A 144,179-nucleotide genomic window follows, 5' to 3' on the forward strand; every position below is an offset into this window, starting at 1 on the left:
TAGGGCTCCAATCCCTGAGTTGAGCGATCTTCTCTAGCCGACATTAGGCTCCAATCCCAGAGTTGAGCGATCTTCTTTAGCCGATATTAGGGTTCCAATCCCTGAGTTGAGCGATTTTCTTTAGCCGACATTAGGGCTCCAATCCCTGAGTTGAGCAATTTTCTTTTAGCCGGCATTAGGGCTCCAATCCCTGAGTTGAGAAATTTTCTTTTAGCCGACATTAGGGCTCCAATCCCTGAGTTGAGCGATTTTCTTTTACCCGACATTAGGGCTCCAATCTCTGAGTTGAGCGATTTTATTTTAGCCGACATTAGGGCTCCAATCCATGAGTCGTGCGATTTTCTTTAGCCGATATTAGGGCTCCAATCCCTGAGTTGAGCGATCTTCTTTAGCCGATATTAGGGCTCTAATCCCTGAGTTGAGCGATTTTTATTAGCCGACATTAGGGCTCCAATCCCTGAGTTGAGCGATTTTCTTTAGCGGACATTAGGGCTCCAATCCCTGAGTTGAGAGATTTTCTTTTAGCCGACATTAGGGATCCAATCCCTGAGTTGAGCGATCTTCTTTAGCCGACATTAGGGCTCCAATCCCTGAGTTGAGCCATTTTCTTTTAGCCGACATTAGGGCTCCAATCTCTGAGTTGAGCGATTTTATTTTAGCCAACATTAGGGCTCCAATCTCTGAATTGAGCAATTTTCTTTAACCGACATTAGGGCTCCAATCCCTGAGTTGAGCGATCTTCTCTAGCCGACATTAGGCTCCAATCCCAGAGTTGAGCGATCTTCTTTAGCCGATATTAGGGTTCCAATCCCTGAGTTGAGCGATTTTCTTTAGCCGACATTAGGGCTCCAATCCCTGAGTTGAGCAATTTTCTTTTAGCCGGCATTAGGGCTCCAATCCCTGAGTTGAGAAATTTTCTTTTAGCCGACATTAGGGCTCCAATCCCTGAGTTGAGCGATTTTCTTTTACCCGACATTAGGGCTCCAATCTCTGAGTTGAGCGATTTTATTTTAGCCGACATTAGGGCTCCAATCCATGAGTCGTGCGATTTTCTTTAGCCGATATTAGGGCTCCAATCCCTGAGTTGAGCGATCTTCTTTAGCCGATATTAGGGCTCTAATCCCTGAGTTGAGCGATTTTTATTAGCCGACATTAGGGCTCCAATCCCTGAGTTGAGCGATTTTCTTTAGCGGACATTAGGGCTCCAATCCCTGAGTTGAGAGATTTTCTTTTAGCCGACATTAGGGATCCAATCCCTGAGTTGAGCGATCTTCTTTAGCCGACATTAGGGCTCCAATCCCTGAGTTGAGCCATTTTCTTTTAGCCGACATTAGGGCTCCAATCTCTGAGTTGAGCGATTTTATTTTAGCCAACATTAGGGCTCCAATCCCTGAGTTGAGCGATTTTCTTTAGCCGACATTAGGGCTCCAATCCCTGAGTTGAGCGATTTTCTTTTAGCCGACATTCGGGATCCAATCCCTGAGTTGAGCGATCTTCTTTAGCCGACATTAGGGCTCCAATCCCTGAGTTGAGCGATTTTCTTTAGCCAACATTAGTTCTCCAATCCCTGAGTTGAGCGATTTTCTTTTAGCTGACATTAGAGCTCTAATCCCTGTGTTGAGTTATTTTCTTTAGCCGACATTATGGCTCCAATCCCTGAGTTGAGCGATTTTCCTTTAGCCGACATTAGGGCTCCAATCCCTGAGTTGAGCGATTTTCCTTTAGCTGACATTAGGGCTCCAATCCCTAAGTTGAGCGATTTTCTTTAGCCGACATTAGGGCTCCAATCCCTGAGTTGAGCAATTTTCTTTTAGCCGACATTAGGGCTCCAATCCCTGAGTTGTTCGATTTTCTTTAGCCGATATTAGGGCTCCAATCCCTGAGTTGAGCGATTTTCATTTAGCCGACATTAGGGCTCCAATCCTTGAGTTGAGAAATTTTCTTTTAGCCGACATTAGGGCTCCAATCCCTGAGTTGAGCGATTTTCTTTAGCTCACATTAGGGCTCCAATCCATGAGTCGAACGATTTTCTTTTAGGCGACATTAGGGATCCAATCCCTGAGTTTAGCGATCTTCTTTAGCCGACATTAGGGCTCCAATCCCTGAGTTGAGCGATTTTCTTTAGCCGACATTAGGGCTCCAATCCCTGAGTTGAGCGATTTTCTTTTAGCCGACATTAGGGCTCCAATCCCTGAGTTGAGCGATTTTCTTTAGCCGACATTAGGGCTCCAATCCCTGAGTTGAGCGATTTTCCTTTAGCCGACATTAAGGCTCCAATCCCTGAGTTGAGCGATTTTCCTTTAGCCGACATTAGGGCTCCAATCCCTGAGTTGAGCGATTTTCCTTTAGCCGACATTAAGGCTCCAATCCCTTAGTTGAGCGATTTTCTTTTAGCCGACATTAGGGCTCTAATCCCTGAGTTGAGCAATTTTCTTTTAGCCGACATTAGGGCTCCAATCCCTGAGTTGAGCGATTTTCTTTTAGCCGACATTAGGGCTCCAATCCTTGAGTTGAGCGATTTTCTTTAGCCGACATTAGGGCTCCAATCCCTGAGTTGAGCGATTTTCTTTACCCGACATTAGGGCTCCAATCCCTGAGTTGAGCGATTTTCTTTTAGCCGACATTAGGGATCCAATCCCTGAGTTGAGCGATCTTCTTTAGCCGACATTAGGGCTCCAATACCTGAGTTGAGCGATTTTCTTTTGCCAACATTAGGGCTCCAATCTCTGAGTTGAGCGATTTTCTTTTAGCCGACATTAGGGCTCCTATCCCTGAGTTGAGTGATTTTCTTTTAGCCGACATTAGGGCTCCAATCCCTGAGTTGAGCGATTTTCTTTTAGCCGACATTAGGGCTCCAATCTCTGAGTTGAGCGATTTTATTTTAGCCGACATTAGGGCTCCAATCCATGAGTCGAGCGATTTTCTTTAGCCGATATTAGGGCTCCAATCCCTGAGTTGAGCGATCTTCTTTAGCCGACATTAGGGCTCCAATCCCTGAGTTGAGCGATCTTCTTTAGCCGACATTAGGGCTCCAATCCCTGAGTTGAGCGATTTTCTTTAGCCAACATTAGTGCTCCAATCCCTGAGTTGAGCGATTTTCTTTTAGCCGACATTAGAGCTCCAATCCCTGAGTTGAGCCATTTTCTTTTAGCCGACATTAGGGCTCCAATCTCTGAGTTGAGCGATTTTATTTTAGCCAACATTAGGGCTCCAATCCCTGAGTTGAGCGATTTTCTTTAGCCGACATTAGGGCTCGAATCCCTGGGTTGAGTGATCTTCTTTAGCCGACATTGGGGCTCCAATCCCTGAGTTGAGAGTTTTTTCTTTTAGCCGACATTAGGGCTCCAATCCCTGAGTTGAGCAATGTTTCTTTTAGCCGACATTAGGGCTCCAATATCTGAGTTGAGCGATTTTTCTTTTAGCCGACATTAGGGCTCCAATCCCTGAGTTGAGCGATTTTCTTTTAGCCGACATTAGGGCTCCAATCCCTGAGTTGAGCGATTTTCTTTAGCCGACATTGGGGCTCCAATCCCTGAGTTGAGCGATTTTTTTTAGCCGACATTAGGGCTCCAATCCCTGAGTTGAGCGATTTTCTATTAGGGCTCCAATCCCTGAGTTGAACGATTCTCTTTTAGCCGACATTCGGGATCCAATCCCTAAGTTGAGCGATCTTCTTTAGCCGACATTAGGGCTCCAATCCCTGAGTTGAGCGATTTTCTTTAGCCAACATTAGTGCTCCAATCCCTGAGTTGAGCGATTTTCTTTTAGCCGACATTAGAGCTCCATTCCCTGTGTTGAGTGATTTTCTTTAGCCGACATTAGGGCTCCAATCCCTGAGTTGAGCGATTTTCCTTTAGCCGACATTAGGGATCCAATCCCTGAGTTGAGCGATTTTCCTTTAGCCGACATTAGGGCTCCAATCCCTGAGTTGAGCAATTTTCTTTTAGCCGACTTTAGGGCTCCAATCCCTGAGTTGAGCGATTTTCTTTTAGCCGACATTAGGGCTCCAATCCCTGAGTTGAGCGATTTTCTTTTAGCCGACATTAGGGCTCCAATCTCTGAATTGAGCAATTTTCTTTAACCGACATTAGGGCTCCAATCCCTGAGTTGATCGATCTTCTCTAGCCGACATTGGGCTCCAATCCCAGAGTTGAGCGATCTTCTTTAGCCGATATTAGGGTTCCAATCCCTGAGTTGAGCGATTTTCTTTAGCCGACATTAGGGCTCCAATCCCTGAGTTGAGCAATTTTCTTTTAGCCGACATTAGGGCTCCAATCCCTGAGTTGAGAAATTTTCTTATAGCCGACATTAGGGCTCCAATCCCTGAGTTGAGCGATTTTCTTTTAGCCAACATTAGGGCTTCAATCCCAGTGTTGGGCGATTTTCTTTAGTCGACATTAGGGCTCCAATCCCTGAGTTGAGCGATTTTCCTTTAGCCGACATTAGGGCTCCAATTTCTGAGTTGAGCAATTTTCCTTTAGCCGACATTAGGGCTCCAATCCCTGAGTTGAGCAATTTTCTTTTAGCCGACATTTGGGATCCAATCCCTGAGTTGAGCGATCTTCATTAGCCGACATTAGGGCTCCAATCCTTGAGTTGAGCGATTTTTTTTAGCCGACATTAGGGCTCTAATCCCTGAGTTGAGCGATTTTCTTTTAGCCGACATTAGGTCTCCAATCCCTGAGTTGAGCGATTTTCTTTAGCCGACATTAGGGCTCTAATCCCTGAGTTGAGCGATTTTCCTTTAGCCGACATTAAAGCTCCAATCCCTGAGTTGAGCGATTTTCTTTAGCCGACATTAGGGCTCCAATCCCTGAGTTTAGCTATTTTCTTTTAGCCGACATTTGGGATCCAATCCCTGAGTTGAGCGATCTTCATTAGCCGACATTAGGGCTCCAATCCCTGAGTTGAGCGATTTTTTTTAGCCGACATTAAGGCTCCAATCCCTGAGTTGAGCCATTTTCTTTTAGCCGACATTAGGGCTCCAATCTCTGAGTTGAACGATTTTCTTTTAGCCGATATTAGGGCTCTAATCCCTGAGTTGAGCGATTTTTATTAGCCGACATTAGGGCTCCAATCCCTGAGTTGAGCGATTTTCTTTAGCGGACATTAGGGCTCCAATCCCTGAGTTGAGAGATTTTCTTTTAGCCGACATTAGGGATCCAATCCCTGAGTTGAGCGATCTTCTTTAGCCGACATTAGGGCTCCAATCCCTGAGTTGAGCCATTTTCTTTTAGCCGACATTAGGGCTCCAATCTCTGAGTTGAGCGATTTTATTTTAGCCAACATTAGGGCTCCAATCCCTGAGTTGAGCGATTTTCCTTTAGCCGACATTAGGGCTCCAATCCCTGAGTTGAGCAATTTTCTTTTAGCCGACTTTAGGGCTCCAATCCCTGAGTTGAGCGATTTTCTTTTAGCCGACATTAGGGCTCCAATCCCTGAGTTGAGCGATTTTCTTTTAGCCGACATTAGGGCTCCAATCTCTGAATTGAGCAATTTTCTTTAACCGACATTAGGGCTCCAATCCCTGAGTTGATCGATCTTCTCTAGCCGACATTGGGCTCCAATCCCAGAGTTGAGCGATCTTCTTTAGCCGATATTAGGGTTCCAATCCCTGAGTTGAGCGATTTTCTTTAGCCGACATTAGGGCTCCAATCCCTGAGTTGAGCAATTTTCTTTTAGCCGACATTAGGGCTCCAATCCCTGAGTTGAGAAATTTTCTTATAGCCGACATTAGGGCTCCAATCCCTGAGTTGAGCGATTTTCTTTTAGCCAACATTAGGGCTTCAATCCCAGTGTTGGGCGATTTTCTTTAGTCGACATTAGGGCTCCAATCCCTGAGTTGAGCGATTTTCCTTTAGCCGACATTAGGGCTCCAATTTCTGAGTTGAGCAATTTTCCTTTAGCCGACATTAGGGCTCCAATCCCTGAGTTGAGCAATTTTCTTTTAGCCGACATTTGGGATCCAATCCCTGAGTTGAGCGATCTTCATTAGCCGACATTAGGGCTCCAATCCTTGAGTTGAGCGATTTTTTTTAGCCGACATTAGGGCTCTAATCCCTGAGTTGAGCGATTTTCTTTTAGCCGACATTAGGTCTCCAATCCCTGAGTTGAGCGATTTTCTTTAGCCGACATTAGGGCTCTAATCCCTGAGTTGAGCGATTTTCCTTTAGCCGACATTAAAGCTCCAATCCCTGAGTTGAGCGATTTTCTTTAGCCGACATTAGGGCTCCAATCCCTGAGTTTAGCTATTTTCTTTTAGCCGACATTTGGGATCCAATCCCTGAGTTGAGCGATCTTCATTAGCCGACATTAGGGCTCCAATCCCTGAGTTGAGCGATTTTTTTTAGCCGACATTAAGGCTCCAATCCCTGAGTTGAGCCATTTTCTTTTAGCCGACATTAGGGCTCCAATCTCTGAGTTGAACGATTTTCTTTTAGCCGATATTAGGGCTCTAATCCCTGAGTTGAGCGATTTTTATTAGCCGACATTAGGGCTCCAATCCCTGAGTTGAGCGATTTTCTTTAGCGGACATTAGGGCTCCAATCCCTGAGTTGAGAGATTTTCTTTTAGCCGACATTAGGGATCCAATCCCTGAGTTGAGCGATCTTCTTTAGCCGACATTAGGGCTCCAATCCCTGAGTTGAGCCATTTTCTTTTAGCCGACATTAGGGCTCCAATCTCTGAGTTGAGCGATTTTATTTTAGCCAACATTAGGGCTCCAATCCCTGAGTTGAGAAATTTTCTTTTAGCCGACATTAGGGCTCCAATCCCTGAGTTGAGAAATTTTCTTTTAGCCGACATTAGGGCTCCAATCCCTGAGTTGAGCGATTTTCTTTTACCCGACATTAGGGCTCCAATCTCTGAGTTGAGCGATTTTATTTTAGCCGACATTAGGGCTCCAATCCATGAGTCGTGCGATTTTCTTTAGCCGATATTAGGGCTCCAATACCTGAGTTGAGCGATCTTCTTTAGCCGATATTAGGGCTCTAATCCCTGAGTTGAGCGATTTTTATTAGCCGACATTAGGGCTCCAATCCCTGAGTTGAGCGATTTTCTTTAGCGGACATTAGGGCTCCAATCCCTGAGTTGAGCGATTTTCTTTTAGCCGACATTAGGGATCCAATCCCTGAGTTGAGCGATCTTCTTTAGCCGACATTAGGGCTCCAATCCCTGAGTTGAGCGATTTTCTTTTAGCCGACATTAGGGCTCCAATCTCTGAATTGAGCGATTTTATTTTAGCCAACATTAGGGCTCCAATACCTGAGTTGAACGATTTTCTTTAGCCGACATTAGGGCTCCAATCCCTGAGTTGAGCGATCTTCTTTAGCCGACATTAGGGCTCCAATCCCTGAGTTGAGCGATTTTCTTTTAGCCGACATTAGGGCTCCAATCTCTGAATTGAGCAATTTTCTTTAACCGACATTAGGGCTCCAATCCCTGAGTTGATCGATCTTCTCTAGCCGACATTGGGCTCCAATCCCAGAGTTGAGCGATCTTCTTTAGCCGATATTAGGGTTCCAATCCCTGAGTTGAGCGATTTTCTTTAGCCGACATTAGGGCTCCAATCCCTGAGTTGAGCAATTTTCTTTTAGCCGACATTAGGGCTCCAATCCCTGAGTTGAGAAATTTTCTTATAGCCGACATTAGGGCTCCAATCCCTGAGTTGAGCGATTTTCTTTTACCCGACATTAGGGCTCCAATCTCTGAGTTGAGCGATTTTATTTTAGCCGACATTAGGGCTCCAATCCATGAGTCGTGCGATTTTCTTTAGCCGATATTAGGGCTCCAATCCCTGAGTTGAGCGATCTTCTTTAGCCGATATTAGGGCTCTAATCCCTGAGTTGAGCGATTTTTATTAGCCGACATTAGGGCTCCAATCCCTGAGTTGAGCGATTTTCTTTAGCGGACATTAGGGCTCCAATCCCTGAGTTGAGCGATTTTCTTTTAGCCGACATTAGGGATCCAATCCCTGAGTTGAGCGATCTTCTTTAGCCGACATTAGGGCTCCAATCCCTGAGTTGAGCGATTTTCTTTTAGCCAACATTAGGGCTCCAATCTCTGAATTGAGTGATTTTATTTTAGCCAACATTAGGGCTCCAATCCCTGAGTTGAACGATTTTCTTTAGCCGACATTAGGGCTCCAATCCCTGAGTTGAGCGATCTTCTTTAGCCAACATTAGTGCTCCAATCCCTGAGTCGAGCGATTTTCTTTTAGCCGACATTAGAGCTCCAATCCCTGTGTTGAGTGATTTTCTTTAGCCGACATTAGGGCTCCAATCCCTGAGTTGAGCAATTTTTCTTTAGCCGACATTAGGGCTCCAATCCCTGAGTTGAGCGATTTTCCTTTAGCCGACATTAGGGCTCCAATCCCTGAGTTGAGCAATTTTCTTTTGGCCGATATTAGGGCTCCAATCCCTGAGTTGAGCGATTTTCTTTTGGCCGACATTAGGGCTCCAATCCCTGAGTTGAGCAATTTTCTTTAAGCCGACATTAGGGCTCCAATCTCTGAGTTGAGCGATTTTCTTTAGCCGACATTAGGGCTCCAATCCCTGAGTTGAGCGATCTTCTTTAGCCGACATTTGGGCTCCAATCCCAGAGTTGAGCGATCTTCTTTAGCCGACATTAGGGCTCCAATCCCTGAGTTGAGCGATTTTCTTTAGCCGACATTAGGGCTTCAATCCCTGAGTTGAGCAATTTTCTTTTAGCCGACATTAGGGCTCCAATCCCTAAGCTGAGAAATTTTCTTTTAGCCGACATTAGGGCTCCAATCTCTGAGTCGAGCGATTTTCTTTTAGGCGACATTAAGGATCAAATCCCTGAGTTTAGCGATCTTCTTTAGCCGACATTAGGGCTCCAATCCCTGAGTTGAGCGATTTTCTTTACCCGACATTAGGTCTCTAATCCCTGAGTTGAGCGATTTTCTTTTAGCCTACATTAGATCTCCAATCTCTGAGTTGAGCGATTTTCTTTAGCCGACATTAGGGTTCCAATCCCTGAGTTGTGCGATTTTCTTTTAGCCGACATTAGGGCTCCAATCCCTGAGTTGAACGATTTTCCTTTAGCCGACATTAGGGCTCCAATCCCTGAGTTGAGCGATTTTCCTTTAGCCGACATTAGGGCTCCAATCCCTGAGTTGAGCAATTTTCTTTTAGCCGACATTAGGGCTCCAATCTCTGAGTAGAGCGATTTTTTTTAGCCGATATTAGGGCTCCAATCCCTGAGTTGAGTGATCTTCTTTAGCCGACATTAGGGCTCTAATCCCTGAGTTGAGCGATTTTTATTAGCCGACATTAGGGCTCCAATCCCTGAGTTGAGCGATTTTCTTTAGCCGACATTAGGTCTCCAATCCCTGAGTTGAGCGATTTTCTTTTAGCCGACATTAGGGATCCAATCCCTGAGTTGAGCGATCTTCTTTAGCCGACATTAGGGCTCCAATCCCTGAGTTGAGCGATTTTCTTTTAGCCGACATTAGGGCTCCAATCTCTGAATTGAGCGATTTTATTTTAGCCAACATTAGGGCTCCAATCCCTGAGTTGAACGATTTTCTTTTGCCGACATTAGGGCTCCAATCCCTGAGTTGAGCGATCTTCTTTAGCCCACATTAGGGCTCCAATCCCTGAGTTGAGCAATTTTTTTAAGCCGACATTAGGGCTCCAATCCCTGAGTTGAACGATTTTCTTTAGCCGACATTAGGGCTCCAATCCTTGAGTTGAGCGATTTTCTTTTAGCCGACATTCAGGATCCAATCCCTGAGTTGAGCGATCTTCTTTAGCTGACATTAGGGCTCCAATCCCTGAGTTGAGCGATTTTCTTTAGCCAATATTAGTGCTCCAATCCCTGAGTTGAGCGATTTTCTTTAAGCCGACATTAGAGCTCCAATCCCTGTGTTGAGTGATTTTCTTTAGCCGACATTAGGGCTCCAATCCCTGAGTTGAGCGATTTTCCTTTAGCCGACATTAGGGCTCCAATCCCTGAGTTGAGCAATTTTCTTTTAGCCGACATTAGGGCTCCAATCCCTGAGTTGAGCGATTTTCTTTTAGCCGACATTAGGGCTCCAATCCCTGAGTTGAGCTATTTTCTTTTAGCCGACATTAGGGCTCCAATCTCTGAGTTGATCGATTTTCTATAGCCGACATTAGGGCTCCAATCCCTAATTTGAGCGATCTTCTTTAGCCGACATTTGGGCTCCAATCCCAGAGTTGAGCGATCTTCTTTAGCCGACATTAGGGCTCCAATCCCTGAGTTGAGCGATTTTCTTTAGCCGACATTAGGGCTTCAATCCCTGAGTTGACCAATTTTCTTTTAGCCGACTTTAGGACTCCAATCCCTGAGCTGAGAAATTTTCTTTTAGCCGACATTAGGGTTCCAATCTCTGAGTCGAGCGATTTTCTTTTAGGCGACATTAAGGATTCAATCCCTGAGTTTAGCGATCTTCTTTAGCTGACATTAGGGCTCCAATCCCTGAGTTGAGCGATTTTCTTTAGCCGACATTAGGGCTCCAATCCCTGAGTTGAGCGATTTTTTTTAGCCGACATTAGGGCTCCAATCCCTGAGTTGAGCGATCTTCTTTAGCCGACATTAGGGCTCCAATCCCTGAGTTGAGCGATTTTCTTTAGCCAACATTAGTGCTCCAATCCCTGAGTTGAGCGATTTTCTTTTAGCCGACATTAGAGCTCCAATCCCTGTGTTGAGTGATTTTCTTTAGCCGACATTAGGGCTCCAATCCCTGAGTTGAGCGATTTTCCTTTAGCCGACATTAGGGCTCCAATCCCTGAGTTGAGCGATTTTCCTTTTGCCGACATTAGGGCTCCAATCCCTGAGTTGAGCAATTTTCTTTTAGCCGACATTAGGGCTCCAATCCCTGAGTTGAGCGATTTTCTTTTAGCCGACATTAGGGCTCCAATCTCTGAGTTGAGAGATTTTCTTTTAGCCGACATTAGGGATCCAATCTCTGAGTTGAGCGATCTTCTTTAGCCGACATTTGGGCTCCAATACCAGAGTTGAGCGATCTTCTTTAGCCGACATTAGGGCTCCAATCCCTTGAGTTGAGCGATTTTCTTTAGCCGACATTAGGGCTTCAATCCCTGAGTTGAGCGATTTTCTTTTAGCCGACATTAGGGCTCCAATCCCTGAGTTGAGAAATTTTCTTTTAGCCGACATTAGGGCTCCAATCCCTGAGTTGAGCAATTTTCTTTAGCCGACATTAGGGCTCCAATCCATGAGTCGAGCGATTTTCTTTTAGGCGACATTAAGGATCCAATCCCTGAGTTGAGCGATTTTCTTTACCCGACATTAGGGCTCTAATCCCTGAGTTGAGCGATTTTCTTTTAGCCGACATTAGAGCTCCAATCCCTGAATTGAGCGATTTTCTTTAGCCGACATTAGGGTTCCAATCCCTGAGTTGTGCTATTTTCTTTTAGCCGACATTAGAGCTCCAATCCCTGTGTTGAGTGATTTTCTTTAGCCGACATTAGGGCTCCTATCCCTGAGTTGAGCGATTTTCATTTAGCCGACATTAGGGCTCCAATCCCTGAGTTAAGCGATTTTCCTTTAGCCGACATTAGGGCTCCAATCCCTGAGTTGAGCAATTTTCTTTTAGCCCACATTAGGGCTCCAATCTCTGAGTTGAGCGATTTTCTTTAGCCGATATTAGGGCTCCAATCCCTGAGTTGAGTGATCTTCTTTAGCCGACATTAGGGCTCTAATCCCTGAGTTGAGCGATTTTTATTAGCCGACATTAGGGCTCCAATCCCTGAGTTGAGCGATTTTCTTTAGCCGACATTAGGTCTCCAATCCCTGAGTTGAGCGATTTTCTTTTAGCCGACATTAGGGATCCAATCACTGAGTTGAGCGATCTTCTTTAGCCGACATTAGGGCTCCAATCCCTGAGTTGAGCTATTTTCTTTTAGCCGACATTAGGGCTCCAATCTCTGAATTGAGCGATTTTATTTTAGCCAACATTAGGGCTCCAATCCCTGAGTTGAACGATTTTCTTTTGCCGACATTAGGGCTCCAATCCCTGAGTTGATCAATTTTTTTAAGCCGACATTAAGGCTCCAATCCCTGAGTTGAACGATTTTCTTTAGCCGACATTGGGGCTCCAATCCTTGAGTTGAGCGATTTTCTTTTAGCCGATATTCAGGATCCAATCCCTGAGTTGAGCGATCTTCTTTAGCCGACATTAGGGCTCCAATCCCTGAGTTGAGCGATTTTCTTTAGCCAATATTAGTGCTCCAATCCCTGAGTTGAGCGATTTTCTTTAAGCCGACATTAGAGCTCCAATCCCTGTGTTGAGTGATTTTCTTTAGCCGACATTAGGGCTCCAATCCCTGAGTTGAGCGATTTTCCTTTAGCCGACATTAGGGCTCCAATCCCTGAGTTGAGCAATTTTCTTTTAGCCGACATTAGGGCTCCAATACCTGAGTTGAGCGATTTTCTTTTAGCCGACATTAGGGCTCCAATCCCTGAGTTGAGCTATTTTCTTTTAGCCGACATTAGGGCTCCAATCTCTGAGTTGATCGATTTTCTATAGCCGACATTAGGGCTCCAATCCCTAATTTGAGCGATCTTCTTTAGCCGACATTTGGGCTCCAATCCCAGAGTTGAGCGATCTTCTTTAGCCGACATTAGGGCTCCAATCCCTGAGTTGAGCGATTTTCTTTAGCCGACATTAGGGCTTCAATTCCTGAGTTGACCAATTTTCTTTTAGCCGACTTTAGGGCTCCAATCCCTGAGCTGAGAAATTTTCTTTTAGCCGACATTAGGGTTCCAATCTCTGAGTCGAGCGATTTTCTTTTAGGTAAAATTAAGGATCCAATCCCTGAGTTTAGCGATCTTCTTTAGCCGACATTAGGGCTCCAATCCCTGAGTTGAGCGATTTTCTTTAGCCGACATTAGGGATCCAATCCCTGAGTTGAGCGATTTTCTTTTAGCCGACATTAGGGCTCCAATCCCTGAGTTGAGCGATCTTCTTTAGCCGACATTAGGGCTCCAATCCCTGAGTTGAGCGATTTTCTTTAGCCAACATTAGTGCTCCAATCCCTGAGTTGAGCGATTTTCTTTTAGCCGACATTAGAGCTCCAATCCCTGTGTTGAGTGATTTTCTTTAGCCGACATTAGGGCTCCAATCCCTAAGTTGAGCGATTTTCCTTTAGCCGACATTAGGGCTCCAATTCCTGAGTTGAGCGATTTTCCTTTTGCCGACATTAGGGCTCCTATCTCTGAGTTGAGAAATTTTCTTTTAGCCGACATTAGGGCTCCAATCTCTGAGTGGAGCGATTTTCTTTTAGGCGACATTAAGGATCCAATCCCTGAGTTTAGCGATCTTCTTTAGCCGACATTAGGGCTCCAATCCCTGAGTTGAGCGATTTTCTTTAGCCGACATTAGGGCTCCAATCCCTGAGTTGAGCGATTTTCTTTTAGCCGACATTAGGGCTCCAATCCCTGAGTTGAGCGATTTTCTTTAGCCGACATTAGGGCTCCAATCCCTGAGTTGAGCGATTTTCCTTTAGCCGACATTAAGGCTCCAATCCCTGAGTTGAGCGATTTTCTTTTAGTCGACATTAGTTTTCTAATCCCTGAGTTGAGCAATTTTCTTTTAGCCGACATTAGGGTTCCAATCCCTGAGTTGAGCGATTTTCTTTTAGCCGACATTAGGGCTCCAATCTCTGGGTTGAACGATTTTCTTTTAGCCGACATTAGGGCTCTAATCCCTAAGTTGAGCGATTTTCTTTTAGCCGACATTAGGGCTCCATTCTCTGAGTAGAGCGATTTTCTTTTAGCCTATATTAGGGCTCCAATCCCTGAGTTGAGCGATTTTCTCTTAGCCGACATTAGGGTTCAATCCCTGAGTTGAGCGATTTTCTTTTAGCCGACATTAGGGCTCCAATCTCTGAGTTGAGCAATTTTTTTTAGCCGACATTAGGGCTCCAATCCATGAGTCGAGCGATTTTCTTTAGCCGACATTAGGTCTCCAATCCCTGAGTTGAGCGATCTTCTTTAGCCGACATTAGGGCTCCAATCCCTGAGTTGAGCGATTTTTATTAGCCGACATTAGGGCTCCAATCCCTGAGTTGAGCGATTTTCTTTACCCGACATTAGGGCTCCAATCCCTGAGTTGAGCGATTTTCTTTTAGCCGACATTAGGGATCCAATCCCTGAGTTGAGCGATTTTCTTTAGCCGACATTAGGGCTCCAATCCCAGAGTTGAGCAATTTTCTTTTAGCCGACATTAGGGTTCCAATCCCTGAGTTGAGCGATTTTCCTTTTGCCAACATTAGGGCTCCAATCCCTGAGTTGAGCAATGTTCTTTTAGCCGACATTAGGGCTCCAATCCCTGAGTTGAGCGATTTTCCTTTTGCCGACATTAGGGCTCCAATCCCTGAGTTGAGCAATTTTCTTTTAGCCGACATTAGGGCTCCAATCCCTGAGTTGAGCGATTTTCTTTTAGCCGACATTAGGGCTCCAATCCCTGAGTTGAGCGATTTTCTTTTAGCCGACATTAGGGCTCCAATCTCTGAGTTGAGCGATCTTCTTTAGCCAACATTTGGGCTCCAATACCAGAGTTGAGCGATTTTCTTTAGCCGACATTAAGGCTCCAATCCCTGAGTTGAGCGATCTTCTTTAGCCGACATTAGGGCTCCAATCCCTGAGTTGAGCGATTTTTATTAGCCGACATTAGGGCTCCAATCCCTGAGTTGAGCGATTTTCTTTACCCGACATTAGGGCTCCAATCCCTGAGTTGAGCGATTTTCTTTTAGCCGACATTAGGGATCCAATCCCTGAGTTGAGCAATTTTTTTTAGCCGACATTAGGGCTCCAATCCCTGAGTTGAGCAATTTTCTTTTAGCCGACATTAGGGTTCCAATCCCTGAGTTGAGCGATTTTCTTTTAGCCGACATTAGGGCTCCAATCCCTGAGTTGAGCAATTTTCTTTTAGCCGACATTAGGGCTCCAATCCTTGAGTTGAGCGATTTTCCTTTTGCCGACATTAGGGCTCCAATCCCTGAGTTGAGCAATTTTCTTTTAGCCGACATTAGGGCTCCAATTCCTGAGTTGAGCGGTTTTCTTTTAGCCGACATTAGGGCTCCAATCCCTGAGTTGAGCGATTTTCTTTTAGCCGACATTAGGGCTCCAATCCCTGAGTTGAGCGATTTTCTTTTAGTCGACATTAGGGCTCCAATCTCTGAGTTGAGCGATCTTCTTTAGCCGACATTTGGGCTCCAATACCAGAGTTGAGCGATCTTCTTTAGCCGACATTAGGGCTCCAATCCCTGAGTTGAGCGATTTTTCTTTAGCCCACATTAGGGCTTCAATCCCTGAGTAGAGCGATTTTCTTTTAGCCGACATTAGGACTCCAATCCCTAAGTTGAGAAATTTTCTTTTAGCCGACATTAGGGCTCCAATCCCTGAGTTGAGCGATTTTCTTTAGCCGACATTAGGGCTCCAATCCATGAGTCGAGCGATTTTCTTTTAGGCGACATTAAGGATCCAATCCCTAAGTTTAGCGACCTTCTTTAGCTGACATTAGGGCTCCAATCCCTGAGTTGAGAGATTTACTTTTAGCCGACATTAGGGCTCCAATCTCTGAGTTGAGCGATCTTCTTTAGCCGACATTTGGGCTCCAATACCAGAGTTGAGCGATCTTCTTTAGCCGACATTAGGGCTCCAATCCCTGAGTTGAGCGATTTTCTTTAGCCGACATTAGGGCTTCAATCCCTGAGTTGAGCGATTTTCTTTTAGCCGACATTAGGGCTCCAATCCCTGAGTTGAGAAATTTTCTTTTAGCCGACATTAGGGCTCCAATCCCTGAGTTGAGCAATTTTCTTTAGCCGACATTAGGGCTCCAATCCATGAGTCGAGCGATTTTCTTTTAGGCGACATTAAGGATCCAATCCCTGAGTTTAGCGATCTTCTTTAGCCGACATTAGGGCTCCAATCCCTGAGTTGAGCGATTTTCTTTAGCCGACATTAGGGCTCCAATCCCTGAGTTGAGCGATTTTCTTTTAGCCGACATTAGGGCTCCAATCCCTGAGTTGAGCGATTTTCTTTAGCCGACATTAGGGCTCCAATCCCTGAGTTGAGCGATTTTCCTTTAGCCGACATTAAGGCTCCAATCCCTGAGTTGAGCGATTTTCTTTTAGTCGACATTAGTTTTCTAATCCCTGAGTTGAGCAATTTTCTTTTAGCCGACATTAGGGTTCCAATCCCTGAGTTGAGCGATTTTCTTTTAGCCGACATTAGGGCTCCAATCTCTGGGTTGAGCGATTTTCTTTTAGCCGACATTAGGGCTCTAATCCCTAAGTTGAGCGATTTTCTTTTAGCCGACATTAGGGCTCCAATCTCTGAGTAGAGCGATTTTCTTTTAGCCTATATTAGGGCTCCAATCCCTGAGTTGAGCGATTTTCTCTTAGCCGACATTAGGGTTCAATCCCTGAGTTGAGCGATTTTCTTTTAGCCGACATTAGGGCTCCAATCTCTGAGTTGAGCAATTTTTTTTAGCCGACATTAGGGCTCCAATCCATGAGTCGAGCGATTTTCTTTAGCCGACATTAGGGCTCCAATCCCTGAGTTGAGCGATCTTCTTTAGCCGACATTAGGGCTCCAATCCCTGAGTTGAGCGATTTTTATTAGCCGACATTAGGGCTCCAATCCCTGAGTTGAGCGATTTTCTTTACCCGACATTAGGGCTCCAATCCCTGAGTTGAGCGATTTTCTTTTAGCCGACATTAGGGATCCAATCCCTGAGTTGAGCGATTTTCTTTAGCCGACATTAGGGCTCCAATCCCTGAGTTGAGCAATTTTCTTTTAGCCGACATTAGGGTTCCAATCCCTGAGTTGAGCGATTTTCCTTTTGCCAACATTAGGGCTCCAATCCCTGAGTTGAGCAATGTTCTTTTAGCCGACATTAGGGCTCCAATCCCTGAGTTGAGCGATTTTCCTTTTGCCGACATTAGGGCTCCAATCCCTGAGTTGAGCAATTTTCTTTTAGCCGACATTAGGGCTCCAATCCCTGAGTTGAGCGATTTTCTTTTAGCCGACATTAGGGCTCCAATCCCTGAGTTGAGCGATTTTCTTTTAGCCGACATTAGGGCTCCAATCTCTGAGTTGAGCGATCTTCTTTAGCCGACATTTGGGCTCCAATACCAGAGTTGAGCGATTTTCTTTAGCCGACATTAGGGCTCCAATCCCTGAGTTGAGCGATCTTCTTTAGCCGACATTAGGGCTCCAATCCCTGAGTTGAGCGATTTTTATTAGCCGACATTAGGGCTCCAATCCCTGAGTTGAGCGATTTTCTTTACCCGACATTAGGGCTCCAATCCCTGAGTTGAGCGATTTTCTTTTAGCCGACATTAGGGATCCAATCCCTGAGTTGAGCAATTTTTTTTAGCCGACATTAGGGCTCCAATCCCTGAGTTGAGCAATTTTCTTTTAGCCGACATTAGGGTTCCAATCCCTGAGTTGAGCGATTTTCTTTTAGCCGACATTAGGGCTCCAATCCCTGAGTTGAGCAATTTTCTTTTAGCCGACATTAGGGCTCCAATCCCTGAGTTGAGCGATTTTCCTTTTGCCGACATTAGGGCTCCAATCCCTGAGTTGAGCAATTTTCTTTTAGCCGACATTAGGGCTCCAATCCCTGAGTTGAGCGATTTTCTTTTAGTCGACATTAGGGCTCCAATCTCTGAGTTGAGCGATCTTCTTTAGCCGACATTTGGGCTCCAATACCAGAGTTGAGCGATCTTCTTTAGCCGACATTAGGGCTCCAATCCCTGAGTTGAGCGATTTTCCTTTTGCCGACATTAGGGCTCCAATCCCTGAGTTGAGCAATTTTCTTTTAGCCGACATTAGGGCTCCAATCCCTGAGTTGAGCGATTTTCTTTTAGCCGACATTAGGGCTCCAATCCCTGAGTTGAGCGATTTTCTTTTAGCCGACATTAGGGCTCCAATCTCTGAGTTGAGCGATCTTCTTTAGCCGACATTTGGGCTCCAATACCAGAGTTGAGCGATTTTCTTTAGCCGACATTAGGGCTCCAATCCCTGAGTTGAGCGATCTTCTTTAGCCAACATTAGGGCTCCAATCCCTGAGTTGAGCGATTTTTATTAGCCGACATTAGGGCTCCAATCCCTGAGTTGAGCGATTTTCTTTACCCGACATTAGGGCTCCAATCCCTGAGTTGAGCGATTTTCTTTTAGCCGACATTAGGGATCCAATCCCTGAGTTGAGCAATTTTTTTTAGCCGACATTAGGGCTCCAATCCCTGAGTTGAGCAATTTTCTTTTAGCCGACATTAGGGTTCCAATCCCTGAGTTGAGCGATTTTCTTTTAGCCGACATTAGGGCTCCAATCCCTGAGTTGAGCAATTTTCTTTTAGCCGACATTAGGGCTCCAATCCCTGAGTTGAGCGATTTTCCTTTTGCCGACATTAGGGCTCCAATCCCTGAGTTGAGCAATTTTCTTTTAGCCGACATTAGGGCTCCAATCCCTGAGTTGAGCGATTTTCTTTTAGTCGACATTAGGGCTCCAATCTCTGAGTTGAGCGATCTTCTTTAGCCGACATTTGGGCTCCAATACCAAGAGTTGAGCGATCTTCTTTAGCCGACATTAGGGCTCCAATCCCTGAGTTGAGCGATTTTCTTTAGCCGACATTAGGGCTTCAATCCCTGAGTTGAGCGATTTTCTTTTAGCCGACATTAGGGCTCCAATCCCTGAGTTGAGAAATTTTCTTTTAGCCGACATTAGGGCTCCAATCCCTGAGTTGAGCGATTTTCTTTAGCCGACATTAGTGCTCCAATCCATGAGTCGAGCGATTTTCTTTTAGGCGACATTAAGGATCCAATCCCTAAGTTTAGCGATCTTCTTTAGCCGACATTAGGGCTCCAATCCTTGAGTTGAGCGATTTTCTTTAGCCGACATTAGGGCTCCAATCCCTGAGTTGAGCGATTTTCTTTTAGCCGACATTAGGGCTCCAATCCCTGAGTTGAGCGATTTTCTTTAGCCGACATTAGGGCTCCAATCCCTGAGTTGAGCGATTTTCCTTTAGCCGACATTAAGGCTCCAATCCCTGAGTTGAGCGATTTTCTTTTAGTCGACATTAGGATTCTAATCCCTGAGTTGAGCAATTTTCTTTTAGCCGACATTAGGGCTCCAATCCCTGAGTTGAGCGATTTTCTTTAGCCGACATTAGGGCTCCAATCCCTGAGTTGAGCGATCTTCTTTAGCCGACATTAGGGCTCCAATCCCTGAGTTGAGCGATTTTTATTAGCCGACATTAGGGCTCCAATCCCTGAGTTGAGCGATTTTCTTTACCCGACATTAGGGCTCCAATCCCTGAGTTGAGCGATTTTCTTTTAGCCGACATTAGGGATCCAATCCCTGAGTTGAGCGATTTTTTTTAGCCGACATTAGGGCTCCAATCCCTGAGTTGAGCAATTTTCTTTTAGCCGACATTAGGGTTCCAATCCCTGAGTTGAGCGATTTTCTTTTAGCCGACATTAGGGCTCCAATCCCTGAGTTGAGCAATTTTCTTTTAGCCGACATTAGGGCTCCAATCCCTGAGTTGAGCGATTTTCCTTTTGCCGACATTAGGGCTCCACTCCCTGAGTTGAGCAATTTTCTTTTAGCCGACATTAGGGCTCCAATCCCTGAGTTGAGCGATTTTCTTTTAGTCGACATTAGGGCTCCAATCTCTGAGTTGAGCGATCTTCTTTAGCCGACATTTGGGCTCCAATACCAGAGTTGAGCGATCTTCTTTAGCCGACATTAGGGCTCCAATCCCTGAGTTGAGCGATTTTCTTTAGCCGACATTAGGGCTTCAATCCCTGAGTAGAGCGATTTTCTTTTAGCCGACATTAGGGCTCCAATCCCTGAGTTCAGAAATTTTCTTTTAGCCGACATTAGGGCTCCAATCCCTGAGTTGAGCGATTTTCTTTAGCCGACATTAGTGCTCCAATCCATGAGTCGAGCGATTTTCTTTTAGGCGACATTAAGGATCCAATCCCTAAGTTTAGCGATCTTCTTTAGCCGACATTAGGGCTCCAATCCTTGAGTTGAGCGATTTTCTTTAGCCGACATTAGGGCTCCAATCCCTGAGTTGAGAGATTTTCTTTTAGCCGACATTAGGGCTCCAATCCCTGAGTTGAGCGATTTTCTTTAGCCGACATTAGGGCTCCAATCCCTGAGTTGAGCGATTTTCCTTTAGCCGACATTAAGGCTCCAATCCCTGAGTTGAGCGATTTTCTTTTAGTCGACATTAGGATTCTAATCCCTGAGTTGAGCAATTTTCTTTTAGCCGACATTAGGGTTCCAATCCCTGAGTTGAGCGATTTTCTTTTAGCCGACATTAGGGCTCCAATCTCTGGGTTGAGCAATTTTCTTTTAGCCGACATTAGGGCTCTAATCCCTAAGTTGAGCGATTTTCATTTAGCCGACATTAGGGCTCCAATCTCTGAGTAGAGCGATTTTCTTTTAGCCTATATTAGGGCTCCAATCTCTGAGTTGAGCGATCTTATTTAGCCGACATTAGGGCTCCAATCCCTGAGTTGAGTAGTTTCCTTTAGCCGACATTAGGGCTCCAATCCCTGAGTTGAGCGATTTTCTTTTAGCCGACATTAGGGCTCCAATCCCTGAGTTGAGCAGTTTTCTTTAGCCGACATTAGGGCTCCAATCCCTGAGTTGAGCGTTTTTTCTTTTAGCCGACATTAGGGCTTCAATCCCTGAGTTGAGCGATTTTCTTTAGCCGACATTAGGGCTCCAATCCCTGAGTTGATTGATTTTCTTTTAGGCGACATTAAGGATCCAATCCCTGAGTTTAGCGATCTTCTTTAGCCGACATTAGGGCTCCAATCCCTGAGTTGAGCGATTTTCTTTAGCCGACATTAGGGCTCCAATCCCTGAGTTGAGCGATTTTCTTTTAGCCGACATTAGGGCTCCAATCCCTGAGTTGAGCGATTTTCTTTAGCCGACATTAGGGCTCCAATCCCTGAGTTGAGCGATTTTCCTTTAGCCGACATTAAGGCTCCAATCCCTGAGTTGAGCGATTTTCTTTTAGTCGACATTAGGATTCTAATCCCTGAGTTGAGCAATTTTCTTTTAGCCGACATTAGGGTTCCAATCCCTGAGTTGAGCGATTTTCTTTTAGCCGACATTAGGGCTCCAATCTCTGGGTTGAGCGATTTTCTTTTAGCCGACATTAGGGCTCTAATCCCTAAGTTGAGCGATTTTCTTTTAGCCGACATTAGGGCTCCAATCTCTGAGTAGAGCGATTTTCTTTTAGCCTATATTAGGGCTCCAATCCCTGAGTTGAGCGATTTTCTCTTAGCCGACATTAGGGTTCAATCCCTGAGTTGAGCGATTTTCTTTTAGCCGACATTAGGGTTCCAATCCCTGAGTTGAGCGATTTTCTTTTAGCCGACATTAGGGCTCCAATCTCTGAGTTGAGCGATTTTCTTTTAGCCTACATTAGGGTTCTAATTCCTGAGTTGAGCGATTTTCTTTTAGCCGACATTAGGGCTCCAATCTCTGAGTAGAGCGATTTTCTTTTAGCCGATATTAGGGCTCCAATCCCTGAGTTGAGCGATTTTCTCTTAGCTGACATTAGGGTTCCAATCCCTGAGTTGAGCAATTTTCTTTTAGCCGACATTAGGGCACCAATCTCTGAGTTGAGCGATTTTATTTTAGCCGACATTAGGGCTCCAATCCATGAGTCGAGTGATTTTCTTTAGCCGACATTAGGGCTCCAATCCCTGAGTTGAGCGATCTTCTTTAGCCGACATTAGGGCTCCAATCCCTGAGTTGAGCGATCTTCTTTAGCCGACATTAGGACTCCAATCCCTGAGTTGAGCGATTTTTATTAGCCGACATTAGGGCTCCAAACCCTGAGTTGGGCGATTTTCTTTACCCTACATTATGGCTCAAATCCCTGAGTTGAGCGATTTTCTTTTAGCCGACATTAGGGATCCAATCCCTGAGTTGAGCGATCTTCTTTAGCCGACATTAGGGCTCCAATCCCTGAGTTGAGCGATTTTCTTTAGCCAACATTAGTGCTCCAATCCCTGAGTTAAGCGATTTTCTTTTAGCCGACATTAGAGCTCCAATCCCTGTGTTGAGTGATTTTCTTTAGCCGACATTAGTGCTCCAATCCCTAAGTTGAACGATTTTCCTTTAGCCGACATTAGGGCTCCAATCCCTGAGTTGAGCGATTTTCCTTTAGCCGACATTAGGGCTCCAATCCCTGAGTTGAGCAATTTTCTTTTAGCCGACATTAGGGCTCCAATCTCTGAGTAGAGCGATTTTTTTCTAGCCGATATTAGGGCTCCAATCCCTGAGTTGAGCGATTTTCTTTTGCCGACATTAGGGCTCCAATCCCTGAGTTGAGGGATCTTATTTAGCCGACATTAGGGTTCCAATCCCTGAGTTGAGCGATTTTCTTTAGCCGACGTTAGGGCTCCAATCCCTGAGTTGAGCAATTTTCTTTTAGCCGATATTAGGGCTCCAATCCCTGAGTTGAGCGATTTTCTTTTAGCCGACATTAGGGCTCCAATCCCTGAGTTGAGCGATTTTCTTTTAGCCGACATTAGGGCTCCAATCTATGAGTTGAGCGATTTTCTATAGCCGACATTAGGGCTCCAATCCCTAAGTTGAGCGATCTTCTTTAGCCGACATTTGGGCTCTAATCCCAGAGTTGAGCGATCTTCTTTAGCCGACATTAGGGCTCCAATCCCTGAGTTGAGCGATTTTCTTTAGCCGACATTAGGGCTTCAATCCCTGAGTTGAGAAATTTTGTGTTAGCCGACATTAGGGCTCCTATCTCTGAGTTGAGAAATTTTCTTTTAGCCGACATTAGGGCTCCAATCTCTGAGTGGAGCGATTTTCTTTTAGGCGACATTAAGGATCCAATCCCTGAGTTTAGCGATCTTCTTTAGCCGACATTAGGGCTCCAATCCCTGAGTTGAGCGATTTTCTTTAGCCGACATTAGGGCTCCAATCCCTGAGTTGAGCGATTTTTTTTAGCCGACATTAGGGCTCCAATCCCTGAGTTGAGCGATCTTCTTTAGCCGACATTAGGACTCCAATCCCTGAGTTGAGCGATTTTTATTAGCCGACATTAGGGCTCCAAACCCTGAGTTGGGCGATTTTCTTTACCCTACATTATGGCTCAAATCCCTGAGTTGAGCGATTTTCTTTTAGCCGACATTAGGGATCCAATCCCTGAGTTGAGCGATCTTCTTTAGCCGACATTAGGGCTCCAATCCCTGAGTTGAGCGATTTTCTTTAGCCAACATTAGTGCTCCAATCCCTGAGTTAAGCGATTTTCTTTTAGCCGACATTAGAGCTCCAATCCCTGTGTTGAGTGATTTTCTTTAGCCGACATTAGTGCTCCAATCCCTAAGTTGAACGATTTTCCTTTAGCCGACATTAGGGCTCCAATCCCTGAGTTGAGCGATTTTCCTTTAGCCGACATTAGGGCTCCAATCCCTGAGTTGAGCAATTTTCTTTTAGCCGACATTAGGGCTCCAATCTCTGAGTAGAGCGATTTTTTTCTAGCCGATATTAGGGCTCCAATCCCTGAGTTGAGCGATTTTCTTTTGCCGACATTAGGGCTCCAATCCCTGAGTTGAGGGATCTTATTTAGCCGACATTAGGGTTCCAATCCCTGAGTTGAGCGATTTTCTTTAGCCGACGTTAGGGCTCCAATCCCTGAGTTGAGCAATTTTCTTTTAGCCGATATTAGGGCTCCAATCCCTGAGTTGAGCGATTTTCTTTTAGCCGACATTAGGGCTCCAATCCCTGAGTTGAGCGATTTTCTTTTAGCCGACATTAGGGCTCCAATCTATGAGTTGAGCGATTTTCTATAGCCGACATTAGGGCTCCAATCCCTAAGTTGAGCGATCTTCTTTAGCCGACATTTGGGCTCTAATCCCAGAGTTGAGCGATCTTCTTTAGCCGACATTAGGGCTCCAATCCCTGAGTTGAGCGATTTTCTTTAGCCGACATTAGGGCTTCAATCCCTGAGTTGAGAAATTTTGTGTTAGCCGACATTAGGGCTCCTATCTCTGAGTTGAGAAATTTTCTTTTAGCCGACATTAGGGCTCCAATCTCTGAGTGGAGCGATTTTCTTTTAGGCGACATTAAGGATCCAATCCCTGAGTTTAGCGATCTTCTTTAGCCGACATTAGGGCTCCAATCCCTGAGTTGAGCGATTTTCTTTAGCCGACATTAGGGCTCCAATCCCTGAGTTGAGCGATTTTTTTTAGCCGACATTAGGGCTCCAATCCCTGAGTTGAGCGATCTTCTTTAGCCGACATTAGGGCTCCAATCCCTGAGTTGAGCGATTTTCTTTAGCCAACATTAGTTCTCCAATCCCTGAGTTGAGCGATTTTCTTTTAGCCGACATTAGAGCTCCAATCCCTGTGTTGAGTGATTTTCTTTAGCCGACATTAGGGCTCCAATCCCTGAGTTGAGCGATTTTCCTTTAGCCGACATTAGGGCTCCAATCCCTGAGTTGAGCGATTTTCCTTTTGCCGACATTAGGGCTCCAATCCCAGAGTTGAGCAATTTTCTTTTAGCCGACATTAGGGCTCCAATCCCTGAGTTGAGCGATTTTCTTTTAGCCGACATTAGGGCTCCAATCCCTGAGTTGAGCGATTTTCTTTTAGCCAACATTAGGGCTCCAATCTCTGAGTTGAGCGATCTTCTTTAGCCGACATTTGGGCTCCAATCCTAGAGTTGAGCGATCTTCTTTAGCCGACATTAGGGCTCCAATCCCTGAGTTGAGCGGTTTTCTTTAGCCGACATTAGGGCTTCAATCCCTGAGTTGAGCGATTTTCTTTAACCGACATTAGGGCTCCAATCCATGAGTCGAGCGATTTTCTTTTAGGCGACATTAAGGATCCAATCCCTGAGTTTAGCGATCTTCTTTAGCCGACATTAGGGCTCCAATCCCTGAGTTGAGCGATTTTCTTTAGCCGACATTAGGGCTCCAATCCCTGAGTTGAGCGATTTTCTTTTAGCCGACATTAGGGCTCCAATCCCTGAGTTGAGCGATTTTCTTTAGCCGACATTAGGGCTCCAATCCCTGAGTTGAGCGATTTTCCTTTTGCCGACATTAAGGCTCCAATCCCTGAGTTGAGCGATTTTCTTTTAGTCGACATTAGGATTCTAATCCCGGAGTTGAGCAATTTTCTTTTAGCCTACATTAGGGTTCCAATCCCTGAGTTGAGCGATTTTCTTTTAGCCGACATTAGGGCTCCAATCTCTGGGTTGAGCGATTTTCTTTTAGCCGACATTAGGGCTCTAATCCCTAAGTTGAGTGATTTTCTTTTAGCCGACATTAGGGCTCCAATCTCTTGGTTGAGCGATTTTCTTTTAGCCGACATTAGGGCTCTAATCCCTAAGTTGAGCGATTTTCTTTTAGCCGACATTAGGGCTCCAATCTCTGAGAAGAGCGATTTTCTTTTAGCCGATATTAGGGCTCCAATCCCTGAGTTGAGCGATTTTCTCTTAGCTGACATTAGGGTTCCAATCCCTGAGTTGAGCGATTTTCTTTTAGCCGACATTAGGGCTCCAATCTCTGAGTTGAGCAATTTTTTTTAGCCGACATTAGGGCTCCAATCCATGAGTCGAGCGATTTTCTTTAGCCGACATTAGGGCTCCAATCCTTGAGTTGAGCGATCTTCTTTAGCCGACATTAGGGCTCCAATCCCTGAGTTGAGCGATTTTTATTAGCCGACATTAGGGCTCCAATCCCTGAGTTGAGCGATTTTCTTTACCCGACATTAGGGCTCCAATCCCTGAGTTGAGCGATTTTCTTTTAGCCGACATTAGGGATCCAATCCCTGAGTTGAGTGATTTTCTTTAGCCGACATTAGGGCTCCAATCCCTGAGTTGAGCAATTTTCTTTTAGCCGACATTAGGGTTCCAATCCCTGAGTTGAGCGATTTTCTTATAGCCGACATTAGGGCTCCAATCTCTGAGTTGAGCGATTTTCTTTTAGCCTACATTAGGGTTCTAATTCCTGAGTTGAGCGATTTTCTTTTAGCCGACATTAGGGCTCCAATCTCTGAGTAGAGCGATTTTCTTTTAGCCGATATTAGGGCTCCAATCCCTGAGTTGAGCGATTTTCTCTTAGCTGACATTAGGGTTCCAATCCCTGAGTTGAGCGATTTTCTTTTAGCCGACATTAGGGCTCCAATCTCTGAGTTAAGCGATTTTATTTTAGCCGACATTAGGGCTCCAATCCATGAGTCGAGCGATTTTCTTTAGCCGACATTAGGGCTCCAATCCCTGAGTTGAGCGATCTTGTTTAGCCGACATTAGGGCTCCAATCCCTGAGTTTAGCGATTTTTATTAGCCGACACTAGGGCTCCAATCCCTGAGTTGGGCGATTTTCTTTACCCTACATTATGGCTCCAATCCCTGAGTTGAGCGATTTTCTTTTAGCCGACATTAGGGATCCAATCCCTGAGTTGAGCGATCTTCTTTAGCCGTCATTTGGGCTCCAATCCCTGAGTTGAGCGATTTTCTTTAGCCAACATTAGTGCTCCAATCCCTGAGTTGAGCGATTTTCTTTTATCCGACATTAGAGCTCCAATCCCTGTGTTGAGTTATTTTCATTAGCCGACATTAGTGCTCCAATCCCTGAGTTGAACGATTTTCCTTTAGCCGACATTAGGGCTCCAATCCCTGAGTTGAGCGATTTTCCTTTAGCCGACAATAGGGCTCCAATCCCTGAGTTGAGCAATTTTCTGTTAGCCGACATTAGGGCTCCAATCTCTGAGTAGAGCGATTTTCTTCTAGCCGATATTAGGGCTCCAATCCCTGAGTTGAGCGATCTTCTTTAGCCGATATTAGGGCTCCAATCCCTGAGTTGAGCGATTTTTATTAGCCGACATTAGGGCTCCAATCCCTGAGTTGAGCGATTTTCTTTACCCGACATTAGGGCTCCAATCCCTGAGTTGAGCGATTTTCTTTTAGCCGACATTAGGGATCCAATCCCTGAGTTGAGCGATTTTCTTTAGCCGACATTAGGGCTCCAATCCCTGAGTTGAGCAATTTTCTTTTAGCCGACATTAGGGTTCCAATCCCTCAGTTGAGCGATTTTCTTTTAGCCGACATTAGGGCTACAATCCCTGAGTTGAGCAATTTTCTTTTAGCCGACATTAGGGCTCCAATCCCTGAGTTGAGCGATTTTCCTTTTGCCGACATTAGGGCTCCAATCCCTGAGTTGAGCGATTTTCTTTTAGCCGACATTAGGGCTCCAATCCCTGAGTTGAGCGATTTTCTTTTAGCCGACATTAGGGCTCCAATCCCTGAGTTGAGCGATTTTCTTTTAGCCGACATTAGGGCTCCAATCCCTGAGTTGAGCGATTTTCATTTAGCCGACATTAGGGCTCCAATCTCTGAGTTGAGCGATCTTCTTTAGCCGACATTTGGGCTCCAATACCAGAGTTGAGCGATCTTCTTTAGCCGATATTAGGGCTCCAATCCCTGAGTTGAGCGATTTTCTTTAGCCGACATTAGGGCTTCAATCCCTGAGTTGAGCGATTTTCTTTTAGCCGACATTAGGGCTCCAATCCCTGAGTTGAGAAATTTTCTTTTAGCCGACATTAGGGCTCCAATCCCTGAGTTGAGCGATTTTCTTTAGCCGACATTAGGGCTCCAATCCATGAGTCGAGCGATTTTCTTTTAGGCAACATTAAGGATCCAATCCCTGAGTTTAGCGATCTTCTTTAGCCGACATTAGGGCTCCAATCCCTGAGTTGAGCGATTTTCTTTAGCCGACATTAGGGCTCCAATCCCTGAGTTGAGCGATTTTCTTTTAGCCGACATTAGGGCTCCAATCCCTGAGTTGAGCGATTTTCTTTAGCCGACATTAGGGCTCCAATCCCTGAGTTGAGCGATTTTCCTTTAGCCGACATTAAGGCTCCAATCCCTGAGTTGAGCGATTTTCTTTTAGTCGACATTAGGATTCTAATCCCTGAGTTGAGCAATTTTCTTTTAGCCGACATTAGGGTTCCAATCCCTGAGTTGAGCGATTTTCTTTTAGCCGACATTAGGGCTCCAATCTCTGCGTTGAGCGATTTTCTTTTAGCCGACATTAGGGCTCTAATCCCTAAGTTGAGCGATTTTCTTTTAGCCGACATTAGGGCTCCAATCTCTGAGTAGAGCGATTTTCTTTTAGCCTATATTAGGGCTCCAATCCCTGAGTTGAGCGATTTTCTCATAGCCGACATTAGGGTTCAATCCCTGAGTTGAGCGATTTTCTTTTAGCCGACATTAGGGCTCCAATCTCTGAGTTGAGCAATTTTTTTTAGCCGACATTAGGGCTCCAATCCATGAGTCGAGCGATTTTCTTTAGCCGACATTAGGGCTCCAATCCCTGAGTTGAGCGATCTTCTTTAGCCGACATTAGGGCTCCAATCCCTGAGTTGAGCGATTTTTATTAGCCGACATTAGGGCTCCAATCCCTGAGTTGAGCGATTTTCTTTACCCGACATTAGGGCTCCAATCCCTGAGTTGAGCGATTTTCTTTTAGCCGACATTAGGGATTCAATCCCTGAGTTGAGCGATTTTCTTTAGCCGACATTAGGGCTCCAATCCCTGAGTTGAGCAATTTTCTTTTAGCCGACATTAGGGTTCCAATCCCTGAGTTGAGCGATTTTCTTTTAGGCGACATTAGGGCTCCAATCTCTGAGTTGACCGATTTTCTTTTAGCCTACATTAGGGTTCTAATTCCTGAGTTGAGCGATTTTCTTTTAGCCGACATTAGGGCTCCAATCTCTGAGTACAACGATTTTATTTTAGCCGATATTAGGGCTCCAATCCCTAAGTGGAGCGATTTTCTCTTAGCTGACATTAGGGTTCCAATCCCTGAGTTGAGCGATTTTCTTTTAGCCGACATTAGGGCTCCAATCTCTGAGTTGAGCGATTTTATTTTAGCCGACATTAGGGCTCCAATCCATGAGTCGAGCGATTTTCTTTAGCCGACATTAGGGCTCCAATCCCTGAGTTGAGCGATCTTCTTTAGCCGACATTAGGGCTCCAATCCCTGAGTTGAGCGATTTTTATTAGCCGACACTAGGGCTCCAATCCCTGAGTTGGGCGATTTTCTTTACCCTACATTATGGCTCCAATCCCTGAGTTGAGCGATTTTCTTTTAGCCGACATTAGGGATCCAATCCCTGAGTTGAGCGATCTTCTTTAGCCGACATTAGGGCTCCAATCCCTGAGTTGAGCGATTTTCTTTAGCCAACATTAGTGCTCCAATCCCTGAGTTGAGCGATTTTCTTTTAGCCGACATTAGAGCTCCAATCCCTGTGTTGAGTGATTTTCTTTAGCCGACATTAGTGCTCCAATCCCTGAGTTGAACGATTTTCCTTTAGCCGACATTAGGGCTCCAATCCCTGAGTTGAGCGATTTTCCTTTAGCCGACATTAGGGCTCCAATCCCTAAGTTGAGCAATTTTCTTTTAGCCGACATTAGGGCTCCAATCTCTAAGTAGAGCGATTTTCTTCTAGCCGATATTAGGGCTCCAATCCCTAAGTTGAGCGATTTTCTTTTGCCGACATTAGGGCTCCAATCCCTGAGTTGAGCGATTTTCTTTAGCCGACATTAGGGCTCCAATCCCTGAGTTGAGCGATTTTTTTTAGCCGACATTAGGGCTCCAATCCCTGAGTTGAGCGATCTTCTTTAGCCGACATTAGGGCTCCAATCCCTGAGTTGAGCGATTTTCTTTAGCCAACATTAGTGCTCCAATCCCTGAGTTGAGAGATTTTCTTTTAGCCGACATTAGAGCTCCAATCCCTGTGTTGAGTGATTTTCTTTAGCCGACATTAGGGCTCCAATCCCTGAGTTGAGCGATTTTCCTTTAGCCGACATTAGGGCTCCAATCCCTGAGTTGAGCGATTTTCTTTTAGCCGACATTAGGGCTCCAATCTCTGAGTTGAGCGATCTTCTTTAGCCGACATTTGGCCTCCAATCCTAGAGTTGAGCGATCTTCTTTAGCCGACATTAGGGCTCCAATCCCTGAGTTGAGCGATTTTCTTTAGCCGACATTAGGGCTTCAATCCCTGAGTTGAGCGATTTTCTCTTAGCCGACATTAGGATTCCAATCCCTGAGTTGAGCGATTTTCTTTTAGCCGACATTAGGGCTCCAATCTCTGAGTTGAGCAATTTTTTTTAGCCAACATTAGGGCTCCAATCCATGAGTCGAGCGATTTTCCTTTAGCCGACATTAGGGCTCCAATCCCTGAGTTGAGCGATTTTCTTTTAGCCGACATTAGGGCTCCAATCTCTGAGTTGAGCGATCTTCTTTAGCCGACATTTGGCCTCCAATCCTAGAGTTGAGCGATCTTCTTTAGCCGACATTAGGGCTCCAATCCCTGAGTTGAGCGATTTTCTTTAGCCGACATTAGGGCTTCAATCCCTGAGTTGAGCGATTTTCTTTAGCCGACATTAGTGCTCCAATCCCTAAGTTGAACGATTTTCCTTTAGCCGACATTAGGGCTCCAATCCCTGAGTTGAGCGATTTTCCTTTAGCCGACATTAGGGCTCCAATCCCTGAGTTGAGCAATTTTCTTTTAGCCGACATTAGGGCTCCAATCTCTGAGTAGAGCGATTTTTTTCTAGCCGATATTAGGGCTCCAATCCCTGAGTTGAGCGATTTTCTTTTGCCGACATTAGGGCTCCAATCCCTGAGTTGAGGGATCTTATTTAGCCGACATTAGGGTTCCAATCCCTGAGTTGAGCGATTTTCTTTAGCCGACGTTAGGGCTCCAATCCCTGAGTTGAGCAATTTTCTTTTAGCCGATATTAGGGCTCCAATCCCTGAGTTGAGCGATTTTCTTTTAGCCGACATTAGGGCTCCAATCCCTGAGTTGAGCGATTTTCTTTTAGCCGACATTAGGGCTCCAATCTATGAGTTGAGCGATTTTCTATAGCCGACATTAGGGCTCCAATCCCTAAGTTGAGCGATCTTCTTTAGCCGACATTTGGGCTCTAATCCCAGAGTTGAGCGATCTTCTTTAGCCGACATTAGGGCTCCAATCCCTGAGTTGAGCGATTTTCTTTAGCCGACATTAGGGCTTCAATCCCTGAGTTGAGAAATTTTGTGTTAGCCGACATTAGGGCTCCTATCTCTGAGTTGAGAAATTTTCTTTTAGCCGACATTAGGGCTCCAATCTCTGAGTGGAGCGATTTTCTTTTAGGCGACATTAAGGATCCAATCCCTGAGTTTAGCGATCTTCTTTAGCCGACATTAGGGCTCCAATCCCTGAGTTGAGCGATTTTCTTTAGCCGACATTAGGGCTCCAATCCCTGAGTTGAGCGATTTTTTTTAGCCGACATTAGGGCTCCAATCCCTGAGTTGAGCGATCTTCTTTAGCCGACATTAGGGCTCCAATCCCTGAGTTGAGCGATTTTCTTTAGCCAACATTAGTGCTCCAATCCCTGAGTTGAGCGATTTTCTTTTAGCCGACATTAGAGCTCCAATCCCTGTGTTGAGTGATTTTCTTTAGCCGACATTAGGGCTCCAATCCCTGAGTTGAGCGATTTTCCTTTAGCCGACATTAGGGCTCCAATCCCTGAGTTGAGCGATTTTCCTTTTGCCGACATTAGGGCTCCAATCCCAGAGTTGAGCAATTTTCTTTTAGCCGACATTAGGGCTCCAATCCCTGAGTTGAGCGATTTTCTTTTAGCCGACATTAGGGCTCCAATCCCTGAGTTGAGCGATTTTCTTTTAGCCAACATTAGGGCTCCAATCTCTGAGTTGAGCGATCTTCTTTAGCCGACATTTGGGCTCCAATCCTAGAGTTGAGCGATCTTCTTTAGCCGACATTAGGGCTCCAATCCCTGAGTTGAGCGGTTTTCTTTAGCCGACATTAGGGCTTCAATCCCTGAGTTGAGCGATTTTCTTTAACCGACATTAGGGCTCCAATCCATGAGTCGAGCGATTTTCTTTTAGGCGACATTAAGGATCCAATCCCTGAGTTTAGCGATCTTCTTTAGCCGACATTAGGGCTCCAATCCCTGAGTTGAGCGATTTTCTTTAGCCGACATTAGGGCTCCAATCCCTGAGTTGAGCGATTTTCTTTTAGCCGACATTAGGGCTCCAATCCCTGAGTTGAGCGATTTTCTTTAGCCGACATTAGGGCTCCAATCCCTGAGTTGAGCGATTTTCCTTTTGCCGACATTAAGGCTCCAATCCCTGAGTTGAGCGATTTTCTTTTAGTCGACATTAGGATTCTAATCCCGGAGTTGAGCAATTTTCTTTTAGCCTACATTAGGGTTCCAATCCCTGAGTTGAGCGATTTTCTTTTAGCCGACATTAGGGCTCCAATCTCTGGGTTGAGCGATTTTCTTTTAGCCGACATTAGGGCTCTAATCCCTAAGTTGAGTGATTTTCTTTTAGCCGACATTAGGGCTCCAATCTCTTGGTTGAGCGATTTTCTTTTAGCCGACATTAGGGCTCTAATCCCTAAGTTGAGCGATTTTCTTTTAGCCGACATTAGGGCTCCAATCTCTGAGAAGAGCGATTTTCTTTTAGCCGATATTAGGGCTCCAATCCCTGAGTTGAGCGATTTTCTCTTAGCTGACATTAGGGTTCCAATCCCTGAGTTGAGCGATTTTCTTTTAGCCGACATTAGGGCTCCAATCTCTGAGTTGAGCAATTTTTTTTAGCCGACATTAGGGCTCCAATCCATGAGTCGAGCGATTTTCTTTAGCCGACATTAGGGCTCCAATCCTTGAGTTGAGCGATCTTCTTTAGCCGACATTAGGGCTCCAATCCCTGAGTTGAGCGATTTTTATTAGCCGACATTAGGGCTCCAATCCCTGAGTTGAGCGATTTTCTTTACCCGACATTAGGGCTCCAATCCCTGAGTTGAGCGATTTTCTTTTAGCCGACATTAGGGATCCAATCCCTGAGTTGAGTGATTTTCTTTAGCCGACATTAGGGCTCCAATCCCTGAGTTGAGCAATTTTCTTTTAGCCGACATTAGGGTTCCAATCCCTGAGTTGAGCGATTTTCTTATAGCCGACATTAGGGCTCCAATCTCTGAGTTGAGCGATTTTCTTTTAGCCTACATTAGGGTTCTAATTCCTGAGTTGAGCGATTTTCTTTTAGCCGACATTAGGGCTCCAATCTCTGAGTAGAGCGATTTTCTTTTAGCCGATATTAGGGCTCCAATCCCTGAGTTGAGCGATTTTCTCTTAGCTGACATTAGGGTTCCAATCCCTGAGTTGAGCGATTTTCTTTTAGCCGACATTAGGGCTCCAATCTCTGAGTTAAGCGATTTTATTTTAGCCGACATTAGGGCTCCAATCCATGAGTCGAGCGATTTTCTTTAGCCGACATTAGGGCTCCAATCCCTGAGTTGAGCGATCTTGTTTAGCCGACATTAGGGCTCCAATCCCTGAGTTTAGCGATTTTTATTAGCCGACACTAGGGCTCCAATCCCTGAGTTGGGCGATTTTCTTTACCCTACATTATGGCTCCAATCCCTGAGTTGAGCGATTTTCTTTTAGCCGACATTAGGGATCCAATCCCTGAGTTGAGCGATCTTCTTTAGCCGTCATTTGGGCTCCAATCCCTGAGTTGAGCGATTTTCTTTAGCCAACATTAGTGCTCCAATCCCTGAGTTGAGCGATTTTCTTTTATCCGACATTAGAGCTCCAATCCCTGTGTTGAGTGATTTTCATTAGCCGACATTAGTGCTCCAATCCCTGAGTTGAACGATTTTCCTTTAGCCGACATTAGGGCTCCAATCCCTGAGTTGAGCGATTTTCCTTTAGCCGACAATAGGGCTCCAATCCCTGAGTTGAGCAATTTTCTGTTAGCCGACATTAGGGCTCCAATCTCTGAGTAGAGCGATTTTCTTCTAGCCGATATTAGGGCTCCAATCCCTGAGTTGAGCGATCTTCTTTAGCCGATATTAGGGCTCCAATCCCTGAGTTGAGCGATTTTTATTAGCCGACATTAGGGCTCCAATCCCTGAGTTGAGCGATTTTCTTTAGCCGACATTAGGGCTTCAATCCCTGAGTTGAGCGATTTTCTCTTAGCCGACATTAGGATTCCAATCCCTGAGTTGAGCGATTTTCTTTTAGCCGACATTAGGGCTCCAATCTCTGAGTTGAGCAATTTTTTTTAGCCAACATTAGGGCTCCAATCCATGAGTCGAGCGATTTTCCTTTAGCCGACATTAGGGCTCCAATCCCTGAGTTGAGCGATTTTCTTTTAGCCGACATTAGGGCTCCAATCTCTGAGTTGAGCGATCTTCTTTAGCCGACATTTGGCCTCCAATCCTAGAGTTGAGCGATCTTCTTTAGCCGACATTAGGGCTCCAATCCCTGAGTTGAGCGATTTTCTTTAGCCGACATTAGGGCTTCAATCCCTGAGTTGAGCGATTTTCTTTAGCCGACATTAGTGCTCCAATCCCTAAGTTGAACGATTTTCCTTTAGCCGACATTAGGGCTCCAATCCCTGAGTTGAGCGATTTTCCTTTAGCCGACATTAGGGCTCCAATCCCTGAGTTGAGCAATTTTCTTTTAGCCGACATTAGGGCTCCAATCTCTGAGTAGAGCGATTTTTTTCTAGCCGATATTAGGGCTCCAATCTCTGAGTTGAGCGATTTTCTTTTGCCGACATTAGGGCTCCAATCCCTGAGTTGAGGGATCTTATTTAGCCGACATTAGGGTTCCAATCCCTGAGTTGAGCGATTTTCTTTAGCCGACGTTAGGGCTCCAATCCCTGAGTTGAGCAATTTTCTTTTAGCCGATATTAGGGCTCCAATCCCTGAGTTGAGCGATTTTCTTTTAGCCGACATTAGGGCTCCAATCCCTGAGTTGAGCGATTTTCTTTTAGCCGACATTAGGGCTCCAATCTATGAGTTGAGCGATTTTCTATAGCCGACATTAGGGCTCCAATCCCTAAGTTGAGCGATCTTCTTTAGCCGACATTTGGGCTCTAATCCCAGAGTTGAGCGATCTTCTTTAGCCGACATTAGGGCTCCAATCCCTGAGTTGAGCGATTTTCTTTAGCCGACATTAGGGCATCAATCCCTGAGTTGAGAAATTTTGTGTTAGCCGACATTAGGGCTCCTATCTCTGAGTTGAGAAATTTTCTTTTAGCCGACATTAGGGCTCCAATCTCTGAGTGGAGCGATTTTCTTTTAGGCGACATTAAGGATCCAATCCCTGAGTTTAGCGATCTTCTTTAGCCGACATTAGGGCTCCAATCCCTGAGTTGAGCGATTTTCTTTAGCCGACATTAGGGCTCCAATCCCTGAGTTGAGCGATTTTTTTTAGCCGACATTAGGGCTCCAATCCCTGAGTTGAGCGATCTTCTTTAGCCGACATTAGGGCTCCAATCCCTGAGTTGAGCGATTTTCTTTAGCCAACATTAGTGCTCCAATCCCTGAGTTGAGCGATTTTCTTTTAGCCGACATTAGAGCTCCAATCCCTGTGTTGAGTGATTTTCTTTAGCCGACATTAGGGCTCCAATCCCTGAGTTGAGCGATTTTCCTTTAGCCGACATTAGGGCTCCAATCCCTGAGTTGAGCGATTTTCCTTTTGCCGACATTAGGGCTCCAATCCCAGAGTTGAGCAATTTTCTTTTAGCCGACATTAGGGCTCCAATCCCTGAGTTGAGCGATTTTCTTTTAGCCGACATTAGGGCTCCAATCCCTGAGTTGAGCGATTTTCTTTTAGCCAACATTAGGGCTCCAATCTCTGAGTTGAGCGATCTTCTTTAGCCGACATTTGGGCTCCAATCCTAGAGTTGAGCGATCTTCTTTAGCCGACATTAGGGCTCCAATCCCTGAGTTGAGCGGTTTTCTTTAGCCGACATTAGGGCTTCAATCCCTGAGTTGAGCGATTTTCTTTAACCGACATTAGGGCTCCAATCCATGAGTCGAGCGATTTTCTTTTAGGCGACATTAAGGATCCAATCCCTGAGTTTAGCGATCTTCTTTAGCCGACATTAGGGCTCCAATCCCTGAGTTGAGCGATTTTCTTTAGCCGACATTAGGGCTCCAATCCCTGAGTTGAGCGATTTTCTTTTAGCCGACATTAGGGCTCCAATCCCTGAGTTGAGCGATTTTCTTTAGCCGACATTAGGGCTCCAATCCCTGAGTTGAGCGATTTTCCTTTTGCCGACATTAAGGCTCCAATCCCTGAGTTGAGCGATTTTCTTTTAGTCGACATTAGGATTCTAATCCCGGAGTTGAGCAATTTTCTTTTAGCCTACATTAGGGTTCCAATCCCTGAGTTGAGCGATTTTCTTTTAGCCGACATTAGGGCTCCAATCTCTGGGTTGAGCGATTTTCTTTTAGCCGACATTAGGGCTCTAATCCCTAAGTTGAGTGATTTTCTTTTAGCCGACATTAGGGCTCTAATCTCTTGGTTGAGCGATTTTCTTTTAGCCGACATTAGGGCTCTAATCCCTAAGTTGAGCGATTTTCTTTTAGCCGACATTAGGGCTCCAATCTCTGAGAAGAGCGATTTTCTTTTAGCCGATATTAGGGCTCCAATCCCTGAGTTGAGCGATTTTCTCTTAGCTGACATTAGGGTTCCAATCCCTGAGTTGAGCGATTTTCTTTTAGCCGACATTAGGGCTCCAATCTCTGAGTTGAGCAATTTTTTTTAGCCGACATTAGGGCTCCAATCCATGAGTCGAGCGATTTTCTTTAGCCGACATTAGGGCTCCAATCCTTGAGTTGAGCGATCTTCTTTAGCCGACATTAGGGCTCCAATCCCTGAGTTGAGCGATTTTTATTAGCCGACATTAGGGCTCCAATCCCTGAGTTGAGCGATTTTCTTTACCCGACATTAGGGCTCCAATCCCTGAGTTGAGCGATTTTCTTTTAGCCGACATTAGGGATCCAATCCCTGAGTTGAGTGATTTTCTTTAGCCGACATTAGGGCTCCAATCCCTGAGTTGAGCAATTTTCTTTTAGCCGACATTAGGGTTCCAATCCCTGAGTTGAGCGATTTTCTTATAGCCGACATTAGGGCTCCAATCTCTGAGTTGAGCGATTTTCTTTTAGCCTACATTAGGGTTCTAATTCCTGAGTTGAGCGATTTTCTTTTAGCCGACATTAGGGCTCCAATCTCTGAGTAGAGCGATTTTCTTTTAGCCGATATTAGGGCTCCAATCCCTGAGTTGAGCGATTTTCTCTTAGCTGACATTAGGGTTCCAATCCCTGAGTTGAGCGATTTTCTTTTAGCCGACATTAGGGCTCCAATCTCTGAGTTAAGCGATTTTATTTTAGCCGACATTAGGGCTCCAATCCATGAGTCGAGCGATTTTCTTTAGCCGACATTAGGGCTCCAATCCCTGAGTTGAGCGATCTTGTTTAGCCGACATTAGGGCTCCAATCCCTGAGTTTAGCGATTTTTATTAGCCGACACTAGGGCTCCAATCCCTGAGTTGGGCGATTTTCTTTACCCTACATTATGGCTCCAATCCCTGAGTTGAGCGATTTTCTTTTAGCCGACATTAGGGATCCAATCCCTGAGTTGAGCGATCTTCTTTAGCCGTCATTTGGGCTCCAATCCCTGAGTTGAGCGATTTTCTTTAGCCAACATTAGTGCTCCAATCCCTGAGTTGAGCGATTTTCTTTTATCCGACATTAGGGATCCAATCCCTGAGTTGAGCAATTTTTTTTAGCCGACATTAGTGCTCCAATCCCTGAGTTGAACGATTTTCCTTTAGCCGACATTAGGGCTCCAATCCCTGAGTTGAGCGATTTTCCTTTAGCCGACAATAGGGCTCCAATCCCTGAGTTGAGCAATTTTCTGTTAGCCGACATTAGGGCTCCAATCTCTGAGTAGAGCGATTTTCTTCTAGCCGATATTAGGGCTCCAATCCCTGAGTTGAGCGATCTTCTTTAGCCGATATTAGGGCTCCAATCCCTGAGTTGAGCGATTTTTATTAGCCGACATTAGGGCTCCAATCCCTGAGTTGAGCGATTTTCTTTACCCGACATTAGGGCTCCAATCCCTGAGTTGAGCGATTTTCTTTTAGCCGACATTAGGGATCCAATCCCTGAGTTGAGCGATTTTCTTTAGCCGACATTAGGGCTCCAATCCCTGAGTTGAGCAATTTTCTTTTAGCCGACATTAGGGTTCCAATCCCTCAGTTGAGCGATTTTCTTTTAGCCGACATTAGGGCTACAATCCCTGAGTTGAGCAATTTTCTTTTAGCCGACATTAGGGCTCCAATCCCTGAGTTGAGCGATTTTCCTTTTGCCGACATTAGGGCTCCAATCCCTGAGTTGAGCGATTTTCTTTTAGCCGACATTAGGGCTCCAATCCCTGAGTTGAGCGATTTTCTTTTAGCCGACATTAGGGCTCCAATCCCTGAGTTGAGCGATTTTCTTTTAGCCGACATTAGGGCTCCAATCCCTGAGTTGAGCGATTTTCATTTAGCCGACATTAGGGCTCCAATCTCTGAGTTGAGCGATCTTCTTTAGCCGACATTTGGGCTCCAATACCAGAGTTGAGCGATCTTCTTTAGCCGATATTAGGGCTCCAATCCCTGAGTTGAGCGATTTTCTTTAGCCGACATTAGGGCTTCAATCCCTGAGTTGAGCGATTTTCTTTTAGCCGACATTAGGGCTCCAATCCCTGAGTTGAGAAATTTTCTTTTAGCCGACATTAGGGCTCCAATCCCTGAGTTGAGCGATTTTCTTTAGCCGACATTAGGGCTCCAATCCATGAGTCGAGCGATTTTCTTTTAGGCAACATTAAGGATCCAATCCCTGAGTTTAGCGATCTTCTTTAGCCGACATTAGGGCTCCAATCCCTGAGTTGAGCGATTTTCTTTAGCCGACATTAGGGCTCCAATCCCTGAGTTGAGCGATTTTCTTTTAGCCGACATTAGGGCTCCAATCCCTGAGTTGAGCGATTTTCTTTAGCCGACATTAGGGCTCCAATCCCTGAGTTGAGCGATTTTCCTTTAGCCGACATTAAGGCTCCAATCCCTGAGTTGAGCGATTTTCTTTTAGTCGACATTAGGATTCTAATCCCTGAGTTGAGCAATTTTCTTTTAGCCGACATTAGGGTTCCAATCCCTGAGTTGAGCGATTTTCTTTTAGCCGACATTAGGGCTCCAATCTCTGCGTTGAGCGATTTTCTTTTAGCCGACATTAGGGCTCTAATCCCTAAGTTGAGCGATTTTCTTTTAGCCGACATTAGGGCTCCAATCTCTGAGTAGAGCGATTTTCTTTTAGCCTATATTAGGGCTCCAATCCCTGAGTTGAGCGATTTTCTCATAGCCGACATTAGGGTTCAATCCCTGAGTTGAGCGATTTTCTTTTAGCCGACATTAGGGCTCCAATCTCTGAGTTGAGCAATTTTTTTTAGCCGACATTAGGGCTCCAATCCATGAGTCGAGCGATTTTCTTTAGCCGACATTAGGGCTCCAATCCCTGAGTTGAGCGATCTTCTTTAGCCGACATTAGGGCTCCAATCCCTGAGTTGAGCGATTTTTATTAGCCGACATTAGGGCTCCAATCCCTGAGTTGAGCGATTTTCTTTACCCGACATTAGGGCTCCAATCCCTGAGTTGAGCGATTTTCTTTTAGCCGACATTAGGGATTCAATCCCTGAGTTGAGCGATTTTCTTTAGCCGACATTAGGGCTCCAATCCCTGAGTTGAGCAATTTTCTTTTAGCCGACATTAGGGTTCCAATCCCTGAGTTGAGCGATTTTCTTTTAGGCGACATTAGGGCTCCAATCTCTGAGTTGACCGATTTTCTTTTAGCCTACATTAGGGTTCTAATTCCTGAGTTGAGCGATTTTCTTTTAGCCGACATTAGGGCTCCAATCTCTGAGTACAACGATTTTATTTTAGCCGATATTAGGGCTCCAATCCCTAAGTGGAGCGATTTTCTCTTAGCTGACATTAGGGTTCCAATCCCTGAGTTGAGCGATTTTCTTTTAGCCGACATTAGGGCTCCAATCTCTGAGTTGAGCGATTTTATTTTAGCCGACATTAGGGCTCCAATCCATGAGTCGAGCGATTTTCTTTAGCCGACATTAGGGCTCCAATCCCTGAGTTGAGCGATCTTCTTTAGCCGACATTAGGGCTCCAATCCCTGAGTTGAGCGATTTTTATTAGCCGACATTAGGGCTCCAATCCCTGAGTTGGGCGATTTTCTTTACCCTACATTATGGCTCCAATCCCTGAGTTGAGCGATTTTCTTTTAGCCGACATTAGGGATCCAATCCCTGAGTTGAGCGATCTTCTTTAGCCGACATTAGGGCTCCAATCCCTGAGTTGAGCGATTTTCTTTAGCCAACATTAGTGCTCCAATCCCTGAGTTGAGCGATTTTCTTTTAGCCGACATTAGAGCTCCAATCCCTGTGTTGAGTGATTTTCTTTAGCCGACATTAGTGCTCCAATCCCTGAGTTGAACGATTTTCCTTTAGCCGACATTAGGGCTCCAATCCCTGAGTTGAGCGATTTTCCTTTAGCCGACATTAGGGCTCCAATCCCTAAGTTGAGCAATTTTCTTTTAGCCGACATTAGGGCTCCAATCTCTAAGTAGAGCGATTTTCTTCTAGCCGATATTAGGGCTCCAATCCCTAAGTTGAGCGATTTTCTTTTGCCGACATTAGGGCTCCAATCCCTGAGTTGAGCGATTTTCTTTAGCCGACATTAGGGCTCCAATCCCTGAGTTGAGCGATTTTTTTTAGCCGACATTAGGGCTCCAATCCCTGAGTTGAGCGATCTTCTTTAGCCGACATTAGGGCTCCAATCCCTGAGTTGAGCGATTTTCTTTAGCCAACATTAGTGCTCCAATCCCTGAGTTGAGAGATTTTCTTTTAGCCGACATTAGAGCTCCAATCCCTGTGTTGAGTGATTTTCTTTAGCCGACATTAGGGCTCCAATCCCTGAGTTGAGCGATTTTCCTTTAGCCGACATTAGGGCTCCAATCCCTGAGTTGAGCGATTTTCTTTTAGCCGACATTAGGGCTCCAATCTCTGAGTTGAGCGATCTTCTTTAGCCGACATTTGGCCTCCAATCCTAGAGTTGAGCGATCTTCTTTAGCCGACATTAGGGCTCCAATCCCTGAGTTGAGCGATTTTCTTTAGCCGACATTAGGGCTTCAATCCCTGAGTTGAGCGATTTTCTCTTAGCCGACATTAGGATTCCAATCCCTGAGTTGAGCGATTTTCTTTTAGCCGACATTAGGGCTCCAATCTCTGAGTTGAGCAATTTCTTTTAGCCAACATTAGGGCTCCAATCCATGAGTCGAGCGATTTTCTTTAGCCGACATTAGGGCTCCAATCCCTGAGTTGAGCGATCTTCTTTAGCCGACATTAGGGCTCCAATCCCTGAGTTGAGCGATTTTTATTAGCCGACATTAGGGCTCCAATCCCTGAGTTGAGCGATTTTCTTTACCCGACATTAGGGCTCCAATCCCTGAGTTGAGCGATTTTCTTTTAGCCGACATTAGGGATCCAATCCCTGAGTTGAGCGATTTTCTTTAGCCGACATTAGGGCTCCAATCCCTGAGTTGAGCAATTTTCTTTTAGCCGACATTAGGGTTCCAATCCCTGAGTTGAGCGATTTTCTTTTAGCCGACATTAGGGCTCCAATCTCTGAGTTGAGCGATTTTCTTTTAGCCTACATTAGGGTTCTAATTCCTGAGTTGAGCGATTTTCTTTTAGCCGACATTAGGGCTCCAATCTCTGAGTAGAGCGATTTTCTTTTAGCCGATATTAGGGCTCCAATCCCTGAGTTGAGCGATTTTCTCTTAGCTGACATTAGGGTTCCAATCCCTGAGTTGAGCGATTTTCTTTTAGCCGACATTAGGGCTCCAATCTCTGAGTTGAGCGATTTTATTTTAGCCGACATTAGGGCTCCAATCCATGAGTCGAGCGATTTTCTTTAGCCGACATTAGGGCTCCAATCCATGAAGTTGAGCGATCTTCTTTAGCCGACATTTGGGCTCCAATCCCAGAGTTGAGCGATCTTCTTTAGCCGACATTAGGGCTCCAATCCCTGAGTTGAGCGATTTTCTTTAGCCGACATTAGGGCTTCAATCCCTGAGTTGAGCAATTTTGTGTTAGCCGACATTAGGGCTCCAATCCCTGAGTTGAGAAATTTTCTTTTAGCCGACATTAGGGATCCAATCTCTGAGTCGAGCGATTTTCTTTTAGACGACATTAAGGATCCAATCCCTGAGTTTAGCGATCTTCTTTAGCCGACATTAGGGCTCCAATCCCTGAGTTGAGCGATTTTCTTTAGCCGACATTATGGCTCCAATCCCTGAGTTGAGCGATTTTTTTTAGCCGACATTAGGGCTCCAATCCCTGAGTTGAGCGATCTTCTTTAGCCGACATTAGGGCTCCAATCCCTGAGTTGAGCGATTTTCTTTAGCCAACATTAGTGCTCCAATCCCTGAGTTGAGCGATTTTCTTTTAGCCGACATTAGAGCTCCAATCCCTGTGTTGAGTGATTTTCTTTAGCCGACATTAGGGCTTCAATCCCTGAGTTGAGCGATTTTCTTTTAGCCGACATTAGGGCTCCAATCCCTGAGTTGAGAAATTTTCTTTTAGCCGACATTAGGGCTCCAATCCCTGAGTTGAGCGATTTTCTTTAGCCGACATTAGGGCTCCAATCCATGAGTCGAGCGATTTTCTTTTAGGCAACATTAAGGATCCAATCCCTGAGTTTAGCGATCTTCTTTAGCCGACATTAGGGCTCCAATCCCTGAGTTGAGCGATTTTCTTTAGCCGACATTAGGGCTCCAATCCCTGAGTTGAGCGATTTTCTTTTAGCCGACATTAGGGCTCCAATCTCTGAGTTAAGCGATTTTATTTTAGCCGACATTAGGGCTCCAATCCATGAGTCGAGCGATTTTCTTTAGCCGACATTAGGGCTCCAATCCCTGAGTTGAGCGATCTTGTTTAGCCGACATTAGGGCTCCAATCCCTGAGTTGAGCAATTTTCTTTTAGCCGACATTAGGGCTCCAATCCCTGAGTTGAGCAATTTTCTTTTAGCCGACATTAGGGCTCCAATCCCTGAGTTGAGCGATTTTCTTTTAGCCGACATTAGGGCTCCAATCTCTGAGTTGAGCGATCTTCTTTAGCCGACATTTGGCCTCCAATCCTAGAGTTGAGCGATCTTCTTTAGCCGACATTAGGGCTCCAATCCCTGAGTTGAGCGATTTTCTTTAGCCGACATTAAGGATCCAATCCCTGAGTTTAGCGATCTTCTTTAGCCGACATTAGGGCTCCAATCCCTGAGTTGAGCGATTTTCTTTAGCCGACATTAGGGCTCCAATCCCTGAGTTGAGCGATTTTCTTTTAGCCGACATTAGGGCTCCAATCCCTGAGTTGTGCGATTTTCCTGAGTTGAGCGATTTTCCTTTTGCCGACATTAAGGCTCCAATCCCTGAGTTGAGCGATTTTCTTTTAGTCGACATTAGGATTCGAATCCCTGAGTTGAGGAATTTTCTTTTAGCCTACATTAGGGTTCCAATCCCTGAGTTGAGCGATTTTCTTTTAGCCGACATTAGGGCTCCAATCTCTGGGTTGAGCGATTTTCTTTTAGCCGACATTAGGGCTCTAATCCCTAAGTTGAGCGATTTTCTTTTAGCCGACATTAGGGCTCCAATCTCTGAGAAGAGCGATTTTCTTTTAGCCGATATTAGGGCTCCAATCCCTGAGTTGAGCGATTTTCTCTTAGCTGACATTAGGGTTCCAATCCCTGAGTTGAGCGATTTTCTTTTAGCCGACATTAGGGCTCCAATCTCTGAGTTGAGCAATTTTTTTTAGCCGACATTAGGGCTCCAATCCATGAGTCGAGCGATTTTCTTTAGCCGACATTAGGGCTCCAATCCCTGAGTTGAGCGATCTTCTTTAGCCGACATTAGGGCTCCAATCCCTGAGTTGAGCGATTTTTATTAGCCGACATTAGGGCTCCAATCCCTGAGTTGAGCGATTTTCTTTACCCGACATTAGGGCTCCAATCCCTGAGTTGAGCGATTTTCTTTTAGCCGACATTAGGGATCCAATCCCTGAGTTGAGCGATTTTCTTTAGCCGACATTAGGGCTCCAAATCCCTGAGTTGAGCAATTTTCTTTTAGCCGACATTAGGGTTCCAATCCCTGAGTTGAGCGATTTTCTTTTAGCCGACATTAGGGCTCCAATCTCTGAGTTGAGCGATTTTCTTTTAGCCTACATTAGGGTTCTAATTCCTGAGTTGAGCGATTTTCTTTTAGCCGACATTAGGGCTCCAATCTCTGAGTAGAGCGATTTTCTTTTAGCCGATATTAGGGCTCCAATCCCTGAGTTGAGCGATTTTCTCTTAGCTGACATTAGGGTTCCAATCCCTGAGTTGAGCGATTTTCTTTTAGCCGACATTAGGGCTCCAATCTCTGAGTTGAGCGATTTTCTTTAGCCGACATTAGGGCTCCAATCCCTGAGTTGAGCGATCTTCTTTAGCCGACATTAGGGCTCCAATCCCTGAGTTGAGCGATTTTTATTAGCCGACACTAGGGCTCCAATCCCTGAGTTGGGCGATTTTCTTTACCCTACATTATGGCTCCAATCCCTGAGTTGAGCGATTTTCTTTTAGCCGACATTAGGGATCCAATCCCTGAGTTGAGTGATCTTCTTTAGCCGACATTAGGGCTCCAATCCCTGAGTTGAGCGATTTTCTTTAGCCAACATTAGTGCTCCAATCCCTGAGTTGAGCGATTTTCTTTTAGCCGACATTAGAGCTCCAATCCCTGTGTTGAGTGATTTTCTTTAGCCGACATTAGTGCTCCAATCCCTGAGTTGAGCGAATTTTCCTTTAGCCGACATTAGGGCTTCAATCCCTGAGTTGAGCGATTTTCCTTTAGCCGACAATAGGGCTCCAATCCCTGAGTTGAGCAATTTTCTTTTAGCCGACATTAGGGCTCCAATCTCTGAGTAGAGCGATTTTCTTCTAGCCGATATTAGGGCTCCAATCCCTGAGTTGAGCGATTTTCTTTTGCCGACATTAGGGCTCCAATCCCTGAGTTGAGCGATCTTATTTAGCCGACATTAGGGTTCCAATCCCTGAGTTGATCGATTTTCTTTAGCCGACGTTAGGGCTCCAATCCCTGAGTTGAGCGATTTTCTTTTAGCCGACATTAGGGCTCCAATCTCTGAGTTGAGCGATTTTATTTTAGCCGACATTAGGGCTCCAATCCCTGAGTTGAGCGATTTTCTTTTAGCCGACATTAGGGCTCTAATCCCTGAGTTGAGCGATTTTCTTTAGCCAACATTAGGCCTCCAATCTCTGAGTAGAGCGATTTTCTTTTAGACGATATTAGGGCTCCAATCCCTGAGTTGAGCGATTTTCTCTTAGCCGACATTAGGGCTCCAATCCCTGAGTTGAGCGATTTTCTTTTAGCAGACATTAGGGCTCCAATCTCTGAGTTGAGAGATTTTATTTTAGCCGACATTAGGGCTCCAATCCATGAGTCGAGCGATTTTCTTTAGCCGATATTAGGGCTCCAATCCCTAAGTTTAGCGATCTTCTTTAGCCGACATTAGGGCTCCAATCCCAGAGTTGAGTGATTTTTATTAGCCGACATTAGGGCTCCAATCCCTGAGTTGAGCGATTTTCTTTAGCCGACATTAGGGCTCCAATCCCTGAGTTGAGCGATTTTCTTTTAGCCGACATTAGGGATCCAATCCCTGAGTTGAGCGATCTTCTTTAGCCGACATTAGGGCTCCAATCCCTGAGTTGAGCGATTTTCTTTTAGCCGACATTAGGGCTCCAATCCCTGAGTTGAGCAATTTTCTTTTAGCCGACATTAGGGCTCCAATCCCTGAGTTGAGCGATTTTCTTTTAGCCGACATTAGGGCTCCAATCCCTGAGTTGAGCGATTTTCTTTTAGCCGACATTAGGGCTCCAATCCCTGAGTTGAGCGATTTTTATTAGCCGACATTAGGGCTCCAATCCCTGAGTTGAGCGATCTTATTTAGCCGACATTAGGGTTCCAATCCCTGAGTTGAGCGATTTTCTTTAGCCGACGTTAGGGCTCCAATCCCTAAGTTGAGCGATTTTCTCTTAGTCGACATTAGGGCTTCAATCCCTGAGTTGAGCGATTTTCCTTTAGCCGACATTAGGGCTTCAATCTCTGAGTTGAGCAATTTTATTTTAGCCAACATTAGGGATCCAATCCCTGAGTTGAGCGATTTTCTTTTGCCGACATTAGGGCTCCAATCCCTGAGTTGAGCGATCTTATTTAGCCGACATTAGGGTTCCAATCCCTGAGTTGAGCGATTTTCTTTAGCCGACGTTAGGGCTCCAATCCCTGAGTCGAGCGATTTTCTCTTAGCCGACATTAGGGCTCCAATCCCTGAGTTGAGCGATTTTCTTTTAGCCGACATTAGGGCTCCAATCTCTGAGTTGAGCGATTTTATTTTAGCCGACATTAGGGCTCCAATCCCTGAGTTGAGCGATTTTCCTTTAGCCGACATTAGGGCTCCAATCCCTGAGTTGAGCAATTTTATTTTAGCCGACATTAGGGCTCCAATCCCTGAGTTGAACGATCTTCTTTAGCCGACATTTGGGCTCCAATCCCAGAGTTGAGCGATTTTCCTTTAGCTGACATTAGGGCTCCAATCCCTGAGTTGAGCGATTTTCTTTTAGCCGGCATTAGGGCTCCAATCCCTGAGTTGAGCGATTTTCTTTTAGCCGACATTAGGGCTCCAATCCCTGAGTTGAGCGATTTTCTTTAGCCAACATTAGGCCTCCAATCTCTGAGTAGAGCGATTTTCTTTTAGCCAATATTAGGGCTCCAATCCCTGAGTTGAGCGATTTTCTCTTAGCCGACATTAGGGCTCCAATCCCTGAGTTGAGCGATTTTCTTTTAGCAGACATTAGGGCTCCAATCTCTGAGTTGAGAGATTTTATTTTAGCCGACATTAGGGCTCCAATCCATGAGTCGAGCGATTTTCTTTAGCCGATATTAGGGCTCCAATCCCTGAGTTGAGCAATCTTCTTTAGCCGACATTAGGGCTCCAATCCCTGAGTTGAGCGATTTTTATTAGCCGACATTAGGGCTCCAATCCCTGAGTTGAGCGATTTTCTTTAGCCGACATTAGGGCTCCAATCTTTGAGTTAAGCGATTTTCTTTTAGCCGACATTAGAGATCCAATCCCTGAGTTGAGCGATCTTCTTTAGCTGACATTAGGGCTCCAATCCCTGAGTTGAGCGATTTTCTTTTAGCCGACATTAGGGCTCCAATCCCTGAGTTGAGCAATTTTCTTTTAGCCGACATTAGGGCTCCAATCCCTGAGTTGAGCGATTTTCTTTAGCCGACATTAGGGCTCCAATCCCTGAGTTGAGCGATCTTCTTTAGCCGACATTAGGGCTCCAATCCCTGAGTTGAGCGATTTTCTTTTGCCGACATTAGGGCTCCAATCCTTGAGTTTAGCGATCTTATTTAGCCGACATTAGGGTACCAATCCCTGAGTTGAGCGATTTTCTTTAGCCGACGTTTGGTCTCAAATCCCTGAGTTGAGCAATTTTCTTTTAGCCGACATTAGGGCTCCAATCCCTGAGTTGAGCGATTTTCTTTTAGCCGACATTAGGGCTTCAATCTCTGAGTTGAACAATTTTATTTTAGCCAACATTAGGGATCCAATCCCTGAGTTGAGCGATTTTCTTTTGCCGACATTAGGGCTCCAATCCCTGAGTTGAGCGATCTTATTTAGCCGACATTAGGGTTCCAATCCCTGAGTTGAGCGATTTTCTTTAGCCGACGTTAGGGCTCCAATCCCTGAGTCGAGCGATTTTCTCTTAGCCGACATTAGGGCTCCAATCCCTGAGTTGAGCGATTTTCTTTTAGCCGACATTAGGGCTCCAATCTCTGTGTTCAGCGATTTTATTTTAGCCGACATTAGGGCTCCAATCCCTGAGTTGAGCGATCTTATTTAGCCGACATTAGGGTTCCAATCCCTGAGTTGAGCGATTTTCTTTAGCCGACGTTAGGGCTCCAATCCCTGAGTTGAGCAATTTTCTTTAGCCAACATTAGGCCTCCAATCTCTGAGTAGAGCGATTTTCTTTTAGCCAATATTAGGGCTCCAATCCCTGAGTTGAGCGATTTTCTCTTAGCCGACATTAGGGCTCCAATCCCTGAGTTGAGCGATTTTCTTTTAGCAGACATTAGGGCTCCAATCTCTGAGTTGAGAGATTTTATTTTAGCCGACATTAGGGCTCCAATCCATGAGTCGAGCGATTTTCTTTAGCCGATATTAGGGCTCCAATCCCTGAGTTGAGCAATCTTCTTTAGCCGACATTAGGGCTCCAATCCCTGAGTTGAGCGATTTTTATTAGCCGACATTAGGGCTCCAATCCCTGAGTTGAGCGATTTTCTTTAGCCGACATTAGGGCTCCAATCTTTGAGTTAAGCGATTTTCTTTTAGCCGACATTAGAGATCCAATCCCTGAGTTGAGCGATCTTCTTTAGCTGACATTAGGGCTCCAATCCCTGAGTTGAGCGATTTTCTTTTAGCCGACATTAGGGCTCCAATCCCTGAGTTGAGCAATTTTCTTTTAGCCGACATTAGGGCTCCAATCCCTGAGTTGAGCGATTTTCTTTAGCCGACATTAGGGCTCCAATCCCTGAGTTGAGCGATCTTCTTTAGCCGACATTAGGGCTCCAATCCCTGAGTTGAGCGATTTTCTTTTGCCGACATTAGGGCTCCAATCCTTGAGTTTAGCGATCTTATTTAGCCGACATTAGGGTACCAATCCCTGAGTTGAGCGATTTTCTTTAGCCGACGTTTGGTCTCAAATCCCTGAGTTGAGCAATTTTCTTTTAGCCGACATTAGGGCTCCAATCCCTGAGTTGAGCGATTTTCTTTTAGCCGACATTAGGGCTTCAATCTCTGAGTTGAACAATTTTATTTTAGCCAACATTAGGGATCCAATCCCTGAGTTGAGCGATTTTCTTTTGCCGACATTAGGGCTCCAATCCCTGAGTTGAGCGATCTTATTTAGCCGACATTAGGGTTCCAATCCCTGAGTTGAGCGATTTTCTTTAGCCGACGTTAGGGCTCCAATCCCTGAGTCGAGCGATTTTCTCTTAGCCGACATTAGGGCTCCAATCCCTGAGTTGAGCGATTTTCTTTTAGCCGACATTAGGGCTCCAATCTCTGTGTTCAGCGATTTTATTTTAGCCGACATTAGGGCTCCAATCCCTGAGTTGAGCAATTTTCCTTTAGCCGACATTAGGGCTCCAATCCCTGAGTTGAGCAATTTTCTTTTAGCCGACATTAGGGCTCCAATCCCTGAGTTGAGCGATTTTCTTTTAGCCGACATTAGGGCTCCAATCCCTGAGTTGAGCGATTTTCTTTTAGCCGACATTAGGGCTCCAATCCCTGAGTTGAGCGATTTTCTCTTAGCCGACATTAGGGCTCCAATCCCTGAGCTGAGCGATTTTCTTTTAGCAGACATTAGGGCTCCAATCTCTGAGTTGAGCGATTTTATTTTAGCCGACATTAGGGCTCCAATCCATGAGTCGAGCAATTTTCTTTAGCCGATATTAGGGCTCCAATCCCTGAGTTGAGCAATCTTCTTTAGCCGACATTAGGTCTCCAATCCCTGAGTTGAGCGATTTTTATTACCCGACATTAGGGCTCCAATCCCTGAGTTGAGCGATTTTCTTTAGCCGACATTAGGGCTCCAATCTTTGAGTTAAGCGATTTTCTTTTAGCCGACATTAGAGATCCAATCCCTGAGTTGAGCGATTTTTCTTTAGCCGACATTAGGGCTCCAATCCCTGAGTTGAGCGATTTTCTTTTAGCCGACATTAGGGCTCCAATCCCTGAGTTGAGCGATTTTCTTTTAGCCGACATTAGGGCTCCAATCCCTGAGTTGAGCAATTTTCTTTAGCCGACATTAGGGCTCCAATCCCTGAGTTGAACAATTTACTTTAGCCGACATTAGGGCTGCATTCCCTGAGTTGAGCGATTTTCTTTTGCCGACATTAGGGCTCCAATCCTTGTGTTGAGCGATCTTATTTAGCCGACATTAGGGTTCCAATCCCTGAGTTGAGCGATTTTCTTTAGCCGACGTTAGGGCTCCAATCCCTAAGTTGAGCGATTTTCTCTTAGTCGACATTAGGGCTTCAATCCCTGAGTTGAGCGATTTTCTTTTAGCCGACATTAGGGCTTCAATCTCTGAGTTGAGCAATTTTATTTTAGCCAACATTAGGGCTCCAATCCCTGAGTTGAGCGATTTTCTTTAGCCGACATTAGGGCTCCCATCCCTGAGTTGAGCGATCTTCTTTAGCCGACATTAGGGCTCCAATCCCTGAGTTGAGCGATTTTTTTAGCCGACATTAGGGCTCCAATCCCCGAGTTGAGCGATTTTCTTTAGCCGACATTAGGGCACCAATCCGTGAGTAGAGCGATTTTCTTTTAGCCGACATTAGGGATCCAATCCCTGAGTTGAGCGATATTCTTTAGCCGACATTAGGGCTCCAATCCCTGAGTTGAGCAATTTTCTTTAGCCGACATTAGTTCTCCAATCCCTGAGTTGAGCGATTTTCTTTTAGCCGACATTAGGGCTCCAATCCATGTGTTGAGCAATTTTCTTTAGGTGACATTAGGGCTCCAATCCCTGAATTGAACGATTTTCCTTTAGCCGACATTAGGGCTCCAATCCCTGAGTTGAGCGATTTTTCTTTAGCCGACATTAGGGCTCCAATCCCTGAGTTGAGCGATTTTCTTTAGCCGACATTAGGGCTCCAATCCCTGAGTTGAGCGATTTTCTTTTAGCCGACATTAGGGCTCCAATCCCTGAGTTGAGCGATTTTCTTTAGCCGACATTAGGGCTCCAATCCCTGAGTTGAGCGATTTTCTTTTAGCCGACATTAGGGCTCCAATCCCTGAGTTGAGCGATTTTCTTTAGCCGACATTAGGGCTCCAATCCCTGAGTTGAGCGATTTTCTTTTAGCCGACATTAGGGCTCCAATCTCTGAGTTGAGCGATCTTCTTTAGCCGACATTTGGCCTCCAATCCTAGAGTTGAGCGATCTTCTTTAGCCGACATTAGGGCTCCAATCCCTGAGTTGAGCAATTTTCTTTTAGCCGATATTAGGGCTCCAATCCCTGAGTTAAGAAATTTTCTTTTAGCCGACATAAGGGCTCCAATCCCTGAGTTGAGCGATTTTCTTTAGCCGACATTAGGGCTCCAATCCATGAGTCGAGCGATTTTCTTTTAGGCGACATTAGGGATCCAATCCCTGAGTTGAGCGATCTTCTTTAGCCGACATTAGGGCTCCAATCCCTGAGTTGAGCGATTTTCTTTAGCCGACATTAGGGCTCCAATCCCTGAGTTGAGCGATTTTCTTTTAGCCGACATTAGGGCTCCAATCCCTGAGTTGAGCGATTTTCTTTAGCCGACATTAGGGCTCCAATCCCTGAGTTGAGCGATTTTCCTTTAGCCGACATTAAGGCTCCAATCCCTGAGTTGAGCGATTTTCTTTTAGCCGATATTAGGGCTCTAATCCCTGAGTTGAGCAATTTTCTTTTAGCCGATATTAGGGTTCCAATCCCTGAGTTGAGCGATTTTCTTTTAGCCGACATTAGGGCTCCAATCTCTGAGTTGAGCGATTTTCTTTTAGCCGACATTAGGGCTCTAATACCTGAGTTGAGCAATTTTGTTTTAGCCGGCATTAGGGCTCCAATCTCTGAGTTGAGCGATTTTCATTTAGCCGACATTAGGGCTCCAATCTCTGAGTAGAGCGATTTTCTTTTAGCCGACATTAGGGCTCCAATCCCTGAGTTGAGAAATTTTCTTTTAGCCGACATTAGGGCTCCAATCCCTGAGTTGAGCGATCTTCTTTAGCCGACATTAGGGCTCCAATCCCTGAGTTGAGCGATTTTCTTTTAGCCGACATTAGGGCTCCAATCCCTGAGTTGAGCGATTATCTTTAACCGACATTAGGGCTCCAATCACTGAGTTGAGCAATTTTCTTTTAGCCGACATTAGGGCTCCAATCCCTGAGTTGAGCGATTTTCTTTAGCCGACATTAGGGCTCCAATCCCTGAGTTGAGCAATTTTCTTTTAGCCGACATTAGGGCTCCAATCCATGAGTCGAGCGATTTTCTTTTAGGCGACATTAGGGATCCAATCCCTAAGTTGAGAGATCTTCTTTAGCCGACATTAGGGCTCCAATCCCTGAGTTGAGCGATTTTCTTTAGCCGACATTAGGGCTCCAATCCCTGAGTTGCGCGATTTTCTTTTAGCTGACATTAGAGCTCCAATCCCTGCGTTGAGCGATTTTCTTTAGCCGACATTAGGGCTCCAATCCCTGAGTTGAGCGATTTTCCTTTAGCCGACATTAAGGCTCCAATCCCTGAGTTGAGCGATTTTCTTTTAGCCGACATTAGGGCTCCAATCCCTGAGTTGAGCAATTTTCTTTTAGCCGACATTAGGGCTCCAATCTCTGAGTTGAGCGATTTTCTTTTAGCCGACATTAGGGCTCTAATCCCTGAGTTGAGCAATTTTCTTTTAGCCGACATTAGGGCTCCAATCCCTGAGTTGAGCGATTTTCTTTTAGCCGACATTAGGGCTCCAATCTCTGAGTAGAGCGATTTTCTTTTAGCCGATATTAGGGCTCCAATCCCTGAGTAGATCGATTTTCTCTTAGCCGACATTAGGGCTCAAATCCCTGAGTTGAGCGATTTTCTTTTAGCCGACATTAGGGCTCCAATCTCTGAGTTGAGCGATTTTATTTTAGCCGACATTAGGGCTCCAATCCATGAGTCGAGCGATTTTCTTTAGCCGACATTAGGGCTCCAATCCATGAGTCGAGCGATCTTCTTTAGCCGACATTACGGCTCCAATCCCTGAATTGAGCGATTTTTATTAGCCGACATTAGGGCTCCAATCCCTGAGTTGAGCGATTTTATTTAGCCGACATTAGGGCTCCAATCCCTGAGTTGTGCGATTTTCTTTTAGCCGACATTAGGGATCCAATCCCTGAGTTGAGCGATATTCTTTAGCCGACATTAGGGCTCCAATACCTGAGTTGAGCGATTTTCTTTTGCCAATATTAGGGCTCCAATCTCTAAGTTGAACGATTTTCTTTTAGCCGACATTAGTGCTGCAATCCCTGAGTTAAGCAATTTTCTTTTAGCCGACATTAGGGCTCCAATCCCTGAGTTGAGCGATTTTCTTTTAGCCGACATTAGGGCTCCAATCTCTGAGTTGAGCGATTTTATTTTAGCCAACATTAGGGCTCCAATCCCTGAGTTGAGCGATTTTCTTTAGCCGACATTAGGGCTCCAATCCCTAAGTTGAGCGATCTTCTTTAGCCGACATTAGGGCTTCAATCCCTGAGTTGAGCGATTTTCTTTTAGCCGACATTAGGGCTCCAATCTCTGAGTAGAGCGATTTTCTTTTAGCCGATATTAGGGCTCCAATCCCTGAGTTGAGCGATTTTCTCTTAGCAGACATTAGGGCTCCAATCCCTGAGTTGAGCGATTTTCTTTTAGCTGACATTAGGGCTCCAATCTCTGAGTTGAGCGATTTTATTTTAGCCGACATTAGAGCTCCAATCCATGAGTCGAGCGATTTTCTTTAGCCGATATTAGGGCTCCAATCCCTAAGTTTAGCGATCTTCTTTAGCCGACATTAGGGCTCCAATCCCAGAGTTGAGTGATTTTTATTAGCCTACATTAGGGCTCCAATCCCTGAGTTGAGCGATTTTCTTTAGCCGGCATTAGGGCTCCAGTCCCTGAGTTGAGCGATTTTCTTTTAGCCGACATTAGGGAACCAATTCCTGAGTTGAGCGATCTTCTTTAGCCGATTTTTGTTCTCTAATCCCTGAGTTGAGCGATTTTCTTTTAGCCGACATTAGGGATCCAATCCCTGAGTTGAGCGATCTCCTTTTAGCCGACATTAGGGCTCCAATCTCTGAGTTGAGCGATTTTATTTTAGCCAACATTAGGGCTCCAATCCCTGAGTTGAGCGATTTTCTTTAGCCGACATTAGGGCTCGAATCCCTGAGTTGAGCGATCTTATTTAGCCGACATTAGGGTTCCAATCCCTGAGTTGAGCGATTTTCTTTAGCCGACGTTAGGGCTCCAATCCCTAAGTTGAGCGATTTTCTCTTAGTCGACATTAGGGCTTCAATCCCTGAGTTGAGCGATTTTCTTTTAGCCGACATTAGGGCTTCAATCTCTGAGTTGAGCGATTTTATTTTAGCCAACATTAGGGCTCCAATCCCTGAGTTGAGCGATTTTCTTTAGCCGACATTAGGGCTCCAATCACTGAGTTGAGCGATCTTCTTTAGCCGATATTAGGGCTCCAATCCCTGAGTTGAGCGATTTTTTTAGCCGACATTAGGGCTCCAATCCCCGAGTTGAGCGATTTTCTTTAGCCGACATTAGGGCACCAAATCCCTGAGTTGAGCGATTTTCTTTTAGCCGACATTAGGGATCCAATCCCTGAGTTGAGCGATATTCTTTAGCCGACATTAGGGCTCCAATCCCTGAGTTGAGCAATTTTCTTTAGCCGACATTAGTTCTCCAATCCCTGAGTTGAGCGATTTTATTTTAGCCGACATTAGGGCTCCAATCCATGTGTTGAGCGATTTTCTTTAGCCGACATTAGGGCTCCAATCCCTGAGTTGAACGATTTTCCTTTAGCCGACATTAGGGCTCCAATCCCTGAGTTGAGCGATTTTCCTTTAGCCGACATTAGGGCTCCAATCCCTGAATTGAGTAATTTTCTTTTAGCCGATATTAGGGCTTCAATCCCTGAGTTGAGAGATTTTCTTTTAGCCGACATTAGGGTTCCAATCCCTGAGTTGAGCGATCTTCTTTAGCCGACATTAGGGCTCTAATCCCTGAGTTGAGCGATTTTCTTTTAGCCGACATTAGGGCTCCAATCCCTGAGTTGAGCGATTTTCTTTAACCGACATTAGGGCTCCAATCACTGAGTTGAGCAATTTTCTTTTAACCGACATTAGGGCTCCAATCCTTGAGTTGAGCGATTTTCTTTAGCCGACATTAGGGCTCCAATCCCTGAGTTGAGCAATTTTCTTTTAGCCGACATTAGGGCTCCAATCCATGAGTCGAGCGATTTTCTTTTAGGCGACATTAGGGATCCAATCCCTAAGTTGAGCGATCTTCTTTAGCCGACATTAGGGCTCCAATCCCTGAGTTGAGCGATTTTCTTTAGCCGACATTAGGGCTCCAATCCCTTAGTTGAGCGATTTTCTTTTAGCTCACATTAGGGCTCCAATCCCTGCGTTGAGCGATTTTCTTTAGCCGACATTAGGGCTCCAATCCCTGAGTTGAGCGATTTTCCTTTAGCCGACATTAAGGCTCCAATCCCTGAGTTGAGCGATTTTCTTTTAGCCGACATTAGGGCTCCAATCCCTGAGTTGAGCAATTTTCTTTTAGCCGACATTAGGGCTCCAATCTCTGAGTTGAGCGATTTTCTTTTAGCCGACATTAGGGCTCGAATCCCTGAGTTGAGCAATTTTCTTTTAGCCGACATTAGGGCTCCAATCCCTGAGTTGAGCGATTTTCTTTTAGCCGACATTAGGGCTCCAATCTCTGAGTAGAGCGATTTTCTTTTAGCCGATATTAGGGCTCCAATCCCTGAGTAGATCGATTTTCTCTTAGCCGACATTAGGGCTCCAATCCCTGAGTTGAGCGATTTTCTTTTAGCCGACATTAGGGCTCCAATCTCTGAGTTGAGCGATTTTATTTTAGCCGACATTAGGGCTCCAATCCATGAGTCGAGCGATTTTCTTTAGCCGACATTAGGGCTCCAATCCATGAGTCGAGCGATCTTCTTTAGCCGACATTACGGCTCCAATCCCTGAGTTGAGTGATTTTTATTAGCCGACATTAGGGCTCCAATCCCTGAGTTGAGCGATTTTCTTTAGCCGACATTAGGTCTCCAATCCCTGAGTTGAGCGATTTTCTTTTAGCTGACATTAGGGATCCAATCCCTGAGTTGATCGATATTCTTTAGCCGACATTAGGGCTCCAATACCTGAGTTGAGCGATTTTCTTTTGCCAATATTAGGGCTCCAATCTCTAAGTTGAACGATTTTCTTTTAGCCGACATTAGGGCTCGAATCCCTGAGTTGAGCAATTTTCTTTTAGCCGACATTAGGGCTCCAATCCCTGAGTTGAGCGATTTTCTTTTAGCCGACATTAGGGCTCCAATCTCTGAGTAGAGCGATTTTCTTTTAGCCGATATTAGGGCTCCAATCCCTGAGTAGATCGATTTTCTCTTAGCCGACATTAGGGCTCCAATCCCTGAGTTGAGCGATTTTCTTTTAGCCGACATTAGGGCTCCAATCTCTGAGTTGAGCGATTTTATTTTAGCCGACATTAGGGCTCCAATCCATGAGTCGAGCGATTTTCTTTAGCCGACATTAGGGCTCCAATCCATGAGTCGAGCGATCTTCTTTAGCCGACATTACGGCTCCAATCCCTGAGTTGAGCGATTTTTATTAGCCGACATTAGGGCTCCAATCCCTGAGTTGAGCGATTTTCTTTAGCCGACATTAGGGCTCCAATCCCTGAGTTGAGCGATTTTCTTTTAGCCGACATTAGGGATCCAATCCCTGAGTTGATCGATATTCTTTAGCCGACATTAGGGCTCCAATACCTGAGTTGAGCGATTTTCTTTTGCCAATATTAGGGCTCCAATCTCTAAGTTGAACGATTTTCTTTTAGCCGACATTAGGGCTGCAATCCCTGAGTTAAGCGATTTTCTTTTAGCCGACATTAGGGCTCCAATCCCTAAGTTGAGCGATTTTCTTTTAGCCGACATTATGGCTCCAATCTCTGAGTTGAGCAATTTTATTTTAGCCAACATTAGGGCTCCAATCCCTGAGTTGAGCGATTTTCTTTAGCCGACATTAGGGCTCCAATCCCTGAGTTGAGCGATTTTCTTTTAGCCGACATTCGGGATCCAATCCCTGAGTTGAGCGATCTTCTTTAGCCGACATTAGGGCTCCAATCCCTGAGTTGAGCAATTTTCTTTAGCCGACATTAGTGCTTCAATCCTTGAGTTGAGCGATTTTATTTTAGCCGACATTAGGGCTCCAATCCATGTGTTGAGCGATTTTCTTTAGCCGACATTAGGGCTCCAATCCCTGAGTTGAACGATTTTCCTTTAGCCGACATTAGGGCTCCAATCCCTGAGTTGAGCGATTTTCCTTTAGCCGACATTAGGGCTCCAATCCCTGAATTGAGTAATTTTCTTTTAGCCGATATTAGGGCTTCAATCCCTGAGTTGAGAGATTTTCTTTTAGCCGACATTAGGGCTCCAATCCCTGAGTTGAGCGATCTTCTTTAGCCGACATTAGGGCTCTAATCCCTGAGTTGAGCGATTTTCTTTTAGCCGACATTAGGGCTCCAATCCCTGAGTTGAGCGATTTTCTTTAACCGACATTAGGGCTCCAATCACTGAGTTGAGCAATTTTCTTTTAGCCGACATTAGGGCTCCAATCCCTGAGTTGAGCGATTTTCTTTAGCCGACATTAGGGCTCCAATCCCTGAGTTGAGCAATTTTCTTTTAGCCGACATTAGGGCTCCAATCCAATGAGTCGAGCGATTTTCTTTTAGGCGACATTAGGGATCCAATCCCTAAGTTGAGCGATCTTCTTTAGCCGACATTAGGGCTCCAATCCCTGAGTTGAGCGATTTTCTTTAGCCGACATTAGGGCTCCAATCCCTTAGTTGAGCGATTTTCTTTTAGCTCACATTAGGGCTCAAATCCCTGCGTTGAGCGATTTTCTTTAGCCGACATTAGGGCTCCAATCCCTGAGTTGAGCGATTTTCCTTTAGCCGACATTAAGGCTCCAATCCCTGAGTTGAGCGATTTTCTTTTAGCCGACATTAGGGCTCCAATCCCTGAGTTGAGCAATTTTCTTTTAGCCGACATTAGGGCTCCAATCTCTGAGTTGAGCGATTTTCTTTTAGCCGACATTAGGGCTCGAATCCCTGAGTTGAGCAATTTTCTTTTAGCCGACATTAGGGCTCCAATCCCTGAGTTGAGCGATTTTCTTTTAGCCGACATTAGGGCTCCAATCTCTGAGTAGAGCGATTTTCTTTTAGCCGATATTAGGGCTCCAATCCCTGAGTAGATCGATTTTCTCTTAGCCGACATTAGGGCTCCAATCCCTGAGTTGAGCGATTTTCTTTTAGCCGACATTAGGGCTCCAATCTCTGAGTTGAGCGATTTTATTTTAGCCGACATTAGGGCTCCAATCCATGAGTCGAGCGATTTTCTTTAGCCGACATTAGGGCTCCAATCCATGAGTCGAGCGATCTTCTTTAGCCGACATTACGGCTCCAATCCCTGAGTTGAGCGATTTTTATTAGCCGACATTAGGGCTCCAATCCCTGAGTTGAGCGATTTTCTTTAGCCGACATTAGGGCTCCAATCCCTGAGTTGAGCGATTTTCTTTTAGCCGACATTAGGGATCCAATCCCTGAGTTGATCGATATTCTTTAGCCGACATTAGGGCTCCAATACCTGAGTTGAGCGATTTTCTTTTGCCAATATTAGGGCTCCAATCTCTAAGTTGAACGATTTTCTTTTAGCCGACATTAGGGCTGCAATCCCTGAGTTAAGCGATTTTCTTTTAGCCGACATTAGGGCTCCAATCCCTGAGTTGAGCGATTTTCTTTTAGCCGACATTATGGCTCCAATCTCTGAGTTGAGCAATTTTATTTTAGCCAACATTAGGGCTCCAATCCCTGAGTTGAGCGATTTTCTTTAGCCGACATTAGGGCTCCAATTCCTGAGTTGAGCGATCTTCTTTAGCCGACATTAGGGCTTCAATCCCTGAGTTGAGCGATTTTCTTTTAGCCGACATTAGGGCTCCAATCTCTGAGTAGAGCGATTTTCTTTTAGCCGATATTAGGGCTCCAATCCCTGAGTTGAGCGATTTTCTCTTAGCAGACATTAGGGCTCCAATCCCTGAGTTGAGCGATTTTCTTTTAGCTGACATTAGGGCTCCAATCTCTGAGTTGAGCGATTTTATTTTAGCCGACATTAGAGCTCCAATCCATGAGTCGAACGATTTTCTTTAGCCGATATTAGGGCTCCAATCCCTAAGTTTAGCGATCTTCTTTAGCCGACATTAGGGCTCCAATCCCAGAGTTGAGTGATTTTTATTAGCCGACATTAGGGCTCCAATCCCTGAGTTGAGCGATTTTCTTTAGCCGACATTAGGGCTCCAATCCCTGAGTTGAGCGATTTTCTTTTAGCCGACATTAGGGATCTAATTCCTGAGTTGAGCGATCTTCTTTAGCCGACATTTGTGCTCCAATCCCTAAGTTGAGCGATTTTCTTTTAGCCGACATTAGGGCTCCAATCCCTGAGTTGAGCGATTTTCTTTTAGCCGACATTAGGGCTCCAATCTCTGAGTTGAGCGATTTTATTTTAGCCAACATTAGGGCTCCAATCCCTGAGTTGAGCGATTTTCTTTAGCCGACATTAGGGCTCCAATCCCTGAGTTGAGCGATCTTCTTTAGCCGACATTAGGGCTCCAATCCCTGAGTTGAGCGATTTTCTCTTAGCCGACATTAGGGCTCCAATCCCTGAGTTGAGCGATTTTTTCTTAGCCGACATTAGGGCTCCAATCCCTGAGTTGAGCAATTTTCTTGAGTTGAGCGATTTTCTTTTAGCCGACATTAGGGATCCAATCCCTGAGTTGAGCGATATTCTTTAGCCGACATTAGGGCTCCAATCCCTGAGTTGAGCAATTTTCTTTAGCCGACATTAGTGCTCCAATCCCTTAGTTGAGCGATTTTATTTTAGCCGACATTAGGGCTCCAATCCCTGAGTTGATCGATATTCTTTAGCCGACATTAGGGCTCCAATACCTGAGTTGAGCGATTTTCTTTTGCCAATATTAGGGCTCCAATCTCTAAGTTGAACGATTTTCTTTTAGCCGACATTAGGGCTGCAATCCCTGAGTTAAGCGATTTTCTTTTAGCCGACATTAGGGCTCCAATCCCTGAGTTGAGCGATTTTCTTTTAGCCGACATTATGGCTCCAATCTCTGAGTTGAGCAATTTTATTTTAGCCAACATTAGGGCTCCAATCCCTGAGTTGAGCGATTTTCTTTAGCCGACATTAGGGCTCCAATTCCTGAGTTGAGCGATCTTCTTTAGCCGACATTAGGGCTTCAATCCCTGAGTTGAGCGATTTTCTTTTAGCCGACATTAGGGCTCCAATCTCTGAGTAGAGCGATTTTCTTTTAGCCGATATTAGGGCTCCAATCCCTGAGTTGAGCGATTTTCTCTTAGCAGACATTAGGGCTCCAATCCCTGAGTTGAGCGATTTTCTTTTAGCTGACATTAGGGCTCCAATCTCTGAGTTGAGCGATTTTATTTTAGCCGACATTAGAGCTCCAATCCATGAGTCGAACGATTTTCTTTAGCCGATATTAGGGCTCCAATCCCTAAGTTTAGCGATCTTCTTTAGCCGACATTAGGGCTCCAATCCCAGAGTTGAGTGATTTTTATTAGCCGACATTAGGGCTCCAATCCCTGAGTTGAGCGATTTTCTTTAGCCGACATTAGGGCTCCAATCCCTGAGTTGAGCGATTTTCTTTTAGCCGACATTAGGGATCCAATTCCTGAGTTGAGCGATCTTCTTTAGCCGACATTTGTGCTCCAATCCCTAAGTTGAGCGATTTTCTTTTAGCCGACATTAGGGCTCCAATCCCTGAGTTGAGCGATTTTCTTTTAGCCGACATTAGGGCTCCAATCTCTGAGTTGAGCGATTTTATTTTAGCCAACATTAGGGCTCCAATCCCTGAGTTGAGCGATTTTCTTTAGCCGACATTAGGGCTCCAATCCCTGAGTTGAGCGATCTTCTTTAGCCGACATTAGGGCTCCAATCCCTGAGTTGAGCGATTTTCTCTTAGCCGACATTAGGGCTCCAATCCCTGAGTTGAGCGATTTTTTCTTAGCCGACATTAGGGCTCCAATCCCTGAGTTGAGCAATTTTCTTGAGTTGAGCGATTTTCTTTTAGCCGACATTAGGGATCCAATCCCTGAGTTGAGCGATATTCTTTAGCCGACATTAGGGCTCCAATCCCTGAGTTGAGCAATTTTCTTTAGCCGACATTAGTGCTCCAATCCCTTAGTTGAGCTATTTTATTTTAGCCGACATTAGGGCTCCAATCCCTGAGTTGAGCGATTTTCTTTTAGCCGACATTAGTGCTCCAATCCCTGAGTTGAACGATTTTCCTTTAGCCGACATTAGGGCTCCAATCCCTGAGTTGAGCGATTTTCCTTTAGCCGACATTAGGGCTCCAATCCCTGAATTGAGTAATTTTCTTTTAGCCGATATTAGGGCTTCAATCCCTGAGTTGAGAGATTTTCTTTTAGCCGACATTAGGGCTCCAATCCCTGAGTTGAGCGATCTTCTTTAGCCGACATTAGGGCTCTAATCCCTGAGTTGAGCGATTTTCTTTTAGCCGACATTAGGGCTCCAATCCCTGAGTTGAGCGATTTTCTTTAACCGACATTAGGGCTCCAATCACTGAGTTGAGCAATTTTCTTTTAGCCGACATTAGGGCTCCAATCCCTGAGTTGAGCGATTTTCTTTAGCCGACATTAGGGCTCCAATCCCTGAGTTGAGCAATTTTCTTTTAGCCGACATTAGGGCTCCAATCTATGAGTCGAGCGATTTTCTTTTAGGCGACATTAGGGATCCAATCCCTAAGTTGAGCGATCTTCTTTAGCCGACATTAGGGCTCCAATCCCTGAGTTGAGCGATTTTCTTTAGCCGACATTAGGGCTCCAATCCCTTAGTTGAGCGATTTTCTTTTAGCCGACATTAGGGCTCCAATCCCTGAGTTGAGCGATTTTCTTTAGCCGACATTAAGGCTCCAATCCCTGAGTTGAGCGATTTTCCTTTAGCCGACATTAAGGCTCCAATCCCTGAGTTGAGCGATTTTCTTTTAGCCGACATTAGGGCTCCAATCCCTGAGTTGAGCAATTTTCTTTTAGCCGACATTAGGGCTCCAATCTCTGAGTTGAGCGATTTTCTTTTAGCCGACATTAGGGCTCGAATCCCTGAGTTGAGCAATTTTCTTTTAGCCGACATTAGGGCTCCAATCCCTGAGTTGAGCGATTTTCTTTTAGCCGACATTAGGGCTCCAATCTCTGAGTAGAGCGATTTTCTTTTAGCCGATATTAGGGCTCCAATCCCTGAGTAGATCGATTTTCTCTTAGCCGACATTAGGGCTCCAATCCCTGAGTTGAGCGATTTTCTTTTAGCTGACATTAGGGCTCCAATCTCTGAGTTGAGCGATTTTCTTTTAGCCGAAATTAAGGCTCCAATCCCTGAGTAGATCGATTTTCTCTTAGCCGACATTAGGGCTCCAATCCCTGAGTTGAGCGATTTTCTTTTAGCCGCCATTAGGGCTCCAATCTATGAGTTGAGCGATTTTATTTTTGCCGACATTAGGGCTCCAATCCATGAGTCGAGCGATTTTCTTTAGCCGACATTAGGGCTCCAATCCTTGAGTTGAGCGATTTTCTTTTAGCCGATATAAGGGATCCAATCCCTGAGTTGAGCGATATTCTTTAGCCGACATTAGGGCTCCAATCCCTGAGTTGAGCGATTTTCTTTTGCCGACATTAGGGCTCCAATCCCAGAGTTGAGTGATCTTATTTAGCCGACATTAGGGTTCCAATCCCTGAGTTGAGCGATTTTCTTTAGCCGACGTTAGGGCTCCAATCCCTGAGTTGAGCGATTTTCTCTTAGCCGACATTAGGGCTCCAATCCCAGAGTTGAGCGATTTTCTTTTAGCCGACATTAGGGCTCCAATCCCTGAGTTTAGCGATTTTCTTTAGCCGACATTAGGGCTCCAATCCCTGAGTTGAGCGATCTTCTTTAGCCGACATTAGGGCTTCAATCCCTGAGTTGAGCGATTTTCTTTTAGCCGACATTAGGGCTCCAATCTCTGAGTAGAGCGATTTTCTTTTAGCCGATATTAGGGCTCCAATCCCTGAGTTGAGCGATTTTCTCTTAGCAGACATTAGGGCTCCAATCCCTGAGTTGAGCGATTTTCTTTTAGCTGACATTAGGGCTCCAATCTCTGAGTTGAGCGATTTTATTTTAGCCGACATTAGAGCTCCAATCCATGAGTCGAGCGATTTTCTTTAGCCGATATTAGGGCTCCAATCCCTAAGTTTAGCGATCTTCTTTAGCCGACATTAGGGCTCCAATCCCAGAGTTGAGTGATTTTTATTAGCCGACATTAGGGCTCCAATCCCTGAGTTGAGCGATTTTCTTTAGCCGACATTAGGGCTCCAATCCCTGAGTTGAGCGATTTTCTTTTAGCCGACATTAGGGATCCAATTCCTGAGTTGAGCGATCTTCTTTAGCCGACATTTGTGCTCCAATCCCTAAGTTGAGCAATTTTCTTTTAGCCGATATTAGGACTCCAATCCCTGAGTTGAGCGATTTTCTTTTACCCGACATTAGGGCTCCAATCTCTGAGTTGAGCAATTTTATTTTAGCCAACATTAGGGCTCCAATCCCTGAGTTGAGCGATTTTCTTTAGCCGACATTAGGGCTCTAATCCCTGAGTTGAGAGATCTTATTTAGCCGACATTAGGGCTCCAATCCCTGAGTTGAGCGATTTTCTTTTGCCGACATTAGGGCTCCAATCCCTGAGTTAAGCGATCTTATTTAGCCGACATTAGGGTTCCAATCCCTGAGTTGAGCGATTTTCTTTAGCCGACGTTAGGGCTCCAATCCCTGAGTTGAGCGATTTTCTCTTAGCCGACATTAGGGCTGCAATCCCTGAGTTGAGCGATTTTCTCTTAGCCGACATTAGGGCTCCAATCCCTGAGTTGAGCGATTTTCTTTTAGCCGACATTATGGCTCCAATCTCTGAGTTGAGCAATTTTATTTTAGCCAACATTAGGGCTCCAATCCCTGAGTTGAGCGATTTTCTTTAGCCGACATTAGGGCTCCAATCCCTAAGTTGAGCGATCTTCTTTAGCCGACATTAGGGCTTCAATCCCTGAGTTGAGCGATTTTCTTTTAGCCGACATTAGGGCTCCAATCTCTGAGTAGAGCGATTTTCTTTTAGCCGATATTAGGGCTCTAATCCCTGAGTTGAGCGATTTTCTCTTAGCAGACATTAGGGCTCCAATCCCTGAGTTGAGCGATTTTCTTTTAGCTGACATTAGGGCTCCAATCTCTGAGTTGAGCGATTTTATTTTAGCCGACATTAGAGCTCCAATCCATGAGTCGAGCGATTTTCTTTAGCCGATATTAGGGCTCCAATCCCTAAGTTTAGCGATCTTCTTTAGCCGACATTAGGGCTCCAATCCCAGAGTTGAGTGATTTTTATTAGCCTACATTAGGGCTCCAATCCCTGAGTTGAGCGATTTTCTTTAGCCGACATTAGGGCTCCAATCCCTGAGTTAAGCGATCTTATTTAGCCGACATTAGGGTTCCAATCCCTGAGTTGAGCGATTTTCTTTAGCCGACGTTAGGGCTCCAATCCCTGAGTTGAGCGATTTTCTCTTAGCCGACATTAGGGCTGCAATCCCTGAGTTGAGCGATTTTCTCTTAGCCGACATTAGGGCTCCAATCCCTGAGTTGAGCGATTTTCTTTTAGCCGACATTATGGCTCCAATCTCTGAGTTGAGCAATTTTATTTTAGCCAACATTAGGGCTCCAATCCCTGAGTTGAGCGATTTTCTTTAGCCGACATTAGGGCTCCAATCCCTAAGTTGAGCGATCTTCTTTAGCCGACATTAGGGCTTCAATCCCTGAGTTGAGCGATTTTCTTTTAGCCGACATTAGGGCTCCAATCTCTGAGTAGAGCGATTTTCTTTTAGCCGATATTAGGGCTCTAATCCCTGAGTTGAGCGATTTTCTCTTAGCAGACATTAGGGCTCCAATCCCTGAGTTGAGCGATTTTCTTTTAGCTGACATTAGGGCTCCAATCTCTGAGTTGAGCGATTTTATTTTAGCCGACATTAGAGCTCCAATCCATGAGTCGAGCGATTTTCTTTAGCCGATATTAGGGCTCCAATCCCTAAGTTTAGCGATCTTCTTTAGCCGACATTAGGGCTCCAATCCCAGAGTTGAGTGATTTTTATTAGCCTACATTAGGGCTCCAATCCCTGAGTTGAGCGATTTTCTTTAGCCGACATTAGGGCTCCAATCCCTGAGTTAAGCGATTTTCTTTTAGCCGACATTAGGGATCCAATTCCTAAGTTGAGCGATCTTCTTTAGCCGACATTTGTGCTCCAATCCCTAAGTTGAGCAATTTTCTTTTAGCCGACATTAGGACTCCAATCCCTGAGTTGAGCGATTTTCTTTTAGCCGACATTAGGGCTCCAATCTCAGAGTTGAGCAATTTTATTTTAGCCAACATTAGGGCTCCAATCCCTGAGTTGAGCGATTTTCTTTAGCCGACATTAGGGCTCTAATCCCTGAGTTGAGCGATCTTATTTAGCCGACATTAGGGCTCCAATCCCTGAGTTGAGCGATTTTCTTTTGCCGACATTAGGGCTCCAATCCCTGAGTTGAGCGATCTTATTTAGCCGACATTAGGGTTCCAATCCCTGAGTTGAGCGATTTTCTTTAGCCGACGTTAGGGCTCCAATCCCTGAGTTGAGCGATTTTCTCTTAGCCGACATTAGGGCTCCAATCCCTGAGTTGAGCGATTTTCTCTTAGCCGACATTAGGGCTCCAATCCCTGAGTTGAGCAATTTTCTTTTAGCCGACATTAGGGCTCCAATCTCTGAGTTGAGCGATTTTATTTTAGCCGACATTAGGGCTCTAATCCCTGAGTTGAGCAATTTTCTTTTAGCCGACATTAGGGCTCCAATCCCTGAGTTGAGCGATTTTCTTTTAGCTGACATTAGGGCTCCAATCTCTGAGTAGAGCTATTTTCTTTTAGCCGAAATTAAGGCTCCAATCCCTGAGTAGATCGATTTTCTCTTAGCCGACATTAGGGCTCCAATCCCTGAGTTGAGCGATTTTCTTTTAGCCGCCATTAGGGCTCCAATCTATGAGTTGAGCGATTTTATTTTTGCCGACATTAGGGCTCCAATCCATGAGTCGAGCGATTTTCTTTAGCCGACATTAGGGCTCCAATCCTTGAGTTGAGCGATTTTCTTTTAGCCGATATAAGGGATCCAATCCCTGAGTTGAGCGATATTCTTTAGCCGACATTATGGCTCCAATCCCTGAGTTGAGCGATTTTCTTTTGCCGACATTAGGGCTCCAATCCCAGAGTTGAGTGATCTTATTTAGCCGACATTAGGGTTCCAATCCCTGAGTTGAGCGATTTTCTTTAGCCGACGTTAGGGCTCCAATCCCTGAGTTGAGCGATTTTCTCTTAGCCGACATTAGGGCTCCAATCCCAGAGTTGAGCGATTTTCTTTTAGCCGACATTAGGGCTCCAATCCCTGAGTTTAGCGATTTTCTTTAGCCGACATTAGGGCTCCAATCCCTGAGTTGAGCGATTTTCTTTTAGCCGACATTAGGGATCCAATCCCTGAGTTGAGCGATCTTCTTTAGCCGACATTAAGGCTCCAATCCCTGAGTTGAGCGATCTTATTTAGCCAACAATAGTGCTCCAATCCCTGAGTTGAGCGATTTTCTTTTAGCCGACATTAGGGCTCCAATCCCTGAGTTTAGCGATTTTCTCTTAGCCGACATTAGGGCTCCAATCCCTGAGTTGAGCGATTTTCTCTTAGCCGACATTAGGGCTCCAATCCCTGAGTTGAGCAATTTTCTTGAGTTGAGCGATTTTCTTTTAGCCGACATTAGGGCTCCAATCTCTGAGTTGAGCGATTTTCTTTTAGCCGACATTAGGGCTCTAATCCCTGAGTTGAGCAATTTTCTTTTAGCCGACATTAGGGCTCCAATCCCTGAGTTGAGCGATTTTCTTTTAGCCGACATTATGGCTCCAATCTCTGAGTTGAGCAATTTTATTTTAGCCAACATTAGGGCTCCAATCCCTGAGTTGAGCGATTTTCTTTAGCCGACATTAGGGCTCCAATCCCTAAGTTGAGCGATCTTCTTTAGCCGACATTAGGGCTTCAATCCCTGAGTTGAGCGATTTTCTTTTAGCCGACATTAGGGCTCCAATCTCTGAGTAGAGCGATTTTCTTTTAGCCGATATTAGGGCTCTAATCCCTGAGTTGAGCGATTTTCTCTTAGCAGACATTAGGGCTCCAATCCCTGAGTTGAGCGATTTTCTTTTAGCTGACATTAGGGCTCCAATCTCTGAGTTGAGCGATTTTCTTTTACCCGACATTAGGGCTCCAATCTCTGAGTTGAGCAATTTTATTTTAGCCAACATTAGGGCTCCAATCCCTGAGTTGAGCGATTTTCTTTAGCCGACATTAGGGCTCTAATCCCTGAGTTGAGAGATCTTATTTAGCCGACATTAGGGCTCCAATCCCTGAGTTGAGCGATTTTCTTTTGCCGACATTAGGGCTCCAATCCCTGAGTTAAGCGATCTTATTTAGCCGACATTAGGGTTCCAATCCCTGAGTTGAGCGATTTTCTTTAGCCGACGTTAGGGCTCCAATCCCTGAGTTGAGCGATTTTCTCTTAGCCGACATTAGGGCTGCAATCCCTGAGTTGAGCGATTTTCTCTTAGCCGACATTAGGGCTCCAATCCCTGAGTTGAGCGATTTTCTTTTAGCCGACATTATGGCTCCAATCTCTGAGTTGAGCAATTTTATTTTAGCCAACATTAGGGCTCCAATCCCTGAGTTGAGCGATTTTCTTTAGCCGACATTAGGGCTCCAATCCCTAAGTTGAGCGATCTTCTTTAGCCGACATTAGGGCTTCAATCCCTGAGTTGAGCGATTTTCTTTTAGCCGACATTAGGGCTCCAATCTCTGAGTAGAGCGATTTTCTTTTAGCCGATATTAGGGCTCTAATCCCTGAGTTGAGCGATTTTCTCTTAGCAGACATTAGGGCTCCAATCCCTGAGTTGAGCGATTTTCTTTTAGCTGACATTAGGGCTCCAATCTCTGAGTTGAGCGATTTTATTTTAGCCGACATTAGAGCTCCAATCCATGAGTCGAGCGATTTTCTTTAGCCGATATTAGGGCTCCAATCCCTAAGTTTAGCGATCTTCTTTAGCCGACATTAGGGCTCCAATCCCAGAGTTGAGTGATTTTTATTAGCCTACATTAGGGCTCCAATCCCTGAGTTGAGCGATTTTCTTTAGCCGACATTAGGGCTCCAATCCCTGAGTTAAGCGATCTTATTTAGCCGACATTAGGGTTCCAATCCCTGAGTTGAGCGATTTTCTTTAGCCGACGTTAGGGCTCCAATCCCTGAGTTGAGCGATTTTCTCTTAGCCGACATTAGGGCTGCAATCCCTGAGTTGAGCGATTTTCTCTTAGCCGACATTAGGGCTCCAATCCCTGAGTTGAGCGATTTTCTTTTAGCCGACATTATGGCTCCAATCTCTGAGTTGAGCAATTTTATTTTAGCCAACATTAGGGCTCCAATCCCTGAGTTGAGCGATTTTCTTTAGCCGACATTAGGGCTCCAATCCCTAAGTTGAGCGATCTTCTTTAGCCGACATTAGGGCTTCAATCCCTGAGTTGAGCGATTTTCTTTTAGCCGACATTAGGGCTCCAATCTCTGAGTAGAGCGATTTTCTTTTAGCCGATATTAGGGCTCTAATCCCTGAGTTGAGCGATTTTCTCTTAGCAGACATTAGGGCTCCAATCCCTGAGTTGAGCGATTTTCTTTTAGCTGACATTAGGGCTCCAATCTCTGAGTTGAGCGATTTTATTTTAGCCGACATTAGAGCTCCAATCCATGAGTCGAGCGATTTTCTTTAGCCGATATTAGGGCTCCAATCCCTAAGTTTAGCGATCTTCTTTAGCCGACATTAGGGCTCCAATCCCAGAGTTGAGTGATTTTTATTAGCCTACATTAGGGCTCCAATCCCTGAGTTGAGCGATTTTCTTTAGCCGACATTAGGGCTCCAATCCCTGAGTTAAGCGATTTTCTTTTAGCCGACATTAGGGATCCAATTCCTAAGTTGAGCGATCTTCTTTAGCCGACATTTGTGCTCCAATCCCTAAGTTGAGCAATTTTCTTTTAGCCGACATTAGGACTCCAATCCCTGAGTTGAGCGATTTTCTTTTAGCCGACATTAGGGCTCCAATCTCAGAGTTGAGCAATTTTATTTTAGCCAACATTAGGGCTCCAATCCCTGAGTTGAGCGATTTTCTTTAGCCGACATTAGGGCTCTAATCCCTGAGTTGAGCGATCTTATTTAGCCGACATTAGGGCTCCAATCCCTGAGTTGAGCGATTTTCTTTTGCCGACATTAGGGCTCCAATCCCTGAGTTGAGCGATCTTATTTAGCTGACATTAGGGTTCCAATCCCTGAGTTGAGCGATTTTCTTTAGCCGACATTAGGGCTCCAATCCCTGAGTTGAGCGATTTTCTCTTAGCCGACATTAGGGCTCCAATCCCTGAGTTGAGCGATTTTCTCTTAGCCGACATTAGGGCTCCAATCCCTGAGTTGAGCAATTTTCTTTTAGCCGACATTAGGGCTCCAATCTCTGAGTTGAGCGATTTTATTTTAGCCGACATTAGGGCTCTAATCCCTGAGTTGAGCAATTTTCTTTTAGCCGACATTAGGGCTCCAATCCCTGAGTTGAGCGATTTTCTTTTAGCTGACATTAGGGCTCCAATCTCTGAGTAGAGCTATTTTCTTTTAGCCGAAATTAAGGCTCCAATCCCTGAGTAGATCGATTTTCTCTTAGCCGACATTAGGGCTCCAATCCCTGAGTTGAGCGATTTTCTTTTAGCCGCCATTAGGGCTCCAATCTATGAGTTGAGCGATTTTATTTTTGCCGACATTAGGGCTCCAATCCATGAGTCGAGCGATTTTCTTTAGCCGACATTAGGGCTCCAATCCTTGAGTTGAGCGATTTTCTTTTAGCCGATATAAGGGATCCAATCCCTGAGTTGAGCGATATTCTTTAGCCGACATTAGGGCTCCAATCCCTGAGTTGAGCGATTTTCTTTTGCCGACATTAGGGCTCCAATCCCAGAGTTGAGTGATCTTATTTAGCCGACATTAGGGTTCCAATCCCTGAGTTGAGCGATTTTCTTTAGCCGACGTTAGGGCTCCAATCCCTGAGTTGAGCGATTTTCTCTTAGCCGACATTAGGGCTCCAATCCCAGAGTTGAGCGATTTTCTTTTAGCCGACATTAGGGCTCCAATCCCTGAGTTTAGCGATTTTCTTTAGCCGACATTAGGGCTCCAATCCCTGAGTTGAGCGATTTTCTTTTAGCCGACATTAGGGATCCAATCCCTGAGTTGAGCGATCTTCTTTAGCCGACATTAAGGCTCCAATCCCTGAGTTGAGCGATCTTATTTAGCCAACAATAGTGCTCCAATCCCTGAGTTGAGCGATTTTCTTTTAGCCGACATTAGGGCTCCAATCCCTGAGTTTAGCGATTTTCTCTTAGCCGACATTAGGGCTCCAATCCCTGAGTTGAGCGATTTTCTCTTAGCCGACATTAGGGCTCCAATCCCTGAGTTGAGCAATTTTCTTGAGTTGAGCGATTTTCTTTTAGCCGACATTAGGGCTCCAATCTCTGAGTTGAGCGATTTTCTTTTAGCCGACATTAGGGCTCTAATCCCTGAGTTGAGCAATTTTCTTTTAGCCGACATTAGGGCTCCAATCCCTGAGTTGAGCGATTTTCTTTTAGCCGACATTAGGGCTCCAATCTCTGAGTAGAGCGATTTTCTTTTAGCCGATATTAGGGCTCCAATCCCTGAGTAGATCGATTTTCTCTTAGCCGACATTAGGGCTCCAATCCCTGAGTTGAGCGATTTTCTTTTAGCCGCCATTAAGGCTCCAATCTCTGAGTTGAGCAATTTTATTTTTGCCGACATTAGGGCTCCAATCCATGAGTCGAGCGATTTTCTTTAGCCGACATTAGGGCTCCAATCCCTGAGTCGAGCGATTTTCTTTTAGGCGACATTAGGGATCCAATCCCTGAGTTGAGCGATCTTCTTTAGCCGACATTAGGGCTCCAATCCCTGAGTTGAGCGATTTTCTTTTGCCGACATTAGGGCTCCAATCCCTGAGTTGAGCGATCTTATTTAGCCGACATTAGGGTTCCAATCCCTGAGTTGAGCGATTTTCTTTAGCCGACGTTAGGGCTCCAATCCCTGAGTTGAGCGATTTTCTCTTAGCCGACATTAGGGCTCCAATCCCTGAGTTGAGCGATTTCCTTTTAGCCGACATTAGGGCTCCAATCCCAGAGTTTAGCTATTTTCTTTAGCCGACATTAGGGCTCCAATCCCTGAGTTGAGCGATTTTCTTTTAGCCGACATTAGGGATCCAATCCCTGAGTTGAGCGATCTTCTTTAGCCGACATTAGGGCTCCAATCCCTGAGTTGAGCGATTTTCTTTAGCCAACATTAGTGCTCCAATCCCTGAGTTGAGCCATTTTCTTTTAGCCGACATTAGGGCTCCAATCCCTGTGTTGAGCGATTTTCTTTAGCCGACATTAGGGCTCCAATCCCTGAGTTGAGCGATTTTCCTTTAGCCGACATTAGGGCTCCAATCCCTGAGTTGAGCGATTTTCCTTTAGCCGACATTAGGGCTCCAATCCCTGAGTTGAGCGATTTTCCTTTAGCCGACATTAGGGCTCCAATCCCTGAGTCGAGCGATTTTCTTTTAGGCGACATTAGGGATCCAATCCCTGAGTTGAGCGATCTTCTTTAGCCGACATTAGGGCTCCAATCCCTGAGTTGAGCGATTTTCTTTTGCCGACATTAGGGCTCCAATCCCTGAGTTGAGCGATCTTATTTAGCCGATATTAGGGTTCCAATCCCTGAGTTGAGCGATTTTTATTAGCCGACATTAGGGCTCCAATCCCTGAGTTGAGCGATTTTCTTTTAGCCGACATTAGGGCTCAAATCCCTGAGTTGAGAAATTTTCTTTTAGCCGACATTAGGGCTCCAATCCCTGAGTTGAGCGATTTTCTTTAGCCGACATTACGGCTCCAATCCATGAGTCGAGCGATTTTCTTTTAGGCGACATTAGGGATCCAATCCCTGAGTTGAGCGATCTTCTTTAGCCGACATTAGGGCTCCAATCCCTGAGTTGAGCGATTTTCTTTAGCCGACATTAGGGCTCCAATCCCTGAGTTGATCGATTTTCTTTTAGCCGAAATTAGGGCTCCAATCCCTGAGTTGAGCGATCTTCTTTAGCCGACATTAGGGCTCCAATCCCAGAGTTGAGCGATCTTATTTAGCCGACATTAGGGCTCCAATCCCTGAGTTGAGCGATTTTATTTAGCCGACATTAGAGCTCCAATCCCTGAGTTGAGCAATTTTCTTTTAGCCGACATTAGGGTTCCAATCCATGAGTTGAGAAATTTTATTTTAGCCGACATTAGGGCTCCAATCCCTGAGTTGAGCGATTTTCTTTAGCTGACATTAGGGCTCCAATCCATGAGTCGAGCGATTTTCTTTTAGGCGACATTAGGGATCCAATCCCTGAGTTGAGCGATCTTCTTTAGCCGACATTAGGGCTCCAATCCCTGAGTTGAGCGATTTTCTTTAGCCGACATTAGGGCTCCAATCCCTGAGTTGAGCGATTTTCTTTTAGCCGACATTAGGGCTCCAATCCCTGAGTTGAGCGATTTTCTTTAGCCGACATTAGGGCTCCAATCCCTGAGTTGAGCGATTTTCCTTTAGCCGACATTAAGGCTCCAATCCCTGAGTTGAGCGATTTTCTTTTAGTCGACATTAGGATTCTAATCCCTGAGTTGAGCAATTTTCTTTTAGCCGACATTAGGGCTTCAATCTCTGAATTGAGCGATTTTATTTTAGCCAACATTAGGGCTCCAATCCCTGAGTTGAGCGATTTTCTTTAGCCGACATTAGGGCTCCAATCCCTGTGTTGAGCGATCTTCTTTAGCCGACATTAGGGCTCCAATCCCTGAATTGAGCGATTTTCTTTTGCCGACATTAGGGCTCCAATCCCTGAGTTGAGTGGTCTTATTTAGCCGACATTAGGGTTCCAATCCCTGAGTTGTGCGATTTTTATTAGCCGACATTAGGGCTCCAATCCCTGAGTTGAGCGATTTTCTTTAGCTGACATTAGGGCTCCAATCCTAGAGTTGAGCGATTTTCTTTTAGCCGACATTAGGGATCCAATCCCTGAGTTGAGCGATCTTCTTTAGCCGACATTTGGGCTCTAATACCTGAGTTGAGCGATTTTCTTTTGCCAACATTAGGGCTCCAATCTCTGAGTTGAGCGATTTTCTTTTAGCCGACATTAGGGCTCCAATCCCTGAGTTGAGCGATTTTCTTTTAGGCGACATTAGGGATCCAATCCCTGAGTTGAGCGATCTTCTATAGCCGACATTAGGGCTCCAATCCCTGAGTTGAGTGATTTTCTTTAGCCGACATTAGGGCTCCAATCCCTGAGTTGATCGATTTTCTTTTAGCCGACATTAGGGCTCCAATCCCTTTCTTTAGCTGACATTAGGGCTCCAATCCCTGAGTTGAGCGATTTTCCTTTAGCCGACATTAAGGCTCCAATCCCTGAGTTGAGCGATCTTCTTTTAGCCGACATTAAGGCTCTAATCCCTGAGTTGAGCAATTTTCTTTTAGCCGACATTAGGGATCCAATCCCTGAGTTGAGCGATTTTCTTTTAGCCGACATTAGGGCTCCAATCTCTGAGTTGAGCGATTTTCTTTTAGCCGACATTAGGGCTCTAATCCCTGAGTTGAGCAATTTTCTTTTAGCCGACATTAGGGCTCCAATCCCTGAGTTGAGCGATTTTCTTTTAGCCGACATTAGGGCTCCAATCTCTGAGTAGAGCGATTTTCTTTTTGCCGATATTTGGGCTCCAATCCCTGAGTTGAGCGATTTATTCTTAGCCAACATTAGGGCTCCAATCCCTGAGTTGAGCGATTTTCTATTAGGGCTCCAATCCCTGAGTTGAGCGATTTTATTTTAGCCGACATTAGGGCTCCAATCCATGAGTCGAGCGATTTTCTTTAGCCGACATTAGGGCTCCAATCCCTGAGTTGAGCGATCTTATTTATCCGACATTAGGGTTCCAATCCCTGAGTTGAGCGATTTTCTTTAGCCGATGTTAGGGCTTCAATCCCTGAGTTGAGCGATTTTCTCTTAGCCGACATTAGGGCTCCAATCCCTGAGTTGAGCGATCTTCTTTAGCCGACATTAGGGTTCCAATCCCTGAGTTGAGCGATTTTTATTAGCCGACATTAGGGCTCCAATCCCTGAGTTGAGCGATTTTCTTTAGCCGACATTAGGGCTCCAATCCCTGAGTTGAGCGATTTCCTTTTAGCCGACATTAGGGCTCCAATCCCAGAGTTTAGCTATTTTCTTTAGCCGACATTAGGGCTCCAATCCCTGAGTTGAGCGATTTTCTTTTAGCCGACATTAGGGCTCCAATCCCTGAGTTGAGCGATCTTCTTTAGCCGACATTAGGGCTCCAATCCCTGAGTTGAGCGATTTTCTTTAGCCAACATTAGTGCTCCAATCCCTGAGTTGAGCCATTTTCTTTTAGCCGACATTAGGGCTCCAATCCCTGTGTTGAGCGATTTTCTTTAGCCGACATTAGGGCTCCAATCCCTGAGTTGAGCGATTTTCCTTTAGCCGACATTAGGGCTCCAATCCCTGAGTTGAGCGATTTTCCTTTAGCCGACATTAGGGCTCCAATCCCTGAGTTGAGCGATTTTCCTTTAGCCGACATTAGGGCTCCAATCCCTGAGTCGAGCGATTTTCTTTTAGGCGACATTAGGGATCCAATCCCTGAGTTGAGCGATCTTCTTTAGCCGACATTAGGGCTCCAATCCCTGAGTTGAGCGATTTTCTTTTGCCGACATTAGGGCTCCAATCCCTGAGTTGAGCGATCTTATTTAGCCGATATTAGGGTTCCAATCCCTGAGTTGAGCGATTTTTATTAGCCGACATTAGGGCTCCAATCCCTGAGTTGAGCGATTTTCTTTTAGCCGACATTAGGGCTCAAATCCCTGAGTTGAGAAATTTTCTTTTAGCCGACATTAGGGCTCCAATCCCTGAGTTGAGCGATTTTCTTTAGCCGACATTAGGGCTCCAATCCATGAGTCGAGCGATTTTCTTTTAGGCGACATTAGGGATCCAATCCCTGAGTTGAGCGATCTTCTTTAGCCGACATTAGGGCTCCAATCCCTGAGTTGAGCGATTTTCTTTAGCCGACATTAGGGCTCCAATCCCTGAGTTGAGCGATTTTCTTTTAGGCGACATTAGGGATCCAATCCCTGAGTTGAGCGATCTTCTATAGCCGACATTAGGGCTCCAATCCCTGAGTTGAGTGATTTTCTTTAGCCGACATTAGGGCTCCAATCCCTGAGTTGATCGATTTTCTTTTAGCCGACATTAGGGCTCCAATCCCTTTCTTTAGCTGACATTAGGGCTCCAATCCCTGAGTTGAGCGATTTTCCTTTAGCCGACATTAAGGCTCCAATCCCTGAGTTGAGCGATCTTCTTTTAGCCGACATTAAGGCTCTAATCCCTGAGTTGAGCAATTTTCTTTTAGCCGACATTAGGGATCCAATCCCTGAGTTGAGCGATTTTCTTTTAGCCGACATTAGGGCTCCAATCTCTGAGTTGAGCGATTTTCTTTTAGCCGACATTAGGGCTCTAATCCCTGAGTTGAGCAATTTTCTTTTAGCCGACATTAGGGCTCCAATCCCTGAGTTGAGCGATTTTCTTTTAGCCGACATTAGGGCTCCAATCTCTGAGTAGAGCGATTTTCTTTTTGCCGATATTTGGGCTCCAATCCCTGAGTTGAGCGATTTATTCTTAGCCAACATTAGGGCTCCAATCCCTGAGTTGAGCGATTTTCTATTAGGGCTCCAATCCCTGAGTTGAGCGATTTTATTTTAGCCGACATTAGGGCTCCAATCCATGAGTCGAGCGATTTTCTTTAGCCGACATTAGGGCTCCAATCCCTGAGTTGAGCGATCTTATTTATCCGACATTAGGGTTCCAATCCCTGAGTTGAGCGATTTTCTTTAGCCGATGTTAGGGCTTCAATCCCTGAGTTGAGCGATTTTCTCTTAGCCGACATTAGGGCTCCAATCCCTGAGTTGAGCGATCTTCTTTAGCCGACATTAGGGTTCCAATCCCTGAGTTGAGCGATTTTTATTAGCCGACATTAGGGCTCCAATCCCTGAGTTGAGCGATTTTCTTTAGCCGACATTAGGGCTCCAATCCCTGAGTTGAGCGATTTCCTTTTAGCCGACATTAGGGCTCCAATCCCAGAGTTTAGCTATTTTCTTTAGCCGACATTAGGGCTCCAATCCCTGAGTTGAGCGATTTTCTTTTAGCCGACATTAGGGCTCCAATCCCTGAGTTGAGCGATCTTCTTTAGCCGACATTAGGGCTCCAATCCCTGAGTTGAGCGATTTTCTTTAGCCAACATTAGTGCTCCAATCCCTGAGTTGAGCCATTTTCTTTTAGCCGACATTAGGGCTCCAATCCCTGTGTTGAGCGATTTTCTTTAGCCGACATTAGGGCTCCAATCCCTGAGTTGAGCGATTTTCCTTTAGCCGACATTAGGGCTCCAATCCCTGAGTTGAGCGATTTTCCTTTAGCCGACATTAGGGCTCCAATCCCTGAGTTGAGCGATTTTCCTTTAGCCAACATTAGGGCTCCAATCCCTGAGTCGAGCGATTTTCTTTTAGGCGACATTAGGGATCCAATCCCTGAGTTGAGCGATCTTCTTTAGCCGACATTAGGGCTCCAATCCCTGAGTTGAGCGATTTTCTTTTGCCGACATTAGGGCTCCAATCCCTGAGTTGAGCGATCTTATTTAGCCGATATTAGGGTTTCAATCCCTGAGTTGAGCGATTTTTATTAGCCGACATTAGGGCTCCAATCCCTGAGTTGAGCGATTTTCTTTTAGCCGACATTAGGGCTCAAATCCCTGAGTTGAGAAATTTTCTTTTAGCCGACATTAGGGCTCCAATCCCTGAGTTGAGCGATTTTCTTTAGCCGACATTACGGCTCCAATCCATGAGTCGAGCGATTTTCTTTTAGGCGACATTAGGGATCCAATCCCTGAGTTGAGCGATCTTCTTTAGCCGACATTAGGGCTCCAATCCCTGAGTTGAGCGATTTTCTTTAGCCGACATTAGGGCTCCAATCCCTGAGTTGATCGATTTTCTTTTAGCCGAAATTAGGGCTCCAATCCCTGAGTTGAGCGATCTTCTTTAGCCGACATTAGGGCTCCAATCCCAGAGTTGAGCGATCTTATTTAGCCGACATTAGGGCTCCAATCCCTGAGTTGAGCGATTTTATTTAGCCGACATTAGAGCTCCAATCCCTGAGTTGAGCAATTTTCTTTTAGCCGACATTAGGGTTCCAATCCATGAGTTGAGAAATTTTCTTTTAGCCGACATTAGGGCTCCAATCCCTGAGTTGAGCGATTTTCTTTAGCCGACATTAGGGCTCCAATCCATGAGTCGAGCGATTTTCTTTTAGGCGACATTAGGGATCCAATCCCTGAGTTGAGCGATCTTCTTTAGCCGACATTAGGGCTCCAATCCCTAAGTTGAGCGATTTTCTTTAGCCGACATTAGGGCTCCAATCCCTGAGTTGATCGATTTTCTTTTAGCTGACATTAGGGCTCCAATCCCTGAGTTGAGCAATTTTCTTTAGCTGACATTAGGGCTCCAATCCCTGAGTTGAGCGATTTTCCTTTAGCCGACATTAGGGCTCCAATCTCTGAGTTATGTGATTTTCTTTAGCCGATGTTAGGGCTTAAATCCCTGAGTTGAGCGATCTTCTTTTAGCCGACATTAGGGCTCCAATCTCTGAGTTGAGCGATTTTATTTTAGCCAACATTAGGGCTCCAATCCCTGAGTTGAGCAATTTTCTTTAGCCGACATTAGGGCTCCAATCCCTATGTTGAGCGATCTTCTTTAGCCGACATTAGGGCTCTAATCCCTGAGTTGAGCGATTTTCTTTTGCCGACATTAGGGCTCCAATCCCTGAGTTGAGTGATCTTATTTAGCCGACATTAGGGTTCCAATCCCTGAGCTGTGCGATTTTTATTAGCCGACATTAGGGCTCCAATCCCTGAGTTGAGCGATTTTCTTTAGCTGACATTAGGGCTCCAATCCTAGAGTTGAGCGATTTTCTTTTAGCCGACATTAGGGATCCAATCCCTGAGTTGAGCGATCTTCTTTAGCCGACATTTGGGCTCCAATACCTGAGTTGAGCGATTTTCTTTTGCCAACATTAGGGCTCCAATCTCTGAGTTGAGCGATTTTCTTTTAGCCGACATTAGGGCTCCAATCCCTGAGTTGAGCGATTTTCTTTTAGGCGAACATTAGGGATCCAATCCCTGAGTTGAGCGATCTTCTTTAGCCGACATTAGGGCTCCAATCCCTGAGTTGAGTGATTTTCTTTAGCCGACATTAGGGCTCCAATCCCTGAGTTGATCGATTTTCTTTTAGCCGACATTAGGGCTCCAATCCCTTTCTTTAGCTGACATTAGGGCTCCAATCCCTGAGTTGAGCGATTTTCCTTTAGCCGACATTAAGGCTCCAATCCCTGAGTTGAGCGATTTTCTTTTAGCCGACATTAGGGCTCCAATCTCTGAGTTGAGCGATTTTCTTTTAGCCGACATTAGGGCTCTAATCCCTGAGTTGAGCAATTTTCTTTTAGCCGACATTAGGGCTCCAATCCCTGAGTTGAGCGATTTTCTTTTAGCCGACATTAGGGCTCCAATCTCTGAGTAGAGCGATTTTCTTTTTGCCGATATTTGGGCTCCAATCCCTGAGTTGAGCGATTTATTCTTAGCCAACATTAGGGCTCCAATCCCTGAGTTGAGCGATTTTCTATTAGGGCTCCAATCCCTGAGTTGAGCGATTTTATTTTAGCCGACATTAGGGCTCCAATCCATGAGTCGAGCGATTTTCTTTAGCCGACATTAGGGCTCCAATCCCTGAGTTGAGCGATCTTATTTATCCGACATTAGGGTTCCAATCCCTGAGTTGAGCGATTTTCTTTAGCCGATGTTAGGGCTTCAATCCCTGAGTTGAGCGATTTTCTCTTAGCCGACATTAGGGCTCCAATCCCTGAGTTGAGCGATCTTCTTTAGCCGACATTAGGGTTCCAATCCCTGAGTTGAGCGATTTTTATTAGCCGACATTAGGGCTCCAATCCCTGAGTTGAGCGATTTTCTTTAGCCGACATTAGGGCTCCAATCCCTGAGTTGAGCGATTTCCTTTTAGCCGACATTAGGGCTCCAATCCCAGAGTTTAGCTATTTTCTTTAGCCGACATTAGGGCTCCAATCCCTGAGTTGAGCGATTTTCTTTTAGCCGACATTAGGGCTCCAATCCCTGAGTTGAGCGATCTTCTTTAGCCGACATTAGGGCTCCAATCCCTGAGTTGAGCGATTTTCTTTAGCCAACATTAGTGCTCCAATCCCTGAGTTGAGCCATTTTCTTTTAGCCGACATTAGGGCTCCAATCCCTGTGTTGAGCGATTTTCTTTAGCCGACATTAGGGCTCCAATCCCTGAGTTGAGCGATTTTCCTTTAGCCGACATTAGGGCTCCAATCCCTGAGTTGAGCGATTTTCCTTTAGCCGACATTAGGGCTCCAATCCCTGAGTTGAGCGATTTTCCTTTAGCCAACATTAGGGCTCCAATCCCTGAGTCGAGCGATTTTCTTTTAGGTGACATTAGGGATCCAATCCCTGAGTTGAGCGATCTTCTTTAGCCGACATTAGGGCTCCAATCCCTGAGTTGAGCGATTTTCTTTTGCCGACATTAGGGCTCCAATCCCTGAGTTGAGCGATCTTATTTAGCCGATATTAGGGTTTCAATCCCTGAGTTGAGCGATTTTTATTAGCCGACATTAGGGCTCCAATCCCTGAGTTGAGCGATTTTCTTTTAGCCGACATTAGGGCTCAAATCCCTGAGTTGAGAAATTTTCTTTTAGCCGACATTAGGGCTCCAATCCCTGAGTTGAGCGATTTTCTTTAGCCGACATTACGGCTCCAATCCATGAGTCGAGCGATTTTCTTTTAGGCGACATTAGGGATCCAATCCCTGAGTTGAGCGATCTTCTTTAGCCGACATTAGGGCTCCAATCCCTGAGTTGAGCGATTTTCTTTAGCCGACATTAGGGCTCCAATCCCTGAGTTGATCGATTTTCTTTTAGCCGAAATTAGGGCTCCAATCCCTGAGTTGAGCGATCTTCTTTAGCCGACATTAGGGCTCCAATCCCAGAGTTGAGCGATCTTATTTAGCCGACATTAGGGCTCCAATCCCTGAGTTGAGCGATTTTATTTAGCCGACATTAGAGCTCCAATCCCTGAGTTGAGCAATTTTCTTTTAGCCGACATTAGGGTTCCAATCCATGAGTTGAGAAATTTTCTTTTAGCCGACATTAGGGCTCCAATCCCTGAGTTGAGCGATTTTCTTTAGCCGACATTAGGGCTCCAATCCATGAGTCGAGCGATTTTCTTTTAGGCGACATTAGGGATCCAATCCCTGAGTTGAGCGATCTTCTTTAGCCGACATTAGGGCTCCAATCCCTAAGTTGAGCGATTTTCTTTAGCCGACATTAGGGCTCCAATCCCTGAGTTGATCGATTTTCTTTTAGCTGACATTAGGGCTCCAATCCCTGAGTTGAGCAATTTTCTTTAGCTGACATTAGGGCTCCAATCCCTGAGTTGAGCGATTTTCCTTTAGCCGACATTAGGGCTCCAATCTCTGAGTTATGTGATTTTCTTTAGCCGATGTTAGGGCTTAAATCCCTGAGTTGAGCGATCTTCTTTTAGCCGACATTAGGGCTCCAATCTCTGAGTTGAGCGATTTTATTTTAGCCAACATTAGGGCTCCAATCCCTGAGTTGAGCAATTTTCTTTAGCCGACATTAGGGCTCCAATCCCTATGTTGAGCGATCTTCTTTAGCCGACATTAGGGCTCTAATCCCTGAGTTGAGCGATTTTCTTTTGCCGACATTAGGGCTCCAATCCCTGAGTTGAGTGATCTTATTTAGCCGACATTAGGGTTCCAATCCCTGAGCTGTGCGATTTTTATTAGCCGACATTAGGGCTCCAATCCCTGAGTTGAGCGATTTTCTTTAGCTGACATTAGGGCTCCAATCCTAGAGTTGAGCGATTTTCTTTTAGCCGACATTAGGGATCCAATCCCTGAGTTGAGCGATCTTCTTTAGCCGACATTTGGGCTCCAATACCTGAGTTGAGCGATTTTCTTTTGCCAACATTAGGGCTCCAATCTCTGAGTTGAGCGATTTTCTTTTAGCCGACATTAGGGCTCCAATCCCTGAGTTGAGCGATTTTCTTTTAGGCGACATTAGGGATCCAATCCCTGAGTTGAGCGATCTTCTTTAGCCGACATTAGGGCTCCAATCCCTGAGTTGAGTGATTTTCTTTAGCCGACATTAGGGCTCCAATCCCTGAGTTGATCGATTTTCTTTTAGCCGACATTAGGGCTCCAATCCCTTTCTTTAGCTGACATTAGGGCTCCAATCCCTGAGTTGAGCGATTTTCCTTTAGCCGACATTAAGGCTCCAATCCCTGAGTTGAGCGATCTTCTTTTAGCCGACATTAAGGCTCTAATCCCTGAGTTGAGCAATTTTCTTTTAGCCGACATTAGGGATCCAATCCCTGAGTTGAGCGATTTTCTTTTAGCCGACATTAGGGCTCCAATCTCTTGAGTTGAGCGATTTTCTTTTAGCCGACATTAGGGCTCTAATCCCTGAGTTGAGCAATTTTCTTTTAGCCGACATTAGGGCTCCAATCCCTGAGTTGAGCGATTTTCTTTTAGCCGACATTAGGGCTCCAATCTCTGAGTAGAGCGATTTTCTTTTTGCCGATATTTGGGCTCCAATCCCTGAGTTGAGCGATTTATTCTTAGCCAACATTAGGGCTCCAATCCCTGAGTTGAGCGATTTTCTATTAGGGCTCCAATCCCTGAGTTGAGCGATTTTATTTTAGCCGACATTAGGGCTCCAATCCATGAGTCGAGCGATTTTCTTTAGCCGACATTAGGGCTCCAATCCCTGAGTTGAGCGATCTTATTTATCCGACATTAGGGTTCCAATCCCTGAGTTGAGCGATTTTCTTTAGCCGATGTTAGGGCTTCAATCCCTGAGTTGAGCGATTTTCTCTTAGCCGACATTAGGGCTCCAATCCCTGAGTTGAGCGATCTTCTTTAGCCGACATTAGGGTTCCAATCCCTGAGTTGAGCGATTTTTATTAGCCGACATTAGGGCTCCAATCCCTGAGTTGAGCGATTTTCTTTAGCCGACATTAGGGCTCCAATCCCTGAGTTGAGCGATTTTCTTTTAGCTGACATTAGGGATTCAATCCCTGAGTTGAGCGATCTTCTTTTAGCCGACATTAGAGCTCCAATCTCTGAGTTGAGCGATTTTATTTTAGCCGACATTAGGGCTCCAATCCCAGAGTTGAGCGATTTTCTTTAGCCGACATTAGGGCTCCAATCCCTGTGTTGAGCGATCTTCTTTTGCCGACATTAGGACTCCAATCCCTGAGTTGAGCGATTTTCTTTTGCTGACATTAGGGCTCCAATCCCTGAGATGAGCGATCTTATTTAGCCGACATTAGGGTTCCAATCCCCGAGTTGTGCGATTTTTATTAGCCGACATTAGGGCTCCAATCCCTGAGTTGAGCGATTTATTCTTAGCCAACATTAGGGCTCCAATCCCTGAGTTGAGCGATTTTCTATTAGGGCTCCAATCCCTGAGTTGAGCGATTTTATTTTAGCCGACATTAGGGCTCCAATCCATGAGTCGAGCGATTTTCTTTAGCCGACATTAGGGCTCCAATCCCTGAGTTGAGCGATCTTATTTATCCGACATTAGGGTTCCAATCCCTGAGTTGAGCGATTTTCTTTAGCCGATGTTAGGGCTTCAATCCCTGAGTTGAGCGATTTTCTCTTAGCCGACATTAGGGCTCCAATCCCTGAGTTGAGCGATCTTCTTTAGCCGACATTTGGGTTCCAATCCCTGAGTTGAGCGATTTTTATTAGCCGACATTAGGGCTCCAATCCCTGAGTTGAGCGATTTTCTTTAGCCGACATTAGGGCTCCAATCCCTGAGTTGAGCGATTTTCTTTTAGCCGACATTAGGGATCCAATCCCTGAGTTGAGCGATCTTCTTTAGCCGACATTAGGGCTCCAATACCTGAGTTGAGCGATTTTCTTTTGCCAACATTAGGGCTCCAATCTCTGAGTTGAGCGATTTTCTTTTAGCCGACATTAGGGCTCCTATCCCTGAGTTGAGTGATTTTCTTTTAGCCGACATTAGGGCTCCAATCCCTGAGTTGAGCGATTTTCTTTTAGCCGACATTAGGGCTCTAATCCCTGAGTTGAGCGATTTTCTTTTAGCCGACATTAGGGCTCCAATCCCTGAGTTGAGCGATTTTCTTTTAGCCGACATTAGGGCTCCAATCCCTGAGTTTAGCGATTTTCTCTTAGCCGACATTAGGGCTCCAATCCCTGAGTTGAGCGATTTTCTCTTAGCCGACATTAGGGATCCAATCCCTGAGTTGAGCGATCTTCTTTAGCCGACATTAGGGCTCCAATCCCTAAGTTGAGCGATTTTCTTTAGCCGACATTAGGGCTCCAATCCCTGAGTTGAGCGATTTTCTTTTAGCCGACATTAGGGATCCAATCCCTGAGTTGAGCGATCTTCTTTTAGCCGACATTAGGGCTCCAATCTCTGAGTTGAGCGATTTTATTTTAGCCAACATTAGGGCTCCAATCCCTGAGTTGAGCGATTTTCTTTAGCCGACATTAGGGCTCCAATCCCTGAGTTGAGCGATCTTCTTTAGCCGACATTAGGGCTCCAATCCCTGAGTTGAGAGATTTTCTTTTGCCAACATTAGGGCTCCAATCCCTGAGTTGAGCGATCTTATTTAGCCGACATTAGGGTTCCAATCCCTGAGTTGTGCGATTTTTATTAGCCGACATTAGGGCTCCAATCCCTGAGTTGAGCGATTTTCTTTAGCTGACATTAGGGCTCCAATCCCAGAGTCGAGCGATTTTCTTTTAGCCGACATTAGGGATCCAATCCCAGAGTTGAGGTATTTTCTTTAGCCGACATTAGGGCTCCAATACCTGAGGTGAGCGATTTTCTTTTGCCAACATTAGGGCTCCAATCTCTGAGTTGAGCGATTTTCTTTTAGCCGACATTAGGGCTCCAATCCCTGAGTTGACCGATTTTCTTTTAGCCGACATTAGGGCTCCAATCTCTGAGTTGAGCGATTTTATTATAGCCAACATTAGGGCTCCAATTCCTGAGTTGAGCGATTTTCTTTAGCCGACATTAGGGCTCCAATCCCTGAGTTGAGCGATCTTCTTTAGCCGCCATTAGGGCTCCAATCCCTGAGTTGAGCGATTTTATTTTAGCCGACATTAGGGCTCCAATCCCAGAGTTGAGCGATTTTCTTTAGCCGACATTAGGGCTCCAATTCCTGTGTTGAGCGATCTTCTTTAGCCGACATTAGGACTCCAATCCCTGAGTTGAGCGATTTTCTTTTGCTGACATTAGGGCTCCAATCCCTGAGTTGAGCGATCTTAATTAGCCGACATTAGGGTTCCAATCCCCGAGTTGTGCGATTTTTATTAGCCGACATTAGGGCTCCAATCCCTGAGTTGAGCGATCTTCTTTAGCCGACATTAGGGCTCCAATCCCTTAGTTGAGCGATTTTCTTTTGCCGACATTAGGGCTCCAATCCCTGAGTTGAGCGATCTTATTTAGCCGATATTAGGGTTCCAATCCCTGAGTTGAGCGATTTTCTCTTAGCCGACATTAGGCCTCCAATCCCTGAGTTGAGCGATTTTCTTTTAGCCGACATTAGGGCTCCAATCTCTGAGTTGAGCGATTTTATTTTAGCCAACATTAGGGCTCCAATCCCTGAGTTGAGCGATTTTCTTTAGCCGACATTAGGGCTCCAATCCCTGAGTTGAGCGATCTTCTTTAGCCGACATTAGGGCTCCAACCCCTGAGTTGAGCGATTTTTTTTAGCCGACATTAGGGCTCCAATCCCTGAGTTGAGGGATTTTCTTTAGCTGACATTAAGGCTCCAATCCCTGAGTTGAGCGATTTTCTTTTAGCCTACATTAGGGATCCAATCCCTGAGTTGAGCGATCTTCTTTAGCCGACATTAGGGTTTCAATCCCTGAGTTGAGCGATTTTCTTTAGCCAACATTAGTGCTACAATCCCTGAGTTGAGCGATTTTCTTTTAGCCGACATTAGGGCTCCAATCCCTGTGTTGAGCGATTTTCTTTAGCCGACATTAGGGCTCGAATCCCTGAGTTGAGCGATTTTCCTTTAGCCGACATTAGGGCTCGAATCCCTGAGTTGAGCGATTTTCCTTTAGCCGACATTAGGGCTCCAATCCCTGAGTTGAGCGATTTTCCTTTAACCAACATTAGTGCTCCAATCCCTGAGTTGAGCGATTTTCTTTAGCCGACGTTAGGGCTCCAATCCCTGAGTTGAGCGATTTTCTCTTAGCCGACATTAGGGCTCCAATCCCTGAGTTGAGCGATCTTCTTTAACCGACATTAGGGCTCCAATCCCTGAGTTGAGCGATTTTATTTTGCCGTTATTAGGGCTCCAATCCCTGAAGTTGAGCGATTTTCTTTAGCCGACATTAGGGCTCCAATCCCTGAGTTGAGCGATTTTCTTTTAGCCGACATTAGGGATCCAATCCCTGAGTTGAGCGATCTTCTTTAGCCGACATTAGGGCTCCAATCCCTGAGTTGAGCGATTTTCTTTAGCCAACATTAGGGCTAGCGATTTTCTTTTAGCCAACATTAGGGCTCCAATCTCTGAGTTGAGCGATTTTCTTTTAGCCAACATTAGAGCTCCAATCCCTGAGTTGAGCGATTTTCTTTTAGCCGACATTAGGGCTCCAATCTCTGAGTTGAGTGATTTTATTTTAGCCAACATTAGGGCTCCAATCCCTGAGTTGAACGATTTTCTTTAGCCGACATTAGGGCTCCAATCCCTGAGTTGAGCGATCTTGTTTAGCCGACATTTGGGCTCCAATCCCTGAGTTGAGCGATTTTCTTTTGCCGATATTAGGGCTCCAATCCCTGAGTTGAGCGATCTTATTTAGCCGATATTAGGGTTCCAATCCCTGAGTTGAGCGAGTTTCTTTAGCCGACGTTAGGGCTCCAATCCCTGAGTTGAGCCATTTTCTCTTAGCCGACATTAGGCATCCAATCCCTGAGTTGAGCGATCTTCTTTAGCCGACATTAGGGCTCCAATCCCTGAGTTGAGAGATTTTCTTTAGCCAACATTAGTGCTACAATCCCTAAGTTGAGCGATTTTCTTTTAGCTGACATTAGGGCTCCAATCCCTGTGTTGAGCGATTTCCTTTAGCCGACATTAGGGCTCCAATCCCTGAGTTGAGCGATTTTCCTTTAGCCGACATTAGGGCTCCAATCCCTGAGTTGAGCAATTTTCTTTTAGCCGACATTAGGGCTCCAATCCCTGAGTTGAGCGATTTTCTTTTAGCCGACATTAGGGCTCCAATCCCTGAGTTGAGCGATTTTCTTTTAGCCGACATTAGGGCTCCAATCTCTGAGTTGAGCGATTTTCTTTAGCCGACATTAGGGCTCCAATCCCTGAGTTGAGCAATCTTCTTTAGCCGACATTAGGGCTCCAATCCCAGAGTTGAGCGATCTTCTTTAGCCGACATTAGGGCTCCAATCCCTGAGTTGAGCGATTTTCTTTAGCCGACATTATGGCTCCAATCCCTGAGTTGAGCGATTTTCTTTTGCCGACATTAGGGCTCCAATCCCTGAGTTGAGCGATCTTATTTAGCCGACATTATGGTTCCAATCCGTGAGTTGAGAGATTTTTATTAGCCGACATTAGGGCTCCAATCCTTGAGTTGAGCGATTTTCTTTAGCGGACATTAGGGTTCCAATCCCAGAGTTGAGCGATTTTCTTTTAGCCGACATTAGGGATCCAATCCCTGAGTTGAGCGATCTTCTTTAGCCGACATTAGGGCTCCAATACCTGAGTTGAGCGATTTTCTTTTGCCAACATTAGGGCTCCAATCTCTAAGTTGAGCGATTTTATTTTTGCCAATATTAGGGCTCCAATTCCTGAGTTGAGCGATTTTCTTTAGCCGACATTAGGGCTCCAATCCCTGAGTTGAGCGATCTTCTTTAGCTTACATTAGGGCTCCAATCCTTGAGTTGAGCGATTTTCTTTTGCCGACATTAGGGCTCCAATCCCTGAGTTAAGCGATCTTATTTAGCCGACATTAGGGATCCAATCCCTGAGTTGAGCGATCTTCTTTAGCCGACATTAGGGGTCCAATCCCTAAGTTGAGCGATTTTCTTTAGCCGACATTAGGGCTCCAATCCCTGAGTTGAGTAATTTTCTTTTAGCTGACATTAGGGCTCCAATCCCTGAGTTGAGAGATTTTCTTTTAGCCGACATTAGTGCTCCAATCCCTGAGTTGAGCGATTTTCTTTAGCCGACATTAGAGCTCCAATCCCTGAGTTGAGCGATTTTCTTTTAGCCGACATTAGGGATCCAATTCCTGAGTTGAGCGATCTTCTTTAGCCGACATTAGGGCTCCAATTCCTGAGTTGAGCGATTTTCATTAACCAACATTAGTGCTTCAATCCCTGAGTTGAGCGATTTTCTCTTAGCCGACATTAGGGCTCCAATCCCTGAGTTGAGCGATCTTCTTTAGCCGACATTAGGGCTCCAATCCCTGAGTTGAGCGATTTTTATTAGCCGACATTAGGGCTCCAATCCCTGAGTTGAGCGATTTTCTTTACCCGACATTAGGGCTCCAATCCCTGAGTTGAGCGATTTTCTTTTAGCCGACATTAGGGATCCAATCCCTGAGTTGAGTGATTTTCTTTAGCCGACATTAGGGCTCCAATCCCTGAGTTGAGCAATTTTCTTTTAGCCGACATTAGGGTTCCAATCCCTGAGTTGAGCGATTTTCTTTTAGCCGACATTAGTGCTCCAATCTCTGAGTTGAGCGATTTTATTTTAGCCAACATTAGGGCTCCAATCCCTGAGTTGAACGATTTTCTTTAGCCGACATTAGGGCTCCAATCCCTGAGTTGAGCGATCTTCTTTAACCGACATTAGGGCTCCAATCCCTGAGTTGAGCGATTTTATTTTGCCGTTATTAGGGCTCCAATCCCTGAGTTGAGCGATCTTATTTAGCCAATATTAGGGCTCCAATCCCTGAGTTGAGCGACTTTCCTTTAATCGACATTTGGTCACAAATCCCTGAGTTAAGCAATTTTCTTTTAGCCGACATTAGGGCTCCAATCCCTGAGTTGAGCGATTTTCTTTTAGCCGACATTAGGGTTCCAATCCCTGAGTTGAGCGATTTTCTTTTAGCCGACATTAGGGCTCCAATCCCTGAGTTGAGCGATTTTCTTTTAGCCGATATTGGGGCTCCAATCTCTGAGTTGAGCGATTTTTCTTTAGCCGACATTAAGGCTCCAATCTCTGAGTTGAGCGATTTTCTTTTAGCTGACATTAGGGCTCTAATCCCTGAGTTGAGCAATTTTCTTTTAGCCGACATTAGGGCTCCAATCCCTGAGTTGAGCGATTTTCTCTTAGCTGACATTAGGGCTCCAATCCCAGAGTTGTGCGATCTTCTTTAGCCGACATTAGGGCTCCAATCCCTGAGTTGAGCGATTTTCTTTAGCCGACATTAGGGCTCTAATACCTGAGTTGAGCAATTTTCTTTTAGCCGACATTAGGGCTCCAATCCCTGAGTTGAGCGATTTTCTTTTAGCCGACATTAGGGCTCCAATCTCTGAGTAGAGCGATTTTCTTTTAGCCGATATTAGGGCTCCAATCCCTGAGTTGAGCGATTTATTCTTAGCCAACATTAGGGCTCCAATCCCTGAGTTGAGCGATTTTCTTTTAGCCGACATTAGGGCTCCAATCTCTGAGTTGAGCGATTTTATTTTAGTCAACATTAGGGCTCCAATCCCTGAGTTGAGCGATTTTCTTTTAGCCGACATTAGGGCTCCAATCCCTGAGTTGAGCGATTTTCTTTAGCCGACATTAGGGCTCCAATCCCTGAGTTGAGCGATTTTCTTTTAGCTGACATTAGGGATCCAATCCCTGAGTTGAGCGATTTTTTTTAGCCAACATTAGTGCTCCAATCCCTAAGTTGAGCGATTTTTTTTAGCCGACATTAGGGCTCCAATCCCTGTGTTGAGCGATTTTCTTTAGCCGACATTAGGGCTCCAATCCCTGAGTTGAGCGATTTTCCTTTAGACGACATTAGGGCTCCAATCACTGAGTTGAGCGACTTTCCTTTAATCGACATTAGGGCTCCAATCCATGAGTTGAGCGATTTTCTTTTGCCGACATTAGGGCTCCAATCCCTGAGTTGAGCGATCTTATTTAGCCAACATTAGGGTTCCAATCCCTGAGTTGAGCGATTTTCTTTTAGCCGACATTAGGGCTCCAATCCCTGAGTTGAGCGATTTTCTCTTAGCCGACATTAGGGCTCCAATCCCTGAGTTGAGCGATTTTCTTTTAGCCGACATTAGGGCTCCAATCTCTGAGTTGAGCGATTTTATTTTAGCCAACATTAGGGCTCCAATCCCTGAGTTGAGCGATTTTCTTTAGCCGACATTAGGGCTCCAATCCCTGAGTTGAGCGATCTTCTTTAGCCGACATTAGGGCTCCAATCCCTGAGTTGAGCGATTTTCTTTTGCCGACATTAGAGCTCCAATCCCTGAGTTGAGCGATTTTCTTTAGCCGACATTAGGGCTCCAATCCCTGAGTTGAGCGATTTTCTTTTAGCCGACATTAGGGATCCAATCCCTGAGTTGAGCGATTTTCTTTAGCCGACATTAGGGCTCCAATCCCTAAGTTGAGCGATTTTTTTTAGCCGACATTAGGGCTCCAATCCCTGTGTTGAGCGATTTTCTTTAGCCGACATTAGGGCTCCAATCCCTGAGTTGAGCGATTTTCCTTTAGACGACATTAGGGCTCCAATCCCTGAGTTGAGGGACTTTCCTTTAATCGACATTAGGGCTCCAATCCCTGAGTTGAGCAATTTTCTTTTAGCCGACATTAGGGCTCCAATCCCTGAGTTGAGCGATTTTCTTTTAGCCGACATTAGGGTTCCAATCCCTGAGTTGAGCGATTTTCTTTTAGCCGACATTAGGGCTCCAATCCCTGAGTTGAGCGATTTTCTTTTAGCCGATATTAGGGCTCCAATCTCTGAGTTGAGCGATTTTCTTTAGCCGACATTAGGGCTCCAATCCCTGAGTTGAGCGATTTTCTTTAGCCGACATTAGGGCTCCAATCCCTGAGTTGAGCGATTTTCTTTTAGCCGACATTAGGGTTCCAATCCCTGAGTTGAGCGATTTTCTTTAGCCAACATTAGTGCTCCAATCCCTAAGTTGAGCGATTTTTTTTAGCCGACATTAGTGCTCCAATCCCTGTGTTGAGCGATTTCTTTAGCCGACATTAGGGCTCCAATCCCTGAGTTGAGCGATTTTCCTTTAGACGACATTAGGGCTCCAATCCCTGAGTTGAGCGACTTTCCTTTAATCGACATTTGGTCTCAAATCCCTGAGTTGAGCAATTTTCTTTTAGCCGACATTAGGGCTCCAATCCCTGAGTTGAGCGATTTTCTTTTAGCCGACATTAGGGTTCCAATCCCTGAGTTGAGCGATTTTCTTTTAGCCGACATTAGGGCTCCAATCCCTGAGTTGAGCGATTTTCTTTTAGCCGATATTGGGGCTCCAATCTCTGAGTTGAGCGATTTTTCTTTAGCCGACATTAAGGCTCCAATCTCTGAGTTGAGCGATTTTCTTTTAGCTGACATTAGGGCTCTAATCCCTGAGTTGAGCAATTTTCTTTTAGCCGACATTAGGGTTCCAATCCCTGAGTTGAGCGATTTTCTTTTAGCCGACATTAGGGCTCCAATTCTGAGTTGAGCGATTTTCTTTTAGCCGACATTAGGGCTCGAATCCCTGAGTTGAGCAATTTTCTTTTAGCCGACATTAGGGCTCCAATCCCTGAGTTGAGCGATTTTCTTTTAGCCGACATTAGGGCTCCAATCTCTGAGTAGAGCGATTTTCTTTTAGCCGATATTAGGGCTCCAATCCCTGAGTTGAGCGATTTATTCTTAGCCAACATTAGGGCTCCAATCCCTGAGTTGAGCGATTTTCTTTTAGCCGACATTAGGGCTCCAATCTCTGAGTTGAGCGATTTTATTTTAGTCAACATTAGGGCTCCAATCCCTGAGTTGAGCGATTTTCTTTAGCCGACATTAGGGCTCCAATCCCTGAGTTGAGTGATCTTCTTTAGCCGACATTAGGGCTCTAATCCCTGAGTTGAGCGATTTTTTATAGCCGACATTAGGGCTCCAATCCCTGAGTTGAGCGATTTTTATTTAGCCGACATTATGGCTCCAATCCCTGAGTTGAGCGATTTTCTTTTAGCCGACATTAGGGCTCCAATCACTGAGTTGAGCGATTTTCTTTTAGCCGACATTAGGGCTCCAATCCCTGAGTTGAGCGATTTTCTTTTAGCCGATATTAGGGCTCCAATCTCTGAGTTGAGCGATTTTCTTTAGCCGACATTAGGGCTCCAATCCCTGAGTTGAGCGATTTTCTTTAGCCGACATTAGGGCTCCAATCCCTGAGTTGAGCGATTTTCTTTTAGCCGACATTAGGGATCCAATCCCTGAGTTGAGCGATTTTTTTTAGCCAACATTAGTGCTCCAATCCCTAAGTTGAGCGATTTTTTTTAGCCGACATTAGGGCTCCAATCCCTGTGTTGAGCGATTTTCTTTAGCCGACATTAGGGCTCCAATCCCTGAGTTGAGCGATTTTCCTTTAGACGACATTAGGGCTCCAATCACTGAGTTGAGCGACTTTCCTTTAATCGACATTTGGGCTCCAATCCCTGAGTTGAGCAATTTTCTTTTAGCCGACATTAGGGCTCCAATCCCTGAGTTGAGCGATTTTCTTTTAGCCGACATTAGGGTTCCAATCCCTGAGTTGAGCGATTTTCTTTTAGCCGACATTAGGGCTCCAATCCCTGAGTTGAGCGATTTTCTTTTAGCCGATATTAGGGCTCCAATCTTTGAGTTGAGCGATTTTCTTTAGCCGACATTAGGGCTCCAATCCCTGAGTTGAGCGATTTTCTTTTGCCGACATTAGGGCTCCAATCCTAGAGTTGAGTGATTTTCTTTAGCCGACATTAAGGCTCCAATCTCTGAGTTGAGCGATTTTCTTTTAGCCGACATTAGGGCTTCAATCCCTGAGTTGAGCTATTTTCTTTTAGCCGACATTAGGGCTCCAATCTCTGAGTTGAGTGATTTTATTTTGGCCAATATTAGGGCTCCAATCCCTGAGTTGAGCGATTTTCTTTAGCCGACATTAGGGCTCCAATCCCTGAGTTGAGTGATCTTCTTTAGCCGACATTAGGGCTCTAATCCCTGAGTTGAGCGATTTTTTATAGCCGACATTAGGGCTCCAATCCCTGAGTTGAGCTATTTTAATTTAGCCGACATTATGGCTCCAATCCCTGAGTTGAGCGATTTTCTTTTAGCCGACATTAGGGCTCCAATCACTGAGTTGAGCGATTTTCTTTTAGCCGACATTATGGCTCCAATCCCTGAGTTGAGCGATTTTCTTTTAGCCGACATTAGGGATCCAATCCCTGAGTTGAGCGATTTTCTTTTAGCCGACATTAGGGCTCCAATCTCTGAGTAGAGCGATTTTCTTTAGCCGACATTAGGGCTCCAATCCCTGAGTTGAGTGATCTTCTTTAGCTGGCATTAGGGCTCTAATCCCTGAGTTGAGCGATTTTTTATAGCCGACATTAGGGCTCCAATCCCTGAGTTGAGCGATTTTAATTTAGCCGACATTATGGCTCCAATCCCTGAGTTGAGAGATTTTCTTTTAGCCGACATTAGGGCTCCAATCACTGAGTTGAGGGATTTTCGTTTAGCCGACATTAGGGCTCCAATCTCTGAGTCGAGCGATTTTCTTTTAGACGACATTAAGGATCCAATCCTTGAGTTTAGCGATCTTCTTTAGCCGACATTAGGGCTCCAATCCCTGAGTTGAGCGATTTTCTTTAGCCGACATTAGGGCTCCAATCCCTGAGTTGAGCGATTTTTTTTAGCCAACATTAGGGCTCCAATCCCTGAGTTGAGCGATCTTCTTTAGCCGACATTAGGGCTCCAATCCCTGAGTTGAGCGATTTTCTTTAGCCAACATTAGTGCTCCAATCCCTGAGTTGAGCGATTTTCTTTTAGCCGAAATTAGAGCTCCAATCCCTGTGTTGAGTGATTTTCTTTAGCCGACATTAGGGCTCCAATCCCTGAGTTGAGCGATTTTCTCTTAGCCGACATTAGGCATCCAATCCCTGAGTTGAGCGATTTTCTCTTAGCCGACATTAGGCATCCAATCCCTGAGTTGAGCGATCTTCTTTAGCCGACATTAGGGCTCCAATCCCTGAGTTGAGCGATTTTTTTTAGCCAACATTAGTGCTACAATCCCTGAGTTGAGCGATTTTCTTTTAGCTCACATTAGGGCTCCAATCCCTGTGTTGAGCGATTTTCTTTAGCCGACATTAGGGCTCCAATCCCTGAGTTGAGCGATTTTCCTTTAGCCGACATTAGGGCTCCAATCCCTGAGTTGAGCGATTTTCCTTTAGCCGACATTAGGGCTCCAATCCCTGAGTTGAGCAATTTTCTTTTAGCCGACACTAGGGCTCCTATCCCTGAGTTGAGCGATTTTCTTTTAGCCGACATTAGGGCTCCAATCCCTGAGTTGAGCGATTTTCTATTAGCCGACATTAGGGCTCCAATCTCTGAGTTGAGCGATTTTCTTTAGCCGACATTAGGGCTCCAATCCCTGAGTTGAGCAATCTTCTTTAGCCGACATTAGGGCTCCAATCCCAGAGTTGAGCGATCTTCTTTAGCCGACATTAGGGGTCCAATCCCTGAGTTGAGCGATTTTCTTTAGCCGACATTAGGGCTCCAATCCCTGAGTTGAGCGATCTTCTTTAGCCGACATTAGGGCTCCAATCCCAGAGTTGAGCGATCTTCTTTAGCCGACATTAGGGGTCCAATCCTTGAGTTGAGCGATTTTCTTTAGCCGACATTATGGCTCCAATCCCTAAGTTGAGCGATTTTCTTTTGCCGACATTAGGGCACCAATCCCTGAGTTGAGCAATCTTATTTAGCCGACATTAGGTCTCCAATCCCTGAGTTGAGCAATTTTCTTTTAGCCGACATTAGGGCTCCAATCCCTGAGTTGAGAAATTTTCTTTAGCTGACATTAGGGCTCCAATCCCAGAGTTGAGCGATTTTCTTTTAGCCGACATTAGGGATCCAATCCCTGAGTTGAGCGATCTTCTTTAGCCGACATTAGGGCTCCAATACCTGAGTTGAGCGATTTTCTTTTGCCAACATTAGGGCTCCAATCTCTGAGTTGAGCGATTTTCTTTTAGCCGACATTAGGGATACAATCCCTGAGTTGAGCGATCTTCTTTAGCCGACATTAGGGCTCCAATACCTGAGTTGAGCGATTTTCTTTTGCCAACATTAGGGCTCCAATCTCTGAGTTGAGCGATTTTATTTTAGCCAACATTAGGGCTCCAATCCCTGAGTTGAGCGATTTTCTTTAGCCGACATTAGGGCTCCAATCCCTGAGTTGAGCGATCTTCTTTAGCCGACATTAGGGCTCCAATCCCTGAGTTGAGCGATTTTCTTTTGCCGACATTAGGGCTCCAATCCCTGAGTTAAGCGATCTTATTTAGCCGACATTAGGGATCCAATCCCTGAGTTGAGCGATCTTCTTTAGCCGACATTAGGGGTCCAATCCCTAAGTTGAGCGATTTTCTTTAGCCGACATTAGGGCTCCAATCCCTGAGTTGAGCGATTTTCTTTTAGCTGACATTAGGGCTCCAATCCTTGAGTTGAGAGATTTTCTTTTAGCCGACATTAGGGCTCCAATCCCTGAGTTGAGCGATTTTCTTTAGCCGACATTAGAGCTCCAATCCCTGAGTTGATCGATTTTCTTTTAGCCGACATTAGGGATCCAATCCCTGAGTTGAGCGATCTTCTTTAGCCGACATTAGGGCTCCAATCCCTGAGTTGAGCGATTTACTTTAACCAACATTAGTGCTTCAATCCCTGAGTTGAGAGATTTTCTTTAGCCGACGTTAGGGCTCCAATCCCTGAGTTGAGCGATTTTCTCTTAGCCGACATTAGGGCTCCAATCCCTGAGTTGAGCGATCTTCTTTAGCCGACATTAGGGCTCCAATCCCTGAGTTGAGCGATTTTCTTTTGCCGACATTAGGGCTCCAATCCCTGAGTTGAGCGATCTTATTTAGCCGATATTAGGGCTCTAATCCCTGAGTTGAGCGTTTTTCTTTTAGCCGACATTAGGGATCCAATCCCTGAGTTGAGCGATCTTCTTTTGCCGACATTAGGGCTCCAATCCCTGAGTTGAGCGATTTTCTTTAGCCAACATTAGGGCTAGCGATTTTCTTTTAGCCAACATTAGGGCTCCAATCTCTGAGTTGAGCGATTTTCTTAGCCAACATTAGGGCTCCAATCCCTGAGTTGAGCGATTTTCTTTTAGCCGACATTAGGGCTCCAATCTCTGAGTTGAGCGATTTTATTTTAGCCAACATTAGGGCTCCAATCCCTGAGTTGAACGATTTTCATTAGCCGACATTAGGGCTCCAATCCCTGAGTTGAGCGATCTTCTTTAACCGACATTAGGGCTCCAATCCTTGAGTTGAGCGATTTTCTTTTGCCGATATTAGGGCTCCAATCCCTGAGTTGAGAGATCTTAGTTAGGCGACATTAAGGATCCAATCCCTGAGTTTAGCGATCTTCTTTAGCCGACATTAGGGCTCCAATCCCTGAGTTGAGCGATTTTCTTTAGCCGACATTAGGGCTCCAATCCCTGAGTTGAGCGATTTTTTTTAGCCGACATTAGGGCTCCAATCCCTGAGTTGAGCGATTTTCTTTAGCCGACATTAGGGCTCCAATCCCTGAGTTGAGCGATTTTCTTTTAGCCTACATTAGGGATCCAATCCCTGAGTTGAGCGATCTTCTTTAGCCGACATTAGGGTTCCAATCCCTGAGTTGAGCGATTTTCCTTTAGCCGACATTAGGGCTCCAATCCCTGAGTTGAGCGATTTTCCTTTAGCCGACATTAGGGCTCCAATCCCTGAGTTGAGCGATTTTCCTTTAGCCGACATTAGGGCTCCAATCCCTGAGTTGAGCGATTTTCCTTTAGCCGACATTAGGGCTCCAATCCCTGAGTTGAGCGATTTTCTTTTAACCGACATTAGGGCTCCAATCCCTGAGTTGAGCGATTTTCTTTTAGCCGACATTAGGGCTCCAATCCCTGAGTTGAGCGATTTTCTTTTAGCCGACATTAGGGCTCCAATCCCTGAGTTGAGCGATTTTCTTTTAGCCGACATTAGGGCTCCAATCTCTGAGTTGAGCGATTTTCTTTAGCCGACATTAGGGCTCCAATCCCTGAGTTGAGCGATCTTCTTTAGCCGACATTAGGGCTCCAATCCCTGAGTTGAGCGATTTTTATTAGCCGACATTAGGGCTCCAATCCCTGAGTTGAGCGATTTTCTTTACCCGACATTAGGGCTCCAATCCCTGAGTTGAGCGATTTTCTTTTAGCCGACATTAGGGCTCCAATCCCTGAGTTGAGAAATTTTCTTTTAGCCGACATTAGGGCTCCAATCCCTGAGTTGAGCGATTTTCTTTAGCCGACATTAGGGCTCCAATCCATGAGTCGAGCGATTTTCTTTTAGCCGACATTAGGGCTCCAATCTCTGAGTTGAGCGATTTTATTTTAGCCAACATTAGGGCTCCAATCCCTGAGTTGAGCGATTTTCTTTAGCCGACATTAGGGCTCCAATCCCTGAGTTGAGCGATCTTCTTTAGCCGACATTAGGGCTCCAATCCCTGAGTTGAGCGATTTTCTTTTGCCGACATTAGGGCTCCAATCCCTGAGTTGAGCGATCTTATTTAGCCAACATTAGGGTTCCAATCCCTGAGTTGAGCGATTTTCTTTAGCCGACATTAGGGCTCCAATCCCTGAGTTGAGCGATTTTCTCTAAGCCGACATTAGGGCTCCAATCCCTGAGTTGTGCGATTTTCTTTTAGCCGACATTAGGGCTCCAATCTCTGAGTTGAGCGATTTTATTTTAGCCAACATTAGGGCTCCAATCCCTGAGTTGAGCGATTTTCTTTAGCCGACATTAGGGCTCCAATCCCTGAGTTGAGCGATCTTCTTTAGCCGACATTAGGGCTCCAATCCCTGAGTTGAGCGATTTTCTTTTAGCCGACATTAGAGCTCCAATCCCTGAGTTGAGCGATTTTCTTTAGCCGACATTAGGGCTCCAATCCCTGAGTTGAGCGATTTTCTTTTAGCCGACATTAGGGATCCAATCACTGGGTTGAGCGATTTTCTTTAGCCAACATTAGTGCTCCAATCCCTAAGTTGAGCGATTTTTTTTAGCCGACATTAGGGCTCCAATCCCTGTGTTGAGCGATTTTCTTTAGCCGACATTAGGGCTCCAATCCCTGAGTTGAGCGATTTTCCTTTAGACGACATTAGGGCTCCAATCCCTGAGTTGAGGGACTTTCCTTTAATCGACATTAGGGCTCCAATCCCTGAGTTGAGCAATTTTGTTTTAGCCGAAATTAGGGCTCCAATCCCTGAGTTGAGCGATTTTCTTTTAGCCAACATTAGGGTTCCAATCCCTGAGTTGAGCGATTTTCTTTTAGCCGACATTAGGGCTCCAATCCCTGAGTTGAGCGATTTTCTTTTAGCCGATATTAGGGCTCCAATCTCTGAGTTGAGCGATTTTCTTTAGCCGACATTAGGGCTCCAATCCCTGAGTTGAGCGATTTTCTTTAGCCGACATTAGGGCTCCAATCCCTGAGTTGAGCGATTTTCTTTTAGCCGACATTAGGGTTCCAATCCCTGAGTTGAGCGATTTTCTTTAGCCAACATTAGTGCTCCAATCCCTAAGTTGAGCGATTTTTTTTAGCCGACATTAGTGCTCCAATCCCTGTGTTGAGCGATTTCTTTAGCCGACATTAGGGCTCCAATCCCTGAGTTGAGCGATTTTCCTTTAGACGACATTAGGGCTCCAATCCCTGAGTTGAGCGACTTTCCTTTAATCGACATTTGGTCTCAAATCCCTGAGTTGAGAAATTTTCTTTTAGCCGACATTAGGGCTCCAATCCCTGAGTTGAGCGATTTTCTTTTAGCCGATATTAGGGTTCCAATCCCTGAGTTGAGCGATTTTCTTTTAGCCGACATTAGGGCTCCAATCCCTGAGTTGAGCGATTTTCTTTTAGCCGATATTAGGGCTCCAATCTCTGAGTTGAGCGATTTTCTTTAGCCGACATTAGGGCTCCAATCCCTGAGTTGAGCGATTTTCTTTTGCCGACATTAGGGCTCCAATCTAAGAGTTGAGTGATCTTCTTTAGCCGACATTAGGGCTCCAATCCCTGAGTTGAGCGATTTTCTTTTAGCCGACATTAGGGCTTCAATCCCTGAGTTGAGCGATTTTCCTTTAGCCAACATTAGGGCTCCAATCTCTGAGTTGAGCGATTTTATTTTAGCCAACATTAGTGCTCCAATCCCTGAGTTGAGCGATTTTCTTTAGCCGACATTAGGGCTCCAATCCCTGAGTTGAGTGATCTTCTTTAGCCGACATTAGGGCTCTAATCCCTGAGTTGAGCGATTTTTTATAGCCGACATTTGGGCTCCAATCCCTGAGTTGAGCGATTTTTATTTAGCCGACATTATGGCTCCAATCTCTGAGTTGAGCGATTTTCTTTTAGCCGACATTAGGGCTCCAATCACTGAGTTGAGCGATTTTCTTTTAGCCGACATTATGGCTCCAATCCCTGAGTTGAGCGATTCTCTTTTAGCCGACATTAGGACTCCAATCCCTGAGTTGAGCGATTTTCTTTTAGCCGACATTAGGGCTCCAATCCCTGAGTTGAGCGATTTTCTTTAGCCGACATTAGGGATCCAATCCCTGAGTTGAGCGATCTTCTTTAGCCGACATTAGGGATCCAATCCATGAGTCGAGCGATTTTCTTTTATGCGACATTAGGGCTCCAATCCCTGAGTTGAGCGATTTTCCTTTAGCCGACATTAAGGCTCCAATCTCTGAGTTGAGCGATTTTCTTTTAGCTTACATTAAGGCTCTAATCCCTGAGTTGAGCAATTTTCTTTTAGCCGACATTAGGGTTCCAATCCCTGAGTTGAGCGATTTTCTTTTAGCCGACATTAGGGCTCCAAACTCTGAGTTGAGCGATTTTCTTTTAGCCGACATTAGGTCTCGAATCCCTGAGTTGAGCAATTTTCTTTTAGCCGACATTAGGGCTCCAATCCCTGAGTTGAGCGATTTTCTTTTAGCCGACATTAGGGCTCCAATCTCTGAGTAGAGCGATTTTCTTTTAGCCGATATTAGGGCTCCAATCCCTGAGTTGAGCGATTTATTCTTAGCCAACATTAGGGCTCCAATCCCTGAGTTGAGCGATTTTCTTTTAGCCGATATTAGGGCTCCAATCTCTGAGTTGAGCGATTTTCTTTAGCCGACATTAGGGCTCCAATCCCTGAGTTGAGCGATTTTCTTTTGCCGACATTAGGGCTCCAATCCTCAGAGTTGAGTGATCTTCTTTAGCCGACATTAGGGCTCCAATCCCTGAGTTGAGCGATTTTCTTTTAGCCGACATTAGGGCTTCAATCCCTGAGTTGAGCGATTTTCCTTTAGCCGACATTAAGGCTCCAATCTCTGAGTTGAGCGATTTTATTTTAGCCAACATTAGTGCTCCAATCCCTGAGTTGAGCGATTTTATTTAGCCGACATTAGGGCTCCAATCCCTGTGTTGAGCGATTTTTTATAGCCGACATTTGGGCTCCAATCCCTGAGTTGAGCGATTTTTATTTAGCCGACATTATGGCTCCAATCTCTGAGTTGAGCGATTTTCTTTTAGCCGACATTAGGGCTCCAATCACTGAGTTGAGCGATTTTCTTTTAGCCGACATTATGGCTCCAATCCCTGAGTTGAGCGATTTTCTTTTAGCCGACATTAGGTCTCCAATCCCTGAGTTGAGCGATTTTTCTTTTAGCGACATTAGGGCTCCAATCCCTGAGTTGAGCGATTTTCTTTAGCCGACATTAGGGATCCAATCCCTGAGTTGAGCGATCTTCTTTAGCCGACATTAGGGATCCAATCCATGAGTCGAGCGATTTTCTTTTAGGCGACATTAGGGCTCCAATCCCTGAGTTGAGCGATTTTCCTTTAGCCGACATTAAGGCTCCAATCTCTGAGTTGAGCGATTTTCTTTTAGCTTACATTAAGGCTCTAATCCCTGAGTTGAGCAATTTTCTTTTAGCCGACATTAGGGTTCCAATCCCTGAGTTGAGCGATTTTCTTTTAGCCGACATTAGGGCTCCAAACTCTGAGTTGAGCGATTTTCTTTTAGCCGACATTAGGTCTCTAATACCTGAGTTGAGCAATTTTCTTTTAGCCGACATTAGGGCTCCAATCCCTGAGTTGAGCGATTTTCTTTTAGCCGACATTAGGGCTCCAATCTCTGAGTAGAGCGATTTTCTTTTGGCCGATATTAGGGCTCCAATCCCTGAGTTTAGCGATTTATTCTTAGCCAACATTAGGGCTCCAATCCCTGAGTTGAGCGATTTTCTTTTAGCCGACATTAGGGCTCCAATCTCTGAGTTGAGCGATTTTATTTTAGCCAACATTAGGGCTCCAATCCCTGAGTTGAGCGATTTTCTTTAGCCGACATTAGGGCTCCAATCCCTGAGTTGAGCGATTTTCTTTAGCCGACATTAGGGCTCCAATCCCTGAGTTGAGTGATCTTCTTTAGCCGACATTAGGGCTCTAATCCCTGAGTTGAGCGATTTTTTATAGCCGACATTAGGGCTCCAATCCCTGAGTTGAGCGATTTTTATTTAGCCGACATTATGGCTCCAATCCCTGAGTTGAGCGATTTTCTTTTAGCCGACATTAGGGCTCCAATCACTGAGTTGAGCGATTTTCTTTTAGCCGACATTAGGGCTCCAATCCCTGAGTTGAGCGATTTTCTTTTAGCCGTTATTAGGGCTCCAAACTCTGAGTTGAGCGATTTTATTTAGCCGACATTAGGGCTCCAATCCCTGAGTTGAGCGATTTTCTTTTGCCGACATTTGGGCTCCAATCCTAGAGTTGAGTGATCTTCTTTAGCCGACATTAAGGTTCCAATCTCTGAGTTGAGCGATTTTCTTTTAGCCGACATTACGGCTTCAATCCCTGAGTTGAGCGATTTTCTTTTAGCCGACATTAGGGCTCCAATCTCTGAGTTGAGCGATTTTATTTTAGCCAACATTAGGGCTCCAATCCCTGAGTTGAGCGATTTTTTTTAGCCGACATTAGGGCTCCAATCCCTGTGTTGAGCGATTTTCTTTAGCCGACATTAGGGCTCCAATCCCTGAGTTGAGCGATTTTCCTTTAGACGACATTAGGGCTCCAATCCCTGAGTTGAGGGACTTTCCTTTAATCGACATTTGGGCTCCAATCCCTGAGTTGAGCAATTTTCTTTTAGCCGACATTAGGGCTCCAATCCCTGAGTTGAGCGATTTTCTTTTAGCCGACATTAGGGTTCCAATCCCTGAGTTGAGCGATTTTCTTTTAGCCGACATTAGGGCTCCAATCCCTGAGTTGAGCGATTTTCTTTTAGCCGATATAAGGGCTCCAATCTCTGAGTTGAGCGATATTCTTTAGCCGACATTAGGGCTCCAATCCCTGAGTTGAGCGATTTTCTTTTGCCGACATTTGGGCTCCAATCCTAGAGTTGAGTGATCTTCTTTAGCCGACATTAAGGTTCCAATCTCTGAGTTGAGCGATTTTCTTTTAGCCGACATTACGGCTTCAATCCCTGAGTTGAGCGATTTTCTTTTAGCCGACATTAGGGCTCCAATCTCTGAGTTGAGCGATTTTATTTTAGCCAACATTAGGGCTCCAATCCCTGAGTTGAGCGATTTTCTTTAGTCGACATTAGGGCTCCAATCCCTGAGTTGAGTGATCTTCTTTAGCCGACATTAGGGCTCCAATCCTAGAGTTGAGTGATCTTCTTTAGCCGACATTAAGGCTCCAATCTCTGAGTTGAGCGATTTTCTTTTAGCCGACATTAGGGCTTTAATCCTTGAGTTGAGCAATTTTCTTTTAGCCGACATTAGGGTTCCAATCCCTGAGTTGAGCGATTTTCTTTTAGCCGACATTAGGGCTCCAATCTCTGAGTTGAGCGATTTTCTTTTAGCCGACATTAGGGCTCGAATCCCTGAGTTGAGCAATTTTCTTTTAGCCGACATTAGGGCTCCAATCCCTGAGTTGAGCGATTTTCTTTTAGCCGACATTAGGGCTCCAATCTCTGAGTAGAGCGATTTTCTTTTAGCCGATATTAGGGCTCCAATCCCTGAGTTGAGCGATTTATTCTTAGCCAACATTAGGGCTCCAATCCCTGAGTTGAGCGATTTTCTTTTAGCCGACATTAGGGCTCCAATCTCTGAGTTGAGCGATTTTATTTTAGCCAACATTAGGGCTCCAATCCCTGAGTTGAGCGATTTTCTTTAGCCGACATTAGGGCTCCAATCCCTGAGTTGAGTGATCTTCTTTAGCCGACATTAGGGCTCTAATCCCTGAGTTGAGCGATTTTTTATAGCCGACATTAGGGCTCCAATCCCTGAGTTGAGCGATTTTTATTTAGCCGACATTATGGCTCCAATCCCTGAGTTGAGCGATTTTCTTTTAGCCGACATTAGGGCTCCAATCACTGAGTTGAGCGATTTTCTTTTAGCCGACATTAGGGCTCCAATCCCTGAGTTGAGCGATTTTCTTTTAGCCGATATTAGGGCTCCAAACTCTGAGTTGAGCGATTTTCTTTAGCCGACATTAGGGCTCCAATCCCTGATTTGAGCGATTTTCTTTAGCCGACATTAGGGCTCCAATCCCTGAGTTGAGCGATTTTCTTTTAGCCGACATTAGGGATCCAATCCCTGATTTGAGCGATATTTTTTAGCCAACATTAGTGCTACAATCCCTAAGTTGAGCGATTTTTTTTTAGCCGACATTAGGGCTCCAATCCCTGTGTTGAGCGATTTTCTTTAGCCGACATTAGGGCTCCAATCCCTGAGTTGAGCGATTTTCCTTTAGACGACATTAGGGCTCCAATCCCTGAGTTGAGCGACTTTCCTTTAATCGACATTTGGGCTCCAATCCCTGAGTTGAGCAATTTTCTTTTAGACGACATTAGGGCTCCAATCCCTGAGTTGAGCGATTTTCTTTTAGCCGACATTAGGGCTCCAATCCCTGAGTTGAGCGACTTTCCTTTAATCGACATTTGGGCTCCAATCCCTGAGTTGAGCAATTTTCTTTTAGCCGACATTAGGGCTCTAATCCCTGAGTTGAGCGATTTTCTTTTAGCCGACATTAGGGTTCCAATCCCTGAGTTGAGCGATTTTCTTTTAGCTGCATTAGGGTTCCAATCCCCAAGTTGAGCGATTTTTCTTTTAGCCGACATTAGGGCTCCAATCCCTGAGTTGAGTGATCTTCTTTAGCCGACATTAGGGCTCCAATCCTAGAGTTGAGTGATCTTCTTTAGCCGACATTAAGGCTCCAATCTCTGAGTTGAGCGATTTTCTTTTAGCCGACATTAGGGCTTCAATCCCTGAGTTGAGCGATTTTCTTTTAGCCGACATTAGGGCTCCAATCTCTGAGTTGAGCTATTTTATTTTACCCAACATTAGGGCTCCAATCCCTGAGTTGAGCGATTTTCTTTAGCCTACATTAGGGCTCCAATCCCTGAGTTGAGTGATCTTCTTTAGCCGACATTAGGGCTCTAATCCCTGAGTTGAGCGATTTTTTATAGCCGACATTAGGGCTCCAATCCCTGAGTTGAGCGATTTTAATTTAGCCGACATTATGGCTCCAATCCCTGAGTTGAGCGATTTTCTTTTAGCCGACATTAGGGCTCCAATCACTGAGTTGAGCGATTTTCTTTTAGCCGACATTATGGCTCCAATCCCTGAGTTGAGCGATTTTCTTTTAGCCGACATTAGGACTACAATCCCTGAGTTGAGCGATTTTCTTTAGCCGACATTAGGGATCCAATCCCTGAGTTGAGCGATCTTCTTTAGCCGACATTAGGGATCCAATCCATGAGTCGAGCGATTTTCTTTTAGGCGACATTAGGCCTCCAATCCCTGAGTTGAGCGATTTTCCTTTAGCCGACATTAAGGCTCCAATCCCTGAGTTGAGCGATTTTCTTTTAGCCGACATTAGGGCTCTAATCCCTGAGTTGAGCAATTTTCTTTTAGCCGACATTAGTGTTCCAATCCCTGAGTTGAGCGATTTACTTTTAGCCGACATTAGGGCTCCAATCCCTGAGTTGAGCGATTTTCTTTTAGCCGACATTAGGGCTCCAATCTCTGAGTTGAGCAATTTTCTTTTAGCCGACATTAGGGCTCTAATCCCTGAGTTGAGCGATTTTCGTTTAGCCGACATTAGGGCTCCAATCTCTGAGTAGAGCGATTTTCTTTTAGCCGATATTAGGGCTCCAATCCCTGAGTTGAGCGATTTATTCTTAGCCAACATTAGGGCTCCAATCCCTGAGTTGAGCGATTTTCTTTTAGTCGACATTAGGGCTCCAATCTCTGAGTTGAGCGATTTTATTTTAGCCGACATTAGGGCTCCAATCCCTAAGTTGAGCGATTTTTTATAGCCGACATTAGGGCTCAAATCCCTGAGTTGAGCGATCTTCTTTAGCCGACATTAGGGCTCCAATCCCTGAGTTGAGCGATTTTTATTAGCCGACATTAGGGCTCCAATCCCTTAGTTGAGCGATTTTCTTTTGCCGACATTAGGGCTCCAATCCCTGAGTTGAGCGATTTTCTTTTAGCCGACATTACGACTCCAATCCCTGAGTTGAGCAATCTTCTTTAGCCGACATTAGGGATCCAATCCCTGAGTTGAGCGATCTTCTTAAGCCGACATTAGGGATCCAATCCATGAGTCGAGCGATTTTCTTTTAGGCGACATTAGGGCTCCAATCCCTGAGTTGAGCGATTTTCCTTTAGCCGACATTAAGGCTCCAATCCCTGAGTTGAGCGATTTTCTTTTAGCCAACATTAGGGCTCTAATCCCTGAGTTGAGCAATTTTGTTTTAGCCGACATTAGGGCTCCAATCCCTGAGTTGAGCGATTTTCTTTTGCCGACATTAGGGCTCCAATCCCTGAGTTGAGCGATCTTATTTAGCCGACATTAGGGTTCCAATCCCTGAGTTGAGCGATTTTCTTTAGCCGACATTAGGGCTCCAATCCCTGAGTTGAGCGATTTTCTTTTAGCCGACATTAGGGTTCCAATCCCTGAGTTGAGCGATCTTCTTTAGCCGACATTAGGGCTCCAATCCCTGAGTTGAGCGATTTTCTTTAGCCAACATTAGGGCTCCAATCTCTGAGTTGAGCGATTTTCTTTTGCCGACGTTAGGGCTCCAATCCTTGAGTTGAGCGATTTTCTCTTAGCCGACATTAGGGCTCCAATCCCTGAGTTGAGCGATTTTCTTTAGCCGACGTTAGGGCTCCAATCCCTGAGTTGTGCGATTTTCTCTTAGCCGACATTAGGGCTCCAATCCCTGAGTTGAGCGATCTTCTTTAGCCGACATTAGGGCTCCAATCCCTGAGTTGAGTGATTTTTATTAGCCGACATTAGGGCTCCAATCCCTGAGTTGAGCGATTTTCTTTAGCCGACATTAGGGCTCCAATCCCTAAGTTGAGCGATTTTCTTTTAGCCGACATTAGGGATCCAATCCCTGAGTTGAGCGATTTTCTTTTAGCCGACATTAGGGCTCCAATCTCTGAGTAGAGCGATTTTCTTTTAGCCGATATTAGGGCTCCAATCCCTGAGTTGAGCGATTTATTCTTAGCCAACATTAGGGCTCCAATCCCTGAGTTGAGCGATTTTCTTTTAGTCGACATTAGGGCTCCAATCTCTGAGTTGAGCGATTTTATTTTAGCCGACATTAGGGCTCCAATCCCTAAGTTGAGCGATTTTTTATAGCCGACATTAGGGCTCAAATCCCTGAGTTGAGCGATCTTCTTTAGCCGACATTAGGGCTCCAATCCCTGAGTTGAGCGATTTTTATTAGCCGACATTAGGGCTCCAATCCCTTAGTTGAGCGATTTTCTTTTGCCGACATTAGGGCTCCAATCCCTGAGTTGAGCGATTTTCTTTTAGCCGACATTACGACTCCAATCCCTGAGTTGAGCAATCTTCTTTAGCCGACATTAGGGATCCAATCCCTGAGTTGAGCGATCTTCTTAAGCCGACATTAGGGATCCAATCCATGAGTCGAGCGATTTTCTTTTAGGCGACATTAGGGCTCCAATCCCTGAGTTGAGCGATTTTCCTTTAGCCGACATTAAGGCTCCAATCCCTGAGTTGAGCGATTTTCTTTTAGCCAACATTAGGGCTCTAATCCCTGAGTTGAGCAATTTTGTTTTAGCCGACATTAGGGCTCCAATCCCTGAGTTGAGCGATTTTCTTTTGCCGACATTAGGGCTCCAATCCCTGAGTTGAGCGATCTTATTTAGCCGACATTAGGGTTCCAATCCCTGAGTTGAGCGATTTTCTTTAGCCGACATTAGGGCTCCAATCCCTGAGTTGAGCGATTTTCTTTTAGCCGACATTAGGGTTCCAATCCCTGAGTTGAGCGATCTTCTTTAGCCGACATTAGGGCTCCAATCCCTGAGTTGAGCGATTTTCTTTAGCCAACATTAGGGCTCCAATCTCTGAGTTGAGCGATTTTCTTTTGCCGACGTTAGGGCTCCAATCCTTGAGTTGAGCGATTTTCTCTTAGCCGACATTAGGGCTCCAATCCCTGAGTTGAGCGATTTTCTTTAGCCGACGTTAGGGCTCCAATCCCTGAGTTGTGCGATTTTCTCTTAGCCGACATTAGGGCTCCAATCCCTGAGTTGAGCGATCTTCTTTAGCCGACATTAGGGCTCCAATCCCTGAGTTGAGTGATTTTTATTAGCCGACATTAGGGCTCCAATCCCTGAGTTGAGCGATTTTCTTTAGCCGACATTAGGGCTCCAATCCCTAAGTTGAGCGATTTTCTTTTAGCCGACATTAGGGATCCAATCCCTGAGTTAAGCGATCTTCTTTAGCCGACATTAGGGCTCCAATCCCTGAGTTGAGCGATTTTCTTTAGCCAACATTAGGGCTCCAATCTCTGAGTTGAGCGATTTTCTTTTAGCCGACATTAGGGCTCCAATCCCTGAGTTGAGCGATTTTCTTTTAGCCGACATTAGGGCTCCAATCCATGAGTTGAGCGATTTTCTTTTAGCCGACATTAGGGCTCCAATCTCTGAGTTGAGCGATTTTATTTTAGCCAACATTAGAGCTCCAATCCCTGAGTTGAGCGATTTTCTTTAGCCGACATTAGGGCTCCAATCCCTGAGTTGAGCGATCTTCTTTAGCCGACATTAGGGCTCCAATCCCTGAGTTGAGCGATTTTCTTTTGCCGACATTAGGGCTCCAATCCCTGAGTTGAGCGATCTTATTTAGCTGACATTAGGGTTCCAATCCCTGAGTTGAGCGATTTTCTTTAGCCGACATTAGGGCTCCAATCTCTGAGTTGAGCGATTTTCTCTTAGCCGACATTAGGGCTCCAATCCCTAGGTTGAGCGATTTTCTTTTAGCCGACATTAGGGCTCCAATCTCTGAGTTGAGCGACTTTATTTTAGCCAACATTAGGGCTCCAATCCCTGAGTTGAACGATTTTCTTTAGCCGACATTAGAGCTTCAATCCCTGAGTTGAGATATCTTCTTTAGCCGATATTAGGGCTCCAATCCCTGAGTTGAGCGATCTTATTTAGCCGACATTTGGGTTCCAATCCCTGAGTTGAGCGATTTTCTTTAGCCAACATTAGGGCTCCAATCCCTGAGTTGAGCGATTTTCTTTAGCCGACATTAGGGCTCCAATCCCTGAGTTGAGCGATCTTCTTTAGCCGACATTAGGGCTCCAATCCCTGAGTTGAGCGATTTTCTTTTGCCGACATTAGGGCTCCAATCCCTGAGTTGAGCGATTTTCTTTTAGCCGACATTAGGGATCCAATCCCTGAGTTGAGCGATCTTATTTAGCCGATATTAGGGTTCCAATCCCTGAGTTGAGTGATTTTTATTAGCCGACATTAGGGCTCCAATCCCTGAGTTGAGCGATTTTCTTTAGCCGACATTAGGGCTCCAATCTCTGAGTTGAGCGATTTTATTTTAGCCAACATTAGGGCTCCAATCCCTGAGTTGAGAGATCTTATTTAGCCGATATTAGGGTTCCAATCCCTGAGTTGAGTGATTTTTATTAGCCGACATTAGGGCTCCAATCCCTGAGTTGAGCGATTTTCTTTAGCTGACATTAGAGCTCCAATCCCAGAGTTGAGCGATTTTCTTTAACCAACATTAGTGCTCAAATCCCTGAGTTGAGCGATTTTCTTTAGCCGACGTTAGGGCTCCAATACCTGAGTTGAGCGATTTTCTCTTAGCCGACATTAGGGCTCCAATCCCTGAGTTGAGCGATCTTCTTTAGCCGACATTAGGGCTCCAATCCCTGAGTTGAGCGATTTTTATTAGTCAATATTAGGGCTCCAATCCCTGAGTTGAGCGATTTTCTTTAGCCGACATTAGGGCTCCAATCCCTGAGTTGAGCGATTTTCTTTTAGCCAACATTAGGGATCCAATCCCTGAGTTGAGCGATCTTCTTTAGCCGACATTAGGGCTCCAATCCCTGAGTTGAGCGATTTTCTTTAGCCAACATTAGGGCTCCAATCTCTGAGTTGAGCGATTTTCTTTTAGCCGACATTAGGGCTCAAATCCCTGAGTTGAGCGATTTTCTTTTAGCCGACATTAGGGCTCCAATCTCTGAGTTGAGCGATTTTATTTTAGCCAACATTAGGGCTCCAATCCCTGAGTTGAACGATTTTCTTTAGCCGACATTAGGGATCCAATCCCTGAGTTGAGCGATCTTCTTTAGCCGACATTAGGGCTCCAATCCCTGAGTTGAGCGATTTTCTTTTGCCGACATTAGGGCTCCAATCCCTAAGTTGAGCGATCTTATTTAGCCGACATTAGGGTTCCAATCCCTGAGTTGAGCGATTTTCTTTAGCCGACGTTAAGGCTCCAATCCCTGAGTTGAGCGATTTTCTCTTAGCCGACATTAGGGCTCCAATCCCTTAATTGAGCGATTTTCTTTTAGCCGACATTAGGGCTCCAATCTCTGAGTTGAGCGATTTTATTTTAGCCAACATTAGGGCTCCAATCCCTGATTTGAGCGATTTTCTTTAGCCGACATTAGGGCTCCAATCCCTGAGTTGAGAGATCTTCTTTAGCCGACATTAGGGCTCCGATCCCTGAGTTGAGCGATCTTATTTAGCCGACATTAGGGATCCAATCCCTGAGTTGAGCGATTTTCTTTAGCCGACGTTAGGGCTCCAATCACTGAGTTGAGCGATTTTGTTTTAGCCTATATTAGGGCTCCAATCCCTGAGTTGAGCGATTTTCTTTAGCCAACATTAGTGCTACAATCCCTGAGTTGAGCGATTTTCTTTTAGCCGACATTAGGGCTCCAATCCCTGTGTTGAGCGATTTTCTTTAGCCGACATTAGGGCTCGAATCCCTGAGTTGAGCGATTTTCCTTTAGCCGACATTAGGGCTCCAATCCCTGAGTTGAGCGATTTTCCTTTAGCCGACATTAGGGCTCCAATCCCTGAGTTGAGCGATCTTCTTTAGCCGATATTAGGGCTCCAATCCCTAAGTTGAGCGATTTTCTTTTAGCCGACATTAGGGCTCCAATCCCTGAGTTGAGCGATTTTTTTAGCCGACATTAGGGCTCCAATCCCTGAGTTGAGCGATTTTCTTTAGCCGACATTAGGGATCCAATCCCTGAGTTGAGCGATCTTCTTTAGCCGACATTAGGGATCCAATCCATGAGTCGAGCGATTTTCTTTTAGGCGACATTAGGGATCCAATCCCTGAGTTGAGCGATCTTCTTTAGCCGACATTAGGGCTCCAATCCCTGAGTTGAGCGATTTTCTTTAGCCGACATTAGGGCTCCAATCCCTGAGTTGAGCGATTTTCTTTTAGCCGACATTAGGGCTCCAATCCCTGAGTTGAGCGATTTTCTTTAGCCGACATTAGGGCTCCAATCCCTGAGTTGAGCGATTTTCCTTTAGCCGACATTAAGGCTCCAATCCCTGAGTTGAGCGATTTTCTTTTAGTCGACATTAGGATTCTAATCCCTGAGTTGAGCAATATTTCCTTTTAGCCAGCATTAGGGCTCCAATCCCTGAGTTTAGCATTTTTCCTTTATCCAACATTAGGGCTCCAATCTCTGAGTTGAGCGATTTTCTTTTAGCCAACATTAGGGCTCCAATCCCTGAGTTGAGCATTTTTCCTTTATCCAACATTAGGGCTCCAATCCCTGAGTTGAGCGATTTTCTTTAGCCGACATTAGGGCTCAAATCCCTGAGTTGAGCGATTTTCTTTTAGCCGACATTAGGGCTCCAATCCCTGAGTTGAGCGATTTTATTTTAGCCGACATTAGGGCTCCAATCCCTGAGTTGAGCGATTTTCTTTAACCGATATTAGGGATCCAATCCCTGAGTTGAGCGATCTTCTTTAGCCGACATTAGGGCTCCAATCCCTGAGTTGAGCGATTTTCTTTGGCCGACATTAGGGCTCCAATCCCTGAGTTGAGCGATTTTATTTAGCTGACATTAGCGCTCCAATCCTTGAGTTGAGCGATTTTCTTTTAGCCGACATTAGGGCTCCAATCCCTGAGTTGAGCGATTTTCTTTAGCTGACATTAGGGCTCCAATCCCTGCGTTAAGCGATCTTCTTTAGCCGACATTAGGGCTCAAATCCCTGAGTTGAGCGATTTTCCTTTAGCCGACATTAGGGATCCAATCCGTGAGTTGAGTGATTTTCCTTTAGCCGACATTAGGGCTCCAATCCCTAAGTTGAGCGATTTCCTTTAGCCGACATTAGGGCTCCAATCCCTAAGTTGAGCGATTCCCTTTAGCTGACATTAGGGCTCCAATCCCTGAGTTGAGCGACTTCCTTTTAGCCGACATTAGGGCTCCAATCCCTGAGTTGAGCGATTTTCCTTTAGCCGACATTAGGGCTCCAATCCCTGAGTTGAGCAATTTTTCTTTTAGCCGACATTAGGGCTCCAATCCCTGAGTTGAGCGATTTTATTTAGCCGACATTAGGGCTCCAATCCCTGAGTTGAGCAATTTTCCTTTAGCCGACATTAGGGCTCCAATCCCTGAGTCGAGCGATTTTTCCATTTTAGCCAGTATTAAGGCTCCAACCCCTAAATTGAGCATTTTTTACCTTTTGCAAACATTAGGGCTCCAATACCTGAGTTGCGCCTTTTAGACTAGAGGTTTCCAATCCCCTCATCAATTCTGTAGACTTTCATGGCAATTAACTCACGAAAATTTCTTAGTGAAACTGGGGCAGAAAATTTCGTTCGTTTGTTTTATTGTCTCAGCAGGTCCTACCTCGAGGCGCATGGATCGAGATGACCCACGGAGTGAGTTTTCAATCCAGAATAAAAAAAACAAAAAAAAACACAAACAAAAAAGGGGGAGATGTTCCCAAATACTGGAGCAAACAAAGTGCGGATCGCTCAAAATCTGATTGAAGTCCCGAGCTCCGCCAATCCCGTCTCACTCAATGCTGTAGAAATAAACAAGCGCCTACAACTTACGAGCATCAAGATTCGGATCGAAATCTACAAGCAGAATCAGCTAAGACCCAAGATCAAGTTGCGAAAGAATTATAGATAGGAATCTTGTAACTAGTGGTTGACAGGCATAAGTAGTTAGTTCAGTTTCAATTTTCTTTGGTTGTAATAAGGAGGTCGGTAAAGCAGTAGCGGCAGCAGCAACAGCAGTAACAGCAAGCATTGCAATCCCATGGTAGCCCTAGCTACCAAAACTTCTCGAACTACATTGACTTGATTCCTGTTTAGCCCAGGATATGTAGGAAATCTTTGAAGCAAAGATTCGGTCAAATCTTTCAAAAAATGTGCTTCACACGGAGTATTCCAACGGGCAAAAATCGCTCATATCCGCTCACTTTATCTTTGCACGAAAACCTTGCATGTTTTCGAACAAAGAGGGGCAGCTGTGAGCACATGATTTTTGTTTCCACGACAATTACTCCAAAAGAAATCGAAAAAAAAATAAAACAAATTGTCTTTGCGTATAATTTTGTGAATTTGCGTGGCATTTTGATAGCTATTCGTAGTTTTTTCTTTGATTGTTTATTTTATTAATTAAAAATACAAAAAATGTGTTGCGTGTAAATTTAGGATCTTATTCTACTATTAGGAATTAACTAAATCATATTGGTTTTTTTAAAAAATGAATGAAAATCACAAAAAATATTATTTTTGGTAATTTTGTCATTCTTAGCGTTTAATGGTTGATTTTGTTTAATTAATATATGATATTGTGTGTTAATTATTATTAAAAATCAACTAATGTCTGTGTGATATAATTTTAATTTTATAATTAATTTTTAGGATTTTTGTAAATTCGGATTTTTAATTAGAAATTAAAGAAGGAAAAATAAAAGAGTGCTAAAATTGAGGAAAAGATTCAGACCTGGGCTTGTTTTTAAACCCAAAGAAATTAGGCCCAAACACATTGATCCAATCCGTCCCCCAGATACAAAAAACGACGCCATTTTGGCACCGTCCATCTGAACCGTTGGTCAAACATATCCAACGGTCCAGTTCAGGTCTCTCATTAATCCAAACGACACCGTTTAGGCATGACCAACCAAAGCCGTTCATCCCATCCAATCCAACGGCTCCAGGATTTCCCCAGATACCCGACCCACTGATACCCGGATTGACCCATTCCCAACATTAAACCAAACGATGCCGTCCCTTTAAGAGAAAAGATCGAGGCCGTCGATCATCAATGATCCAACGGCCGAAATTCAACTCCCCGTACCGTATATAAACTTTCCTCGCTTACCCCCATGCCCCCTAAGCCAGACTCCCCTCCCTCATCCTCGTCTCTTTCGGAGATTGAACCCAAACAACCTCAAGAACCCTAGCGCCTCCCTTCCATTCCCTCACCATAAACCGGGCGGCAACGATGCCGGTGACCACTAGATTAACACCCTAGTGCACCTCAACCCCTTAGACACGGATCTGCAAACCGTTGGTTTCAAATCTTCCTCCATCGTCTCGAATCTTCATTTGAAGATTCGAGCCAAACCTCAGCCTATGCCGATCCACCCCAACTGCACATCAGTTACTCCCCTGACCTCCCTCGTGACCAAACTAAGCCTGGTTTGGTTCGAATCTAACCAGAAAAGCTCGCATCCCAAATTTGAGACCCAAGAACCCTAGAAATCTAAAACCTGGGGTTTTGTCCAATTAAGCGAAGGGTTGAGGTCTAATAGACCTTAATTGAGGTGTTCTCAATTGAGAACACTTCGATTAAGGTCCATTCGACCTCAAAAGAGGTCGAGTCCAGTTCGGGCCTGGTTCATTTTATTCTTAATCTTCCGAGATAAGTTTCTTTTCCTTCTACTTTTGTTTGTATTTGTATTTGTTTGTATGATTAATTAGTTTGTTTGATTTTTATGTTATCTTCTTTCAATTCTGTCCGTCTTCATAAATACCTTTTATGTAGTCATTTTTCTTCTGATTATTTGTTACTTGTACTTACAGTGAATTATATGTCCAAGCTGTTTTGAATCATAGGATAGTTAAGGTCGTGTTAAAATCCCATGTTGCATCTAAAGTCACTGAAAGCCATCTGATGACCTGTTTGATATATTTTATTGTTTGTTAGCTATCTGTTGTAGCTCATATGGTCAATTAAGTAAGTGTCGTCAACTAAACTCACTTGAAAACTAGAAAAAAAACATGAGGCTGCCCATTCCAGTAGAATTTCTAGCATGACTCATGTTCTTTATGTTAAGAACTCGTATCAATATGCTGGTTTCAGTATAGTTTTGATCTTTGTTTCCATTCTCAATTGCCTGCTTGATCCTTTGGCTTTGATTTGGTCAAGATTGGTTCCCAATATGACCTACTCATGCCATTGGAGTAATTTCCCTGTTTGACTGAGTTTGAATCAATAAATGAAGGAATTGGTTATAGTTGTAGAACTGTAAGCTAACCTGAAACCAGTCTTAGGAGTTAAGTCTATATAGACTATAACCTCAAACTTCTAAGCTTAAGGGTAACACAATAAATCACATGAGTTTCAGGGGTATTCTGGGGTTTTTAAAAGTTCTGAAATGCTTAAGAGCAAGTGAGATAACAGTAGGGTACTAAAATATTAATTAAACTAATGAAATTAATTGACTAATAGTGGTATTGATGATATGTTAAGCACCTTTAGTAGATGGAAATCAGTAACAGCATGGGATTGATGATAAAAAGCTGAAAATGCACATGAGAATGGTAGTGGAACCTGCTGTACAGTAGGATATTCACTACATTTTGAATTTCAGAAGATTAAAATAGAAGAAAAACTCCATGCCTAGACAATCCTAAGTGGAAATGACAGCCATTAGGAGTTATTTTAAGCCATAGGCAGCCTCAGTTTTTAATGGGTTTTAACAGGCTGTGGAATGAAGTTCAGTTTGGGCTATAAAAGAGGAGGGAGAACCAGAAAAACGGAGGGAAACCCAAAAAAGGGAACCAAAAACCAGAAAGAGAGAGCAGAGTGAGAACCAGAAAGAGAGGGAAGGGGGTTAGAACCAAAAGAGATTTGAGAACAAAGAAAGAAGCTGAAAATTCTGCTTTTCTTCACCTTTTTTTTTGTTTTGAAATCAGCATTAACTGCTTTGTTCTATTCGAAATCTGGGTTTTCTTTCTTTGAGTATCCAAAAATCAGAAACTGTTGTTCCAATGTCATTGCGGATCCACCTATTTCTGCCTGGCCTCAACTGAGTCTCCGGAGTCTATTTTGTTTTGGATTTTGAGTACTGTTTTCATTGAGTTTTATGCTGGTTTCATTCACTGGGTGTATTTTGTTAGTGGTTACTGCGGTGGCTATTTGTGTTGCTCTGTTGTTGCATACTTCATCTGTTGATCCTCCTCTTTTCCTTCTTGTGTCCAATATCCAAGTACACACTTGAATTTCTCACTGATGTAATAGTAACAATGAGTATGAAATGAAAGACGCAAAGAATTTCAATCATTTGGTGTTGTACCTATAGTCTTATAAAGTGTTAGTGGATTGTGTAATTTTTTTTAGGTTATAACTCAATAGAAAAAAAATACATTAGGTGGAATGTACTTAACTGAAGCTTAGTTTGTTTAATACTGTGATCTATAGTTGTTTAGTTGTATATATGATATGGTTATGTAATTTATGGAATGCACAAGTAGTTAGTACATCGATAACTAGACTTTATCTCTAGTCATATTTTACACATATAAGGCCGACTGCTTCTAACCTTGCCAAATGCAATGTAGCTTTTAATCATTTGAGTTTAACTCTATCAAAATCGGATTCCATTAGGCAGTTTATAGGACAATGTTTTAATCCCATTAATAACATCCTCTAGTAGTTAATTCCATTAATCTCGTTAAAAATGTCTTAGTTTAAGTTCAACTTGGAGAATGTTTAGCGTAAGTTAGCATTTTATCAATCTTGTATGCATTTTTTTTAAAAAAAGCATGTTCGCTCGTGCAATAAGGCACAAAATAATTCCCCGCCTTACAAATTCGAGCGCAATTTTCCATTAACATCTTTTGTAATCTAACAATTAATAAGAGGCCGGAGCTGGCCAAGCATGTAATTTAATTAGTGTATATTTTCTTCTTTCATTTTTAGAGACGAACATAATAGAAAAAATGTAGTCACTGTAGGTTTATCCTTTCAAAATATAAAAATGAGACGAGCCTCGCCAAATACAAATGCAAATTGCGGGGCCCTCAATAATTGGTCATAATAAATATTTAGATTTCTTGGGATGGACTGTTTAGTGAATTCCACTGCCTTCCCCAGAGATAATAACGCGTTAGACTCTTTAGGCGCAATTTAATTAAATTACCTTCTTAAATTCGGGTGCGCATTTATGTGACCCAAATCCAAATCTCAACAGAGTCGTAATGTATTAGCAACCACGGGCGCATCGATTGTGACGTGGTCCGAGATGCATTTTCACGACATTGCAATTCCATAAAAAATAAATAATAATACAAGCGGTTTAAACTTAATAAAAGCACACAAGTCATGACATGTATTAAAATCAGATATTTAGCCATTATAACAATTTAAGCGACCGTGCTAGAACCACGGGATTCGGGGGGTGCCTAACACCTTCCCTCTGGTCAACAGAATTCCTTACTTAGAATTTCTGGTTCGCAGATTTCATTTGGAAAGTCGAATATTTTCCTCGAATTGGGATTCAAGATAAAACGGTGACTTGGGACACCAAAAGCCAAACCTTTCCCAAGTGGCGACTCTGAATTAAATAAATAATCCCATTTCGAATATTGTCACTTAAATTGGAAAAACTCTCTCGCGCATTTACCCTTCAGGGCGGGGGCGCAAAAAGGAGGTGTGACAAGTGCAATCTCATCCATTTTTCATTTTATTGTGTTCTTCCTTTACCATTCTATAATTACTAGAACCACTTAATTCTGACTTAATACCACATCACTCAACATTCCTCCCTTTAGGGGAGTACTAAGAGTTGAAGCTACGACAACCTACTTATAGATGTTTTACCTCTTCATCTTTGGCGTCCTTTCACATCATCGATGACCCTTACTCGCTTTTTGGTAATCCTTCTATACCAAGGATAACAAAATTCCTTACTCGCGGTGGTGACACTTAGTGTAACTGGCACATAGAGTCCCTTAAGCTTAACTTTGCTCAATTGCTAGCTTTAGGGAAGCGTCTTCCTGAATGACCGTTCTCTGAATTTCTCATGAATCTTATTCTGTTGTCTATTCTATTATTACCGGAATGAAATCTGAAACTCTCATGATGCCGAGTATTATCCAATCACTCAGTCCCTAATTCGCATTTAGTTTATCTTGTTCACCAGCCCATACTGATTCCTATTATTCTGGGTCTAACTTTTCCTTCTGGTAGTTGCGTTGGAGTGACGAACTTATTTCTCGAAGTGAGGATACGACTTTATGTCCTATATTCTTTTGTTGTCTCAAGGCCTGTGACCTCTCATCTTTTCCTTTACTTAACTATAGACTCTGTAATACCGTTATCTTTTTTACCTACCGTTGCCATCCATGTATCACATCTTACTCTTAATGTTTCATTAGCTCTCTTCTTATTTCATGCTAACATTTCTGTCTATCACTTTATTCTTAAACTTTCAACAAGATATTCTTTCGCTTTTAGCTCTCCTTGCTTCATTCATCGGCTCTTCAGGTTGCCTAGCATTATCTCTCTACTAGGGATGAGAGTCATACTAAGATAATATTTATCCTTTCCAAACTTCCATCGCCTATCTTTGCAGCACTCATATCCAGTGGTACTATTTTAGAATGCACCACCTAGGTGTTTCACAAGGAGATCTATTAGCACTTTTTGCAATATCCTTCGGAATTGTCAACTAACACAAACCATCCATCCATCATTTTGGGTTACTCTAACCCCAGTCGGATCCTGATATCTTGTCCTTCTCTTAAACCATATCTGTTAGGTCCCATAAGGCATGACTAAGATTGGTGTGACTAATTGAGCGTACATCTGTTACTGTTGAAGGTAACTTAAAATGCTTATATCTCCCTTCCTGAATGGTAAATAATGATAATACTTATTGACTGGGTACCTCGTACCCTTCTTTACCTTGTTTCTTTTACTTGTTGTAACTTGTGTCTAACTTCTAATTCTGTGATTCCCTTTTACCGTATGAGTGGATAAGTATTCTTTCTTAAAGCTCCTTATCAAGAACCTTACACTTTTAGCACACGCATGATCTGCTGAAGATCTCACATTTACTCATAATAAGCAAGATGCAAAATCGAGTTCATCTTACTCAATAATTCCACATCTATATCTTTTACCGACCGTCTTTCTGAATGTAGGCATTGTTGTATTACGAATAAAATAGATGTTCAGAATTTGAATTCTTATAAGTGAGCTCTACCACATGATCTAGAGTAAGAAGAAAGAGTGACAGTCCTAAATGCCTTGTAGCCTCCTGCTTATAAGTGTGGTGTACGACACACCCATAAACAAGACTCTACTAGACACGGCTTATAGACTCCCTAGGACAAAACTGCTCTGATACCACTTTTGTCACTACCCAAATCGATGGGCCGCGACGGTCCCCGACGGGCACTCGGTACCTTACTCAACCGACTACCAACATAATGTATCTTTTCATATCATACTATCATAGATAACTGAGCCGGAGAGGCTGTCGTGAAATAGGTAGAATACAACATGTGATACCAACTTATACATAAGATATTGGCCTCTAATACCAAAATAACCACTCGTATACTGAACATAGGCCGACAAGGCTATATATTCTTTTACGCACATGACATCTGTCTACAAGCCTCTAAGGATACATATTTATCATAAATGTCGGGACAGAGCTCCGTCATACCAAACAATACACATCTAAATCATACTGACCAAACAAGCAACTCCAAAGCAAATAGAGTGCACCAACAACTTCTGCTGAGCTGATCGCCTACTTGGAGGACTCTCGACCTGTCTATTGAAACCCGCGGGCATGAACGCAGCTTCCCTAGGCAAAAGGGATGTCAGTACGAATAATGTACCGAGTATGTAAGGAACATAAATAAGTACATAAAATACATGAAAGAAATATTGAGTAAATGACTCAACTTGTAAGTCTGGATAACTCTGTAAATCATGAAATACTTTTAGTGTCATGCATATATGTATGAATTTCATGTCGTGCATAGGTACATGTGTTCATAACATCATCAAGCCTCTAAGGGCATCCCATCATATCATCTTGGCCACTGTGGGCAAAATCCTCAATGTATACTATCTGATCGGGTGGTGATGCGTATATAACGTCGTAACCTTTTCCCATATATATATATATAAATACGCGTATATAATGTCATCTGGTCATGGGTCAATGTGCATGTATAAATGCATGAAATGCATATAAAATATGTTAATAAAATCTCTTAGTACGTTATAAAACCATAATGCCTCTTATTAATAACATGAAATAAACTTTATCAATTTACATATTTTTTAAGACTCATGAATAAATGATAAAATAATAGGACACATGGAAATTCAAGAACATAGGTACCTCTAATACTTCTATGAATAGAATCATTTATGAAAGTTGTGCATTTTCTCTTTTCGCTTGTATCGTATATAGATCATGCCAAAAGAAAGAAGGGATAGCCTTATTATATCTGGAGTAGGTAAAAATCCGCATGATATTCTTAAAAAATGTTGCATCGTACTCTTTTAAAATCACAAATTTTTACGTTTCTAAGGTGCTAATAATTCTCGTTGGGATTGTTTGGTTGAAAGAAATTTTGTTGGGATTTTTTGGTTGAAAGAAATATTGTCGAAAACCTTGGAGGAATTTCTAATGCTTGGTTTCAAGGTGTTTTGTATTTGAAGATGTTAGAGATGAAGTATATTGTAATTGAGAGATTTTGTTAAAACCTTGGAGGAATTTTCCAACGCTTGGTTGAAGTCCATCCAAGAAATAAGCAAACTCCTTTTGCAATAACAAGTCCGTCTAAATTTCTTGCAAGGTGTTAGATATGATTAGTCAACAATGACTAAGAGTAAGGTAGTTTGTATTTGTTTGCCACCTAATCAATCAATGACTAAGAGTCATTTGATTAAGACTGGCTTGTTGCCACGCTTTGAGTTTAATCTTTATCCAAAACTTTAATTACTTCACCACTAATTATTAATTAACTAGGTAATGTACCGTTACCCGATAATTAACCAATTACCCGCATAATTAAAAATTATTTCAAATTACTTAAAGTTCTATTTATTTTTAATATACTTTATACATCATACTTCTGTGGTCATATGATATCTTGCATGGTACTAATCTATAATTATCGTGTATTACCGCGCGACCCGTATTTTATCCCAAATCGGCAACCTTCAACGAAACTCATTTTCTTTAAGTCGTGTACCCTTTATCCTTCTTGACACTTACTTATCGCTTGTTATAAAATAGCATAAAATTCTTATAATCTTAAAATAATCTCATTCCCGAGCTTTCATCAATTTATTTATAGCGTACTTTCATGTACGAAAATATGGGGTGTAACACAAAATATATCTTACCCTTCCCTAGCCCACATTACAACCATCGAAAAGTCCTACTTGATTTTAGATCGAGCAAACCAACATTAGTGCAGGTTTACATAATAGGCAAGCCTATGGTACTTTGTGCATTCATGTGACTTCTTTGGAAGAATGAGGAATTTTTTTGATATATGTGAGTCCTTAAAATATATTTGAGCATTTGATTCGAATGTGTGGATTAAATTTACTCTCATATTCTTGTTGTGAGGGAACATGGTTTCGCAAGGGATATGTGACGTTATTAGATTTCTCTATGATGTTAAGTGTTCAAGCCATAAATGCATTACGATACAGAGTTGGTTTGTGAGGCTAGGATTGTTATAAACATGTTGCCTTGTGTGAATAAATTTTTAAAGTATAACATAAAGTAAAGGGAAGTGTGTGTTGAAGACATATGCTAAAGTAGGGGTGTTCATAAAAATTCGAAAAATCGAACCAAACCGAAAACCAAACAAAACCGACCAAAAAACCGATACTTTTTGGTTTGGTTTGGTTTTGGTTTTGAATTTTAAAAACCGATCAAATTTGGTTTGGTTTTGGTTTTAATCACAAAATAACCGGAAAAAATCGAACCAAACCGACTATAGGAGTAGTTATTTCAAATTTATTAACACACACACACACACACACACACACACACACACACATATATATATATATATATATATATATATATATATATATATATATATATATATACATATATATATATATATATATATGTATATATGTATATATATATATATATATGTATATATGTATATATGTATATATATATATATATATGTATATGTATGTATATTTTTATACAAAGTTTCAAAAAGTTTATGATGAATGTTAATCGTTTGTACTTTTAGTACAGTTCTTTACCTTTACATTCTAGTTTGATTGGTAATTTTCTTTTGCTAAGTGTAAGAATCCATTTCATGTGAAAAAAAAATATTTTTAATTGAGTCCTTAAATTATTCAATACTATTTGATTCGATTATCATCAATATATCTTAGTAAATAATAGATTTCTCAAAGGGCAATTGATTTGATAGTGTTATATTGAAAATGTGGTCGCCGGAATATATGTTTGGTAGTGTATGTCTTATATTTAAGAAAAAACCGACAAATAATAGAAAAACCAAAAAATCGACAAAACCCGACATAAACCGAATCGAGAAAAAATCGACTTAATTGGTTTGGTTTGTGTTCTAATATTTGAAAAATCGACTTACTTGGTTTGGTTTCTTTTTAGGGAAAAATCGATCCAAACCGAACCATGAACACCCCTATGCTAAAGTTTAATTGTTGCTATCAACTATAATCATAGGTACGGTGTGCTTCGCATGTGCTAAAAGAAAATAAAGTGCTCTAGGTTGTGAATTGGTGGTTGACTCGAGGACCAGCAATGTTTAAGTGCGGGGTGGTTATGTTAGGCCAAAATGTTATACTTTAGTACATTACTCGCCCTATATTTTGTTGGTTTGGTGATTAGTTGTGCGATATTTGAGTTAATTTGTGTTGTTTTATGTGTAGGAACATCGGAAGAAATAGTCGAATGAAAGTTGCACAAAATGAGGACAAAAATAAAAGAGCGCAAAAGCATTAAGTACCCAAACCGTGCTACAGACCAGGCTTCGCGAGGTCTGTAGACAGGTTGACCACGCTATAGACCAGGCTTTGCGAGGTCTATAGTTAGGTTGACCGCGCTATAGACCAGGCTTCACAAGGCCTATAGCCAGCTTGACCGCGCTGCAGACCAGTCTTCGCGAGGTCTGTAGCCTGGTAATTAAAAGTCAGGGTTAAAAGACTCCGACCCGGATTTGAACTCAAAAACTTCAACCCTAGCCTATAAATACTCTCTAAACAAGTACGAACGAGAGAGAGAGAGACGTTTTTAAAAGCAGATTCAACAAAAGGGGATGTTTTTAGAGATGGGATTTCGACCTAAGGAGGCAAGAACACACCAGGAGCAAGGCAAAGAATTCTTCTATGAGTTTTTCACTTCCTTCCTCCTTATTTCATTATTGGTTATGAATTCTAGTATTGTAGTTTTGCATACTATTATGAATAGCTAATTTGTTATCTAGAGTTTTGATAGAACCTTTTGTAGGATAAATTCTTATTACGTTTTTATATAATTGAGCCATTAGATTTCTCTACTTACTCAACTACGTGTTTATTGTTGTTGATTGAATGGCCATCAATTAACTGTGCCTATTTAGTCTATATATTGCTCGAGAGAGAGTACACATTTAGGTAGTTGTTGGACAACATCACTCCTAACGTATCTGAGAGATAAATATGGAGGGTTTAAAGGTGGGATTAGAGATAATGAAACCTTGGTGCGATCATAGTAAGTGGTAAAATAATGCCAGCAAGCGTAGTTTAAGAGAATACGTCTAGTAATTTGTGGTAGTTTCTCGAAAGAGAATTACGATACCTAGAGTACTCATGATCGGTAGAGAATACTTAAATGAAATTACAAAAGATGTAGCGGGAAGGATTCCGACAATTGGGGAAATCATAACTCTAGACCTCCTTAGTCTTGTCTCAAATTCCATCCTTGTTAGTTGATTATTTTACTGTGTTATAATAGTTGTTAATTTGTTAGAAATAAACAATATAATCTTTATGACTAGGAAATTATTTGGACTTGTATTTCTTTGCAATATTGAACAACTGTAGCTAAGCCTTAGTTCTCTGTGGGATTCAACTTCGGACTTGTAGACCGAATTATATTTGCAGCGACCGCTTATCCTTTTTAGGACTAGAGTTGGGCATGATCACCTAACCTTGAGGAGGTAATGACGAGGCTATGAGAGGACACCTACATAAATAAACTTATACAAGCATATGCGAAGCAATAATAATAACAGAGAATAACAACGTGCAACTTGGAGGGGACATGCAAAAAGGGAAAGAATATGATAACTACGACAAGTATGAAGTTACGCAATAGCCAAATAAATCATCAACCAATGAAATTAGATAAACCAATGATATGAAAATGACACGGAATCATCCTTTGTGCTTTTACTCTCGTCTTTACCATGAAATGATTGTATAAGTGAAAATAAAATGGCATGGCATCACCCTTCATGCTTTTACTCTCAACCTCACCATGTAGAAATGAACAAATGAAATGAATGGCACGGCATCAACCGTATAATAATGAATAAATGAGATAAATGGCACGACATCACCCTTCGTGCTTTTACTCTCGTACTTGTCATATATTAATCAGTAAATGAGATAAATACAATGACACGGCATCATCCTTCGTGCTTTTACACTCTTCCTTACCATGTAATGAAGATAATATGAATTCGGGAAATAAATAATACTGAGAATGTATTTAATGTCAAATATGATGCCAAGATACCAAACTTCAACTTTCAAAATACTCAACAATTACGAAATAAGCAATAAATTATGGAAGGAATAATCAAGTAATAACGCAACCTAAGTAGAGATATCATAATTAATAATGCAATAAAGCACAAGGAAACAATTTCCACTTGTATGCTTTAACCAAACAACAATGCATAAGTACCTGTCACCTCACATATACGTTGTTCCTACACATTAAACACGTAGCAAATAGACTAACAAGTCATAATCCCTCGAGTCAAGGTTAACCACGATAATTAACTCGCTCCGCAATCAAGTTAGAGCTCAACTGGGGCCTTTCCTCTAAAATTTGCCTCCGAACCAATCAAATCTAACCAAATATAGTTCAAACAATTCAAAATAAGTTTAGAAACTACCCATGAGTGAAAAAAATTCAAACTTTAATGGTTTTGGAAAAAGTCAACAAAAGACAAGTTCGGACCCGCTTGATCAAAACCTGAGATTCGGGCCAAAACCCGACTATCCATTCAACCCGGCCGATTATGTAATTTGTTTCGAAATTCGACCTTAATTCGAGGTCTAAATCTCAATTTTTTAAATATTCTTAATTCTACCAAATCCCTAATTTCTACCATGAAAGTCCTAAATTTGATGTTGAAATCTCATGAAATGTAACGGATAATTGAAAAGAAATGGATTAAAGTCACTTACCAACGAATTAGGAAAAAAAGTCTTTTGGAAAATCGCCTCTAGGGTGTTTAGGGTTGAGAGATTGTGAGAAGTGAGCTAAGTCCCATTTCCCTCTTTTATCCAGCTGTGAATGTCACAACTACGATGTCTTGTTCGCAATTGCGAACACCGCATTTGCGAGAAAGGGGTAGCAAATGTGAAGCTTGTCAATGCGACATTTGGTTCGCAATTGCGCACCAATGCTATGCAAATGCGAAGACTGCTCGAGGAAATGCTCAGTCACAAATACGACTCTTGGATCGCAATTACGATCACTGCCTAGTACACAAATGCGAACATTGTCCTCGCAAATGCGAGTCCACCCAAGACATCTCATGCTCGCAAATGCGAATACTTGTTCGCAAAAGCGAGGCTCACAATTGCGAGCCAGACCTCGCAAATGCAAGATCTGTAGACCACACCAGCAACGAAGAATGCATCAGCTATCTCCAAAGTCCACAAATTAATCTGTAACCTATCCAAAACTCACCCGAGTCCCTCAGGCCCAAAATCAATCATGCACACAAGTGTAATAACACCATACGAACTCACTCGCGCGATCAAAATACCAAAATAACACACAGAACCACGAATTGAACACCAAAATGTATGAAATTTTAATGGAACTTAAGAACTTTTAAATTTTACAACTGGATGTCTGAATTACGTCTAATCAACTCTGTTTTGCACCTTGTAGACAAGTCATAAATAGTAAAATGAACCTATTTCAAGTTCCGAAACCGAAATCCGAACCCGGTAGCAACAAAGTCAACCTATGGTCAAACTTAGGATTTGTTTAAACCTTCAAATTACTAGTTTTTGACAAATTATGTTAAATCAAGTTAAGGACTTCAGAATTCGATTTTGGACATACGCCCAAGTCCCAAATCACGATGCGGACCCACCGGGACTGTCAAAACACTGATACGGATCTTTTTACATAAAATATTGACTGTAGTCAACTCAATTTATTTTTAAAGCTAAAATTCATATTTTCTTTAATTTTTCACATAAAAAATTGAAAAAAAGACATGGATTGCGCACGCAGATCGAGAAAGGCTAAACAGAGCTATTTGAGATCTTAGAACACAAAAATAAAGGCTAAAATTAAAAATGACCTATCGGGTCATCACAGACTTATTCGCTTTCGTTACTTTCATTTACATATTACATTGAATTGATTTTCCTTATCTGACCTTTTTCTTTCCATACTTTCTCTTGAGCCTAAGGTCTTTCGGAAACAACCTCTCTACCTTCTAAGGTAGAGATAAGGTCTGCGTACACTCTACCTCCCCAGACCCCGCTTTGTGGGTTTTCACTGGGTATGTCTGGGCATGGAGTTTAAGAAAAAATAAACATTTTTTGAATGTGCAGTCCTAAACAAGTCAAAAGGGGGTACAAAGTATTTGTGTGGTTATAAAAACTTCTCATTAAAGGTAAAATTAGAAGTTTAAGCTAAATTGTTTCCAAATTTAGAAAGGGATCATTCTTTTTGGAACAGACCAAAAAGGAAATAGGTTCACATAAACTGGAACTGAGGTAGTATCAATTTATCAAATTCTTGAGTCAGTTTTATTATTCTACCTTTATTTTAAACTTTTTCATTGAAAATTTGTCGTTGTTATTCTTACTTAGGGTTTCTCTTTGAAATTTGATTTTAGGCCCTCAATCTTGTTGAGACAACCCTGATGGACCGAATGGAGTACTATTTTTACCGTAAAAATAGCACGGTATAGCCAGTTTTCGGACTGGTCATTCAAAAATAGCCAGTGTTTATGAAGTCAATGAAAAATAGCCACTATTTTGCTGCAACAGAGACCGGTCCAGCATAATATACTGGAGTTCGGTGCACCTGTGTATGAACTCCATCATATTATATTGGACCGGTATACTTTGCTGACTCCAGTATAATATACTGGAGATTGGAGCACCGGTGCTCCAAACTCCAGTATATTATACTGGACAATTATACTTGCTGGAACTCCAGTATATTATGCTGGAGTTCTAGTGTACTTATGTTGGAACTCCATCATATTATGCTAGACTTCCAGCATACTTATCTTGGAACTCCAGTATAATATGCTGGAGTTCAAGCATATTTATGCTGGAACTCCAGTATAATATACTGGCGTATTTTCCGGATCTTGAACAGTATTTTCGCTCAAATTTATCTTTACATGAAACGTGACTAAATTTCGATTACTTTTGAAACTGAGTTATTAACGATTTACCGTATCAAGTCGTAGAATAGTTACCTAAAAGTTCATTTTTATACTCCTTATGGTAATTCATAATATCAGCATATTGTAACAACGTCGTACAATATTAAATATAGTACTACTAGTTAATTATGGGGCGTTCTTCGAGGTAAGATGGTCTTTTAACAATTCCAATTTAATTCATGTCAAACATATACAGAATATTTCATCAGATTGCATCAAAAACCCAATGAATAAGTAACACTATTTATTACTTCTATGAAATGAAGGCACTTTATCAATAATAAGAAGTATTCCTCAATATCAAATAACCAGGCGACTGTTTAAAATAAAAGGCAATTAAAAAAAAAAGTTAATGTTGTATGTGTATAATTGAACAAAATTCTATCACTCCTTTACTGTGAAACTATTTCTACACCCAAAAAACAAAGTAATGGTGGAATGAATTGAATTTCCTTATCATACTAGAGTATTATGTTTAAATGATGGGAATGAAGAAACACCCAATAAATAACTCTTCCTCTTTTGGTGGGCCTAAACACACACAACTAAATATTAATCGGACAAGTAAACTTCGGATGCACGCAGTAAAAGAATACAAACTTCATCATTAAACTTCACGTTCTTACAATAGCTTACCCCCCCCCCCCCCGCACCCCCCACAAAAAGAAAAACACACACACACACGTCCCCAACCCCAAGAAAAAGGAAAAAAATAAAAGAAGTGGTAAAGGAGTTAAGCTGAGGTCATTTAGAAGCTGTTAATGCAAAGCACCTTATTGATTATAGCAGTAAATGTAGCTACATGACATTCAATGGTCACTATCTCCTGCTTCTGAGTCCAAAATGAATACATCAGCCACCTCTGGCTGTCTAAAACTCACCCTTTTCTTCAACTTCCCACTTTGGCTTTTGCAAATAGAGACATCTTCTCTTTCTCTTCCTTCAACTTCAATATTGCTACTCTTATTTTTTTGATAGGTAACTTCACTATTGGTACTATTGTAAGATAATAATCTTCCAAGTGAAGGATAAACCTTATTAGAGGACTGTTTGGACCCTTGAAAATCAATACTTGGTGAAGCCAAGATCCATTCCTCTAATGTCACAAAATCTTGATCATTTTTACTAGCTTCCTTCAAAAGTTTCTGATGACGATTCTCTCTTTGGTGTGAGTGATCAACCTGTCTTTTCCTCTTTTTCTTTGCTGTCCATAGGCATTTAAGACTCATTTGTCCAAAACCACAAAGTGTTGCACCCATGACCTTTAGAAATATTCAAAATTAATATTATGCATAGAAAGTAATGGGAAAGAGTAGATTATATATGATGACTAACATTATGTTTTTACCCCATTTCCTTGGAGGCATCAATAATGCCCAAAATGGAAAATGGGGTCGATGATAATTGACATAAAAAACCGGACGTCTTGGGCTTATTCACTGTCTTCATGCACTAAAACATGGCTTTGTAAAAGAGGTGAAGTGAAAAAAGACCGAAGGCATCTTTGGTAAACATAGTTTTGACAATAACAAGGACAAGACTCGTAACATTATCGACTTAATCTTAATCCTTAATTTTCCCTAATCCTTGTACCTGCAGTTGAGGACTTAGCTTAGAGCTCCAACTCACAGCTCACGTGATTCTTGTCACTATAATTTGCGCATTACTATGATACTTCCAGCTAAGAGATATATTTTGTCTTATTTCTTCTCTAGTTGGTATCAAAATGATGAACTTTTCAAGAAACAGAATTTTAGTGGGGTTTGGACATTTTATGTCCAAACGGGCTCTTAGCTCACTGAGAGTGAATTTTAGGAGTTGTAAATCAACAATGGAAAGATATAACCATACAGGCGGGGCCTGCAGACGGAGCCGGATGTAGAGTATGTCCGACGGGTTCATCTGAACCAAGTATTTTTGCTGCGGAGCATATCTATAAGCATTTGGTACAATAGAGTCGCACATAATTGCAAAAACAGAAATAACGCTGCCTATGAACATTTATGGAACAGAGTAGAGTGCAAATTTGCAATTACTTTTTATTTCTTCTCCTTCCTTTCATAATTGCTATTTTCTGAATGCTTACAGATCAGTTCTTGAACTCGGACATTTTTTATGGGCTCTTTTCGTATATCTTTCATATATATGGGCCTCCCGGCTTCACTTGGGTTTCATGGGCCTGTGGTTCTTCTCGCAAGGACTTTTTTGGGAGAAATTTAAAAATAGCCAGATTTACAACTGGTCATTCAAAAATAGCTCAGTTTTAAAAGTAATCGAAATTTAGTTATTTTTCATGTAAAGATAAATCTGAGCGAAAATACTATTCAAAACCCGAAAAATACGTCCGTATATTATACTGGAGTTCCAGCATAAGTATGCTTGAACTCCAGCATATTATACGGGAGTTCCAGGATAACTATGCTGGAACTCCAGCATAATATGTTGGAGTTCCAGCATAAGTACACTAGAACTCCAGCATAATATACTGGAGTTCCAGCAAGTATAAATGTCCAGTATAATATACTGGAGTTTGGAGCACCGGTGCTCCAGTCTCCCGTATATTATACAGGAGTCAGCAAAGTATACTGGTCCAGCATAATATGCTGGAGTTCGTATACAGATGCACCGAACTCCCGTATATTATGCGGGGCCGGTCTCTGTTGCAGCAAAATAGTAGTTATTCTTCATTGACTTCGTAAACGGTGGCTATTTTTGAATGACCAGTCCGAAAACTGGCTATACCGTGCTATTTTAACAACTTTTTTCCTTTCCATACAATATTTGAAGCTTATTTATCAAAATTATCTTAATTTTGTATATTATCTCTCCTAAGCAAAGATTACTTAAAAATTATATATAATCCATTATTAGTGCGTTAAGTTAGGGGATTCGGTTACACCCTTTTCCTTTTTTTTCTCCTCTCCTTTTTCTCTATTCACTGTCACCTCTCTTCATATACAAATCCATTATTAGTGCATTAAATTAGGGGATTCAGTTACACATTTTTCCTTTTTTTCTCTCCTCTCCTCTTTTCCTATTCTCTGCCACCTCTCTCCATATACAATAGTTTGAGGGAGCCAATGCATATATAATCTAATTACCAAACGTGATGCCGACAATTTGAATTCAACGCTCATTTTATTCGCACTTTAAATTAATTTTTGTACATATCACAATGTACAACTTTTGAATATAATAAGACCCTCAAAATTCACAATAGAGAGGAACGAACAGATCCTTCTTCAAAGGATCAGCTACATATGCCTCCAATTAGCAATCCATGTAGCGAGTAAGCTGTATGAACCTATAAAATTCAACATAACTTATGATGCAAATTGCCCACATATGAGCGTTCTACCAATATCACATCTGCTGATGGTTTATCCGTGAAATGGTATAGTTGAATTTGTACGTGATTTCTAGACAAGTGAACTAATTTGATCCAAAAATAATAAAACAATTGAAGAATAATATGATACTTAGCCTTGGAATGTAGATAAAATAACGGAAATAACGATTCCGGGAGCAAGACTTTCGGTCACAGCAATGATGAGATCAAAAATCAAGACAGTAAATGATATTAAGCTTTGTATAGAATATAGTATAAGTTTGCCAGAAAATCCGTATCCTTTACAATGATAATCGAGCTCTCTATTTATAACTATGTCTTGAAAGGAGGTCCTAGGATCGTGTCATCCTTTAATGTTAATTATGAGAGGTGAAAATAAATGTCAAATTCCTTGTAACAGGCTGTCGTTCCTAATAATGCAGAATATTCTCTATTAAATGCTACCGGATGCAAATCATTTAATACACCTTTATGAATATTCTCTTTGGTGACAAGCAGAATAGTCGCGTTCGATGACCATATCTGTCTTGGGTTCCATGTGTCCTTCCTTTAGGTGACCATGTGTCATATCATATTTTTTCCCATACAGATAGTCCCCCTGCTTTCCGATGATACAATCTTGTGTTACCGGAAAGTTGTTAGAAATACTCCTTTTGGCAGAAATTACTATAATTTCCTTTGCAGGCCTCTGACAGTTGATTAGACGCACGTCTCTCCGCATTTAATGCCTCGAACATGCGTCATCCCACGATTTAGCACAACCTTTGCCGATTATCGAGGTAATCATGACCATGAATTTAGCCGCCAAAATTTTACTTATACGCATCACCTTTCTCCTATGTACTTCATAATTTCTCAAATTTCCATCTTTTCCCTAATTCTTTTCGAACCAAAACCCTTCTCCTTCCTCTTATTCAATGGCTTCTTCTTCCAAACGTGCTGGCTCTTCAAAGAAAAAGAACAAGGCTAAGGATTCTGCTCCTCCAACGGTATGTTCCATCATCCCCCAAAATCTTAACACCACAAAAGACTTTGAAAAGAAATTCCCTACTGCTAACCCTCGCTCATGGGCTGTCAATAGGTATTATTTTTCAATTCACCCTTCCAGTATTCCTACTGTGAAGGAAGACTGTCGCTGCCATGAGTTAGACATCATTGCTCCTGATCTATCGGAGCGAGTGACCCTTCCCAGGGAAGGTTTTACATATTTTTACACGTATCCCTTTACTTTGGGTGCGTTTTCTCTTAGCAGAGAGCTTGATTCCGTGATTGTAGAGTTTTGCCTTCGCTACCAAATATGCTTGGCACATGTGAGTCCTTCAGTGTGGAGGATGGTTGCCTGCCTTCAACGCCTATGCCAAGAAACTAGAGAAGCGCTATCATTAGCTCGTATGATAAATATTTACTCCCCCAAGATTTTGGGGGGGGGGGATGATAAACCTCTTCAAATGTGGCCACCATGCTCTGTTGACGAGCATGGATGATGATAGAGATCGTGGGTGGACGGAGTGGTTCGTTGCAATTGCCACCAATAATATCATTCCGTCAATGGCATTATCCTTTCCGGTCGCTTGGAATCGTACTCGTAAGACCTTTATTCAGTATATTTTGTTTTGCTAAATATTATTCTATGCCTGCATTGACTCTTCATCCTTTGTATATTTCAGCAACTCGATGGACCCCACCGACGCTGGAAGGCCTTGACTGATGGGTCAAAAAATTTTGGATGTTACAATGCCCGAAACTCGTTTGTGGAAAGAAATGGCCCTTAAGTATGGGTGGAAGGCCAAAAGTCATGGTAATTCATACTCACCTTATTTCAAATTTTTCATGTGAAGAACTTGACTAATTTCTTCTATCTTTTTCTTGAAACCAGGTCTACCTGCAAGCTCAATTGTTGTCCCCGAGGAGGATGTTTTGGCTGATCCTGCTGATGTAGCGAGGTTGCTTCAGGAGGCGCTTACTCGACCAGGTGTCTCTGGGCCTGCTTTGGGCACAGGTGTTTCATTACGGAGTCCCTTGCCAGAGAATAAGCAACCATACAGAAAACGTTCCTCTACGGCCGGGGAAAAGAATAAGAGGGTGAAGTCTATTGCCCCTGTGTCATCTCTGAAAGTTATGATGACTAGCCCTCCTCCCGGGTCGGTCATAGACACCATGATGATTGACGATGATGGAGAAGCCAGTGATGATGGGGCTTCTCTACACAGAAGGCGGCGTTCATCATCAACTCAATAGAATGCTCCATCTACTCAGTTAATTATTCCAATCGAGGATGACGTCTTGGCGCTCTAAGGGGAGTTTGATTTGGTAGAAAATGCCAACTCCCGCTATCAGGTCCTAATAGTTGTGCCTGGTACTGCCGAGCCGAGTACTGAGTCCCTGCCATCTTTGGTTGGTGAGCATCCCCCCTGGCACTGCACTTGATGCAACTGTTTCACATCCTTCAACTCTATCAGCTTCATTCCTGTCTTCACTCACTCTTCCACCAACAACTGCTACATCATCTCCATCGGCCACATCTGATCATGAAGGAAATGTTCCTCTTCCCCAGTCCCCAATTCAAGGGAATTTAGGGCAAAATTAACTGCCCCTTCTGAAGATCCAAAAAGGAGGAGGAATGTACCTCTTCCAGTGTCTACCGGGTATAATTTGTTTTCCCGACCGGTAGAGCTTGCTAATTATCTGAAGCATTTAGCTTCGGAAAGAGATTGGGAAAGGATCCAAGCACTCTCGAGAGAGTGTTTGATAAACAATGTCATGCATAATGCTGCAGCGGTGCGTTCCTTTATTCCTTTGTAATTTCTTCTAGTTTTGCCTGAATGCATTTTAAGTTTTATGTCTCTTATTTTATAGGCCAACTTTCTTGCTTCTCAGGGCCTTCAAAATTTGATTCGCGAGAAAGAGGAACTTACTTCTAAACGAAATTAGCTTTTGGCGGAACGGGACCAAACTGTCCTCCTCCTCTCGGAACTGGAAACCAAAGCCTCCAAAGTAGTTGTGTTGGAGGCTAGTGAGCAGCAAAGCGAGCAAGAGGTGGTGAACCTTAGCCAAGAAATTGGCCCGCTAAGGGTTAGATTCGATAAAGCTAATGCTAAATGGGTTGAAGTCCAGGACGTTGTTCTTGCTGAAACCGAGCGCGAGGCTACCATTACTAAGAAAGTGACTGAATTAGAAGCAGCCTTGGACTCCAAAATCGAAGAGCTTGCTGCAATGGAGTCGAAGTGTGCCCGGTTGGAGGAGAAAACTATCGAGCATAATAGGCTCTTTAGTTCAACTGTCCACGACCTTGATATCAGCCTCCAATCCGTTAGGTCCTCCCGAAAAAGCCTCTTTGAGGAGGTATCCTAACTTAAGGAAAAACTCAAATGCCGAGCGGCTTCCCTCATTGTTGAAAAAACTTACCCTATGTACAGCATGAGGAGAAAAACCTTGGAAGAGACCAAAGCAGGCATCCTTGACTTTGATGCCGAAATTGCTAGGGCTCGAGAGCTTGAGTAGGCTGCTAAAAATAGACTCCCGGCGCAGTCTGATGCTTCTGGTTCTTCTAATTCTGGTTCTGAGTATTCGGGAACTGAAAAGGAATCGGAGGATGACGATGCTGAAGACCAAACTAGGGAAACTATCGAGCCATCGGCGGATTCACCTACTTCTCTAGGGGGCACAGACACTTCTCTTCCTCCTAGTTTCGGAGATGCTGCAGTTTAGCTTTTCTTTTCTTTTTCCCATTCATTTATCTTTGCCATTTTTGTTTTTGTAAATAAAGACACATTTTTGCTCAAGTATTGTTTGAGTCTTATTTTCGTTTGAATATTCATGCAAGTCTTTATTCTTTGAATTTTCTTAAGAATATTTCGCACGTTTTCATTTTGTGTTTTGCTATGCGTATTTTCGGATGCACTTTCTTTGAAGTACTTTAATTCCGAGCATTATCCCTTTTACATGAGGGTTTCTATAAGTGTTTGCGCAAGTTTACTTTTTGCATCTTTGAGTATACGTCTTCGGGTGCATTCTTTCCCCGAAGGTATATTGATTTTGGGCATAAATTCTTCTGAAACCAACCCTTTAACGTGAGGATTTTTATAAGTGTTTGCGCTAATTTATTTTTTGCGTCTTTTAGTATACATCCTTTATAAGTGTTTGCACAAGTTTAATTTTTGGGTCTTTTAGTATACGTCTTTGGGTGCATTCTTTCCTCGAAGGTATTTTGATTTCGGGCATAAATTCTTCCGAAACCAACCCTTTAACATGAGGGTTTTTATAAGAGAGTGTCCTCTTATGTTTACGGTGCTTTTGAAGAGGACGTCCCCTATTTATTACGGCACTAGCATTTGAAGTACTTGTTTAACTTTCAAATGACAAAGTTAGTTCATCGTTGAGACAAGAAACAAGATGAAAAACAAATGGATTTCATTTCATTTAATTTCTTCTATTTTCAAAAGTACAAAAGCATTTGTTATGCTAAAAAATAAATTGCCATTGCTTGTGGCTATCTTGTACAACTTGTTTCTACGGGGCTGGCTGTGCAGTCCCCGATCCCGATGACACGTTTATACTTCCAGATTTTTGTTCCCAGTCAACATGGCAGTTATTGATGTTGTATCCTCATATTATCCCCCCCCCCAGTGTTCAAATGCAAAGAATGCGAATTGGTACACTAAAAGTCTTGTTTCTTCAAAGATTCCACCAATGAATTGCGAAATAATCCTTAATTCGGCAACACACCTTACTTCCCTATAGGAATCCATGCTATCAAATGAAGGACTATCTAACAATCCTCTAATGGTTTGTGCTCGTGAACGGTTGGGTAACCTCTGTCCGATAGCAAACTTAACTTCCCAGTGGGAATTTGCTATCGAGCCAAAGATTATCTAACCGTCCCCCAGTGGAAACTTGCTTGTTTGCCTTGTTATCGAAGGTCTTATTGCTATTGTCTTTGTAGTATGCTTTCTATCGCTGCCTCATTAAAACCTTGCCAGAAAAATCCAGTTGGGACAAAAACTAAATGAAGAGAAAAAGAGTGCAGCACATACTTCAAATTGGATATTGTTGTCACACCTCCTTTTTCTACTACACCCCCCGGAAGGGAGTATATAAGGGAGTTTTTTCCAATTTAAGTGACAATCGAAACGGGATTTATTTATTTAAAGATTCAGAGTCGCCACTTGGGAGATTTATGGTGTCCCAAGTCACCGGTTTTAAATCCCGAATCGAGGAAAAATTGACTCTGTTTAACAGTCCGCGAACCAAAAATCCGGGTAAGGAATTCTGTTAACCCGGGAGAAGGTGTTAGGCATTCCTGGGTTCCGTGGTTCTAGCACGGTCGCTCAACTGTCATAAATGGCCTAATTATCTGATTTTAAAACATTGAACCTATGTGCAATTTTAACTCTTAGCCGCTTTTAATTAGTTATTTTTAGGAAAGATTCAACGTTATCTAAAACGCGTCTTGAACCACGTCACATAAATGCACTCGCGGTCCACGACACATTTTATTTAACATTGTCGAGATTTGAATTTGGGTCACATAAATGTGCACTCGAGTTTGGGAATTAGGTATCACAACTACGTTACGGAAACTGTACTCGTAGCTATGATGATTTAATTACGCGCCTAAAGCAGGCTATGATGTTCATAATTATTTATTTCTATGTGTGAGATTATTGCAAGGCTAAATTTATGGATATGGAATTATTGTTGTGGGTAAAGTGTAGTAAATTAGTTATGAAAGGTGGGCTGGCAGAACTCTTTGGCCCAAATCCAATATCTTCAACACCCCAAACCTCACTTTGTATATGATCACAAATTATTTGTTTAAACAAATTGTTACCTTCCAAAGAAAAAGAGAATATAAGGTAGAAAAATCAATATTCAAAGCTCATTAATAGCCGTCTATATGGATTGAATTTTAATGATGTCAAAAAAAAAATCTGTGCTGACATACATTTTTAAGAAAGAAAAATAGCTCAAATAATTAGCTTAGAGAGAAAGAGAAGCATCAAGAAATATAAATGCAAAAGACGATTCCAAAATAATGAATAAGAGAAAAAGTCACTAAAGGAGAAAGATACACAACACTGCACATTAACATGAAAGCATTAAACTACTCTACAAGTAGCAAAAGAAACAAAATACTAGTCAAGATGCCAAGAAAACTTGCCTCTGTATCATCTACCAACTCAGTAGCTATGTTAGCACAACCTATAATTAACATACACCCATACTCATGTTACATGTGTTTATAAATCATCTTTCTGGACTAATTCGAGTACTAATGTATGGTTTGATGTGGAAGTACAAGAACTATGTAATTCATGTGTTTGGTAAAAGATATTAATTAAAACCAGATCTATGGCATTTTATTGAAAATATGGACGAATTATGGATGAACAGGAATGGATATGTACCTGTAAGGAAATTTATGTGTACAACAAGCCAATACAACAGAGAAACAATGAATGGAGCTCAGCAAAATTAGTAGTAGCAAGAGTATTGGCGTGTTGAATATCAGCTTCAAAAACTTCAAGAGAATCCTTATATGATTTTCGCATTGGCCCTCCTAATCCTCCCGTATACATATCCCTCAAACACACACACACACACACACTTTTCTTCAATTTTTCTTGGAACAAATTTTGACGAGTGATAAAACTCTACTGCTGTAACAGTCCTATGTTTTTGTATTCTCTAATGAGGAAAAAGAGAAAATGGGAGGAGGCCGGACTCCGGCCTTGGCTCGGCGGAGCTGAAGCAAAATGGCGAAATGGAGAGCTTTTTTGGAGAAGGCCGGGAATGGGGGATCCGATTAGGTCTGTCTTTTTGTTGAAAAAATAGAAACGGCGCTAAGGTTTTTGAAAATGGGGAGGTCTGATTGTGTTCATGTGCGTGCCTTTGTTTAGAGAAAAATGGAGGAGTCTTCGTTCAAGAAGAAGCAGGGGAGCCGTTCTCTGTTAAAAAAAAACTGCCTGTTATAAATATATTATATTATGGATGTTCATTTAATACTCCGTTGTAAATAATTTTTCTGAAGAAGCTTATCCATATGGGACTCCACCGTAAATATGTTTATCTATTTAGTACTTTATTGGAAATAAGCTTCCTGAAGAAGCTTATCACTTCGGTACCCGGTTATGGATAAACATTACCCTAGGTAGAAGATTATCCATACCGGGTATAATAAGCTTATCCATTCAGTACTCCGTTATGGATAAATATTGCTCTCAGTAGAAGATTATTCATATCTGGTATAGTAGCAGCTTACACAGCAGCTTGCGTAGCAGCTTACACAGCAGCTTGTAATAGCAGCTTACACAGCAGCTTGTAGTAGCAGCTTACACAGCAGCTTGCGTAGCAGCTTACACGTCAGCTTCCTTTCTTCTATAAATAGAAGAGATTTCAGTTCATTATGTATATCAGTTTGAATTCGAATAATATATCAGTTTCTCTCTATACTTGTCTTTACTTTACAGTCTTTATTTTATAACACGTTATCAGCACGAGACTCTGTCATCTCGAGCAAATACTTTGAAAGTATCAAAGGTACAAACTTTCTTTTTGTAAATAATGCAAAATCTTTCTAAACGTGAATTTGTAGTATTGGATATATCGGGCAAAAGCTACGTGTCTTGGGTGCTTGATGCTGAAATTCATCCTTGATATGATGGGTCTAGTAGACACCATCAAAGATAAGTTATGCGTTTTACTTGCTATGTGTGCTACTGCCATTAAAATAAAATAAAAAAGGTACTTAGGAACCTAGTAAGTGAGCCATAATCATTGGACGAGATTCTGGAGCATTTTATGAGTTTTAAAACACTATAATTTGTATATCTTTATGTTTCTTTTCACTTACTCGTTTTCGAATTAAGATTTTAATTTTACTCCAGAAGAGTAATATTGCATAGAAAACTATAAAGTGGATGACATTGTTAGATCCACTTATACTCCAACAGAGCTTGCAAGAAATATGCAACCACCAGAAGTGGTTATGTTTCGCATATCTCGTTGTAACTAAATTTTTGTTAACCAGCAGAAGTGGTATATGCCTATAGCCACTAGAAGTGATAGCTTAGGCTTTCTGTGGTTACAATTGAAGATAAACTAGAGAAATATTCTCTATAGTACATGCATGCCTCGATTTGCTCCTGAAGTAGCATTATCGTAAAAGAGACCCCATTAATCTCATTCCCACCGAAGATCATATTGGTCATTTGGCGTGGGGGTTCTTCTCCTACTTTCAAGGGTCCCGCATTGTCTTTGTTCCGACCATAGTTGTTTTTGGCTCGGTTACTTAAGAATTCTCTAAGGTGACCATTCTTCAATTGTGTTGCCACTTCTTCCCGAAGGTATCAGCAGTCCCCTATCCGGTGACCATTTGTCCCATGTTATTCATACCATAAGTTGAGATCCCTCTATTCGGGATCGGATCTCATTGGTCTCGGGAATCATACCTCTTTGATATTTATCATTGCTGACACCAATTCCACTATACTAACATTGAATTTGTATTCCAATAACATGGGATAAGAAAGATCTCGTAACCCTAACGTTTCTTTCTCTTGTAGTGATTTGTTGTTCCGACCGCGATCGGTCCTTCTGTCAATGGTGAACTTATCTGCTATTCAGAGGTTTCTGTTACTACCTTCAGTCCGCTCATAAGGCATCGACCCCTCGAAGTTCGTATGTCGTAGTCATCTTATGATTTTTCTCTATCCTTCTCCCGTCCTTTGGTCGATGACGGAAAGCCAACGTGATCATCTTCGATTCTTATCTTTGGCTAGTACCGGTTGTGGACATCCGCTCAAGTCATTGCTTGAAACTCGAGCAAGCTTTCCTTCAATTTCTGGGAAGCGTCTGAACTTCTTGGATTCAATCCTTTGGTAAATGCTTCAGCTGCCCATTCATCTAGGACAGTCGGGAGCAACATTCTTTCCTTCTAGAAATGAGTGACGTATTCACGTAACAACTCAGACTCTCCCTGCGCAAACCTGAATATATCGGCCTTTCGGGCTTGCACTTTTTTGGCCCCGGCATGAGCCTTGATGAAAGAATCCACGAGCATATCAAAGGAGTCAATTGATTGTTTGGGTAATAATGAATACCACGTCAGAACTCCTTTCGTAAGAGTTTCTCCAGATTTCTTTAACAACACAGTTTTAATTTCATGAGAAGCTAAATCATTTCCTTTTACTGATGTTGTGTAGGTAGTAATGTGCTCCTGAGGGTCTGAAGTTTCGTCATATTTTGGCACTTCAGGTATTTTGAACCGTTTCGAGATCAACTTTGGTACAGCACTCGGCTTGTACGGCAATTGAGTATACTTCTTCGAATCTGGGCCTTTCAATACTAATGGCGCGCTCGAGATTTGGTCCATGCAAGAGTTTACCTCCCTCATAAACCATAAAATCTCATTCTTAAAAGGATCGCTTTCGTTATTGAGACTGGACCCACTCCCCCCAGCCCCGTCAAAGCCAACCTCACCCCTGGGAGTGTTGTTGCTGACCCTCTACGTTGATTGGTTTGTAGGTACACCGGGAGGAATTGGATCTCGTCTGTTTGCATTGTTGGGAGCACTTGATAATGCTTGCTTCAACTCCGTCATAACGTTATCATGTCGCGTGAGATAGCCTAGGATGATCGCATGTTGCTCTTGTAAAACCCCTACCGCATCAACAACATGTTCCTCATCAGCATCATCGTGAATTGCCTCCCGAACTTATCGAGAATAATGCCTATTATGAACCGGTGTGGTGTCACTCTCCTCATTACGAGTGTCACTGATTGAGTCCTCGAAGTGAGGCTGATCTCCTTCAATCTCGGGGTTGTGTGTGTTGTTGACAGTGTTATCTGCCATTTCTTTTGGTTTTTCTTTAAAACAAAACAATCAAACTACGTTATCAAAAAAGGCAAGGATCAATTTAATTGCACAACTATTTAGGCCCCACGGTGGGAACCCTATTTAGGGAGTGCAATAGAGAACCTGAGATCCGATGCGAACAATCAATCGAAGGAGCGTAGCTTAGAGCCTTTACTTTATGTAAAGCGCACTCACTCTAACGGCGTACCTTTTGCATGATGGGTCAGCGAGGAAATGGGAATAGCGGCTTAACCATTAGGTGTAGGCGCTTTCCAGAGGTGGAATCTTCTAGTTCTTCCTATTTGACCCGAAACCGATCGATCTAGCCATGAGCAAGTTGAAGAGAGCTCTAACAGGCCTTGGAGGACCGAATGCGCCAAATTGTTTATCCGTAAAATGGTACAGTTGAATTTTTACGTGGTTTCTAGAAACGTGAACTAATTTGATCCAGAAATAATAAAACAATCGAAGAATAATATGATACTTAGCCTTAGAATGTAGATAAAATAGCAGAAATAACGATTCTGGGAGCAAGACTTCCGGTCACAACAATGATGAGATTAAAAGGTAAGAAAGTAAATGATATTAAGCTTTGTATAGAATGTAGTATAAGTTTTCCAGAAAATTCGTGTCCTTTACAATGATAACTGAGCTCTCTATTTATAGTTATGTCTTGGGAATGAGGTCCTAGGATCGTTCCCTCCTTTAATGTTAATTATGAGAGTCATTGATGAAGGTGTAATAGTGAAAATAAATGCCAAATTTCTTGTAACGGGTTGTCATTCCTAATACTTCAGAATATTTTCTATTAAATGCTACCAGACGCAAAGCATTTTATACACCTTGTCGCGTCCCCTTTTCCCTTGCGGAGTCCGGGTTTCAACATCTTTTGGGACAACTCATTTTCTTTGGGGAATTGGGTATGGAATTTGAAGAGTCTCCACCTAACGGATTAAGTTGCGTTAGGGTACCTAGGACAATTAACTCATGAAACCAGTTTGCGGTACTAGAGATTAGGTAAGGGCTCGAAATTACCTTGAGGGGAATGTGTTAGGACTCCTCGAGGTGCATAACGGTGGGTCCCGGTCAAACTCGAATTAGGTGAATTAGTCTTATAAGCAAATAAAGCAATTTAGACAAATAGATATTACGTTTAAAACAAGGAGTAATGGGGTCCTAGGTTTTTTAGTCTATAAGATCACTTCTGTGCAATACTCGGTAAACTTTCCTCAATTAAAGGTGTTACTCATAGCATAAGCGCACAGGTCATCATATCCTTTACTACCCGATTACCCTCCCCTTAATTACTGTTACCTAAGAATTCTAATAGCATCCATTATGTGCCTTATACGTGCATTACCCGTCCCTTACTTGTGGCTCTGGAGGTGTTTATGACCTCTATTTAAGGTGGTTCTAGACTCACCTATGGTGTTTAAAAGGATAAAACTAGGCGTCAAACAAAACAGGTAGGACCATCACATAAGGAGCAGTTAAAGGGACTCACATTTACCTCCACAAATAAGCAAACAATTTCACGCCTCAAACAAACAGTTTTAAACGATTTAAAGTCCTATAGCAGGATATCTAGATGAGCACAAAATATGCACCAGTTTCATTAAGGTGGGGCAGTAAATACCTAATCAGTTTGCCTACTGATTTTATTACTTCCTGAATCTGGGCAGGTTTCAAGCAGCAGGAAAGTAGCAATTTTAGACCCAGAATTCAAATAACCTACAAGACTGCCTAAGTGATAGCCAGACAGAATTTTATAAACCGGATATCTGAGCTGTAAACAGTTACTGGTTTTAGCAGTCTGATTTTATCTTTTAAAACCCTACAAGCATGATATCTCAGAGTAGAAAAACTGATCTTAAGATATTATAGGCATGGTATCTAAATACAGAAATGATTCTGAAGTTTCCAATTAACATGGTATCTAAATGCAAAAATGATTCAAAAATTTCCTATAGATATGATATCTGAACGTAGAAGTGATTTAAAACTTTATAGGAGTGATTTTTAAAATGCAGAACTAATTTTGAAACTTTGTGGGCATGATTTAAATGCAGCAGTGAATCCTGACGGGATATTCATAACTATTTTGATCCTATTGGCATGTTATCTACCGAACATAGTAACCGAATGTATTGAAACAAATACCTATAGGCATGTTATCTACTGCATGTAGTAACAGAATATAACTGAACAAGCAAATAACCTATAGGCAGGATATCTAACATATAGTAGTGAAAGTATTTCAAAGAAACAGGCACCTAAAACAGGTTTTCTACCCCATTCTCATGCAAACATTAAACTAGGCCCAGTTTTCCCCAATTCACTATTTCCCCATTGTTATTACAAATAATTATTACATACCATAAGCAAATGAATAAATTAAAAAGTATATAACTATAAGAGGCCTGCAGCAGGCCCAATGGATCCGGATAACCCAGGTCCTCAAACCATAACAGCTCCAAAGCTCAGAGATACACAGTAACTATTAGCAAAGCACAAAGAACCCAAATCTCTAGTGTGTCAGAGTTCCCAAGGGCTTCGAGAACCCAGGGCAGTGCTCACACTAGAGAACAAATATTTAGAAGCAGTTGAAAAAGGGATTAGAGACCAAACCCCAGTGTGTTAGAGTTCACAAGGGTCTCACATGTACCCCGAGCAGTGCTCACACTGGGGGTGGCAGGATTTAGTTAACTAAGAGTGGGATTTGAAAATAGTATAAAAGTAGGAAGTAGTTTTAGGAAAGAAAATAGTTTGGATTTTTAGAAGTGAATAGAAATAGATTACCAGATTACAAGAACCACAAGCAGCACACATTTAGCAGAAGGAGTTCAGCCATGAGCTCCAACAATCAAACAATAGACAAAATAGAGTGACAATTAATTTGAACAAGGTTTCACATGGCCTTAATCCATTAGCTATTACTAGGTGAACATATAGGCATATATTAATCAGGGAACAATATGTTGGGATCAAGTTACTGATCAGACAATCATACAGAAAGGTAGCAAAAGTTGAGAGCATAAAAATCATGAATTAATCAGGAGTTGTTAAGGTGAGACACTTAAAACATGACAGAAAGTATGCTAGTTGAGAAACAGATAGACATAGCTCTAAGAGACATGTTGAAAACAAGAAGCACATAGGTCTAATTTCATAGAAGTAGGCATGATGATTAAGAGTAATAAACATGAAGCACATACGCCTAATTACATAGCATATTGAATGATGGCAGAAGTGGAGACGTACCAGTTAAGAAATAACAAATAGGAAGTTGAAAGTATGCAGAATCCAATAGTCTAGTCTTGGCTTTCAGCCGGCTAGACAATGTAGCAAACACAAGTAACAAAAAGGTTTGAAATGAGAGCAAGAGTTTATGTGTGTGTGTGTGTGTGTTTATTTCTGAGTGTGTTCGTTTTCAAAAATAGAATGGGGTTTATATAGCACCGAGTAGAGTAAAGCAAATAAGGTAAAGAAAATCAAGAGTTCACAAATAAGGCAAAGAGACCAATCAATCAATCAATTAGGGCTTAACAGGATCAATTAATAGGATGGATTCCGGGAAAGACCTTTCAAATTAGGGAGAAATCAATTATCAGCCAAATTAGGGTTTAAATAAGGTAAGAAACAAGTCATAGGCCCTTTTATAAGTCAATTAGAGTAAATCAACACCTAGAAATCCGGTCAATAGACTAATTAAGGCAAGTAGTATCCAATAGGAGTCACAAATAAGGAAAGTAGGTAAAAATTACAATAAGTAGCTATCTCAGCAAAACACAATAATTTCGAACCCTAAATAGTCAAATAATCATCAATTAATCTCTGCTAATTGGCAAACAAGGAATAATGGGCAAATATTGAAGCGAACAATTAAACAAACAAATGACTAGAACATAGGCATGAAAGAATCAATAGAACTAGTAAAGATAACGAGATTCAAGCACATGAAACTTTAGAAAAGTTTTGCAGAAACAAAACGAAGTGAAACCCTAGTTTTAGAAAATATTGAAGTCGATTAATAGTAAGAAAAATAGAAGATATTTTAAAGAAAACTACCAGATAAATTCAAAGGCATTTTAGATCTACAAGAATCAAAGTAGAAAGTGATGAGGGTTTTGAGAAAATGGGACGAGGTGAGGAAAAATCT

Source organism: Nicotiana tabacum, chromosome 10, assembly GCF_000715075.1.
Source record: "Nicotiana tabacum cultivar K326 chromosome 10, ASM71507v2, whole genome shotgun sequence".
Lineage (NCBI taxonomy): Eukaryota > Viridiplantae > Streptophyta > Magnoliopsida > Solanales > Solanaceae > Nicotiana > Nicotiana tabacum.